Here is a 121896-nt window from a genome sequence, read left to right as displayed (position 1 = left end):
ATTTTCTGCACCTGTTCAGGACACTTCAATGATCGATGTACCTGAACCCCTAAGTCCCTTTGGACATCCACTGTTTTTAACTTTTTACCATTTAGAAAGTACCCTGTTCTGATTTGATCCAAAGTGGATGACCTCACATTTGTCAACATTGAATTCCATTTGCCACAGTTTTGCCCATTCACCTAATCTATAAATATCCCTTTGTAATTTTATATTTTATTACATCAGTTTTAAATAATTTGTTAAACCGTTTAGGGTCTGGTCTGAGCTGATTAGTTTTCGGTTTGTGTTTACTGAGCCCAGCTTGCTGTATTCTGGCTCCAGATTGTAAAATTGCAATCTTTTTCTGAATTTGGTTTCTGAGCAGCTACTGCAGGCCTGAAAGGGTTAATCTTCAACCAAAGTGAGTCATGAAACCACTTCCTGCACTGAGTGTTTGTAAGAATTTCACTTCCTGCTCTGGTTCCTCTCTCTCTCTCTCTCTGTGCTGTGTGAAAACTCTTTCAGGTGCTGTAGGAATGGAGCCCGGAGCTTTCGAGGATGAATTAACCTGTGCTGTGTGTCTCCAGGTGTACCAGGACCCGGTGATATTACCCTGTCTGCACAGTTTCTGTTTGAAATGTATTGAGGGAGTTTGGGCCCAGACAGCAGGCCCAGAAGGGTTTGAGTGTCCTCAGTGTCGCCGGAAATTCAACCCCAGGCCCAGTCTGGAGAGAAACTTCACGCTGTGTAATATCGTGGAGAAATACAATCGCTCACAGCCTCCTGCTGATTCAGGCCGTGTCATGTGTGAGTATTGTGATGAGACTCCAACCCCGGCTGTGAAGACGTGTCTGAAATGTGAAACTTCCTTTTGCTCCCTTCATTTAAATCCACATTTAATGAAAGAGGCCTTGAAAGATCACACCCTAATCGAGCCTACGGCTGACCTTACAGAGAGACAGTGCCTTGACCATAAGAAGGTCTTTGAAAACTACTGTAAAGATGATGCAGAGAGTGTGTGTGTTTCCTGCATAACAGTGAAACATAAATCCCACACACTGCTGAGCCTCGATCAGGCACAAGCTGCAATTAAGGTGAGCGACACAATTCCTGATATTAAATACAGTGAGGGAGAGTTTTCCTATTAATGATGAATGTTAATTAGAACTGATTGCAGACAGTGCTGATTTAGCCCAGAGTTTTCATGCTGCCCTGGGTCTGTGCTAGTGAGTATAGGAACAGGAGAATGGACCAGATGAATGCATGGCTGCAGGGATGGTGTAGGAGGGAGGGATTTAGATTCCTGGGACAATGGGACCGGTTCTGGGGAAGGTGGGACCTGTACAAGCGGGACGAGTTACACCCGAGCAGGATTGGGACGGATGTCCTCGTGGGGGTGTTTGCTAGTGCTGTTGAGGAAGGTTTAAACTAAAATGGCAGGGGGATGGGAACCTGAGCAGGGAGACAGAGGTGGGGGAAACAAGCATAGAAACAAAAGACAGAAATGGACGAAGCAATTGTGGAAGGCAGAGAAAACAAGGGCGAGAAACAAATAGGGCCATAGTGCAAAATAAAACTAAGATGACTAGCAATCTTAAAAAGACAAGTCTAAAGGCATTGTGTCCAAATGCATGGAGCATTCGCAATAAGGTAGATGAATTAACAGCGCAGATAGATATTAACGGTTCTGATATAGTTGCGATTACAGAGACATGGCTGCAGGGTGACCAAGGATGGGAACTGAACATCCAGGGGTATTCAATATTTAGGAAGGACAGGCAAAAAGGGAAAGGAGGTTGGGTAGCGTTGTTAGTAAAGGAGGAAATCAATGCAATAGTGAGGAAGGATATTGGCTCGGAAAATCACGATGTCGAATCTGTACGGGTGGAGCTAAGAAACACCAAGGGGCAGAAAACGTTGGTGGGGGTTGTCTATAGGCCCCCAAACAATAGTGGAGATGTCGGGGAGGGCATTAAACAGGAAATTAGAGATGCATGCAAGAAGAGTACAACTATAATCATGGGTGACTTTAATTTACATATAGATTGGTCAAACCAAATTAGCAATAATACTGTGGGGGAGGAATTCCTGGAGTGTGCAGGTGATGATTTTCTAGACCAATACATTGAGGAACCAACTAGAGAACAGGTGATCCTCGACTGGGTATTGTGCAATGCGAAAGGATTAATTAACAATCTTGTTGTGCGGGGTCCCTTAGGGAAGAGCGACCATAACATGATAGAATTCCTCATTAAGATGGAGAGTGAAGTAGTTGAATCCGAAACTAGGGTCCTGAATCTAAATAAAGGAAATTACGAAAATATGAGGTACGAGTTGGCTATGATAGATTGGGGAACTTTACTAAAAGGGATGACTGTGGATAGACAATGGCGAATATTTAAAGAACATGTGCAGGAATTACAATTATTCATTCCTGTCTGGCGCAAAAAAAAACACAAGAAAGGTGGCTCAACCATGGCTTACAAAAGAAATTAGGATAGTATTAGATCCAAAGAGGAGGCATATAAAATTGCCAGAAAAAGTGGCAAGCCTAAGGATTGGTAACAGTTGAGAATTGAGCAAAGGAGGACAAAGAGATTGATTTTTTTTTTTATTCGTTCAAGGGATGTGGGCGTCGCTGGCGAGGCCGGCATTTATTGCCCACCCCTAATTGCCCTTGAGAAGGGGGAGGTGAGCCGCCTTCTTGAACCGCTGCAGTCCGTGTGCAGGAGAAAAATCGAGTATGAGAATAAACTAGCAGGGAACATAAAAACTGACTGTAAAAGCTTCTATAAATATGTCAAGAGAAAAAGATTGGTGAAGACAAATGTCGGTCCCTTACACTCAGAAATGGGGGAAATTATAATGGGGAACAAAGAAATGGCAGAACAATTAAACACATACTTTGGTTCTGTCTTCACAAAGAAGGACACAAATAACCTGCCAGAAATGTTAGGGAACCAAGGGTCGAGTGAGAGGGAGGAACTGAAGGAAAATAGTATCAGTAAAAAAAATAGTGCTCGGGAAATTAATGGGGCTAAAGGCTGACAAATCCCCAGGGCCTGATAATCTACACCCCAGAGTACTAAAGGAAGTGGCCCTGGAAATAGTGGATGCATTGGTGATCATCTTCCAAAATTCTATAGACTCTGGAACAGTTCCTACAGATTGGAAGGTGGCAAATGTAACCCCACTATTTTAAAAAAGGAGGGAGAGAAAAAACAGGGAACTACAGACCAGTTAGCCTAACATCAGTAGTGGGGAAAATGCTAGTCTATTATAAAAGATGTGACAACAGAACACTTGGAGGGCATTAACGGGATTGGACAAAGTCAGCATGGGTTATGAAAGGGAAATCATGCTTAACAAATCTACTGGAGTTTTTTGAGGCTGTAACTAGTAGAATAGATAGGGGAGAACCAGTGGATGTGGTGTATTTGGATTTTCAGAAGGCTTTTGATGAGGTCCCACACAAGAGGTTAGTGTGCAAAATTAAAGCACATGGGATTGGGGGGAATATACTGGCATGGATTGAGAATTGGTTGACAGACAGGAAACAGAGAGTAGGAACAAACGGGTCTTTTTCCAGGTGGCAGGCAGTGACTAATGGGGTACCACAGGGTTCAGTGCTTGGACCCCAGCTATTCACAATATATATCAATGATTTGGATGAGGGAACGAAATGCAAGTTTGCAGACGACACAAAGCTGGGGTGGAATGTGAGCTGTGAGGAGGATGCAAAGAGGCTCCAATGTGATTTAGACAAGTTGGGTGAGTGGGCAAGAACATGGCAGATGCAGTATAACATGGATAAATGTGAGGTTATCCACTTTGGTTGTAAAAACAGAAAGGCAGATTATTATTTGAATGGTGATCGATTGGGAAAAGTGGAGGTGCAACAAGACCTGGGTGTCCTTGTACACCAGTCGCTGAAAGCGAGCATTCAGGTGCAGCAAGCAGTTAGGAAGGCGAATGGTATGTTGGCCTTCATTGCAAGAGGATTTGAGTACAGGAGCAGGGATGTCTTACTGCAGTTATACAGGGCCTTGGTGAGACCACACCTGGAGTATTGTGTGCAGTTTTGGTCTCCTTATCTGAGGAAGGATATCCTTGCCACAGTGGGAGTGCAACGAAGATTTACCAGACTGATTCCTGGGATGGCAGGACTGACGTATGAGGAGAGTTTGGGTCGACTCGGCCTATATTCACGAGTTTAGAAGAATGAGAGGTGATCTCATCGAAACATAAACTTCTAACAGGACGAGACAGACAAGATGCAGGGAGGATGTTCCCAATGGCTGCGGAGTCCTGAACCAGGGGTCACAGTCTCAGGATACGGGGTATGCCATTTAGAACCGAGATGAGGAGAAATTTCTTCACTCAGAGAGTGGTGAACCTGTGGAATTCTCTACCACAGAAGGCAGTGGAGGCCAAGTCATTCGATGTATTCAAGAAGGAGATAGAAATATTTCTTAATGCTAAAGGGATCAAGGGATATGGGGGAAAAGTGGGAACAGGGTACTGAGTTAGACGATCAGCCATGATCATTTTGAATGGCCGAAGGGCCTACTCTTGCTCCTATTTTCTATGTTTCTATGTTTACTGCTATTTGTTTTTTGTCAGTCAGATTTGCTCCCTCCCCTTTCTCTTACAGTCTGTCTGAGAGAACAGGGTGGGCAGTGGGAGGGGTGTGCGAGTGACCCAGGGTGACTGCCCCTCACCCACACTCAGCCCCTCCTGGTGAGGGCACTGTGGAGCTCAGTAATTCACAGTGTGGGCACCTGTGAGAACTGGCACTCCATGGCATAGGGCTGTAGAGCAGAGCATGTTGGAGCCCTGTGTAACACTGGGGTATTCTGACATCTGACCATCAGGGAGAGGACCATCACCGGTGGGGGGAGTGAGGGACACCCACGGGGAGTGACTCAGGGGCTGGGGGGAGAAACTGTTTCTCACAACAAGAGGGAATTGGTGTTTGAGAAATGCTGGTGTGACTGAGTCTGTCTCCCTTTCCCCTCGGCTGATTCCTGGAAATGGAGGAGCTGAGTCCGTGTGAAAATGCAGCACACGGTGTGTCAGTGTGAAAAGAAGCCGGTGTGTGTGGTCACTCAGTTTATACAGGGCGGGGAGCGCCTCTTTACTGAGAGCCACAGAAGGGAATATTTCTGCTCAGGGCCCAGACACTGAGAATCCCCCAAACCACTTTCTATCCACACCCAGTGGGGTCACTCCTGGAACGGAATCATTTCCCATTTAAATTTCAGTTTGAAACCTTTTTGAAAACTTTCCAATTGCCTTTACAGGAAGAATTGGAGAGAGAAATCGAGAGGCTTCGGGGAGTCCAGCAGAATTGTTCCAGCAAACAGCAAGACTTGGAGAGATCAGAAGCTGAAATAAAGGTAGGGAAAAGTGCGACTGGAATTACTCTGGAATCTGCAACTAATTCAGGAAAAACTCTGGGAAATTCCTCCCCAGCTCCCTTTTAAAGGGTGGGAGTGACTCCAAACCCCCCACATGTTCAGGGAGTCTGTTCCAGAGATCGCGGACTCTGGTGTCTAACCTAACTCTGTGCCTATGGATTTTATACACAGACCCTCTGGTCCTACCATCCCGATCCATCTCAATACCTCACCCAACCAGTGAGTCCAATAATCCCTCCATCATTTTAAAAACCTCAATCCTGTCCCTCTCGGCCTTTCTCTAAATGACCCTCCCTCTTGGAGCCGATCCTCAGAATTAAATCCATCAGACTACGTGTCATTCTGGCCACCGTCCTCTCCAGAGTCTTGATCTCCTTCACCAGGTGTGGGCACCAAAACTGGACCCATCACTCCAGGTGTGGATGGACCAGGTGGCAGTGCCATACACAGTCTAAATACAGTGCTCTTTCTTTTAAACTCAAGGCTCAAGGCAACACTCGTTAAACTCCGTTTTCTCTCCCAGTAGACACCACCCACTGCTCGTCTATCTTTAACGGGTGATTGAGTAGTGATCGAAACAAACTGTCCCATCACTGGAAAGTGCCGTGTGCTCAGGGTGAGAGCTGTGTGGAAGGGCCGTTTGTAATGAGAGTTGGTTTGGGTTTCAGACACGAAACAATGAGCTGAAAGGAAAGCTATCGAAGAGCTACTCTGACTGGAGGAGACAGCTGGAAGAAGATGAAGAATACGCACTGAAACTGATCGATGAGGAGGGGCTCCGAGCTCTCTCACAGATTAGAAGCTGTTCTGAAGCATTAAACAAGAGGATGGAACAGATGACATTAATAGATGGAGAATACCAGAGTCTGGAACAGAGGGACCCTCTCTCCTTTATTCAGGTACATCTTCAATATAAACAGGGCCATGTCTGGGGAATGGGGAGTGTTGGTGCTGCCCCCTCAGCCCTGCCCCGGGAGTGTTGGTGCTGCCCCCTCAGCCCTGCCCCGGGAGTGTTGGTGCTGCCCCCTCAGCCCTGCCCCGGGAGTGTTGGTGCTGCCCCCTCAGCCCTGCCCCGGGAGTGTTGGTGCTGCCCCCTCAGCCCTGCCCCGGGAGTGTTGGTGCTGCCCCCTCAGCCCTGCCCCGGGAGTGTTGGTGCTGCCCCCTCAGCCCTGCCCCGGGAGTGTTGGTGCTGCCCCCTCAGCCCTGCCCCGGGAGTGTTGGTGCTGCCCCCTCAGCCCTGCCCCGGGAGTGTTGGTGCTGCCCCCTCAGCCCTGCCCCGGGAGTGTTGGTGCTGCCCCCTCAGCCCTGCCCCGGGAGTGTTGGTGCTGCCCCCTCAGCCCTGCCCCGGGAGTGTTGGTGCTGCCCCCTCAGCCCTGCCCCGGGAGTGTTGGTGCTGCCCCCTCAGCCCTGCCCCGGGAGTGTTGGTGCTGCCCCCTCAGCCCTGCCCCGGGAGTGTTGGTGCTGCCCCCTCAGCCCTGCCCCGGGAGTGTTGGTGCTGCCCCCTCAGCCCTGCCCCGGGAGTGTTGGTGCTGCCCCCTCAGCCCTGCCCCGGGAGTGTTGGTGCTGCCCCCTCAGCCCTGCCCCGGGAGTGTTGGTGCTGCCCCCTCAGCCCTGCCCCGGGAGTGTTGGTGCTGCCCCCTCAGCCCTGCCCCGGGAGTGTTGGTGCTGCCCCCTCAGCCCTGCCCCGGGAGTGTTGGTGCTGCCCCCTCAGCCCTGCCCCGGGAGTGTTGGTGCTGCCCCCTCAGCCCTGCCCCGGGAGTGTTGGTGCTGCCCCCTCAGCCCTGCCCCGGGAGTGTTGGTGCTGCCCCCTCAGCCCTGCCCCGGGAGTGTTGGTGCTGCCCCCTCAGCCCTGCCCCGGGAGTGTTGGTGCTGCCCCCTCAGCCCTGCCCCGGGAGTGTTGGTGCTGCCCCCTCAGCCCTGCCCCGGGAGTGTTGGTGCTGCCCCCTCAGCCCTGCCCCGGGAGTGTTGGTGCTGCCCCCTCAGCCCTGCCCCGGGAGTGTTGGTGCTGCCCCCTCAGCCCTGCCCCGGGAGTGTTGGTGCTGCCCCCTCAGCCCTGCCCCGGGAGTGTTGGTGCTGCCCCCTCAGCCCTGCCCCGGGAGTGTTGGTGCTGCCCCCTCAGCCCTGCCCCGGGAGTGTTGGTGCTGCCCCCTCAGCCCTGCCCCGGGAGTGTTGGTGCTGCCCCCTCAGCCCTGCCCCGGGAGTGTTGGTGCTGCCCCCTCAGCCCTGCCCCAGGAGTGTTGGTGCTGCCCCAGGATGGAGTGCAGTGAAATGTTGGATTATTCCCCATTCCTGTGACTGGCCCCACCTACTGTTATACACTGAACTCTTTACTCTCAATCCCAAATTCACGGTTTGGTTTCATTGGGTGTTGATTTGTTTGTTGTGTCAACAATCGAATAGTGATAATGGGGGAGTTCAATTATCCGAATATAGACTGGGGAAAAAACAGAGTAAAGGGCAAAGAGGGGGAGGAATTCCCCAAATGTGTTCAGGAGAACTTTCTTCAATATGTTTCCAGCCCAACGAGGAAGGAAGCAGTGCTGGATCTAGTTCTGGGGAATGAAGTGGGACAAGTGGAGCATGTTTCAGTGGGGGAGCATTTGGGAAACAGTGATCACAATATCATTAGGTTTAGAAAAGTAATGGAAAAGGACAAGAAACAACCAAATGTAAAAATACTCAACTGGAGGAGGGCTAATTTCAGTGAGTTGAAAAGGGATCTGGCCCAGGTGGGTTGGAATCAAAGATTGTCAGGTAAAGCAGTAAATGAGCATTGGGAGGCCTTCAAAGAGGAGATAGTTTGGGTACAGACTAGAGACATTCCTGTGAGGGGGAAAGGAAGGGCATCCAAAGCTGGAGCTCCCTGGATGATTAAAGAAATAGAGATTAAAATGAGCAGGAAAAGGAAGCTTATAATAAATGTTTGGTTCATAATAGACAGTAATCACAGTAGAGAATCAAACAGAATACAGAGAGTGCAGAGGAGAACTGGAAAAGGAAATGAAAGGGGCAAAGATAATGTATGAGGAAAGATTAGCGGGTAACATAAAGTCTTTTAGAAACTTACAAAGTGTAGAAGGGTAGTTAAAGGAAAGGTGGGGCTGACTAAGAACAAAAAGGAAACCTTCTTGTGGAGGCAGAGGGAATGGCTGAGGTACTAAATGAATACTTTGCATCGGTCCTCACTAAAGAAGAGGATGCTGCCAATCTTCCAGTAAAGGAGGAGGGCGGAGAGAAACTGGAGAGGATTAAAATAGATAAAGAGGAAGTACTAAAAGGGTTGGCAGCTCTCAAAGTAGAAAAGTCACCCGGTCCGGTGGGATGCATCCGAGGTTGCTGAGGGAAGTAAGGATGGAAATAGTGGAGGCTCTGGCAGAGGACTGGAGGATTGCAAATGTTACACCTCTGTTCAAAAAAGGGGAGAGGGATAAACCCGGCAACTACAGGCCAGTCAGCCTAACGTCGATGGTGGGGAAATTTCAAGAGACAATAATCCGAGACAAAATTAATTGTTACTTGGAAGAAAATGGGATAATAAACGACAGACAACACAGATTTATTAAAGGCAAATCGTGTCTGACTAACTTGATTGAATTCTTCGATGAAAACTTGTTTGCAAAATTGAAGCCCATGGGATTAAAGGGACAGTGGCAGCATGGACACGAAATATGCTCAGAGACAGAAAGCAGAGAGTAGTGGTGAACGGTTGTTTTTCAGACTGGAGGGAAGTTTACAGTGGTGTCCCCCAGGGGTCAGTATTAGGACCATTGCTCTTTTTGATATATATTAATGACCTGGACTTGGGTATACAGGGCATAATTTCAAAGCTTGCAGGTGACACGAAACTCGGAAATGTAGTAAACGATGTGAAGGATAGTAACAGACTTCAGGAGGACAGAGACAGACTGGTGAAATGGGCAGAAACATGGCAGATTAAATTTAACACAGAGAAGTGTGAAGTGATGTATTTGGGTAGGAAGAATGAGGAGAGGCAAAATAAACTAAATGGTACAATTTTAAAGAGGGTGCAGAAACAGAGAGACCTGGGGGTGTACGTACACAAATCTTTGAAGGTGGCAGGACAAGGTGAGGAGGATGTTAAAAAATCACACGGGATGAGAGGCGATCTTATTGAAACATATAAGATTGTGAAGGGGCTTGATCGGGTGGATGCGGTAAGGATGTTCCCAAGGATGGGTGAAACTAGAACTAGGGGGCATAATCTTAGAATAAGGGGCTGCTCTTTCAAAACTGTGATGAGGAGAAACTTCTTCACTCAGAGGGTAGTAGGTCTGTGGAATTTGCTGCCCCAGGAAGCTGTGGAAGCTACATCATTAAATAAATTTAAAACAGAAATAGACAGTTTCCTAGAAGTGAAGGGAATTAGGGGTTACGGGGAGCAGGCAGGAAATTGGACATGAATTTAGATTTGAGGTTAGGATCAGATCAACCATGATCTTATTGAATGGCGGAGCAGGCTCGAGGGGCCGATTGGCCTACTCCTGCTCCTATTTCTTATGTTCTTATCCTTGGCTTTATAAACAGTGGCATGGATTACAAAAGCGAGGAAGTTGTGCTAAACCTTTATAAAACACTGGTTGGGCCCCAGCTGGAGAATTGTCTCCAATTCTGGGCACCGCACTTTAGGAAGGATGTCAATAGGGAACTCAGGAGAATCTTCTTTACTGAGAGAGTGGTGAGAATGTGGAACTCGCTACCACATGGAGTAGTTGAGGTGAAGACACAGATACATTTAAGGGGAAGCTAGACATGAGGGGGAAAGGAATAGAAGGATACACTGAAAGGGTTAAATCAAGTCGGAGGGAAGAGGCTCGTGTGGAGCATTAACACCAGCATGGACCAGTTGGGCCGAATGGCCTGTTTCTGTGCTGTACATTCTATGTAATTCTATTGATGTCGAGGCCTTGGAGAGGGTGCAGAGGTGATGTCCTGGAATGGTACAGGGATGAGGGACCTCAGTTATGTGGGGAGAGACTGGAGAAACTGGGATTGTTCTCCTCAGAGCAGAGAAGGTCAAGGGAGATTTAATAGAGGTGTTCAAATCATGAAGGGTTTTGATCGAGTAAATAAGGAGAAACTGTTTCCATTGGCAGGGGGGCCAGTAACCAGAGGACACAGATTTAAGGTAATTGGCAAAAGAACCAGAGGCAGCATGAGGAGAATTGTTTTTACGGAACAAGTTGTTCTGATCTGGAATTCACTGACTGAAAGGGCGGTGGAAGCAGATTCAAGAAGGGAATTGGATAAATACTTGAAGGGGAAAAGTTTGCAGGACTATGGGGAAAGAGCAGGGGGAGTGGGACGAATTGGACAGCTCTTTCAAAGAGCCAGCGCAGGCACGATGGGCAGAATGGCCTCCTCCTGTGCAGTATGATTCTATGATTCTATTGACTGATTTGATCTCCTCTCTTTATTCACAGAACTCGAAGCAGCTCCTTTCCAGGTAAGTTCCTCTCAGTCATACAGTACCTGCTGCTGATAGGGAACCTTCACCTGTATCTGGGAGAAGAGTGAAAGTAGAATCACCGCTTGGAAACCTCCCCAGATCAGGGGCTTTCAAATGGGGCGAATATTGAGTGATGTTTAACTGTGGTTTGAGGGGTTCTTGGCTCAGGCAGCCTGTGGGAAATGGGAGTGAGATGGGCTGTTCCATCGGTGTGTCGAGCTTCTCAGGAACCTGTTAGACAGGAATTGAGAGCGAGAGAAACCTGCAGTGACCTGTATCTAACCGAGGCTTCCTAAAGGCTCCATGTGTGTCAGTGACAGCTTTATTCCATTGGGTCAGTAAGTGCTGTGTGATTGGCTTGTTCTATCAACCAGCCCATGGAGAAATGAGGAGAGGGGCAGGTCCCAGTGTCAGAGTGACAGTAAAATGTCTTGTGATTGGCTCATTCTATCCACTAACAGAGAAATGAGTGTGTGCTGAAATGTCCCAGTAATGTCAATGTGACTGGACACTCTGTGAGGGAATCCCACCGATCCCAGGTCCCTGGGAGGCTGTTCCTTCTCCTCTCCTCACTTCACATGATCGTAGTGAGTGTGTTCCTGCAGAGAGGGGGGAGCACAGACTGGAGACCCTCGGGATAATAATAATTATTAATAATAGAAAGATAAGGACTCCAGTACAGAGAAACTGGACTGAACACAGACGGCTTTGAAAATCACAAACTGAGCTGAAGTGACAGCAAACCAGGATCCCACTGCTCGTGTGGAGATCAGTGTGAATGCAGGGAGACTGCAAATCCCAGGATTCTGCCATTCTCAGGATGGGTTGCTGCGGGGTGTCAGTACGAGCATTAGAAGGGGTGCAGGTTGTTGCACTGATCACTCGTTCCCCTTTGGGTTTCTGATCTGAAATGTCCCCACTGATAAAAACATTCTCTCCTCTTTCATTACAGAGTGACTGAGACTCAGAGAGTCACAGACCCAGATGTTCCAGCGCTCACCCTGAACCTGTCCAAAATATCTCAACTTACCCAGAAGAGGCTGAATGGATCGGAAAAGTACCACTCAGACATATTGGGAATGATAAGTAAGAACGTGCAGCTTTTCTCCAATTCTGGGCACCACACTTTAGGAGAGATGTCAAGGTTAAGAATTTCAAGAGGTGAGGAGGCACTTAGATTAAAGGCCTCAGGTTAGAGATGATTGCCGTTGGCTGGGCTTGTCTGAGACATGAAGAAACTGATATTGAATCATTAAAATAAGATTTCCAGGGGGATTACGATCAATATACTGATTGGACTGAAAGAGGAGGAAGGCGGTGTGTACTGAGGACATCTGAATGGAGAAGTGGGGAAGTTATGTTAAACTTGTATCAAACCTTGGTTAGACCTCACTTGGAGCACTGTGCACAGTTCTGGTCTCCATATACCTTAGTTAGACCACACTTGGAGTACTGTGTACAGTTCCGGTCTCCATATACCTTGGTTAGACCACACTTGGAGCACTGTGTACAGTTCCGGTCTCCATATACCTTGGTTAGACCACACTTGGAGCACTGTGCACAGTTCTGGTCTCCATATACCTGGGTTAGACCTCACTTGGAGCACTGTGCACAGTTCTGGTCTCCATATACCTGGGTTAGACCTCACTTGGAGCACTGTGCACAGTTCTGGTCTCCATATACCTGGGTTAGACCTCACTTGGAGCACTGTGCACAGTTCTGGTCTCCATATACCTTGGTTAGACCTCACTTGGAGTACTGTGCACAGTTCTGGTCTCCATATACCTGGGTTAGACCTCACTTGGAGCACTGTGCACAGTTCTGGTCTCCATATACCTTGGTTGGACCTCACTTGGAGTACTGTGTACAGTTCTGGTCTCCATATACCTTGGTTAGACCTCACTTGGAGTACTGTGCACAATTCTGGTCACCACACCACAGGGAGGATGTAATTGCACTGGAGAGGGTACAGAGGAGATTTACGAGGATGTTGCCAGGACTGGAGAATTTTAGCTATGAGGAAAGATTGGACAGGCTGGGGTTGTTCTCTTTGGAACAGAGGAGGCTGAGGTGTACAAAATTATGAGAAGGCTTGATAGAGTGGATAGGAAGGACCTGTTTCCCTGAGCAGAGAGGTCAATAACCAGGGGACATAGATTAAACTGATTGGTAGAAGGATTAGACAGGAGCTGAGGAAAAACAATTTCACCCAATGGGCGGTGGGGGTCTGGAACTCACTGCCTGAGAGGGTGGTAGAGGCAGAAACCCTCAACTCATTTAAAAAGTACCAGGATGTGCACCTGAAGTGTCGTAACTACAAGTCTACGGGCCAAGTGCTGGAAAGTGGGATTAGGCTGGGTGGCTCATTCTCGGTCGGCGTGGACACGATGGGCCGAATGGCCTCCTTCTGTGCCATAACTTTTCTATGATTCTATACTGTGCACTGTTCTGGTCTCCATATATCTTGGATAGACCACACTTGGAGTACGGTGCACAGTTCTGGTCTCAATATTATAAAAAGGATCTAGAGGCACTGGATAATGTGCAAAAAAGATTCACAACGATGATGACAGAACGGAGAGGTTATAAATATCAGGAAAGGTTGAACAGGCTGGGGCTCTTTTCTCTCGAGAAGAGAAGGCTGAGGGGTGACCTGATAGAGGTCTTTCAGATTATGAAAGGGTTTGATGGGGTAGACGTAAGGAAGATGTTTACACTTGTGGGGAGACCAAAACTAGGGGTCATAAATATAAGATAGTCACTAATAAATCCATGATGTGGTGTCCCAGCCGAATATAAGATATGCGATTTGAGAACCTCTCATTCACTACTCACCTGACGAAGGAGATAATCTACGAAAGCTTGTGATTTTGAAATAAAATTATTGGACTATAACCTGGTGTTGTTAGATTCCTGACTAATAAATCCAATAGGGAACTCAGGAGAATCTTCTTTACTGAGAGAGTGGTGAGAATGTGGAACTCGCTACCACAAGGAGCAGTTGAGGCGAACACACAGATACATTTAAGGGGAAGCTAGATAAAGACATGAGGGGGAAAGGAATAGAAGGATACACTGAAAGGGTTAAATCAAGTCGGAGGGAAGAGGCTCGTGTGGAGCATTAACACCAGCATGGACCAGTTGGGCCGAATGGCCTGTTTCTGTGCTGTACATTCTGTGTAATTCTATTGATGTCGAGGCCTTGGAGAGGGTGCAGAGGAGATGTACTAGAATGGTACAGGGATGAGGGACGACAGTTATGGGGAGAGATTAGAGAAACTGGGATTGTTCTCTTTACATCGAGTTACATCAAGTCTACAGCACAGAAACAGGCCATTCGGCCCCCCTGGTCCATGCCGGAGTTTATGCTCCACACGGGCCTCCCCTCTCCCTACTTCATCTCACCCTATCAGGATACCCTTCTATTCCTTTCTCCATCATGTGTTTATCGAGCTTCTTCTTAAATACATCTGTGCTATTTGCCTGAACTGCTCCTTGTGGTGGTGAGTTCCACATTCTCACCACTCTCTGGGTAAAGAGGTTTCTCCTGAATTCCCAATTGGATTTATTAGCGACTATTTTGTACTTATGACCTCTAGTTTTCGACTCCCCCACAAGTGGAAACATTTTCTCTACGTCTACCCTATCAAACCCTTTCATTATCTTAAAAACCTCGATCAGGTCACCCCTCAGCCTTCTCTTTTCTAGGGTAAAGAGTCCCAGCCTGTTCAGCCTTTCCTGATAAGTTTATCCTCTCAGTTCTGATATCATCCTTGTGAATCTTTTTTTGCACCCTCTCCAATGCCTCTATATTCTATTTATAATATGGAGACCAGAACTGTTCACAATATTCCAAGTGTGGTCTAACCAAGATTCTATATAAGTTTAACATAACTTCTTTGCTTTTCAATTCTACCCATCTAGAAATGAACCCCAGTGCTTGATTTGCCTTTTTATGGCCTTATTAACCTGTGTCGCTGCTTTTAGTGATTTGTGTGTCTGTACCCCCAGATCCCTTTGCTCCTCTCCCCCATTTAGACTCTTATTGAACAAGCAGTTTGTGGCCTCTTTATTCTTCCTACCAAAATGCACCACCTCACACTTATCTAAATTGCAATTCATTTGCCAATTACAGCCGACTCTGTAAGTTTATTAATGTCCTCTTGTATTTTGACACATTCTTCCTTTGGAAAAACTACACCCCCCAATTTGGTGTCGTCTGCAAATTTTGAAATTGTACTTCCAATTCCCAAATACAAATCATGAATGTAAATTGTGAACAACAGTGGTCCCAGCACCGATCCCTGGGGAACACCACTTCCCACCTTTTGCCAGTCTGAGTAACTACACTTAATCCCTACTCTCTTTTCTGTTTTGCAGCCAACTTGCTCTCCATTACCTGCTCATTTATCCTGAGTGCAGAGAAGGTTAAGGGCAGATTTAATAGAGAAGTTCAAAATTTTGAGTGATTTTCATAGAGTAGAGAGGGAGAAACTGTTTCCAATGGCAGGAGGGTCTGTAACCAGAGGACACAGATTTAAGGTAATCGGCAAAAGAACCAGAGGGGAGATTTGGAGAATTTTTTTGACAGCGAGTTGTTCTGATCTGGAATGCGCTGCCTGAAAGGGCGGTGGAAGCAGATTCAATAATAACTTTCAAAAGGGAATCGGATAAATACTTGAAAAGGAAAAATTTGCAGGGCTATGTGGAAAGAGCGGGGAAGTGGGACTAAGGGGATAGCTCTTTCAAAGAGCCGGCACAGGCACGATGGGCCGAATGGCCTCCTTCTGTGCTGTAAGATTCTATGATTCTATAGGGGACTGCCAGTATAGAATCATCGAAAGGTTACAGCACGGAAGGAGGCCATTCGGCCCATCGAGTTCACGCCTGCTCTATGCAAAAGCAATCCAGCTAGTCCCGTTCCCCCGCCCTTTCCCTGTATCACTGCAGATTTTTTTCCTTTCAAGTAGTTATCCAGTTCCCTTTTAAAGGCCATGATTGAATCTGCCTCCACCACCCCCTCGGGCCGTGCATTCCAGATCCTAACCACTCGCTGTGTAAAAAAGTTTTTCCTCATATCACCTTTGGTTCTTTTGCCAATCACCTTAAATCTATGTCCTCTCATTCTTGACCCTTCCGCTAATGGGAACAGTTTCTCTCTATTTACTCTGTCTGGACCCTTCATGATTTTGAATACCTCTATCAAATCTCCTCGCAACCATCTCTGTTCCAAGGAGAACAACCCCAGCTTCTCCAGTATATCCACGGAACTAAATTCCCTCATCCCTGGAATCATTCTAGTAAATCTTTTCTGCACCTTCTGTAAGGCCTTCAAATCTTTCTTAAAGTGCAGTTCCCAGAACTGGACACAATACTCCAGTTGTGGCCAAACCAGTGAATTATAAAGGTTCATCATGACTTCCTTGCCTTTGTACACTAAGCCTCTATGTATAAAGCCCAGGATCTCTCTGTTCCTGTACCCCTTTTAGAGTTGTGCCCTCTAGTTTATATTGCCTCTCCTCATTCTTCCTACTAAAATGTATCACTTTGCATTTTTCTGCGTTAAATTTCATGCCACGTGTCTGCCCATGCCACCTGCCTGTCTATACCTCTTGAAGTCTATCACTATCCTCCTCACTGTTTACTACCCTTCCAAGTTTTGTGTCAACTGCAAATTTTGAAATTGTCCCCTCTACACCCAAGTCATGAATATATATCAAGGAAAGTATCTCCAAGCACTGGCACCTAATAGACCACATCATGGTCCGAGCGAGGGACCGCAAAGATGTCCGCATCACCCGCGCCATGCCTGGAGCCGACGACTGCTGGACTGACCACCGACTAATCCACTCTACCATCTCCATCAACCTGGCCCCAAACCGGCAGCGGCAGAAAAAACTCTGCCGCAGGAGACTTAATGTCGCTGGACTCAAAGACCCTGAGAAGAAAGACCGACTCAGCCGTCGCCTGACAACCAATCTGGCGACGACCAATGATCCAGAGTCGCAGAGTGCCCACAGCGTCTGGTCCGCCCTAAAAGCCACCATCGTCAGCACCTGCGAGGAAACGCTCGGTCTCTCGACCAGGAAACACCAAGACTGGTTCGACGAGAACGATCAGGAGATCCAGGATCTCTTAGACCGTAAATGCAAGGCGTTCCTGAATTGGCAGCTCCACCAAAACTCGAGCGAGAGGAAACAAGCCTCCAGGCAACTGAAGGCCGAGGTGCAACAAAGAACCCGTGACCTAAAGAACAGATGGTGGGTGGAAAGAGCGCAGGAGACTCAGCAACTCGCTGACAACCACGACGTGCGCGGCTTCTTCAGCGCAATTAAAGCCATCCACGGTCCGAGTACCCAGGGACCTACCCCACTGAGAGCCAAACATGGAGAGGCGCTCATCAAAGACAGAGAGGCAGTCAACGCCCGCTGGAGAGAGCACTTCGAGGACCTCCTCAACCAAGACCCAGTCCTCGACACAAGTACCCTCGACACCGTCCCGCAACACGCGACCCGCCACCATCTCAGCTCAACCCCAGCCCGCCACCATCTCAGCACAACCCCAGCCCGCCACCATCTCAGCACAACCCCAGCCCGCCACCATCTCAGCACAACCCCAGCCCGCCACCATCTCAGCACAACCCCAGCCCGCCACCATCTCAGCACAACCCCAGCCCGCCACCATCTCAGCACAACCCCAGCCCGTCACCATCTCAGCACAACTCCAGCCCGCCACCATCTCAGCACAACCCCAGCCCGCCACCATCTCAGCACAACCCCAGCCCGCCGCCATCTCAGCACAACCCCAGCCCGCCACCATCTCAGCTCAACCCCAGCCCGCCACCATCTCAGCACAACCCCAGCCCGCCGTGAGGTCAAAAAAGCCATTCGACAACTGAAAAACAACAATGTCCCCGGTGCTGATGGAATCCCCGCTGAAGTACGAAAACACGGCGGAGAGGCACTCTTGACACGAATACACGGCCTTATCACCCTTGTCTGGAAGGAAGAGAGCATGCTGGGAGATCTCAGAGACACTGTAATTGTGACCATCTTCAAGAAAGGAGATAGGTCCGACTGCGGAAATTACAGAGGGATTTCCCTAAGGTCCACCACGGGAAAGGTCATCGCGAGAATCCTCCTCAACCGCCTCCTTCCAGTGGCCGAAGAGCTCCTCCCTGAGTCTCAATGCGGCTTCCGCCTGTCAAGAGGCACAATGGACATGATCTTCAGCACGCGACAAATCCAGGAAAAGTGCAGGGAGCAGCATCAACCTCTGTACATGGCCTTCTTCGATCTCGCAAAGGCCTTCGACTCTGTCAACCGTGAGGAATTGTGGAGCATCCTCCTCAAATTCGGCTACCCCCAGAAATTCGTCACCATTCTCCACCTGCTCCACGATGACATGCGAGCCGTGATCCTCACCAACGGATCCACCACAGACCCAATACGAGTGCAAACTGGGGGTCAAGCAGGGCTGTGTCATCGCATCAACGCTCTTCTCCATCTTCCTCGCTGCAACACTCCACCCCATCACCATGAAGCTCCCCGCCGGAGTGGAGCTAACCTACAGGACAAGTGGGAAACTGTTCAACCTTCGACGCCTCCAGGCCAGAACCAAGACCACCCCAACTTCTGTCATCGAGCTGCAGTACGCAGACGATGCCAGCGTGTGCGCACACTCAGAGGCCGAGCTACAAACCATCGTCGATGCATTCACCGAGGTGTATGAGAGAATGGGACTCGGGCTAAACATCCCGAAAACAAAGGTCCTCTCCCAGCCCGCTCCTGCCACACAACACTGCCCCCCGACCATCAAGATCCACGGTGAGCCTCTGGACAGCGTGGATCATTTCCCATACCTCGGGAGCCTCCTCTCGGTGCGAGCAGACATCGACGATGAAATTCAACATCGACTCCAATGCGCCAGTGACACCTGAGGAACAGAGTGTTCGAAGACCGAGACCTCAAATCCAGCACCAAGCTCATGGTCTACAGAGCAGCCGTGGTCCCCGCCCTCCTGTACACATCAGAAACATGGACAATGTACAGCAGACACCTCAAATCACTGGAGAGATATCACCAACGTTGCCTCCGCAAAATCCTGCAAATCCACTGGCGGGATAGGCGCACCAACGTGAGCGTTCTCTCCCAGGCTAATATCCCCAGTATCGAGGCACTGGTCACGCTCAACCAGCTGCGATGGGCGGGCCACATTGTCTGCATGCCCGACACAAGATTCCCTAAACAAGTGCTCTACTCCGAGCTCCGCAATGGCAGGCGATCACTAGGAGGGCAGAGGAAACGCGAGACGGACACTCTCAAAGCCTCCCTAAAAAAATGCAACATCCCCACTGACACGTGGGAATCGCTTTCCCTAAATCGCCCAAACTGGAGAAGAAGCATCCACGAAGGCGCCAATTACCTCGAGCGTCACCGAGTGGAGGACGCGGAGGCCAAGCGTAAGCAGCAAAAAGAGCGCACAGAATCCAGAGCGTCTCACCCACCCACCTTATCAAACAATACCTGCCCCACCTGTGGCAGAGTCTGCGGCTCCAGGATTGGACTATTCAGTCACCGCAGAACCCACCCTCCCGGAGTGGAAGCAAGTCATCCTCGACCCTGAGGGACTGCCAAAGAAGAAGATATATCAAGAAAAGTAGTGGTCCCAGCACCAACCCCTGGGGAACACCACTGCACACCACCCTCCAGTCCGAAAAACAACCGTTCACCACTACTCTCTGTTTCCTGTCACTTAGCCAATTCTGTATCCATGTTTCCACTGCCCCCTTTATTCCATGGGCCGCAATCTTGATGATAAACCTACCGTGCGGCACTTTATCAAATGCCTTTTGGAAGTCCATGTACATCACATCAACTGCATTACCCTCATTTACCCTCTCTGTTACCTCATCAAAAAGCTCTATCAGGTCAGTTAAACACGATTTGCCTTTGACAAATCCGTGCTGGGTTTCCCTATTCAATCCACACTTGACCAAGTGACTGTTAATTCTGTCCCGGATTATCGGTTCTAAAAGTTTCCCCACCACTGAGGTTAAACTGACTGGCCTATAGTTGCTGGGTTTATCCTTACACCCTCTTTTGAACAAGGGTGTAACATTTGTGATTCTCCAGTCCTCTGGCACCGCCCCCCGTATCTACGGATGTTTGGAAAGTTATGGCCAGTTAGTAGGTCGGGTTAGTTGTGTTCAGACAGCTGGGAATATCCCCGAACTTTAATCTCAGGTCCCTGTGTGTGTGGATCAGGAGCCTGAGATTAATCCTCAGTCGCCAGTGACACCTGCTTTAAACATTCCTCACTGCAATGGGCCAAAGCTTCACCCGCCATGGGTCAGGTAGGGGCGGGGTTACACACTGTCAATCAGAGTGTCTCTTAAAGGGACACTGTCCCTCACAGGGCTGTCAGTATCTGTGCTCCGGGGAGGGGGCAGAATCAGCTCAACAGGGGTAGCCCCAGTCCCAGGGATTGTCATCGAGCAGTCGACAGGGATCGGGGGGAGAGCGGGAATATTCCAAGGTGTGTTTATATCACAGGGGATCACAATGTTCATAATTTCTATTTAACCCTTTATGTTTCTATTTAACCCTTTCTGTTCCTTGTTAACCCTTTCTTTCTCGGTGACGTTTCTTCAGTCAGGGTTCAGTGCGAGGGATTCGAGGGTCGAGTTCCTGCACATGTTCCCTCCTCGCAGCTCGGAATTGGTCCAAGTCTCAGACCCAGGGCGAGAGGGAGTGTTGGTGAATTCAGAGTGAACAGGGAGCAACAGTTTAATGTACAGAAGGGACATCAGATTCATCTCAATTGACAACAGAATCCTCACTACTGTGTGGAAATTAATGGAGACTTTAATCAGAGCTGTGAGCAGGATGGAACAGTAACAGGAGGGGGAGAGCCCAGGGCACACTCCTGTATTCAGGATGGGACAGTAACAGGAGGGAGAGAGCCCAGGGCTCACTACTGTATTCAGGATGGGACAGTAACAGGAGGGAGAGAGCCCAGGGCACACTCCTGTATTCAGGATGGGACAGTAACAGGAGGGAGAGAGCTCAGGGCACACTCCTGTATTCAGGATGGAACAGTAACAGGAGGGAGAGAGCCCAGGGCACACTCCTGTATTCAGGATGGAACAGTAACAGGAGGGAGAGAGCCCAGGGCACACTCCTGTATTCAGGATGGGACAGTAACAGGAGGGAGAGAGTCCAGGGCACACTCCTGTATTCAGGATGGGACAGTAACAGGAGGGAGAGAGCCCAGGGCTCACTACTGTATTCAGGATGGGACAGTAACAGGAGGGAGAGAGCCCAGGGCACACTCCTGTATTCAGGATGGGACAGTAACAGGAGGGAGAGAGCTCAGGGCACACTCCTGTATTCAGGATGGAACCGTAACAGGAGGGAGAGAGCCCAGGGCACACTCCTGTATTCAGGATGGAAGAGTAACAGGAGGGAGAGGGCCCAGGACACACTCCTGTATTCAGGATGGGACAGTAACAGGAGGGAGAGAGCCCAGGGCACACTCCTGTATTCAGGATGGAACAGTAACAGGAGGGAGAGAGCCCAGGGCACACTCCTGTATTCAGGATGGGACAGTAACAGGAGGGAGAGAGCCCAGGGCACACTCCTGTATTCAGGATGGAACAGTAACAGGAGGGAGAGGGCCCAGGGCACACTCCTGTATTCAGGATGGGACAGTCACAGGAGGGAGAGAGCCCAGGGCACACTCCTGCATTCAGGATGGGACAGTAACAGGAGGGAGAGGGCCCAGGGCACACTCCTGTATTCAGGATGGAACAGTAACAGGAGGGAGAGAGCCCAGGGCACACTCCTGTATTCAGGATGGAACAGTAACAGGAGGGAGAGAGCCCAGGACACACTCCTGTATTCAGGATGGGACAGTCACAGGAGGGAGAGAGCTCAGGGCACACTCCTGTATTCAGGATGGGACAGTAACAGGAGGGAGAGAGCCCAGGGCACACTCCTGTATTCAGGATGGGACAGTAACAGGAGGGAGAGAGCCCAGGGCACACTCCTGTATTCAGGATGGAACAGTAACAGGAGGGAGAGAGCCCAGGGCACACTCCTGTATTCAGGATGGGACAGTAACAGGAGGGAGAGAGCCCAGGGCTCACTACTGTATTCAGGATGGGACAGTAACAGGAGGGAGAGAGCCCAGGGCACACTCCTGTATTCAGGATGGGACAGTAACAGGAGGGAGAGAGCTCAGGGCACACTCCTGTATTCAGGATGGAACAGTAACAGGAGGGAGAGAGCCCAGGGCACACTCCTGTATTCAGGATGGAACAGTAACAGGAGGGAGAGAGCCCAGGGCACACTCCTGTATTCAGGATGGGACAGTAACAGGAGGGAGAGAGTCCAGGGCACACTCCTGTATTCAGGATGGGACAGTAACAGGAGGGAGAGAGCCCAGGGCTCACTACTGTATTCAGGATGGGACAGTAACAGGAGGGAGAGAGCCCAGGGCACACTCCTGTATTCAGGATGGGACAGTAACAGGAGGGAGAGAGCTCAGGGCACACTCCTGTATTCAGGATGGAACAGTAACAGGAGGGAGAGAGCCCAGGGCACACTCCTGTATTCAGGATGGAACAGTAACAGGAGGGAGAGGGCCCAGGACACACTCCTGTATTCAGGATGGGACAGTAACAGGAGGGAGAGAGCCCAGGGCACACTCCTGTATTCAGGATGGAACAGTAACAGGAGGGAGAGAGCCCAGGGCACACTCCTGTATTCAGGATGGGACAGTAACAGGAGGGAGAGAGCCCAGGGCACACTCCTGCATTCAGGATGGGACAGTAACAGGAGGGAGAGGGCCCAGGGCACACTCCTGTATTCAGGATGGAACAGTAACAGGAGAGAGAGGGCCCAGGGCACACTCCTGTATTCAGGATGGAACAGTAACAGGAGGGAGAGAGCCCAGGACACACTCCTGTATTCACGATGGGACAGCAACAGGAGGGAGAGAGCCCAGGGCACACTCCTGTATTCAGGATGGGTCAGTAACAGGAGGGAGAGAGTCCAGGGCACACTCCTGTATTCAGGATGGGACAGTAACAGGAGGGAGAGAGCCCAGGGCACACTCCTGTATTCAGGATGGGACAGTAACAGGAGGGAGAGAGCCCAGGGCACACTCCTGTATTCAGGATGGAACGGTAACAGGAGGGAGAGAGCCCAGGGCACACTCCTGTATTCAGGATGTAACAGTAACAGGAGGGAGAGAGCCCAGGGCACACTCCTGTATTCAGGATGGGACAGTAACTGGAGGGAGAGAGCCCAGGGCACACTCCTGTATTCAGAATGGGACAGTAAAAGGAGGGAGAGAGCCCAGGGCACACTCCTGTATTCAGGATGGAACAGTAACAGCAGGGAGAGAGCTCAGGGCACACTCCTGTATTCAGGATGGAACAGTAACAGGAGGGAGAGAGCCCAGGGCACACTCCTGTATTCAGGATGGGACAGTAACAGGAGGGAGAGAGCCCAGGACACACTCCTGTGAGCTGTGTGTTCCCAGTACAGCCAGTGCTGAGATTGTGGGGCTGTAACTGTGAGTCTGTGGGATGTGTTGTGTGCCGGTGAATCCCCTCCATTGTGTCTGGGAGAACGTGTGCACAGTGCCAGGGGCTTGTGTGATTAAACTGACTGCTACTGTGTGTCTCCACTGCAGTGTTTGCACTGAGTGTACAGCACTGGGACCCACACACTGCTATTTAACAGGGATTCTGATCAAAGGCCATTTATTTAACAGGGGATTAACACAGTCTAAGAGGTAATATGGGGCTGACAGTGTCTGGGAAATACTGACACTCCCACCCTGCAGCTGTCAATCATTGATGGGAGTGGAATAACCCTGTCTGACCAATCTCTTCTCTCCTCTCCAGGGCAAAGGTCAGCGATGAGCCTGGATCCAAAGACAGCAAACTGGAACTTGGTTCTGTCGGATGATCTGAGATCAGTAACACGGACTAAACAGAAACAGCCCTGCCCACCTCACCCAGAGAGGTTTAAAGACTGGCCCCAAGTCCTCTGCTCCCAGAGTTTCTCCTCAGGATCCCATTCCTGGGATGTGGAGACTGATGGGAAAGAGTGGAGAATAGGGATTGTGTGTGGGAGCGCAGAGAGAGAGGGGGGAGAGTCTGGTCTCGGGGTCAGCAGTAAATCCTGGTGTTTATGTTATTCTGGTTCGTTTGTTGATTCTCTCAGTGCCGGTCACAATTCCCGGTTCACTGACCTCCCACTGATCCCGTCTAACAGCCGGATCCGAGTTCAGTTGGACTACGAGGCCGGGACTGTGTCATTTCACCGGGTCACTGACTCACTGACACATTTACACACATTTCAAACCACATTCACTGAACCCGTGTTTCCGGCATTTTGTTGTTGGGAAGAAACATCCCTAAAACTGTTAAATTAATCCTGATGTCAGAGACTCAGTGACATCACTTCCTGTTCGGGACTGATGTCACTTCCAGGTCTGCCCTTCTGATGATGTCACTTCCAGGACTGCTCTTCTGATGATGTCAGTTCCAGGTCTGCTCCATATGATGATGTCACTTCCAGGTCTGCCCCTCTGATGATGTCACTTCCGGGAGTGTGTCTCTGATTATGTCACTTCCAGGAGTGCCCCTCTGATGATGTCACTCCCCGCTCTGTCCCTCTGATGATGTCACTCCTGGCTCCGCCCCCTCTAATTATGTCACTTCCAGCACTGCCCCTCTTTGTCAGGATCCGGGGTCTTTGTGATTTTCTTTGTGAGGATCGGTCACTAAAGCTAAAAATAGCTGCTTTTGGTGAGTTTGCTTGTAATTCGGAGCGTTCCAATTAATTGTCTCCTTCAGTTGTAGAATTTTACCACTTTAGTTGCAGAATTGTCGTGGTATTAATCACAGGAGTGAATCAGAATAGTGGCAGGCACGACTGTATTAATCTCAGGAGTGAATGGTAGTGACAGGGCATGACTGTATTAATCTCAGGAGTGAATGGTAGTGACAGGGCATGACTGTATTAATCTCAGTAGTGAATGGTAGTGACAGGGCACGACTGTATGAATCACAGTTGTGAATGGTAGTGACAGGGCACGATCGTATGAATCTCAGTAGTGAATGGTAGTGACAGGGCACGACTGTATTAATCTCAGTAGTGAATGGTAGTGACAGGGCACGGTCCCTTTAAAGTGCTGCTGTGAAAATCTGAGTCTGGGGTTTGAAATTGTTCTTTGACGGTCGCTCCAAACAGTGATGGTGAATCGACAGCCCGAGTTACACTGACTTCAGTGGGAAAGAAAATGGTGCGGGTGTAAAATGGGCTGTCCATTCACTATCGCCCGTGTTGCACTAACACCAGAGACTAATTTCACCCCCGGGGTCTCCTGGGCATCGCTGAGAGCTTCTGGGACTGCCCAGGGGGGTAACACATCTGTCCGAAACTAAGCAAATGTATTGATTCATTGGACCAGACTGGGAACTTTTAATCTGTGTTTTATGGGGTGGTGATTTTTAGTTTATTGGACAGTAAGGTTCCTCCAGGGCTCACAACCAACATGAAATGGGAATATTATGGGATGTTACTGAGGTGACTGAGTGTGTGAGACACAAACAGGAAAATTGCCCCACCAATTGGAGTCTACAATCAGCGTCCCAGGTGGTCATGGGTGATAATGGGACATTTTGTGATAACCAAAAACCAAAGGGTCAGGAAAATGATGTGTGAGTGACCGGTGAGAAACAAAGATCACCTGGGAACAACCCCCAAAGGGCATCAATCAGGAATCAATACACAATCCAGTGAAAGTCAGGAAAGGGGAGTTAACAATCGTTAATTGATAGCTTTCTCTTGGAGACGGTTGTGTCCTTGCTTATACTGAACAGTGAGAAGAATATTTTATAACCTGGGCTCTACCCGAGAGATCGGGACCACGCAGGGGGAGATAAGCAAAGACCTCCAGACACCCCCCGGTCTGTTGATCAGATAGCCTGAAAGCACAGGAATGGCTTGTATTTGATGTCACGTTCGGTGTGATTTTGGGAAACTGCTGTGTGTGTAAATGTGATATTTTGCACGTGAGGCAACCAGTCTGTGGAACGCATGATGGAGATGCCCTGAAGGACGGGTCTCAGACATGCTCAGTCATGTTGACAACACCACGACATGAAATGGTTAATGTGCTCAGGAGAGTGAGGACAGATACTGGATCACTACTGATTTACACTTGGTAATCAAGGCACTGACACATGCTCCATAGAGAAACCGACTAGTTAATGAAACAATCAGGATAGTGTTAAACACACTGGTCCCGATCAGAGGGATTGAAATTAAAGTAAAGACGGACATAGAATTTGGATTTCCAAAATTCAGGGTTGGGTTCCTTTGAGTTAATGATGAAATTGGGAAACTGAGGGCCGGGGAGAAATAATACTGAGCCAGAATTATCCACAAGATGGATAATGGTAAAAAGGAGAGCTGGAGGATCTTTGAAGTCCAAGATTTCTTGATGATATGGTAGTATTTGGGGGGAGCCTAGTTTCTGTAGTTTTCTGTACAATGTATTATGATTTTCTTTGTCTGTATCATGATGTGTGATATTAACCAAATGAAACTTAGATTAGAAGAGCAAATGGCTGGAGATCGGTCTGTGATGCTCACAGGATGAGGACCTTAGATAAGGCCCCAGGATCACACAAAGGAGGGTGGGGGGAGATTGTAGAAGATTAAGACTGAGAAGTAATGAGGGAAACCACTTTCTTAGATTACTTCTGTAGTTTAAAACCCCTAATATTGATAGACTGACAGTGCATTCAAAACAACGTAATGCTGACATTGAAAAGGGACCTCTACCCCTGGGGATCATGAATGGAGGGAGGTCGTCTATAATGTGGGACAGCATCCTTGGGTGAAAATCATGTCTCTGCTTTTTGTTATTATACAGCTTGTTATGATTGTAACACTTTTCTTTCTCATTTGTCGTATTTGAAAGAACTTTTTTGTAAATGTGACGCTGATTAAACTTCTTGTAACAATGTTTAAACTTATCTGTGGTGAGTGCAATTCAGATTCAATGAATGGGTTAAAGTGAGTTGTTCGATCTCACACTCAATTGAGGGGCGACTGAAGGATTTTGGACTTTCAACACCAGTTATTAATTACCTGCTAAAGGAGCTGAGTTTGGTTAAAAATATTATTTCAACAAAGGAACGGTTAAACTGACTGTTCAAGGCAGCATGCTGGGAAGGTTGGCCACATTGGAAAAGTTTCATTCAGCAGATTGTCTCGAAGGTTAAAGGTAAGACAGATGCAAGGCCTTGAAAGTCTGTGAGAAGCTGTTGTAAACATCAGATGCTGTCATATCAACTTGTTCAAACCATGGGAAAGAGAGAGAGGGAAAAGTAACAACAGTGAGTTTTGCCAGCAAGAGTGGGGAGAAGTGAGGAGGGAGTGGGGGAGAAGAGGGAAGAAGGGGAGGAGATTGGGGGTCGGGGAGGGAGGAAGAGAGGGGGAGGGGGGAGGGGGGGGATGCGGGGAGGGGGACGTGAGGCCTGGTTCCCACACTCCTCGTCGGCCAAGTTTTGTATCATCTGCAAATTTTGAAATTGTGCCCTCGACACCCAGGTCCAAATTGAAAAGAGAAGATTGTGAAGTTCAAATTAACCGATCGAAAACATTCCAAGTGAGCAAAGATTCATCAAAGAATTCACCACAATACATCTCTCAATAAATGCCCTGCTTCCCTCCACCTTTTACGAGTTGTTTTAATATATTTTCATTCTTTGTCACTGACACATAAATCAGAGGAGGAAATTTCAGCTGCAATGAGATTCCCGTGAGATGGGCCTTGTCCCATTAGCTGCAGTGTTACAAGAACAACAGAAACTTGTATTTATAAAGCACCTTTAACGTAGTAAAACATCACAATGTGCTTCACAGGAGCAATCAAACCAAAACTGACACCAAGGCAAAGAAAAAGACATTAGGTCAGGTGACCAAAAGCTTGGTCAAAGAGGTCGGTTTTAAGGAGAGTCTTAAAGGAGGAGAGAGAGGGGGAGAGGTTCAGGGAGGGAATTCCAGAGCTTAGGGCCGAGGCAGCTGAAGGCACGGCCGCCAATGGTGGAGCGATGAAAATCGGGGATGCACAACAGGCCAGAATTGAAGGAGCGCAGAGATCCCGGAGGATTGTAGGGCTGGAAGAGGTTACAGAGATAGGGAGGGGCGAGGCCAGGGAGGGATTTGAATACAACGATGAGAATTTTGAATTTAAGGTGTTGCTGGACCGGGAACCAATGTAGGTCAGTGAGCACAGGGGTGATGGGTGAATGGGACTTGGTGCAAGTTAGGATACGGGCAGCAGAGTCTTGGATGGGCTGAAGTTTAAGGAGGGTGGAAATGGGAGGCCGGCCAGGAGAGCATTGGAATAGTCAAGTCTGGAGGTCACAAATGCATGGATGAGGGTTTCAGCAGCAGATGAGTTGAGGCAGGGGTGGAGACGGGTCATGTTGAGGTGGAAGTAGGCGGTCTTGGTGATGTTGAGAATATGGGTTCGGAAGCTCAGCTCAGGGTCCAATAGGACGCTAAGGTTGCAAACAGTCAGCATCAGACAGTGGTCAGGGAGAGGGATGGAGTCGGTGGCTCGGGAACGGAGTTTGTGGCGGGGACTGAAGACAATGGCTTCGGTCTTCCCAATATTTAGTTGGAGGGAATTTGTGCTCCTCCAGTACTGGATGTCGGACAAGCAGCGTGACAAATCAGAGAGAGTGGAGGGGTCGAGAGAGGTGGGGGTGAGGTCGAGCTGGGTGTCGTCAGTGTACATGTGGAACCCGACACTGTGTTTTCAGATGATGTCACCGAGAGGTAGCATGTAAATGAGAAATAGGAGGAGACCAAGCACAGATCCATGGGGAACTCCAGAGTTAACGGTACGGGAGATTTACTCTGTATCTAACCCGTGCTGTACCTGCCCTGGGAGTGTTTGATGAGTCAGGCTGAAGCATTTGCAACCATCTTCAGCCAGAAGTGCCGAGTGGATGATTCATCTCCGCCTCCTCCCGATATCCCCACCATCACAGAATCTAGTCTTCAGCCAATTCGATTCACTCCACGTGATATCAAGAAACAGCTGAGTGCACTGGATACAGCAAAGGCGATGGGCCCCGACAACATCCCAGCTGTAGTGCTGAAGGCTTGTGCTCCAGAACTAGCTGCGCCTCGAGCCAAGCTGTTCCAGTACAGCTACAACACTGGCATCTACCCGACAATGTGGAAAATTGCCCAGGTATGTCCTGTCCACAAAAAGCAGGACAAATCCAATCCGGCCAATTACCGCCCCATCAGTCTACTCTCAATCATCAGCAAAGTGATGGAAGGTGTCATCGACAGTGCTATCAAGCGGCACTTACTCACCAATAACCTGCTCACCGATGCTCAGTTTGGGTTCCGCCAGGACCACTCGGCTCCAGACCTCATTACAGCCTTGGTCCAAACATGGATAAAAGAGCTGAATTCCAGAGGTGAGGTGAGAGTGACTGCCCTTGACATCAAAGCAGCATTTGACCGAGTGTGGCACCAAGGAGCCCTAGTAAAATTGAAGTCAATGGGAATCAAGGGGAAAACTCTCCAGTGGCTGGAGTCATATCTAGCACAAAGGAAGATGGTCGTGGTTGTTGGAGGCCAATCATCTCAGCCCCAGGGCATTGCTGCATGAGTTCCTCAGGGCAGTGTCCTAGGCCCAACCATCTTCAGCTGCTTCATCAATGACCTTCCCTCCATAAGGTCAGAAATGGGGATGTTCGCTGATGATTGCACAGTGCTCAGTTCCATTTGCAACCCCTCAGATAATGAAGCAGTCTGTGCCCGCATGCAGCAAGACCTGGACAACATCCAGGCTTGTGCTGATAAGTGGCAAGTCTCATTCGAAAAACGACACTTCCTCAGTACTGCCCCTCCGATAGTGCAGCACTCCCTCAGTACTGCCCCTCCGATAGTGCAGCACTCCCTCAGTACTGCCCCTCCGATAGTGCAGCACTCCCTCAGTACTGCCCCTCCGATAGTGCAGCACTCCCTCAGTACTGCCCCACCGATAGTGCAGCACTCCCTCAGTACTGCCCCTCCGATAGTGCAGCACTCCCTCAGTACTGACCCTCCGACAGTGCAGCACTCCCTCAGTACTGCCCCTCCGATAGTGCAGCACTCCCTCAGTACTGCCCCTCCAAGAGTGCAACACTCCCTCAGTACTGCCCCTCCGACAGTGCGGCGCTCCCTCAGTACTGCCCCTCCAAGAGTGCAACACTCCCTCAGCACTGTCCCACCGACAGTGCCGCACTCCCTCAGCACTGATCCTCCAACAGTGCCACACTCCCTCAGTACTGCCCCTCCGACAGTGCGGCGCTCCCTCAGTACTGCCCCTCCGACAGTGCGGCGCTCACTCAGTACTGACCCTCCGACAGTGCAGCACTCCCTCAGTACTGACCCTCCGACAGTGCAGCGCTCCCTCAGTACTGCCCCTCCGACAGTGCAGCACTCCCTCAGTACTGACCCTCCGACAGTGCAGCGCTCCCTCAGTACTGACCCTCCGACAGTGCAGCACTCCCTCAGTACTGACCCTCCGACAGTGCAGCACTCCCTCAGTACTGACCCTCCGACAGTGCAGCGCTCCCTCAGTACTGACACTCCGACAGTGCAGCACTCCCTCAGTACTGCCCCTCCGACAGTGCAGCACTCCCTCAGTACTGACCCTCCGACAGTGCCGCGCTCCCTCAGTACTGCATTGAAGTTTCAGTCTGGATTATGAGCTCACGTCTCTCGAGTGGAGATTGATCCCACGACCTTCTGATTCAGAGGCCATTCGGTCCATCGTGCCTGTGCCGGCTCTTTGAAAGAGCTATCCAATTAGTCCCACTCCCCCTGCTCTTGCCCATAACTCTGTAAATTTTTCCCCTTCAAGTATTTATTCAATTCCCTTTTGAGATTTTCTATTGAATCTGCTTCCCCCGCCCTTTCAGGCAGCACATTCCAGATCAGAACAACTCGCTGCGTAAAAACATTCTCCTCATCTCCCCTCTGGTTCTTTTGCCAATTACCTTAAATCTGTGTCCTCTGGTTATCGACCCTCCTGCCACTGGAAACAGTTTCTCCTTATTTACTCTATCAAAACGGAAACAGTTTCTCCTTATTTACTCTATCAAAACACTTCATGATTTGAACACCTCTGTTAAATCTCCCCTTAACCTTCTCTGCTCTGAGGAGAACAATCCCAGCTTCTCCAGTCTCTCCCCATAACTGAAGTCCCTCATCCCTGGTCCCATTCTAGTAAATCTCCTCTGCACCCTCTCCAAGGCCTTGAGATCATTCCTAAAGTGCGGTGCCCAGAATTGGACACAATCCTCCAGCTGAGGCCTAACCAGTGATTTATAAAGGTTTAGCATAACTTCCTTGCTCTTGTACTCTCTGCCTCTGTTTATAAAGCCAAGGTTCAACCAACTGACCATTAAACCCCTCACAGGAGGTCCACTAGTGATTGAAAGTTAAATCAGGATTTCCCAGCACAAATTCTCCCTGAGACAGATTCAACAGCCCGTCCCCTGAGCTCGGGGGAACTGACGAGGGCTGATTTAATTCCATCTTCGATTTCATTGTAATTCAACCGAATCATGCTGTACAAATAATCTCCTGTTGGGCTTTATCTGAATGGAGATGAGAGGCTTGTCATGGTTGGCACCTGCAACAAACTCCATCACATTCACCGAGTCCTGCTGGGGATTGGTCGAATTGTAAAGGGTCCCTGGACCAGTGACTGATGGAGAACAGTCAGAAAACTCCCCATACAGACATTTCCAAACCTCAGGTCAGTGCTCTGTCACGGCCAGAATCGTGACTCGCCTCGGAGTCAGAAGGTCGTGGGTTCAAGTCCCACTCCAGAGACTCGAGCCCATAATCCAGGCCGACACTCCATATCACACGAAGGGCCCAAACCTCTCCACCATTCTCCAGCGTTCCCGGGAAGATCAAAGGTTTCTTCCTGTAATCTCTGCGGCTCAAAGATGGTCACAGACGAGTTTGGGAATCAATGTTTCTCTCAATGGGCTGATGGAATTCACAAAGGGGGAGTCAGAGCTCGGCTGTGAGAGTGAGCTCAGGAACATTAGAGATAAGTCCCAGAGAGTGACCTTCGGAAGGTCAGAGAATGGGTGACCTTTGGAGATGGTGTTTAGCCTCAGACCCTGGGCAGGTAATCTCTGTACCTTGTGTGTTAAACCAGAATGGGAGTCTGCGGGGAGCTGATTTGCCTGAACTGATGTGCCATCGAGTGCAGTTTGTAAACAAGGCTCTGGCTGTGAGTGAGGAAGTGTCGAAATGTCATTTCCAGTCCAGCTCTTTCACAGCACTTTGTGTTTCCATCAAACCCTCACAAGGACCTTCTCACCAGCTCCCTGAACAGTCAGTCAGGGCGTCTGAGAGACATTTAGGAGATTACAGAGATAGGGAGGGACGAGGCCATGTGAAGATCAACTGTCTGTTAGATTCTGTGGGCCGAGGAATGTTTCCTCCCTCAGGGACAGAAACTGTCAGTCAGACACGGTTTGGGTGAAAGTTTTGTAACTCTGAATATTTCTGTCCCCTCGGATGGAGCTGAGCTCTGGGCCTGAGTGAGGAACCTGTGGGAATGAGTTGATGTGAAGGGGCTGAGGTGGACAGTGTGTCTGCTGTCTCCCTTCTCTCCCACTCTGCTCTATAAGCTTCATATCATCGGGTACCTGAACTCTACTGATTGTTTCTGGATGTGGAACCTTCCCTGGTTAATGGAGCCATTGAACTGTGAGTCCTGTTACTGGGAAAGTGCTCGATCTGCAGACAGGGTTACAAGGTGTGTAATACGGGGAGAGAATCACTGGCCTTACACTGGGAGTTGCCTTTCCTTCTCTCTCAGAACTTTCATCAAATATATTTTTACTGCACATTATATTTCAGCTGGGAAGTGATTCAAAGAGTAAAGTTTCTCTTATGATTTCTGTATTATTGGATTCCTCTGACACGTGATATTAATAAAAGCTGGGGTGAGTTACAGTCTGAACCCAGGGTGACCCTGCAGGTTTTGTGATGTCCTTTGCCTGAACTGGGGCTGGTTGAATATTTAAGGCACTGAGTGAGCGGGGGAGGGGGGAGGTTTCTGTGGGCCCCACAGAGAGGAGTGGGACTGGTCGTCTATTGGAGGTTTGGGGTCTCCCCCCACTGCTCCCTCTGAGGATCAGGGTTCAGCCTCTCTCCGTCCAGTAACCCTGGGGCCCATTGGAATCTGGACATTGCTTCAGGATCCTACAACACACAGAGGAATCTCACTCCCACTCGAAACCCATCGCTCGTTTCTCCTGTGACCGGGGGAAACTCTGACAAAATATTTTTATCATCAATTCTTTGGGATGTGGGCGTCGCTGGCAAGGCCGGCATTCATTGCCCATCCCCAGTTGCCCCTTGAGAAGGTGGTGATGGGCCTTCTTCTTGAACCGCTGCAGTCCGTGTGGTGAAGGTTCTCCCACAGTGCTGTTCGGTCGGGAGTTCCAGGATTTGGACCCAGTGACGATGAAGGAACGGCCGATATATGTCCAAGTCGGGATGGTGTGTGACTCGGAGGGGAACTTGGAGGTGACGGTGTTCCCATGCACCTGCTGCCCTTGTCCTTCTCGGTGGTGGAGGTGGTGGGTTTGGGAGGTGTTGTTGAAGAAGCCTTGGCGAGTTACTTGGTGTGATTATTGTGTTGGTGCTGAATGTGAGAGGAATCCATCTCCCCATCACAGCTCACATTATTCAGAAACACTTCACACAACTTTACACTTTGACCCCAGCTGATTGATGGCGGTGATATTAGGGCCAATAACAATTAATAACCTGGACCCTTTGTACAAGGGAAGGATGGAGTGAATATTATGGAGATTAACTACAGAATTAAGAGCTTGTTTTTGGTATTAATCCCTCGTCATGACATCAAACACCAACTTTCTCCGTTGATCTTTAACAGTTTCGATGTTGACGACTTGGACTCAAAGCTCGATCTCCATTCACTGGTTTAAAGGTCTCTCGTGAAGTGAGCTTTTCATATTTCAAACTGAAGCCTTTCCCTATCACTGAGGTCAGAGCCCGTTGGCAATATCTTCCTGTCATTTCACTCACTGAGCACTTTCTCCTTAAATGGCAGCTCACTGGGGACAGATCTCCAATCAGGGAAAAGATGACACCACCCTTCTCTTCACTCAAACTAAAGCAAAATACTGCGGACGCTGCAAATCAGAACTCAAACCCGAGAATGCTGGAAACACTCAGCAGGTCAGGCAGCATCTGTGGGGAGAGAAACAGAGTGAATGTTTCAGGTCGATGACCTTTCATCAGAACAATCTGTTTCTCTCCCCACAGACGCTGCCTGACCTGCTGAGTGTTTCCAGTATTCTCGGCTTTGATTTCTTTCTCTTCACTCTGAGGGGCTGCGGGAGTTTATTAACCGGCGGCCGTTGTATGTTCAGTAATTTTACACGTCCCTTGGTCAGGACCAGGGGTGATTCTGGGATCAAAAAGCCCCTGTGACATCCTGGGATCCGTTTCCCAGTGAGCGTCGCTCCCTAAAGGGAATCTCCCGGATCAGAGAGTCTCCCCGAGAGATCCCGACATCGGGGAGTAAATGTGCAGTTACTCGATCTCACACTCCTGTGTCACACTCATTCTGTATCACACTCCTTCTGTCCCCTCCTCCTCCTCCCCACTCCCCCTCCTCCTCCTCCACTTTGTGTTTGGGGCAAATCCCTTGGGGAATTCTGATGGAAGTGGTGACAGAATTAACCAGCGTTGAGTTACAGACTGAATCATCAGATTAAACTCAGGAGTTTCATGAAATGAGGGAAAAATCTGCAAAAAAGAGAGAATTTTCTCGGCTGATTGTGAACAATCTGCCCTTTTGTGTAAAAAAAAAACCCTAAAAATTCAGCGTAACTTTAAAAGGAAAGATGATGAAACTAAAAGCTGTGGAAAGGACGGAGGTTTGTGTTGTTTTGCCAGGATGTCACTGCACTAAATGGGAAATGGATTCACCGAATGGCAGAGTCGGAATATCAAATCAGGCCGGAGAAATCAATGGGAAGGTGCCGAGTGATGTGATCACATCTCAGCCCTGGGCACGGAGGGAATGGGAATCCATCTCAGGATCAATCTCTCACATCAATGGTGCCGAGTTGTGGAACTGCCCCCAGTGTTTCAGTGTCTCCACTCATTTCATGACCAGATTTGAAATCTCCCACCTGTCTCTCTGGCCTTTCCTCACTCATCATTTCACAATTGGAGATCTCACTCGGTGCGATTTCCAACAGTTCGAGAATTCAGGAGTCAGTCGTGGCTCAGTGGGTGGCTCTCTCGCCCCTGAGTCAGAAGGTCATGGGTTCAAGTCCCACTCCAGAGACTTTAGCACAAAATCCAGGCTGACACTCCCAGTGGTGATGTGCAGCCAAATATAGAGAAAAAAACAAGTCAGCTTGGAAGACAGGGCAAATATGTGAGGGCAAGGCTGGATGGCATCTATTTTAATGCAAGGAGTCTTGCGAATAAGGTGGATGAACTGAAGGTGTTGATAAACACATGGGAGTATGATATTGTTGCTGTCACAGAGACATGGTTGAGGGAGGGGCAAGACTGGCAGCTCAATATTCCGGGGTACAGAATCTTCAGGCGAGACAGAGGGGGAGGTATAAGAGGAGGGGGGGTCGCAATATTAATTAAAGAATCAATTACTGCCATAAGGAGGGATGATATATTAGCAGGTTCCTCAAATGAGGCCATATGGGTGGAGCTTAAAAACAAAAAGGGGGCAAGCACTTTGATGGGAGTGTACTATAGGCCCCCAAACAGTCAGGGGGAGATAGAGGAACAGATATGTAGGCAAATCTCAGAAAATTGTGCAAATAATAGGGTAATAATAGTGGGGGATTTCAACTTCCCCAATATTAACTGGGATACTCAGAGTGTAAAAGGCTTAGAGGGTACAAAATTCTTAACGTGCATCCAGGAGAGCTTTTTGAGCCAGCATGTAGAAAGTCCTACAAGAGAGGGGGCGGTACTGGACCTAATTCTAGGGAATGTGGCCGGCCAAGTGGAAGAAGTGCTCGTAGGTGAGCACTTTGGTGACAGTGACCATAATTTGGTGAGATTTAAGGTGGTCATGGAAAAGGACAGGGAGGGGCCGGAAATAAAGGTTCTAAATTGGGGGAAGGCCGATTTTAATAGGATAAGGCAGGATCTGGCCAAAATGGACTGGGATCAGCTGCTTGTAGGAAAATCCGCATCGGAGCAATGGGAGTCTTTCAGAAGGGAGATTGAGACCATACAATGGCAACATGTTCCCGTAAAGGTCAAGGGTGGTTCCAAGAACTCCAGGGAACCTTGGATGTCAGGGGATATACGAGAATGGATTAGGAAAAAAAGGAGGGCTTTTGGCAGATACAAAAGGCTAAAGACGGAGGAAGCCCGAGAGGAGTACAAAAAGTGCAGGGGGATACTTAAAAAAGAAATTAGGAGATCAAGGAGGGGCCATGAAATAACACTGGCGAGCAAAATAAAGGAAAATCCTAAGATGTTTTATAAGTATATTAAGGGTAAGAGGATGACTAGGGAAAAAATAGAGCCCATTAGGGACAAAAATGGCAATCTGTGTGTGGAGCCGGCAGATGTAGGAGGGGTTCTAAATGAATTTTTTGCATCTGTTTTCACTATGGAGAAGGACGATGTCGACATAGAAATACGGCAGGGGGACTGTGATATACTCGAACATATTAACATCGAGCGGGAGGAGGTATTGGCGGTTTTAGCAGGCCTAAAAATGGATAAATCCCCAGGCCCGGACGAAATGTATCCCAGGCTACTGTGTGAGGCAAAGGAGGAGATTGCGGGGGCTCTGACACATATATTCAGAACCTCTCTGGCCACAGGGGATGTGCCAGAGGACTGGAGAACCGCTAATGTAATACCATTATTCAAGAAGGGGAGTAGGGAAAAACCGGGGAACTACAGGCCAGTGAGCCTAACATCAGTGGTAGGAAAATTATTGGAAAAAATTCTGAAGGACAAAATTAGTCTCCACTTGGAGAAGCAAGGATTAATCAGGGATAGTCAACAAGGCTTTGTCAAGGGAAGATCATGTCTGACGAATTTGATTGAATTTTTTGAGGGGGTGACTAGGCGTGTGGATGAGGGTAACGCAGTGGATGTGGTATACATGGATTTCAGTAAGGCCTTCGATAAAGTCCCGCACAGGAGACTGGTCAAGAAGGTACGAGCCCATGGAATCCAGGGTGCCTTGGCACTTTGGATACAAAACTGGCTTAGTGGCAGAAGGCAGAGGGTGATGGTCGAAGGTTGTTTTTGTGACTGGAAGCCTGTGGCCAGTGGGGTACCACAGGGATCGGTGCTGGGTCCCTTGCTGTTTGTGGTCTACATTAATGACTTGGATATGAATGTAAAAGGTATGATCAGTAAGTTCGCTGATGATACAAAAATTGGTAGGGTGGTAAATAGCGAGGAGGATAGCCTCAGTCTGCAGGACGATATAGATGGGTTGGTCAGATGGGCGGAACAGTGGCAAATGGAATTTAACCCGGAAAAGTGCGAGGTGATGCACTTTGGAGGGACTAACAAGGCAAGGGAATACACAATGAATGGGAGGACCCTAGGCAAGACAGAGGGTCAGAGGGATCTTGGTGTGCAAGTTCACAGATCCCTGAAGGCGGCGGAACAGGTAGATAAGGTGGTAAAGAAGGCATATGGGATACTTGCCTTTATTAGCCGAGGCATAGAATATAAGAGCAAGGAGGTTATGATGGAGCTGTATAAAACACTGGTTAGGCCACAGCTGGAGTACTGTGTGCAGTTCTGGTCGCCACACTACAGGAAGGATGTGATCGCTTTGGAGAGGGTGCAGAGGAGATTCACCAGGATGTTACCAGGGCTGGAGCGCTTCAGCTATGAAGAGAGACTGGGAAGATTGGGTTTGTTTTCCTTGGAGCAGAGGAGGCTGAGGGGGGACATGATTGAGGTGTACAAAATTATGAGGGGCACAGATAGGATGGATACTAAGGAGCTTTTTCCCTTCGTTGAGGGTACTATAACAAGGGGACATAGATTCAAGGTAAAAGGCGGGAGGTTTAGAGGGGATTTGAGAAAGAACTTTTTCACCCAGAGGGTGGTTGGAGTCTGGAACTCACTGCCTGAAAGGGTTGTGGAGGCAGGAACCCTCACAACATTCAAGAAGCATTTGGATGAGCACTTGAAATGCCATAGCATACAAGGCTACGGACCAAATGCTGGAATATGGGATTAGAGTAGACAGGGCTGATGGCCGGCGCGGACACGATGGGCCGAAGGGCCTCTATCCGTGCTGTATAACTCTATGACTCTATGCTACACTGTCAGAGGGTCAGTACTGAGGGAGTGCTGCACTGTCGGAGGGTCAGTACTGAGGGAGTGCTGCACTGTCAGAGGGTCAGCACTGAGGGAGTGCTGCACTGTCGGAGGGTCAGTAGAGGGAGTGCTGCACTGTCAGAGGGTCAGCACTGAGGGAGTGCTGCACTGTCGGAAGGTCAGTACTGAGGGAGTGCTGCACTGTCGGAGGGTCAGTACTGAGGGAGTGCAGCACTGTCGGAGGGTCAGTACTGAGGGAGTGCGGCACTGTCGGAGGGTCAGTACTGAGGGAGTGCTGCACTGTCGGAGGGTCAGTACTGAGGGAGTGCTGCACTGTCGGAGGGTCAGTACTGAGGGAGCGTTGACACTGTCGGAGGGTCAGTACTGAGGGAGCGCTGCACTGTCGGAGGGTCAGTACTGAGGGAGTGCGGCACTGTCGGAGAGTCAGTACTGAGGGAGTGCTGCACTGTCGGAGGGTCAGTACTGAGGGAGTGCAGCACTGTCGGAGGGTCAGTACTGAGGGAGTGCTGCACTGTCGGAGGGTCAGTACTGAGGGAGTGCTGCACTGTCGGAGGGTCAGTACTGAGGGAGTGCTGCACTGTCGGAGGGTCAGTACTGAGGGAGTGCTGCACTGTCGGAGGGTCAGCACTGAGGGAGTGCTGCACTGTCGGAGGGTCAGTACTGAGGGAGTGCTGCACTGTCGGAGGGTCAGTACTGAGGGAGTGCTGCACTGTCGGAGGGTCAGTACTGAGGGAGTGCTGCACTGTCGGAGGGTCAGTACTGAGGGAGCGTTGACACTGTTGGAGGGTCAGTACTGAGGGAGCGCTGACACTGTCGGAGGGTCAGTACTGAGGGAGCGCTGACACTGTCGGAGGGTCAGTACTGAGGGAGTGCTGACACTGTCGGAGGGTCAGTACTGAGGGAGCGCTGCATGGTCGGAGGGTCAGTACAGAGGGAGCGCTGCACTGTTGGAGGGTCAGTATCGAGGGAGCGCTGCACTGTCGGAGGGTCAGTATCGAGGGAGTGCTGCACTGTTGGGGGTGCTGTCTTAAGGGTGAGATGTTAAACTGAAGCCCTCTCTGCCCTCTCAGGTGGATGTAAACTATTCAAAGAGAAGCAGGAGAGTTCTCCCCAGTGTCCTCGCCAATATTAATCCTTCAACCAACATCACTAAAATAGATTTTCTGATCATTATCTCATTGCTGTTGTGGGATCTTGCTGTGCGCAAACAATCACATCAACAGACGTCACAAGTGAAATATTTACTGCCTCTGGTGACAAGATGTCCAGTGAGGGTTAAATCATATTGAAATAAATAGGTCGTAAAGATCAATAATTCAAAGATGTGTTTCTTTATTCTGTCTGCAGTCAGTTAAAATATAAATCTTATCCCTGGGCCCATGGGTCAGGGAGGGTCTGTGGGAAAGTATTTGTGTTTCTGTGTGTTAAGTTTCCAGTCACCTGTTTATCATTGTCGATGTTTCTTTGTAAACTTCTCCCTTCTTCCTCCTTCATTGTTACAACCACTTCATCTTCCCTTTCACTCCCTCTCACTGACCACCATTCACTGGATGGGAGGGTGGGCATGTAACTCACTCCCAGACCTCTGTCACAGCTGCTGGAACATCAGGGGACAGGGACAGGGGAAGGGCCTTCGACTCAAACAAGGACATCCCTTTCAACAAAGGAACAACTTGCATTTTTATTGCTCTTTTCACAACCTCAGGATGTCCCAAAGTGTTTCTTTTCTCTCTTTGTTGGTTTGAAGTGGGGATTCATTGATTGGAGACTGAGCTTGTTATCGAGCATCATTCAGACACCAGTCCATTGAGACCAGATTCTGTTCTCAGCCTCCACTTCACTGATTGTCACCATTGGGTAGAATAGACCTAAACTCTCTGGGGTTTAGGAGAATGAGAGGTGATCTCATTGAAACATATAAGATTCTGAAGGGGCTTGACAGGGTAGATGCTCAGAGGCTGTTTCCCCTGGCTGAAGAGTCTAGAACTAGGGGGCATAGTCGCAGGATGAAGGGGTCGGCCATTTAAGACTGAGATGAGGAGGAATTTCTTCACTCAGAGGGTTGTGAATCTTTGGAATTCTCTACCCCAGAGGGCTGTGGATGCTGAGTCATTGAGTATATTCAAGGCTGAGATCAATGGATATTTGGACTCTCGGGGAATCAAGGGATATGGGGATCAGGCGGGAAAGTGGAGTTGAGGTTGAAGATCAGCCATGATCTGATTGACTGGAGGAGCAGGCTCGAGGGGCCAAATGGCTGACTCCTGCTCCTATTTCTTATGTTCTTATCTCCTGATCTTCAAAGTACAACTGATGAGATTCGCCCTCTCACCACAAGTTCATTCCCTGATTGATGTCAATAATAAAACCAATCAGCTCCAAATAAAATGGAGCAATCAATGAGAAATGAGGGGAGGCGATGAGTTTGTGAATAAACAGACGCTTCAGTTATAGATTCAGGGCGGTGCTGGAAGACCCAATGAGCCCAGGAGCTGCCTCGTGTTCAGGGTCCAATAAGGTCACAGTTGGGAGTTAATTTGTGGATCAAATCCTCTGCACCGTGAAAAACACTTTCTATAAAACAACCACTGTCCCTCCCCCTCCCCAAGGGCACTGAGGCCAAATGTGCTGCCCGTACTGTGGTTCTAGCTGAGTGTGATGGGTCAGGGGTGACCAGGGGTCAGGCCTACAGGTTATGTGAGGCCAGGTGGAGGTTAGATGTCAGGAGGTGGTTCTTTCCCCGGGGAATCGTGGGCCTCTGGAACAGGCTGCCGGCTCGTGCGGTGGACACCGATTCACTGAATTCCTTCGAGCGAGAGCTGGACCTGTTTCTGTCTGGGGCGGAGATCTCCTGGTACAAAAGGTCGGTACCTGGTGACATTAATCAGGGTCAGAGTGACCTCCTGGACTAGTTTCAATCACCAAGGGGGGTCGGAGAGGAATTTCCCAGATTTTTCCCCTAATTGTCCTGGGTTTTTATCTGTTTTCTCGTCTCTCCCAGGAGATCCCATGGATTCCGGGTGGGTGGGGAGTGTCTGTATTGTGAAGCATTGGGCACCGTGACTATATGGGACAGGCTGGATGGACCAGAGGGTCTTTTCCTGTCCGTCCGTTTTGTAATATTTCTATGTTCAGAAAACCTTTGAATAAAATCAGGCACCGACAGCAGCTTGGATTTATCTCTGGAATTTTCTGGAAATTCCGCTGTCATCGAAGGGTTAAAACTGCGGAGGAGGCAAAGCCCAAGAGAATCAACTCCGATCTGAGGGAGTTTCAGATTTCCTGCTGAAATATGTGAATATAAATCACACACTCGAGTTAATACCGGCCGCAGGTTCATCACTTTGTAATTTCTCCTGTTCCCAACATTATTCTTCATATTCCAGTAGAATCTTGTGGGGTAAAATCAGTCAAAGTCCGGGAACCAGTTCCAGATCTCCAGACTCACTGACCACAACCACCAATGTTAAACCCGGGCTGATTATTACGGTTCTCACTGAGGGTGAGGGTAGAATGTGATTCAAACACAATGCAGAGGAGATTTACCAGAATGGGACCAGGGATGAGGGACTTCAGTTATGGGGAGAGACTGGAGAAGCTGGGATTGTTCTCCTAAGAGCAGAGAAGGTTAAGGGGAGATTTAATAGAGGTGTTCAAAATGATGAGTGGCTTTGATAGAGCAGAGAGGGAGAAACTGTTTCCAGTGGCAGGAGGGTCGGTAACCAGAGGTCACAGATTTAAGGTAATTGGCAAAAGGTTTGGGGAGAAATTAGGAGAATTTTTTTACGCAGCGAGTTGTTATGATCTGGAATGCGCTGCCTGAAAGGGCGGTGGAAGCAGATTCAATCGTAACTTTCAAAAGGGAATTGGATAAGTACTTGAAAAGGAGAAATTTGCAGTGTTATGGGGAAAGAGCGGGGGAGTGGGACTGATTGGATAGCTCTTTCAAAGAGCCGGCGCAGACACGATGGGCTGAATGGCCTCCTTCTCCGATGGATGATTCTATCATTCTATGATTCTGTCCTCAATAATACTATGGGCACACTCCTGAACATAAGAAATCGGGACCACCAATGGGAGTGACCAGACCTGGTGAAGCCCTGAACTCTGAACCCATAAACCTTGAACCCAGAACCCTGGGGAATGTCTAAGGTGGATGTGAAATTTGTAACACTTGGTACAACACTCCTGAGTTTATAAAGCAACGTATCGAGTGATGCCATGGGAGATCTGCTGGAAATCTTATACCATGTCCTCTGTAAGAGTTCGAATAATGTACAAATGTTAATCGCACTTTTTGCAGTGAGCAGAGGGGAGATTCATTGGATCAGTTGTCTGGTGGAGTCAGGATAAAATAATCTGATTAATACGAGAATTAGGGCTTCAATTCCAATCAATTAAAATCTCATCAAATAATCTCCAGTAATGAGCGCGAGTGATTGGCATCAATCGTATCCAGCTGGTGAATTATTAATGGAGGAAATTATATTCACAGCTCTTCATTCACAATTAAAACCTGTCCTTATTAGTTGATTTTAGCTGCACTCATTACATTAGAACCGCTGTTACTACTGCCACTCCTCCCCGAACCACTGCCACTCCTCCCCGAACCACCGCCACTCCTCCCCGAACCACCGCCACTCCTCCCCGAACCACCGCCACTCCTCCCCGAACCACCGCCACTCCTCCCCGAACCACCGCCACTCCTCCCCGAACCACCGCCACTCCTCCCCGAACCACCGCCACTCCTCCCCGAACCACCGCCACTCCTCCCCGAACCACCGCCACTCCTCCCCGAACCACCGCCACTCCTCCCCCAACCACCGCCACTCCTCCCCCAACCACCGCCACTCCTCCCCCAACCACCGCCACTCCTCCCCCAACCACCGCCACTCCTCCCCGAACCACCGCCACTCCTCCCCCAACCACCGCCACTCCTCCCCCAACCACCGCCACTCCTCCCCGAACCACCGCCACTCCTCCCCGAACTACTGCCCCTCCCAGTGTTACTCTGTGAATTCCTGCCTTCTTTTAATCCAATAACTGTAATGTAAACAAACCCAGCTCGAATATTCTTTATTGATGAATTGACACTAATTCTGGGCCAGGAATTACAGTAACTGTCGGGAGGTTGGTGTGTCGAGGGGAGAATGGTTTCTGCAACGATCGGATTCAAAGGTTGCAGCAATGAGGAAAGTGTATTTCAGAATAGTTATTCCTGGTGTTCCTGTTCCCACTCACACTGTCAGACCAGAATCTGCCCTCCCCGACACTAACAGGGTCACTCCCTGTTCACACTGACACTGTCAGACCAGAATCTGCCCTCCCCGACACTAACAGGGTCACTCCCTGTTCACACTCACACTGTCAGACCAGAATCTGCTCTCCCCGACACTAACAGGGTCACTCCCTGTTCACACTCACACTGTCAGACCAGAATCTGCCCTCCCCGACACTAACAGGGTCACTCCCTGTTCACACTCACACTGTCAGACCAGAATCTGCCCTCCCCGACACTAACAGGGTCACTCCCTGTTCACACTCACACTGTCAGACCAGAATCTGCCCTCCCCGACACTAACAGGGTCACTCCCTGTTCACACTCACACTGTCAGACCAGAATCTGCCCTCCCCGACACTAACAGGGTCACTCCCTGTTCACACTCACACTGTCAGACCAGAATCTGCCCTCCCCGACACTAACAGGGTCACTCCCTGTTCTCTCGATCTCCGGCAAGTGACAAAAACAAATTAAAATCCAGGAATCCCTCGAGGATCAAAATCCATTTTCTAGAAACTATCCATTTAATGAAAACAATGTGCCTTTTAATCGAGGAGATGATGAGTGGGAATCTCACAGTCACTCTCGGGAGACACAGCCCAGCTTTGGGAACTGTTTGTATCGAATGTGGACCATCGCCTTACTTTAAATTCAGCCATTATATCGTTCCATGTCGAGTGTAATAAAAGGCCAGGGTCCTGGGTCCCTCACTCTGTGTCCTCAGCCCCAGTCCTGGACCCGCTCCATGATTCAGTATCTCTGTCCCCGGGGACACACTGGGGGAGGTTTAATGAAGGGGGAGCTCAGACTACACACACCAGTCCTGGACCCGCTCTATGATTCAGTATCTCTGTCCCCGTGGACACACTGGGGGAGGTTTAATGAAGAGGGAGCTCAGACTACACACACCAGTCCTGGACCCGCTCTATGATTCAGTATCTCTGTCCCCGGGGACACACTGGGGGAGGTTTAATGAAGAGGGAGCTCAGACTACACACACCAGTCCTGGGCCCACTCTATGATTCGATGAACCCAGGACTTGGGGCCTGAGAGACAAAGTACCTTTTTATCCTGGAGTCTCGCTGTCAGAGGCTCAGAGAAGAGGACGGGAAACCTTTGACCAGTGAAGGTCCTGACCCCTCTGAGAATGGCCAGTGACAGATTCACACTCAACATTAGAGGACAATTCAGAGGGGAAATCCCCTGAGGTGTCAGTGTGGTTCAGTGGGTCGTTCTCTCCACCTCTGGGTCAGAAGGTCATGGGTTCAAATCCCACTCCAGAAACTTGAGCACAAAATCAGAGGAGAGTTTTGGAAGATTTACAATCAGCACTGACTCCACTTTGTGAAGAGGCAAGGTTACCTTGATCAAAAGCCCTTCCCTTTTACACAGATATATGTTTAATCCTCGGGCAATGTTTAGAAACAAGCTTTCCAAAATATTAATCTCTCATCTGATATTTCTTCATGACGTCAGAAGATTGGATTTAAAATCACTGAATGTTATGGGAAAATTCTGTGAAAGATTGTTTCCAAACGTCCCCTGTCTGTTAAAGACATCGTACAGCTCGATTGTAATATTAGAATCACACTAGTTTTACATTACATCGACAGAAGGTAAATTTAATCAGCATCACAGCATAACTGCAGTGTAAAAGGGCAATGAGCTGGGCAGGAAACGATATCTAAAACTGTCTGTGGATCATCAACACAAGGGACACAGGCCCAGAAAATTAATCCTCGAAAAATAATTAAATCCTCTTCACCCCCAATAAATATCCATCACTTCTTCACAATTAATTTTATTCCTTATCAAAATTACTGATATAATCCCCCCTCCAATATCTAATCCTTTCCGATATCACAGGATTATAAAAACCTGATCCTCTTTCCCCAAATATTAAATCTCAGTAATAAGTTGGGTCTCGATGGCCCCAATCTTTGCTCCTTCTGTCCCCTGTTTGGTCTCAGAGGCCGGAATGTGTTTTCTGTTTAATTTCTCCTGGTATTTTTGAATGAAAGATTTCTCCCCCTCACTAATCTAATGATGGGCCTGAGATCAGAGAGCTCCAGCATTCCAAACCAGCCCCCTTTCCCCGATAGAAACCTCAGATCAAAGCGGCTCCCACACTTTCTCACTTTACTCCTTGGGTTTTACAGCTCGGGAACTCCTTCCGACCAATCTCCCCGTCATTGGAAAATGGCCACATTGATTTGTGGAACTGCAGGGAGCAGAGTTCAGGATTCCACCTCTCGTTAAATGTGGAAAGAAATCAGATTCTAATCGTGGGTTCAGTATCCAGGGTCACTGCGAGTAAAGTTATAATACAGGACAAGGCTGGTCCAGGATAATAAGGGGCAATAACCCCAACCCCAATCTCACCCCCAATATTAATATAATACAGGACAAGGCTGGTCCAGGATAATAAGGGGCAATAACCCCAACCCCAATCTCAACCCCAATATTAATATAATACAGGACAAGGCTGGTCCAGGATAATAAGGGGCAATGACCCCAACCCCAATCTCAACCCCAATATTAATATAATACAGGACAAGGCTGGTCCAGGATAATAAGGGGCAATACCCCCAATATTAATATAATACACACATTAATATAATGGTCCAGGATAATAAGGGGCAATAATGGAGCAAACGTTTCGATGAGATTATTTGTGTTTGTAAGAAGATGGAAGTTTGCCTCAATTCTCTCTCCCAATGTATCTGTGGATTATTATAAATACACAGATTATCTTATTTAGAAAATGAGAAAACGATTGCAGTCAAATGTAGACACAGGGGGGAGGGGATCAGGGGAGGGGTGGGGGAGGGGATTACAGTCGTGGCTGGACAAAGGGTGAGGGGTTCAGGGGGAGCGGTTCGGGGGAGGGGAGATGATTACAGCCGAGTCTGGACAGAGGGGGTGGGTGAGTTCAGGGGAGGGGGTGGGGATTACAGTGGAGTCTGGAAAGAGGGGGAGGGGTTCAGGGGGAGCGGAGGTGATTACAGCCGAGTCTGGACAGAGGGGTGGGAGTGTTCAGGGGAGGGCGTGGGGACAGACAGGGAGAGGACACCGAGAACAAAGATGGGAAGGGAATCCGATGTGATATTAAAGTTTAATTGTATTCCACTGAATTTTGCCCCACGATCCTAAAGACCATAAAGGGAAATATCTGCAGACTCACTGCTGTTTGTCTGTAGGGTGACAGTCTGTAGTGTGACAATCCATAGTTTCACAATCTACAGTGTGACAGTCTGTAATGTGACAGTCTGTAATGTGACATTTTATTATGTGACAGTCTATAATGCAACGGTATATGGTGTGACAGTCTGCACTTTAACAGTCTGTACTGTGACAGTCTGTCGGGTGATGTTTGTACTTAATGTCTGTAGTGTGAAGGACTGTAGTGTGACAGTCTGTAAGACCATAAGGACATAAGAAATAGGAACAGGAGTCGGCCAGACAGCCCCTCGAGCCTGCTCCACCATTCAATCAGATCAAGGCTGATCTTCGACCTCAACTCCACTTTCCCGCCCGATCCCCATAACCCTTGATTCCCCGAGAGTCCAAAACTCGATCCATCTCATCCTTGAATATGTTCAATGACTCAGCATCCACAGCCCTCTGGGGTAGAGAATTCCAAAGATTCACAACCCTCTGTGTGAAGAAATTCCTCCTCATCTCAATCTTAAATGGCCGACCCCTTATCCTGAGACTATGCTCCCTCGTTCTAGACTCTCCAGCCAGGGGAAACAATCCCTCAGCTTCTACCCTGACAAGCCCCCTCATAATCTTATATATTTCAATGAGATCATCTCTCATTCTTCTAAACTCCAGAGAGAATCGGCCCATTCTACTCAACCTCTCCTCATAGGACAATCCTCTCATCCCAGGAATCAATCTTGTGAATCTTCGTTGCACCGACTCTAAGGCAAGTATATCCTTCCTTAGATAAAGAGACCAAAACTGTGCGCAGTATTCCAGGTGAGGTCTCACTAAATTCCTACACAACTGTAGTAAGACTTCCTTACTCTTGTACTCCAACCCCCTTGCAATAAAGGCCAACATGCCATTTGCTTTCCTAATTGCTTGCTGTACCTGCACGCTAACTTTTTGTGTTTCTTGTACGAGGACACCTAAGTCTCTCTGAACACCAACATTTAATAGTTTCTCACCATTTAAAAAAATATTCTGTTTTTCTATTCTTTGTACCAAAAAGTGAATAACCTCACATTTCCCCACATTATACTCCATCTGCCACCTTCTTGCCAACTCACTTAAACTGTCTATATCCCTTTGCAGACCGACAACATCCCAGCTGTAGTGCTGAAGTCTTGTGCTCCAGAACTAGCTGCGCCTCCAGCCAAGCTGTTCCAGTACAGCCACAACACTGGCATCTACCCGACAATGTGGAAAATTGCCCAGGTATGTCCTGTCTACAAAAAACAGGACAAATCCAATCCGGTCAATTACCGCCCCATCAGTCTACTCTCAATCATCAGCAAAGTGATGGAAGGTGTCGTCGACAGTGCTATCAAGCGGCACTTATTCACCAATAACCTGCTCAGCGATGCTCAGTTTGGGTTCCGCCAGGACCACTCGGCTCCAGACCTCATTACAGCCTTGGTCCAAACATGGACAAAAGAGCTGAATTCCAGAGGTGAGGTGAGAGTGACTGCCCTTGACATCAAAGCAGCATTTGACCGAGTGTGGCACCAAGGAGCCCTAGTAAAATTGAAGTCAATGGGAATCAGGGGGAAAACTCTCCAGTGGCTGGAGTCATACCTAGCACAAAGGAAGATGGTAGTGGTTGTTGGAGGCCAATCATCTCAGCCCCAGGACATTGCTGCAGGAGTTCCTCAGGGCAGTGTCCCAGGCCCAACCATCTTCAGCTGCTTCATCAATGACCTTCCCTCCACCATAAGGTCAGAAATGGGGATGTTCGCTGATGACTGCACAGTGTTCAGTTCCATTCGCAACCCCTCAAATAATGAAGCAGTCCGAGCCCGCATGCAGCAAGACCTGGACAACATCCAGGCTTGGGCTCATAAGTGGCAAGTAACATTCGTGCCAGATAAGTGCCAGGCAATGACCATCTCCAACAAGAGAGAGTCTAACCACCTCCGCTTGACATTCAACGGCATTACCATCGCCGAACCCACCACCATCAACATCCTGGAGGTCACCATTGACCAGAAACTTAACTGGACCAGCCATATAAATACTGTGGCTACGAGAGCAGGTCAGAGGCTGGGTATTCTGCAGCGAGTGACTCACCTCCTGACTCCCCAAAGCCTTTCCACCATCTACAAGGCACAAGTCAGGAGTGTGATGGAATACTTTCCACTTGCTTGGATGAGTGCAGCTCCAACAACACTCAAGAAGCTCGACACCATCCAAGGTAAAGCAGCCCGCTTGATTGGCACCCCATCCACCACCCTAAACATTCACTCCCTTCACCACCGGCGCACTGTGGCTGCAGGATGCACTGCAGCAACTCGACAAGGCTTCTTCAACAGCACCTCCCAAACCCGCGACCTCTACCACCGAGAAGGACAAGGGCAGCAGGCGCATGGGAACAACACCACCTGCACGTTCCCCTCCAAGTGACACACCATCCCGACTTGGAAATATATCGCCGTTCCTTCATTGTCGCTGGGTCAAAATCCTGGAACTCCCTTCCTAACAGCACTGTGGGAGAACCGTCACCACACGGACTGCAGCGGTTCAAGAAGGCGGCTCACCACCACCTTCTCGAGGGCAATTAGGGATGGGCAATAAATGCCGGCCTTGCCAGCGACACCCACATCCCGTGAACGAATAAAAAAAAACCTGCACCCCTTCTAATGCTCGTACTGACACCCCACAGCAACCCATCCTGAGAATGGCAGAATCCCGGGATTTGCAGTCTCCCCGCATTCACACTGATCTCCACACGAGCAGTGGGATCCTGGTTTGCTGTCATTTCAGCTCAGTTTGTGATTTTCAAAGCCGTCTGTGTTCAGTCCAGTTTCTCTGTACTGGAGCCCTTACCTTTCCATTATTAATTATTATTATCCCGAGGGTCTCCAGTCTGTGCTCCCCCCTCTCTGCAGGAACACACTCACTACGATCATGTGAAGTGAGGAGAGGAGAAGGAACAGCCTCCCAGGGACCTGGGATCGGTGGGATTCCCTCACAGAGTGTCCAGTCACACTGACATTACTGGGACATTTCAGCACACACTCATTTCTCTGTTAGTGGATAGAATGAGCCAATCACAAGACATTTTACTGTCACTCTGACACTGGGACCTGCCCCTCTCCTCATTTCTCCATGGGCTGGTTGATAGAACAAGCCAATCACACAGCACTTACTGACCCAATGGAATAAAGCTGTCACTGACACACATGGAGCCTTTAGGAAGCCTCGGTTAGATACAGGTCACTGCAGGTTTCTCTCACTCTCAATTCCTGTCTAACAGGTTCCTGAGAAGCTCTACACACCGATGGAACAGCCCATCTCACTCCCATTTCCCACAGGCTGCCTGAGCCAAGAACCCCTCAAACCACAGTTAAACATCACTCAATATTCGCCCCATTTGAAAGCCCCTGATCTGGGGAGGTTTCCAAGCGGTGATTCTACTTTCACTCTTCTCCCAGATACAGGTGAAGGTTCCCTATCAGCAGCAGGTACTGTATGACTGAGAGGAACTTACCTGGAAAGGAGCTGCTTCGAGTTCTGTGAATAAAGAGAGGAGATCAAATCAGTCAATAGAATCATGGAATCACACAGCACAGGAGGAGGCCATTCGGCCCATCGTGCCTGTGCCGGCTCTTTGAAAGAGCTGTCCAATTAGTCCATTTCCCCTTCTCTTTCCCCATAGCCCTGTAAATTTTTCCCCTTCAAGTATTTATCCAATTCCGTTTTGAAAGTTATTATTGAATCTGCTTCCACCGCCCTTTCAGGCAGCGCATTCCAGATCAGAACAACTCATTCCGTAAAAACAATTCTCCTCACGCCGCCTCTGGTTCTTCTACCAATTACCTTAAATCTGTGTTCTCTGGTTACTGGCCTCCCTGCCAGTGGAAACAGTTTCTCCTTATTTACTCTATAAAAACCCTTCATGACTTGAACACCTCGATTAAATCTCCCTTGACCTTCTCTGCTCTAAGGAGAACAATCCCAGCTTCTCCAGTCTCTCCACATAATTGAAGTACCTCATCCCTGGTCCCATTCTAGTAAATCTCCTCTGCACCCTCTATAAGGCCTTCACATGCTTCCTAAAGTGCGGTGCCCAGACCTGGACACAATACTCCAGCTGAGGCCTAACCAGTGATTTATAAAGGTTTTGAATAACTTCCTTGCTTTTGTACTCCAAGCCTGTTTATAAAGCTCAGGATCTCGTATTCTTTTTTAACAGCTTGATCAAATTGTCCTGATCACCTTCAAAGATTTCTGTGGATGATTCCCCAGATCTCTCTGTTCCTGCACCCCCTTTAAAATTGTACCATTTAGTTTATATTGCCTCTCCTCATTTTTCCTTCCAAAATGCATCACTTCACACTTCTCTGCATTAAATTGCATCTGCCATGTGTCCGCCCATTTCACCAGTCTGTCCATGTCCTCCTGAAGTCTGTTACTATCCTCCTCACTATTTACTACATTTCCAAGCTTTGTGTCAGCCGCAAACATTGAAATTATGTTCCATATACCCAAGTCCAGGTCATTAATATATATCAAAAAGATCAGTGGTCCTAATACTGACCCCTGGGGAACACCACTGTATACTTCCCTCCAATCTGAAAAACAACCGTTCACCACTACTCTCTGCTTTCTGTCCCTTAGCCAATATGTATCCACGCTGCCACTGTCCCTTTAATCCCATGGGCTTTAATTTTGCTAACAAGTCCATTATGTGGGACACAAAAAAATGCAAAGTGATACATTTCGGTAGGAAGAACGAGGAGAGGCAATACAAACTAAAGGGCATAATTCCAATAGGGGTACGGGAACAGAGAAATCTGGGGGTTTATGTGTACAAATCGTTGAAGGTGGTAGGGCAAGATGAGAAAGCGGTTAAAAAAGCAAACGGGATCCTGGGCTTTATAAAGCGAAGCATAGAGTGCAAAAGTATGGAAGTCATGATGAAACTTTATGAAACACTGGTACGACCACAACTGGAGTATTGTGTCCAGTTCTGGGCACCGCACTTTAGGAAAGATGTGAAGGCCTTAGAGAGGGTGCAGAGGAGATTTTCTTGAACGATTCCAGAGATGAAGGACTTTAGTTACATGGATAGACTGGAGAAGCTGGGGTTGTTCTCCTTGGAACAGAGATGGTTGCGAGGAGATTTGATCGAGGTATTCAAAATCATGAAGTGTCTAGACAGAGTAAATCGAGAGAAACTGTTCCCATTGGTGGAAGGGTCAAGAATGAGAGGACTTAGATTTAAGGTGATTGGCAAAAGAACCAAAGGTGATATGAGGAAAAACTTTTTTACACAGCAAGTGGTTAGGATCTGGAATGCACGGCCCGAGGGGGTGGTGGAGGCAGATTCAATCATGGTCTTCAAAAGGGAACTGGATAACTACTTGAAAGGAAAAAAATTGCAGGGCTACAGGGAAAGGGCGGGGGAACGGGACTAGCTGGATTGCTCTTGCATAGAGCCGGTGTGGACTCGATGCGCTGAATGGCCTCCTTCCGTGCTGTAACCTTTCTATGATTCGATGATTCTATGATTTATCATATGTCTTCTGAAAGTCCATATACACAACATCAACTGCACAACCCTCATCAGATCTCTCAATTATTTTTGAATCATAGAATCATAGTATTAATGCACCGAAGGAGGCCGTTCAGCCCATCGTGTCTGTGCTGGCTCTTTGGTAGAGCTATCAAATTAGTCCAACTCCCCCGCTCTTTCCCCATAGTCCTGTAAATTTTACCCCTCCAAGTATTTATCCAATTCCATTTTGAAAGTTATTATTGAATCTGCTTCCACCGCCCTTTCAGGCAGCGCATTCCAGATCAGAACAACTCGCTGTGTCAAAAAATTCTCCTCTTCTCACCTCTGATTCTTCTTCCATCTTAAATCTGTGTCTAATGGTTACAGAACCTTATAAGACCATAAGAGATAGGAGCAGGAGTAGGTCATTCGGCGCCTCGAGCCTGCTCCACCATTTAATGAGATCATGACTGATCTGATTTTTACCTCAACTCCACTTTCCCGCCCTTTCCCCATATCCTTTGACTCCCTTGCTGATCAAAAATGTGTCTAACTCAGCCTTGAATGTATTCAATGACTCAGCCTCCACAGCTTTTTGGACTAAAGAATTCCAAATACTCACGACCCTCTGGGAGAAGAAATTCCTCCTAATTTCCGTCTTAAACGGGTGACCCCTTATTCTGAGACCATACCCCCTCATTTTAGATTCCCCCACGAGGGGTAACATCCCCTCAGCATCTACCCTATCGAGTCCCCTCAGAATCTTGTGTGTTCCAATAAGATCTCCTCTCATTCTTCTAAACTCCAATGAGTATAGACCCAACCTGTTCAATCTTTCCTCATAAGACAACCCTTCCATACCCGGAATCAACCTAGTGAACCTTCTCTGAACTGCCTCCAATGCAAGTATGTCCTTCCTTAAATAAGGGCACCAGAACTGTCCGCAGTACTCCAGGTGTGGTCTCACCAGCACCCTGTACAGTTGTAGCATGACTCCCCTGCTTTTATACTCCATCCCCCTAGAAGTAAAGGCCAACCTTCTGCCAATGGAAACAGTTTCTCCTCATTTACTCTATCAAAACCCTTCATGATTTTGAACACCTCTATTAAATCTCCCATTAACCTTCTCTGCTCGAAGGAGAACAACCCCAGCTTCTCCAGTCTCTCCACATAATTGAAGTACCTCATCCCTGGTCCCATTCTCGTAAATCACTTCTGCATCCTCTCTCAGGCCTTGACATCCTTCCTAAAGTTCAGTGCCCAGAATTGGACACAATACTCCAGCTGGGGCCTAACCAGTCATTTATAAAGGTTTAGCATAACTTCCTTGCTTTTGTAATCTATGCCTCTGTTTATAAAGCCAAGGATCCCGTGTGCTTTTTTAACAGCCTCCTCACCTTGTCCTGCCACCTTCAAAGATTTGTGTACGTACACCCCCAGGTCTCTCTGTTCCTGCACCCTCTTTAAAATTGTACCATTTAGTTTATTTTGCCTCTCCTCATTCTTCCCACCAAAATACATCACTTCACACTTCTTTGCATTAAATTGCATCTGCCATGTTTCTGCCCATTTCACCAGTCTGTCTCTGTCCTCCTGAAGTCTGTTACTATCCTTCACATCGTTTACTACATTTCCGAGTTTTGTGTCATCTGCAAACTTTGAAATTATGCCCTGGATACCCAAGTTCAGGTCATTAATATATATCAAAAAGATCAGTGGTCCTAATACTGACCCCTGGGGAACACCACTGTAAACTTCCCTCCAGTCTGAAAAACAACCGTTCACCACTACTCTCTGCTTTCTGTCTCTGAGCATATTTCGTGTCCACACTGCCACTGTCCCTTTAATCCCATGGGCTTCAATTTTGCTCACAAGTTTTCATCAAAGAAGTCAATCAAGTTAGTCAGATACGATTTGCCTTTAATAAATCTGTGTTGTCTGTTGTTTATTATCCCATTTTCTTCCAAGTGACAATTAATTTTGTCTCGGATTATTGTCTCTAGAAATTTCCCCACCATCGACGTTAGGCTGACTGGCCTGTAGTTGCCGGGTTTATCCCTCTCCCCTTTTTTGAACAGAGGTGTAACATTTGCAATCCTCCAGTCCTCTGGCAACATTCCCATATCCAAGGAGGATTGAAATATTGTGGACAAAGCCTCCACTATTTCCATCCTTACTTCCCTCAGCAACCGAGGATGCATCCCACCCGGACCGGGTGACTTTTCTACTTTGAGAGCTGTCAACCCTTTTAGTACTTCCTCTTTATCTATTTTAATCCTCTCCAGTTTCTCTACCCCTCCTCCTTTACTGGAAGATTGGCAGCATCCTCTTCTTTAGTGAAGACCGATGCAAAGTATTCATTTCGTACCTCAGTCATGCCCTTTGCCTCCACGAGAAGAGTTTCTTTTGAAGAACATAAGAAAAGGAGCAGGAGTCGGCCATTCGGCCCCTCGAGCCTGCTCCACCATTCAATCAGATCATGGCTGATCTTCGACCTCAACTCCACTTCCCGCACGCGCACGATCCCCATATCCCTTCATTCCGTTAGTTTCCAAAAATCTGTCAATCTCAGTCTTGAATATACTCAACGACTGAGCATCCACAGCCCTCTGGGTAGAGAATTCCAAAGGTTCACAACCCTCGAAGTGAAGAAATTTCTCCTCATCTTGGTCCTAAATAGGCTAATTTCTCCTTATCTTGAGACTATGCCCCCTAGTTCTAGACTCTCTAGCCAGGGGAAACAGCCTCTCAGCATCTACCCTGTCGAGCCCTCTCAGAATCTTATATGTTTCAATGAGATCACTTCTCATTCTTCTAAACTCCAGAGAATATAAGCTCATTCTACTCAATCTCCCCTCATAGGACAACCCTCTCATCCCAGGAATCAATCCAATGAACCTTCATTGAACCCCCTCTAAGGCAAGTATATCATTCCTTTGATAAGGAGACCAAAACTGTACACAGGACTCCAGGTGTGGTCTCACCAGAGCCCTGTATAATTGCAGCAAGACTTCCTTACTGTTATACTCCAACCCGCTTGCAATAAAAGCTAACATACCATTTGCCTTCCTAATTGCTTGCTGTACCTGCATGTTAACTTTCTGTGATTCTTGTACAAGGACACCCAAATCCCTCTGACTGCCAACATTTTTTAGTCTCTCACCTTTTAAAAAATATTCTGCTTTTCTATTCTTCCTGCCAAAGTGGATAATTTCACATTTCTGCACATTATACTCCACCTGCCACCGTCTCGCCCATTCACTTAACCTGTCTATATCCATTTGCAGCCTCTTTGCATCCTCCTCACAGCTTACTTTCCCACCTATCTTTGTATTGTCAGCAAACTTGTATACATTACACTCGGTCCACTAATCTAATCATTGATATAGATTGTAAACAGCTGAGGCCCAGGCACTGATCCTTGTGGCACCCCACTAGTAATAACCTGTCAACCCGAAAATGACCCGTTTATTCCTACTCTCTGTTTTCTGTCCATTAAGCAATCTTCAATCCATGCTAATATATTACCCCCAATCACATGGGCCCTAATCTTCTGTGGCACCTTATCGAATGCCTTTTGAAAATCCAAATATACTACATCCACCAGTTCCCCTTCATCTACCCTGCTAGTTACACCCATAAAAAGCTCTAGTAGATTTGTCAAACACAATTTCCCTTTCATAAAACCGTGCTGACTCTGCCTAATCATATTACGATTTTCTAAGTGCCCTGTTACTACGTCCTTAATAATAGGTTCTAGGATTTTCTCCACCACTGATGTCAGGCTAACTGGCTTATAGGTCCCTGTTTTCTCTCTCTCTTCTATCTTGAATACGGGTTTACATTTGCTACCTTCCAATCAACAGGTACTGTTCTAGAATTGAGGGAATTCTGGAAGATCAAAACCAATGCATCCACTATCTCTGCAGCCAAAAAACCCACGATGTAGACCATCAGGTCCAGGGGATTTGTCAGCTTTTAGTCCCATTAATTTCTCCAGTACTTTTTCTTTACGAATCATAATTACTTTATGTTCCTCACTCTCATTTGCCCCTTGGTTCCCCACTATTTCCGGTATGTTTTTGTCTCTTCAACGGTGAGGACAGATACAAAATATTTGTTTAACATCTCTGCCATTTCCTTAATCCCCATTATAATTTCTCCTGTCTCTGCCTCTAAGTGACCCATGTTTACTTTAACTAATCTCTTCCTTGTTACATACCTGTAGAAGCTCTTACAATCTGTTTTTATATTTCTTGCTAGTTTACTGTCATATTCAATTTTCTCCCTCTTTATCAATTTCTTGGTCATCCCTGACTGATTTCTAAAACCCTCCAAATCCTCAGGCTTACTGCTCTTTTTGGTAACATTGTAAGCCTCTTCTTCTAATCGAATACCATCCTTAACTTCTCAGGATAGCCACGGTTGGATCACTTTTCCTGTGGAGTTTTATGGTCCTTCATCGGCCCCACCTTTCCTTTAACTACCTTTTTACACTTTGTAAGTTTCTAAAAGACTTTATGTTACCCGCTAATCTTTTCTCATACATTATCTTTGCCCCTTTCATTTCCTTTTTCAGTTCTCCTCTGCACTTTCTGTATTCTGTTTGATTCTCTACTGTGATTACTGTCTATTTAGAACCTGACATTTATCATAAGCCTCCTTTTTCTGTTTCATTTTAATCTCTATTTCTTCAATCATCCAGGGAGCTCTAGCTCTGGATGCCCTTCCTTTTCCCCTCACAGGAATGTGTCTAGTCTGTACCCGAACTATCTCCTCTTTGAAGGCCTCCCATTGCTCATTTACTATTTTACCTGCCAGTTTTTGTTTCCAATTCACCTGGGCCAGATCCCTTTTCAACAACTTGCTGAAATTAGCCCTTCTCCAGTTGAGTATTTTTACATTTGATTGTTTCTTGTCCTTTTCCATTACTTTTCTAAACCTAATGATATTGTGATCACTGTTTCCCAAATGCTCCCCCACTGAAATGTGCTCCACTTCCCCACTTCATTCCCCAGAACTAGATCCAGCGCTGCTTCCTTCCTCATTGGGCTGGAAACATATTGAAGAAAGTTTTCCTGAACACATTTGAGGAATTCCTCCCCCTCTTTGCCCTTTACTCTGTTTTTTCCCCAGTCTATATTCGGAGAATTGAACTCCCCCATTATCACTATTCGATTGTTCATACAACAAACAAATCAACACCCAATGAAACCAAACCGTGAATTTGGGATTGAGAGTAAAGAGTTCAGTGTATAACAGTAGGTGGGGCCAGTCACAGGAATGGGGAATAATCCAACATTTCACTGCACTCCATCCTGGGGCAGCACCAACACTCCTGGGGCAGGGCTGAGGGGGCAGCACCAACACTCCTGGGGCAGGGCTGAGGGGGCAGCACCAACACTCCTGGGGCAGGGCTGAGGGGGCAGCACCAACACTCCTGGGGCAGGGCTGAGGGGGCAGCACCAACACTCCTGGGGCAGGGCTGAGGGGGCAGCACCAACACTCCTGGGGCAGGGCTGAGGGGGCAGCACCAACACTCCTGGGGCAGGGCTGAGGGGGCAGCACCAACACTCCTGGGGCAGGGCTGAGGGGGCAGCACCAACACTCCTGGGGCAGGGCTGAGGGGGCAGCACCAACACTCCTGGGGCAGGGCTGAGGGGGCAGCACCAACACTCCTGGGGCAGGGCTGAGGGGGCAGCACCAACACTCCTGGGGCAGGGCTGAGGGGGCAGCACCAACACTCCTGGGGCAGGGCTGAGGGGGCAGCACCAACACTCCTGGGGCAGGGCTGAGGGGGCAGCACCAACACTCCTGGGGCAGGGCTGAGGGGGCAGCACCAACACTCCTGGGGCAGGGCTGAGGGGGCAGCACCAACACTCCTGGGGCAGGGCTGAGGGGGCAGCACCAACACTCCTGGGGCAGGGCTGAGGGGGCAGCACCATTGCTGGGCCCCACCAACAATCTTCAAACAATTCAGCCCCACACCAGCCTCACAGAAACGCCCCATTCCCCAGACATGGCCCTGTTTATATTGAAGATGTACCTGAATAAAGGAGAGAGGGTCCCTCTGTAGCAGACTCTGGTATTCTCCATCTATTAATGTCATCTGTTCCATCCTCTTGTTTAATGCTTCAGAACAGCTTCTAATCTGAGAGAGAGCTCGGAGCCCCTCCTCATCGATCAGTTTCAGTGCGTATTCTTCATCTTCTTCCAGCTGTCTCCTCCAGTCAGAGTAGCTCTTCGATAGCTTTCCTTTCAGCTCATTGATTCGTGTCTGAAACCCAAACCAACTCTCATTACAAACGGCCCTTCCACACAGCTCTTACCCTGAGCACACGACACTTTCCAGGGACGGGACAGTTTGTTTCGATCACTACTCGATCACCCGTTAAAGATAGACGAGCAGTGGGGGGTGTCTACTAGGAGAGAAAACAGAGTTTAATGAGTGTTGCCTTGAGCCTTGAGTTTAAAAGAAAGAGCACTGTATTTGGACTGTGTATGGCACTGCCACCTGGTCCATCCACACCTGGAGTGATGGGTCCAGTTTTGGTGCCCACACCTGGTGAAGGAGATCAAGACTGGAGAGGACGGTGGCCAGAATGACACGTAGTCCGATGGATTTAATTCTGAGGATTGGCTCCAAGAGGGAGGGCGATTTAGAGAAAAGCAGGCCGGGAGGGACAGGATTGATGTTTTTAAAACGATCGAGGAATTATTGGACTCACTGGTTGGGTGAGGTATTGAGATGGATCGGGATGGTAGGACCAGAGGGTCTGTGTATAAAATCCATAGGCACAGAGTTAGGTTGGACACCAGAGTCCTCGATATCTGGAACAGACTCCCTGAACATGTGGGGGGTTTGGAGTCACTCCCACCCTTTAAAAGGGAGCTGGGGAGGAATTTCCCAGAGTTTGTCCTGAATTGGCTGCAGATTCCAGAGTAAATCCAGTCCCATTTTTCCCTACCTTTATTTCAGCTTCTGATCTCTCCAAGTCTCGCTGTTTGCTGGAACAATTCTGCTGGATTCCCCGAAGCCTCTCGATTTCTCTCTCCAATTCTTCCTGTAAAGGCAATTGGAAAGTTTTCAAAAGGGATTCAAACTGGGATTTAAAGGGGAAATGATTCCGTTCCAGGAGTGACCCCACTGGGTGTGGATAGAAAGTGGTTTGGGGGATTCTCAGTGTCTGGGCCCTGAGCAGAAATATTCCCTTCTGTGGCTCTCAGTAAAGAGGCGCTCCCTGCCCTGTATAAACTGAGTGACCACACACACCGGCTTCTTTTCACACTGACACACCGTGTGCTGCATTTTCACACGGACTCAGCTCCTCCATTTCCAGGAATCAGCCGAGGGGAAAGGGAGACAGACTCAGTCACACCAGCATTTCTCAAACACCAATTCCCTCTTGTTGTGAGAAACAGTTTCTCCCCCCAGCCCCTGAGTCACTCCCCGTGGGTGTCCCTCACTCCCCCCACCGGTGATGGTCCTCTCCCTGATGGTCAGATGTCAGAATACCCCAGTGTTACACAGGGCTCCAACATGCTCTGCTCTCCAGCCCTATGCCACAGAGTGCCAGTTCTCACAGGTGCCCACACAGTGAATTACTGAGCTCCACAATGCCCTCACCAGGAGGGGCTGAGTGTGGGTGAGGGGCAGTCACCCTGGGCCACTCTCACACCCCTCCCAGTGCCCACCCTGTTCTCTCAGACAGACTGTAAGAGAAAGGGGAGGGAGCATCTGACTGACAAAAAAAACAAATAGCAGTAAACCTAGAAACATAGAAAATAGGAGCAAGAGTCGGCCATTCGGCCATTCAAAATGATCATGGCTGATCGTCTAACTCAGTCCCCTATTCCTGCTTTTTCCCCATTTCCCATGACCCCTTGAACATTAAGAAATATATCTATCTCCTTCTTGAATATATCTAATGACTTGGCCTCCACTGCCTTCTGTGGTAGAGAATTCCACAGGCTCACCACCCTCTGAGTGAAAAAATTTCTCCTCATCTCGGTTCTAAATGGCATACCCCGTATCCTGAGTCTGTGACCCCTGGTTCTGGACTCCCCAGCCATCGGGAACATCCTCCCTGCATGTAGTCTGTCTATTCCTGTTAGAATTTTATATGTTTCAATGAGATCACTTCTCATTCTTCTAAACTCTAGTGAATATAGGCCTAGTCGACCCCATCTCTCCTCATACGTCATCCCAGGAATCAGTCTGCTAAATCTTTGTTGCACTCCCTCCATGGCAAGGACATCTTTCCTCAGATAAGGAGACCAAAACTGCACATAATACTCCAGATGTGGTCTCACCAAGGCCCTGTATAACTGCAGTAAGACATCCCTGCTCCTGTACGCAAATCCTCTTGCAATGAAGGCCAACATACCATTTGCCTTCCTAACTGCTTGTTGCACCTGAATGCTCGCTTTCAGCGACTGGTGTACAATGGTGATAGATTGGGAAAAGGGGAGGTGCAACAAGACCTGGGTGTAGGTCTCGTTGCACCTCCCCCTTTCCCAATCTGTCACCATTCAGATAATAATCTGCCTTTCTGTTTTTACAACAAAAGTGGATAACTTCACATTTATCCATGTTATACTGCATCTGCCATGTTCTTGCCCACTCACCCAACTTGTCTAAATCACATTGGAGCCTCGTTGCATCCTCCTCACTGCTCACATTCCACCCCAGCTTTGTGTTGTCTGCAAACTTGGAAATGTTACATTTCGTTCCCTCATCCAAATCATTGATATATATTGTGAATAGCTGGGGTCCAAGCACTGAACCCTGTGGTACCCCACTAGTCACTGCCTGCCACCTGGAAAAAGACCCGTTTACTCCTACTCTCTGTCAATCAATTCTCAATCCATGCCAGTATATTCCCCCCAATCCCATGTGCTTTAATTTTGCACACTAACCTCTTGTGTGGGACCTTATGAAAAGCCTTCTGAAAATCAAAATACATCACATTCACTGGTTCTCCCCTATCTATTCTACTAGTTACATCCTCAAAAAACTCCAGTAATTTGTTAAGCATGATTTCCCTTTCATAACCCATGCTGACTTTGTCCAATCCCATTAATGCCCTCCAAGTGTTCTGTTATCACATCTTTTATAATAGACTAGCATTTTCCCCATTACTGATGTTAGGCTAACTGGTCTGTAATTCTCTGTTTTTTCTCTGCCTCCTTTTTTTTTAAATAGTGGGGTTACATTTGCCACCTTCCAATCTGTAGGAACTATTCCAGAATCTATAGAATTTTGGAAGATGATCACCAATGCATCCACTATTTCCAGGGCCATTTCCTTTAGTACTCTGGGATGTAGATTATCAGGCCCTGGGGATTTGTCAGCCTTTAGCCCCATTAATTTCCCGAGCACTATTTTTTTTACTAATACTGATTTCCTTCAGTTCCTCCCTCACTCGATCCTTGGTTCCCTAACATTTGTGTCCTCCTTTGTGAAGACAGAACCAAAGTATATGTTTAATTGTTCTGCCATTTCTTTGTTCCCCATTATAATTTCTCCCATTTCTGACTGTAAGGGACCTACATTTGTCTTCACCAATCTTTTTCTCTTGACATATTTATAGAAGCTTTTACAGTCAGTTTTTATGTTCCCTGCTAGTTTACTCTCATACTCTATTTTTCCCCTCTTAATCAATCTCTTTGTCCTCCTTTACTGAATTCTGAACTGCTACCAATCCTTAGGCTTGCCGCTTTTTCTGGCAATTTTATATGCCTCCTCTTTGGATTTAATACTATCCCGAATTTCTTTTGTAAGCCACGGTTGAGCCACCTTTCCTGTTTTATTTTTGCGCCAGACAGGAATGAATAATTGTTGTAATTCCTGCACATGTTCTTTAAATATTCGCCATTGTCTATCCACCGTCGTCCCTTTTAGTAAAGTTCCCCAATCTGTCATAGCCAACTCGCAACTCATACTTTCGTAATTTCCTTTATTTAGATTCAGGACCCTAGTTTCAGATTCAACTACTTCACTCTCCATCTTAATGAGGAATTCTATCATGTTATGGTCGCTCTTCCCTAAGGGACCCCGCACAACAAGATTGTTAATTAATCCTTTCTCATTGCACAATACCCAGTCTAGGATCGCCTGCTCTCAAGTTGGTTCCTCAACGTATTGGTCTACAAAACCATCATGTACACACTCCAGGAATTCCTCCCCCACAGTATTATTGCTAATTTGGTTTGACCAATCTATATGTAAATTAATGTCACCCATGATTGTAGTTGTACCCTTCTTGCATGCATCTCTAACTTCCTGTTTAATGCCATCCCCTACATCTTCACTATTGTTTGGGGGCCTATAGACAACCCCCACCAACGTTTTCTGCCCCTTGGTGTTTCTTAGCTCCACCCATACAGATTCCACATCGTGATTTTCCGAGCCAATATCCTTCCTCACTATTGCATTGATTTCCTCCTTTACTAGCAATGCTACCCAACCTCCTTTCCCTTTTTGCCTGTCCTTCCTAAATATTGAATACCCCTGGATGTTCAGTTCCCATCCTTGGTCACCCTGCAGCCATGTCTCTGTAATCGCAACTATATCATAACCGTTAATATTTATCTGCGCTGTTAATTCAACTAACTTATTGCGAATGCTCCGCGCATTTGGACACAATGCCTTTAGACTTGTCTTTTTAAGATTGCTAGTCATCTTAGTTTTATTTTGCACTATGGCCCTATTTGTTTCTCGCCCTTGTTTACTCTGCCTTCCACTATTGCTTCTTCCCTTTCTGTCTTTTGTTTCTATGCTTGTTTCCCCCTCCTCTGTCTCCCTGCTCAGGTTCCCATCCCCCTGCCATTCTAGTTTAAACCTTCCCCAACAGCACTAGCAAACACCCCCGCAAGGACATCGGTCCCGGTCCTGCTCGGGTGTAACTCGTCCCGCTTGTACAGGTCCCACCTTCCCCAGAACCGGTCCCATTGTCCCAGGAATCTAAATCCCTCCCTCCTACACCATCCCTGCAGCCACGCATTCATCTGGTCCATTCTCCTGTTCCTATACTCACTAGCACAGACCCAGGGCAGCATGAAAACTCTGGGCTAAATCAGCACTGTCTGCAATCAGTTCTAATTAATGTTCGTCATCAACAGGAAAACTCTCCCTCACTGTATTTAATATCAGAAATTATGTCACTCACCTTAATTGCAGCTTGTGCCTGATCGAGGCTCAGCAGTGTGTGGGATTTATGTTTCCCTGTTATGCAGGAAACACACACACTCTCTGCATCATCTTTACAGTAGTTTTCAAAGACCTTCTTATGGTCAAGGCACTGTCTCTCTGTAAGATCAGCCGTAGGCTCGATTAGGGTGTGATCTTTCAAGGCCTCTTTCATTAAATGTGGTTTTAAATGAAGGGAGCAAAAGGAAGTTTCACATTTCAGACACGTCTTCACAGCCGGAGTTCGATTCCCATCACAATACTCACACATGACACGGCCTGAATCAGCAGGAGGCTGTGAGCGATTGTATTTCTCCACGATATTACACAGCGTGAAGTTTCTCTCCAGACTGGGCCTGGGGTTGAATTTCCGGCGACACTGAGGGCACTCAAACCCTTCTGGGCCTGCTGTCTGGGCCCAAACTCCCTCAATACATTTCAAACAGAAACTGTGCACACAGGGTAATATCACCGGGTCCTGGTACACCTGGAGACACACAGCACAGGTTAATTCATCCTCTAAAGCTCCAGGCTCCATTCCTGCAGCACCTGAAAGAGTTTTCACACAAAAGAGAGAGAGAGAGCGAGGAACCAGAGCAGGAAGTGAAATTCTTACAAACACTCAGTGCAGGAAGTGGATTCATGACTCACTTTGGGTGAAGATTAACCCTTTCAGGCCTGCAATAGCTGCTCAGAAACCAAAGTCAGAAAAACAAGATTGCAATATTACAATCCGGAGCCAGAATACAGCAAGCTGGGCTCAGTAAACACAAACCGAAAACTGATCAGCTCAGACCAGACCCTAAACAGTTTAACAAATGATTTAAAACTGATATAAAGAGGAACAATAACCTTTACAAATCCCCCAGAGAGGAAAGGGAAGGAGCTCTCTGGGAGGAATGGAGAAATATACAGAAAAAGTTAAAAGGTTTATCAGTGGGGAAAGAGAGATGAGAAAAAGCAAAGCAGCAGAGGCTACAAGTCTTAGTAAACTCGACACGAAACATGTCCGACCAACACAGAGCTGGAAACCAACAAAGACAAAGGAATGTTGGACAACAAATCCAAATCAGGAGAATACAGTCAGAGGAAGTCATGGTCAAACTGTACAGGGCTCTGGTCAGACCCACCCCGAGCACTGTGTCCAGTTCTGGTCAGACCCACCCCGAGCACTGTGTCCAGTTCTGGTCAGACCCACCCCGAGCACTGTGTCCAGTTCTGGTCAGACCCACCCCGAGCACTGTGTCCAGTTCTGGTCAGACCCACCCCGAGCACTGTGTCCAGTTCTGGTCAGACCCACCCCGAGCACTGTGTCCAGTTCTGGTCAGACCCACCCCGAGTACTGTGTCCAGTTCTGGTCAGACCCACTTGAGTACTGTGTCCAGTTCTGGTCAGACCAACCTCGAGTACTGTGTCCAGTTATGGACATACGAACAGAGGAACAGGAGGAGGCCATTCGGCCCCTCCAGCCTGTCCCACCATTCAATTAGATCATGGCTGATCTGTATCTTAACTCCATCTACCCGCCTTGGTTCCGTAACCCTTAATATCCTTACCGAACAAAAATCTATCAATCTCAGTTTTGAAATTTTCAATTGACCCCCAGCCTCAACAGCTTTTTGGGGGAGAGAGTTCCAGATTTCCACTCCCCTTTGTGTGAAGAAACGCTTCCTGACATCACCCCTGAATGACTGAGCTCTAATTTTAAGATTATTCCCCCTTGTTCTGGACTCCCCCACCAGAGGAAATAGTTTCTCTCTATCTACCCTATCAAATCCTTTAATCATTTTAAATACTTCAATTAGATCACCCCTTAATCTTCGAGACTCAGGGAATATAAGCCGAGTGTGTGCAGCCTGGCCTCATAATTTAACCTTTCCAGCCCCGATATAAGAACATAAGAACTAGGAGCTGGAGTAGGCCATACGGCCCCTCGAGCCTGCTCCGCCATTCAATCAGATCATGGCTGATCTTTTACCTCAACTCCACTTTCCCGCCCAAATGAGAACATTCTGGTGAATCTGTGCTGCACCCTCTCCAAGGCCAATATATCCTTCCTGAGGTGCGGTGCCCAGAACTGAACCCAGTCTCCAGATGTGGTCTGACCAGAGCTCTGTACAGCTGGAACATCACTTCCTCCCCTTTGTATTCCAGCCCCTGAGATAAAGGCCAACATTCCATTCGTCTTTTAAATTATTTTTTTAGTGATTTCTGTGCTTGGGCCCCTAAATCTCTCGGCTCCTCCACAGTCCCCGGCCTGTTACCATTTAGAAAATACTCTGATCGATCTTTCTTCGGTCCAAAGTGAATGACCTCACATTTCCCCACATTGAACTCCATCTGCCCCAGTTTTGCCCACTCACTGAATCGACCAATGTCCCTTTGCAACTTTCTCCTCCCATCTACACTATTTACTGTGTCACCTAACTTAGTGTCGTCAGCAAACTGAGATACACGGCTCTCTATTCCTTCATCCAAGTCACTGATAAATATAAATTTAACCCTGACTGATTCTTTGTCCTGCCCCAGTTTAATGAGACCGAGACCATGTGGAGCCCACGGTCAACACATCAGACCAGTTACACTTTACCCACTAAACCATGGGCAGGGGGGCTTCAATAACTGATTGCTCGGTCTCTGAAAGGAACCAGGAATGCTCACTAATATTTCACCTTCAATTCCTTTAGTGTGAGCTTGTGTACACTGTTTCTCCGTTTTTAGATTAAAGACATTTCGACAAAATGGCATCTGTACTTTGAATAAAACAAATTGCTGGCAATAAACAGCAGAACTGACTCAGGATCCCACCCAAAACGTTGCCCCTCAGATGCTGCCTGACCGGTGCAGAGCTCAGTTGGTAACATGTTCTATTCTGGGACTAGAGAGTTGTGCCACTTGCTGTGGCTCGGGAGTTTGAGCTCATGATCCAAGCTGCCACTCCAGGGCAGTGCGGAGGGAGTGCTGCTTTGTCTGGATTCCCAGGCCTTCTCCTTCACACCTCGTGAGAGGAGGTGAGAAGGCCCCAAACAGCAGGTGAGTGCCTTTATCGCAGGGCTTGTGGGCCCGGAGGAGCAGGAGTGCTTCCCCCAGGCCCAACAAGCTTCCCTGGGGCAACCCCTCCACCCCACGATCTCTGACCCGCCCTACACACAATCACCAACCTGCCCCTACAATCTCCGACCCCCCCCCACTATCTCCGACCCCCCCCCCACGATCTCTGACCCGCCCTACACACAATCACCAACCTGCCCCCACAATCTCCGACCCCCCCCCCACGATCTCCGACCCCCCCCACGATCTCTGACCCCACCACGATCTCCGAGCCCCCCACCGATCTCCGACCCCCCACGATCTTCGACCTGACCCTACAATCTCCGACACCCCCACGATCTCCGACACCCCCACGATCTGCGACCCCACCACGATCTCTGACCGCCCCCACGATCTCCGACCCCACCACGATCTCCGACCCCCATACAATCTCCGACCCCCATACAATCTCCGACCCCACCACGATCTCCGACCCCACCACGATCTCCGACCCCACCACGATCTCCGACCCCCATACAATCTCCGACCCCCATACAATCTCCGACCCCACCACGATCTCCGACCCCACCACGATCTCCGACCCCACCACGATCTCCGACCCCACCACGATCTCCGACCCCACCACGATCTCCGACCCCACCACGATCTCCAACCCCACCACGATCTCCAACCCCACCACGATCTCCAACCCCACCACGATCTCCGACCCCCATACAATCTCCGACCCCCATACAATCTCCGAGCCCCCCACGATCTCCTACCCCCCATGAATTCCAACCCGACCCACGATCTCCGAACCCCCCGATGACTGCCAACCCTCCCCCCCCACCCCCCCGGTGACCCCCCAACCCCGCCCCCTGTCTAACATTTACCTGCTCACATCATTTCGCTGCTCGCATCATCTTCCTTGCTCTTCTCCCGTCCGACTGAGACCAGCCTGTCAATCCGGACGGCCTCTCGGGTGGAAAACTCTCAAAAAAAACCTAAAAGACGTTCTGACGTCAAAATCCGAAGGACGTCCGGGAAACCCGGACTCAGGGAATTCTCCCCCCGCTGACTTCTTGGCTTGGAGTGAAAATTTAGGCCATTGTCTTCGATCCCCGCCACAAACTCCGATCCCTCGCTGCTGATTCCATCCCCTCCCCCCCTCCCTGGCCACCGTCTCTGGCCGAAACAGACACAGCTCTCCCCCTCCCCCTCCTCGCCCCCCTCCCCCTCCACCGCCTGTCCGGGGTCACGGGGTCAGGTCACTCAATCTCCCAGAATGCAATGCGGCTCGAGCTGTCGATGGCTCCCGTTCAACCGACTCCTGGAATCGGGGAACCCAGGACCGGAACTGGCCCCGGACAGGAACCAGCCCCGAACACTCCCCCCGAACCCCCTTCATCACCCCCTCAACACCTTCCCCTCCCCCTCAACCCCTTCCTCTCAAGCCCTTCCGCTCCACCCTGAGCCCCCTTCCTGACCCCCTCAGCCCCTTCCTAACCCCCTGAACCCCTCCCCCTCCCCCCTGAACCCCTCCCCCTCCCCCTGAACCCCTCCCCACAGACACACAGTCAGGACCCAGATCAGGAGACCAGGACACTTTCTGCAGCAGCTTTTATTGTTGTCCAGAGTAAAGCATCAAATCCTTTCCTGGATCTTATGACACTTTCCAGAGCTGTAAACTCAGATTCTTTGATGTCAGCACGTTGCAGTTACAGAGAAATCTGTGCACAGGAAAATCATACAAATAAAATAAAACCGTCTCATTCCCCCCGTCGCTGGGAATTACACAGTGAGAGATATATTCATCAACACAAACCGCGATTCATACAAAAACTACATGGAACATTGTGGGATTGCAAGAAAATAACTTCATCTTAATACAAAAGAATCGATAAACGCACTAACACTCTCCACTCACTGCTCAGGATTATTCCCCCATCGCTCTGATGCGCTCCAGGATTACACACAACGGGCACTAAAGCCCAGGTTGTAGGACGCTCGAAGCCGGCCCACAGATTTCCTCAGGTCACGATGTACCAACAGCAATCCCTCGCAGTGAGTGAGGGAGGGAGTGAGAGGGAAGGAGTGAGTGAAGGAGTGAGTGAGTGAAGGAATGTTTGAGGGAGGGAAGGAGTGAGGGAGTGGAGTGAAGGGAGGGAGTGAGGGTGGAGTGAGTGAGGGAAGGAATGAGGAATGGAAGGAGTGAGGGAGGGAATGGGAAGGAGTGAGTGAGGGAGTGAATGAGTGAGTGTGACTGAGTGTTGGGAGTGAGGGATGGAGGGAGTGAGTGAAGGGCAAGTGATTGATGAGTGAGCATGAGTGGAGTGACGGAGTGAATGAATGTAGTGAGTGGAGGGAGGGATTGAGGAGTGAATGAGCGTGTGAGGGAGAGTGAGGAAGGGAGGGAGTGAGTGAGTGAGGGGCGAGCGAGCGAGGGCTGCACCAGAGCGGGGAACGGCCTCCTCTGAGCTCCACAAATTTTCTGCCGTGTTTCCTACATTCCAACAGTGACGACACTTCAAAAGTACTTCATTGGCTGTAAAGCTCTTTGGGACGTCCTGAGGTGGTGAAAGGCGCTATATAAATGCAAGTCTTTCTTTCTTTCTTCTTTCCCAAAGCTGGCCATCCGAGGCCAGGCTGGCGATTGGAGAATGAATATTAGCAGCTGCCTCCCTCCCTCCCTCCCTCCCTCCCTCCCTCCCTCCGGCGGGGGGTCTGAAAGTACAGTCCCCACTGACTGCCCATTCCTTCAGGGCTCGGAGATACAGTCGGGCTCGGTGGGTGGGTGGGTGGGCTCAGGCCTGGGTTACAGTTTGCCTTTCCCGGGCCGGAGGGCGGGGACCGTGTTTAACGGGGACGCAGTAAACGCTGGATTCTCCTCCGCTCTTTGCACCTTCCCGTGAGCGTCCGTGTCGCTGGAAGCGGGTCAGAGCGCCGGGCGTCCGTTAGCGGTGGTTAGCAGCGCAGTGAGTGACAGCAGCACCCGGTGTAAGGTGGGGTCCCGGGGGGATTGGGAGACACACCCTCCTGCTTCCTTCCCACACTGGCCTTTCTCACACAGGAGCCCGGTGTAGGGAGCGGGACAGCGACACCTCCCATTGTCCTCGCACACTCCTCCGTTCTGACACCGCGTCAGCAAGTTATCGCACACGCCGGCTGCAAGAGGTCAGAGAAAAGAAACGTCAGGTCACTGAAAATCTCCTGACCTCAGAGATTGTTTGAACTGTCACCGCTCCCAGTGTTTCACTTTTACACCAACAACTACTTGCATTTATATAGCGCCTTTAACGCAGTAAAACGGCCCAAGGTGCTTCACAGGAGCGTAAATCAGACCAAAATTAACACTGAACCACATAAGGAGACATTAGGACAGGAGACCAAAAGCTTGGTCAAAGAGGTAGATTTTAAGGAGCGTCTTAAAGGAGGAGAGAGAGGGGTAGAAGCAAAGAGGTTTGGGGGGAATTCCAGAGTTTAGGGTCCAGATAGCTGAAGGCACGGCCGCCAATGGTGGGGTGAAGGAAATGGGGGATGTGCAAGAGGCCAGAATTGGGGGAGCGCAGAGATCTCGGAGGGGTGTAGGGCTGAAGGAGCTTACAGAGATAGGGAGGGGCGAGGCAACGGAGGGATTTGAATGTGAGGATGTGAATCTTAAAATTGAGACGTTGCTGGACTGGGAGCCAATGTAGGTCAGCGAGCACAGGGGTGATGGGTGAATGGGACTAAATTGATGATTAAATACTGAAGGAGAGACTGAGGGTTAAATTCTGTGTCAAATTATTGTGTTCAATTCTGGGCACCGCACTTTAGGAAGGATGTCAAGGCCTTGGAGAGGGTGCAGAGGAGATTTACCAGAATGGTACCAGAGATGAGGGACTTCAGTTATGTGGAGAGACTGGAGAAGCTGGGATTGTTCTCCTCAGAACAGAGAAGGTTAAGGGGAGATTTAATGGAGGGGTTAAAAATTATGAGGGGTTTTAATAGAGTAAATAAGGAGAAACTGTTTCCACTGGCAGGAGGGTCAATAACCAGAGGACTCAGATTTAAGGTAATTGGCAAAATAACCAGAGGGGAGATGAGGAGAATGTTTTTACACAGTGAGTTGTTCTGATCTGGAAGCAGATTCAATAATAACTTTCAAAAGGGAATTGTATAAATACTTGAAGGGGAAAAATTTGCAGGACTATGGGGAAAGAGCTGGGGGAGTGAGACTAATAGGATCGCTCACTCAAAGAGCCAGCACTGCCTTGATGGGCTGAATGGCCTCCTTGTGTGCTGTCTGATTCTATGAAATGCTCCTCACTGAACTCCAGTCCCTCCCTTTGCGAGGAGCTGTGCCACTAATTGTTTCTCAGGGTGATGGGGGAACCCAGGAGGGTTCCTTGTCTAAAAGCCTTTGTGTTTCCCCCCCTGGTATCTCTGCTATCGGATCCACTGCTGACCCTGACACACAGGAGCCAGGCGGAGTGAGGGAGGGTCTGGTGCTGGAACGGTTACTTACCTCGGCAGCCCCTGTGCCAGTAATATCCGGGCAGGCACTTGTCACACTTGGGCCCTGCTGTCCCCTCCTTACAGTCACAATATCCCGTCTCATTACAGCGATCATGGAGTGAGCCATAGGGGTGACACTGACAGTCTGCAGAAACAAGACAACACACACACTGCACATGGCTGTTCCCAATAAAACCCATCCACACAACCTCAGGGACACAAATGACTCGGGCCCAGGACAGGGGACGAGCCGACTCTGGGGGGAAACAAGTCTCCAACAGTTTACAAACAGCGTCAATCGTCCACACACTGATTGGACACGGCCCGTGTTCCACTCCTTGGGGCGACTGCACACAATTAACGCAGGTTAACAAGACCATAAAAAGCAAACCAAGCTCCGGGGTTCATTATTAGAGGGAGAGAATTCACAATCAGAGAGGTTATGTTAAACTTGTACAGAACCTTGGTTAGACCACACTTGGAGAACTGTGCACAGTTCTGGTCTCCATATTATAAAAAGGATAGAGAGACACTGGAGAGGGTGCAAAAATTCATCAGGGTGATACCAGAACTGAGAGGTTATAAATATCAGGAAAGATTGAACAGGCTGGGGCTCTTTTCTCAAGAAAAGAGAAGACTGAGGGGTGACCTGATTGAGGTCTTCAAAATTATGAAAGGGTTTAATAAGATGGACGGAGAGAAGATGTTTCCACTTGTGGGGGAGACCAAAACTAGGGGCCATAAATATAAGACTGTCATTAATAAATCCAATAGGGAATTCAGGAGAAACTTCTTGACCCAGAGAGTGGTAAGAATGTGGAACTCGCTCCCACATGGAGTAGTTGAGGCGAATAGTGTCGATGCATTTAAGGGGAAGCTGGATAAACACATGAGGGAGAAAGGAATAGAAGGATATGCTGATAGGGTGAGATGAAGTAGGGTGGGAGGAGGCTCGTGTGGAGCATAAACACCGACATAGACCAGTTGGGCCGAATGGCCTGTTTCTGTGCTGTCCATTCTCTGTAATTCTATGTGTGGAGAATGGGAAGGAGATGAGGAAATGGAGAGAGAACATTGATGTTGGACAATGGGGGGAGGGTAACATTGAGCAGAGGCGAGTGATGCTGCTACAATGAAGGATGTTCGTTTGCCGAGAGAACAAACAACATACAAATTCCAGAAAAACAATGGAGACAGGGAAGCAATGATTATATCGTCACAACACTGGGCTTTCAATTTACCTCAGGGCCAGGCCTCATCGCAAGGGAAAGGTCGGACCGGGTCTGATCTCCGGGGAAAGGTCGGACCGGGTCTGATCTCCGGGGAAAGGTCGGACCGGGTCTGATCTCCGGGGAAAGGTCGGACCGGGTCTGATCTCCGGGGAAAGGTCGGACCGGGTCTGATCTCCGGGGAAAGGTCGGACCGGGTCTGATCTCCGGGGAAAGGTCGGACCGGGTCTGATCTCCGGGGAAAGGTCGGACCGGGTCTGATCTCCGGGGAAAGGTCGGACCGGGTCTGATCTCCGGGGAAAGGTCGGACCGGGTCTGATCTCCGGGGAAAGGTCGGACCGGGTCTGATCTCCGGGGAAAGGTCGGACCGGGTCTGATCTCCGGGGAAAGGTCGGACCGGGTCTGATCTCCGGGGAAAGGTCGGACCGGGTCTGATCTCCGGGGAAAGGTCGGACCGGGTCTGATCTCCGGGGAAAGGTCGGACCGGGTTTGATCTCCGGGGAAAGGTCGGACCGGGTCTGATCTCCGGGGAAAGGTCGGACCGGGTCTGATCTCCGGGGAAAGGTCGGACCGGGTCTGATCTCCGGGGAAAGGTCGGACCGGGTCTGATCTCGGGGGAAAGGTCGGACCGAGTCTGATCTCTGGGGAAAGGTCGGACCGGGTCTGATCTCTGGGGAAAGGTCGGACCGGGTCTGATCCCCGGGGAAAGGTCGGACCGGGTCTGATCCCCGGGGAAAGGTCGGACCGGGTCTGATCCCCGGGGAAAGGTCGGACCGGGTCTGATCTCCGGGGAAAGCTCGGACCGGGTCTGATCTCCGGGGAAAGGTCGGACCGGGTCTGATCTCCGGGGAAAGGTCGGACCGGGTCTGATCTCCGGGGAAAGGTCGGACCGGGTCTGATCTCCGGGGAAAGGTCGGACCGGGTCTGATCTCCGGGGAAAGGTCGGACCGGGTCTGATCTCTGGGGAAAGGTCGGACCGGGTCTGATCTCTGGGGAAAGGTCGGACCGGGTCTGAGCTCCGGGGAAAGGTCGGACCGGGTCTGATCTCTGGGGAAAGGTCGGACCGGGTCTGATCTCTGGGGAAAGGTCGGACCGGGTCTGATCTCCGGGGAAAGGTCGGACCGGGTCTGATCTCCGGGGAAAGGTCGGACCGGGTCTGATCTCTGGGGAAAGGTCGGACCGGGTCTAATCTCTGGGGAAAGGGGAGCTGATTCCTTTTGCTCAGCCCTATCGAAGGTTCCTTTTTGTTTCTTTATCTTGTTTTGGGCTGAAATCTGAAGGGTGAAGGAAGGAGGCGAGAGCGGAGATTGTAACAGGAACTGACCTAGGCAAACGTTGTGATGGTCCAGCTCTGCTGACGGGTTTCGGTGATAGCCCAGTCGGCACAACTGGCAGTGTCGGCCTCTCGTGTTGTGCTTACAGCTCACGCAAATGGTGGTGGTGAGCAGCTCGATGTAACTGCACCGGTTCGAGTGGCCGAAACATTCACAGTCTTGCAAGGAAAAGACAGAAAGTGTAGACGGGACGTAGACAGGACGTAGACGGGTCGTAAACTGCTAGCGGGTCACATGCTGCAGGAATGAGAGGCGGAGAGGAAATGTCTGGAATGGGAGGGAGGGGAGACACTGAGACTTTTAGCAGTGAGGGGAGAACATCAGACTCCTGGCTCGATACGGTCACATTGAATCAGGCAGATGGCGATGGATGGGAACGTTCCAGGGTTTATAGAGTCCGGTGGTGGGTTTTATACAGGGCTTCCAAGTTAGGGGCCTTTCAACTGTGGCTCAGAGGGTAACACTCTCACCTCTGAGTTAGGAGGACGTGGGTTCAAGTCCGACTCCAGAGACTTGAGCAGAAAATCCAGGCTGACACTCCAGAGCAGTACTCAGGGAGTGCTGCACTGTCGGAGGGTCAGTACTGAGGGAGTGCTGCACTGTCGGAGGGTCAGTACTGAGGGAGTGCTGCACTGTCGGAGGGTCAGTACTGAGGGAGTGCTGCACTGTCGGAGGGTCAGTACTGAGGGAGTGCTGCACTGTCGGAGGGTCAGTACTGAGGGAGTGCTGCACTGTCGGAGGTGCCGTCTTCCTGATGAGACGTTAAACCGAGGCCCTGTCTGCCCTCTCAGGCAGATGGAAAAGATCCCATGGCACTATTTTGAAGAGAAGGGAATTCTCTCCGGTGTCCTTGGCTAAAATTTATGCCTAAACCAACCTCATTTATTTCATTGCTGTTTGTGGGATCTTGCTGTACGTAAATTGGCTGCCACGTTTCCTACATTACAACACTGACTATCACCTCCAGTGATGAGATACTTGGCCGTGTCTGACTTTGCTTTGTGTTAGTGACCCCTAGTGATGAGATACTTGGCCATGTCTGACCTTGCTTTGTGTTAGTAACCTCTAGTGATGAGATACTTGGCCGTGTCTGACCTTGCTTTGTGTTAGTGACCCCCAGTGATGAGATACTTGGCCATGTCTGACCTTGCTTTGTGTTAGTAACCTCGAGTGATGAGATACTTGGCCGTGTCTGACCTTGCTTTGTGTTAGTAACCTCTAGTGATGAGATACTTGGCCGTGTCTGACCTTGCTTTGTGTTAGTGACCTCTCGTGATGAGATACTTGGCCGTGTCTGACCTTGCTTTGTGTTAGTGACCCCTAGTGATGAGATACTTGGCCATGTCTGACCTTGCTTTGTGTTAGTAACCTCTAGTGATGAGATACTTGGCCGTGTCTGACCTTGCTTTGTGTTAGTGACCCCCAGTGATGAGATACTTGGCCATGTCTGACCTTGCTTTGTGTTAGTAACCTCTAGTGATGAGATACTTGGCCGTGTCTGACCTTGCTTTGTGTCAGTGACCTCTAGTGATGAGATACTTGGCCGTGTCTGACCTTGCTTTGTGTTGGTGACCTCTAGTGATGAGATACTTGGCTGTGTCTGACCTTGCTTTGGATGAGCTGCATCAGGAGAAATCAGCAAAGATTAATCCCAGATGGAGAACAACGCGCGGTCTGAACAGAACATCTGTACTGTGCGCACAAACACATCGACTCGAGACTGCACGGAACAGTAAGTGGGTCCGAGAGACAAGCAACCAGACACTTCCATCAAAACCCAACAAATATTTCTGAAAATCGTCACAGATTTGAATCTGCTGGGGTCAGACAGATGTTGCAATGATTTCAATCTGCTGGGGTCAGACAGATGTTTGTAATGATTTCAATCTGCTGTGTTCAACAGATGTTTGTAATGATTTCAATCTGCTGGGGTCAGACAGATGTTTGTAATGATTTCAATCTGCTGGGGTCAACAGATGTTTGCAATGATTTCAATCTGCTGGGGTCAGAGAGATGTTTGTAATGATTTCAATCTGCTGTGTTCAACAGATGTTTGCAATGATTTCAATCTGCTGGGGTCAGAGAGATGTTTGTAATGATTTCAATCTGCTGGGGTCAGACAGATGTTTGTAATGATTTCAATCTGCTGGGGTCAGACAGATGTTTGTAATGATTTCAATCTGCTGGGGTCAGACAGATGTTTGTAATGATTTCAATCTGCTGGGGTCAGACAGATGTTTGTAATGATTTCAATCTGCTGGGGTCAGACAGATGTTTGTAATGATTTCCTGCCAGAAGTAACTTTTCAGCTGATAGATTTTTTAAAAGATGATGTCAGCAGTGAAACCTCACTATCCACAGGATATTGGAACAGGAGGAGGCCATTCAGCCCCTCGAGCCTGTTACACAGGAACAGGAGGAGGCCATTCAGCCCCTCGAGCCTGTTACACAGGAACAGGAGGAGGCCATTCAGCCCCTCGAGCCTGTTACACAGGAACAGGAGGAGGCCATTCAGCCCTTCGAGCCTGTTACACAGGAACAGGAGGAGGCCATTCAGCCCCTCGAGCCTGTGACATCGGGACAGGAGGAGGCCATTCAGCCCCTCGAGCCTGTGACATTGGGACAGGAGGAGGCCATTCAGCCCCTCGAGCCTGTGACATAGGGACAGGAGGAGGCCTTTTAACCCCTCGAGCCTGTTCTGCTGTTCATATAAGGTCATGGCTGATCTGTACCTCAACTCCATTTACCCGCCTTTGCTCCGTATCCCTCGATACCCTCACCCAACAAAAATCTATCGATCTCAGTCTTGAAAGCTCCAATTGACCCCCAGCATCCACAGCCTTTTGGGGGAGAGAGTTCCAGATTTCCACTCCCCTTTGTGTGAAGAAATGTTTCCTGACATCACCCCTGAACGGCCGAGCTCTAATTTGAAGATTATTCCCCCTTGTTCTGGACTCTCCCACCAGAGGAAATAGTTTCTCTCTATCCACCCTATCAAATCATTTAATCATTTTCAACACCTCAATCAGATCACTCCTCAATCTTCTAAACTCGAGGGAATACAGGCCTGGTTTATGTAACCTGACCTCATAATTTAACCCTTTTAGCCCCGGTATCATTCTGGTGAATCTGCGCTGAACCCCCTCCAGGGCCAATATATCTTGTCCACGTTGAACTCCATCTGCCTCAGTTTTGCCCACTCACTCAGTCTGTCTATGTCCCTTTGTAACTTCCTGCTCCCATCCCCACGACTGACTGTGTCTCCGAACTGAGTCTCACAAACTTCAATAAAAACAAACTCCTTCTTGCAAGGGTCAAGTTGCTCAGTTGAAAATATATTTTTTGCTGATGATTTTATTCAATCTGAACAAACGGTCACAGTTTCTGACCCTCGCCCACAGATAATAACAACAACCTGCATTTCTATAGCGCCTTTAACGTAGTAAAACATCCCAAGGCCCTTCACAGGAGCGATTATCAAACAGAATTTAACACCGAGCCACATGAGGAGATATTGGGACAGGTGACCAAAAGTTTCATCAAAGAGGTGGGTTTTAAGGAACATTTTAAAGGAGGAGAGAGAGGGGGAGAGGTGGAGAGGTTTAGGAGGTTTAGGGAGGGAATTCCAGAGCTCAGGGCCTCGGCAGCTGAAGGCACGGCCGCCAATGGTGGAGCGAAGGAAATCGGGGATGGACAAGAGGCCAGAATTGGAGGAGCGCAGAGATCTCGGAGGGTTGTAGAGCTGGAGGAGGTTACAGAGATAGGGAGGGGTGTAGGGCTGGAGGGGGTTACAGATTAGGGAGGGTTGTAGGGCTGGAGGAGGTTACAAAGATAGGGAGGGGTGTGAGGGGCTGGAGGGGGTGACGGAGATAGGGAGGGGTGTGAGGGGCTGGAGGAGGTTACAGAGATCGGGAGGGGTGTGGGGCTGGAGGTGGTTACAGAGATAGGGAGGGGTGTAGGGCTGGAGGGGGTTACAGAGATAGGGAGGGGTGTAGGGCTGGAGGAGGTTACAGAGATAGGGAGGGGCGAGGGGCTGGAGGAGGTTACAGAGATAGGGGGGGGGTGTGGGGCTGGAGGAGGTTACAGAGATAGGGGGGGTGTGGGGCTGGAGGAGGTTACAGAGATAGGGAGGGGCTGGAGGGGGTTACAGAGATAGGGAGGGGCGAGGGGCTGGAGGAGGTTACAGAGATAGGGAGGGGCGAGGGGCTGGAGGAGGTTACAGAGATGGGGAGGGGTGTGGGGCTGGAGGGGGTTACAGAGGTAGGGAGGGGCGAGGCCAGGGAGGGATTTGAAGGTGAGGATGAGAATTTTAATTGCGAGGCGTTGCTGGACCGGGAGCCAATGTCGGTTCAATCAATCGCTTCTCCGGGTCGAATCACTGCCCGAGTTGGAGCTCGAAGCCGAGCGAACGCTAATTAGCTGGAATCTGGTCTGTGGAGCCGATGATTTAATGGGGGGAGGCCGGTGACAGGCTGTTATTATGGGATTTCAGTAATTCGAGTAGGTTGAGTGTTTGAAAGACAAACTGTGTAATCCAGTATCTGACTGAGTCTCCCTGTTATTATTCAGCGAGACTGAATCCAGTAACAATCACGGTCAGTCATTAAGGACAAAATAGATAACCATTGAAGACATTCGAACGAGTTTATCTTTAGTTAAGTTTGTGCCAGTGATGAAGGTTTTGATGGTCTGTTTTTACATGTTGGTTCTGGCTGTACCTGGGCAGGAAAGGGGCAGGTTTGGGTCCAAAGTGTAACGTTTCATAGAAACCCAGGGTGTCCCAGTCCCAGTCCCAGTCCCAGCATCGCACATGTTCCTGTCCAGTATCGGACTGTGATACGGACACTCTGTCCCGGTCAGTACGGGGAGTTATGGACACTCTGCTCCCGGTCAGTACGGGGAGTTATGGACACTCTGTCCCGGTCAGTACGGGGAGTTATGGACACTCTGTCCCGGTCAGTACGGGGAGTTATGGACACTCTGTCCCGGTCAGTACGGGGAGTTATGGACACTCTGCTCCCGGTCAGTACGGGGAGTTATGGACACTCTGCTCCCGGTCAGTACGGGGAGTTATGGACACTCTGCTCCCGGTCAGTACGGGGAGTTATGGACACTCTGTCCCGGTCAGTACGGGGAGTTATGGACACTCTGCTCCCGGTCAGTACGGGGAGTTATGGACACTCTGCTCCCCGTCAGTATGGGTGTTGATTTGGGTGCTCAATGCAGCCGATGGTTTGGAATGACATGGACAGCATGCGAAGGGTTAAATAAACGGGAACGAGTTCATGCAAAATACGGGAAACGAAGGAGAAGAGATTGAGGCCGAGAGACACTCGTCCAGTTCCCATTTCTGTATCTGGGAGAACGGGATTACAACAGGTCCCGATTGATCTCGGTATCAGGAACCAGACAGCTTTCCACAAATACACTCAGTCCCTGTTCACACCTACACCTGTTCCACACTCACTCCCTGTTCACACCTACACCTGTTCCACACTCACTCCCTGTTCACACCTACACCTGTTCCGCACTCAGTCCCTGTTCACACCTGCACCTGTTCCACACTCAGTCCCTGTTCACACCTACACCTGTTCCACACTCAGTCCCTGTTCACACCGAAACCTGTTCCACACTCAGTCCCTGTTCACACCGAAACCTGTTCCACACTCAGTCCCTGTTCCGACCGACACCTGTTCCACACTCAGTCCCTGTTCACACCTACACCTGTTCCACACTCACTCCCTGTTCACACCTACACCTGTTCCACGGTCAGTGAAACACGAGGGGGGGTCGAGGGGAAGGTTCGCTCCAGATACAGAAATGGGCTCAGGGTCAGCAGGTCGCAGGTCAGAGAGCGTAGGTCCTACTTACGGTCACTGGCGACGGTGTTCGGGAGGCCTGGAGAGGGAAACGGAAACAAAAATCAGGGCCTGAGTTCAGGTGTTTGGGGGGGAGGGGTTGTCGGTTGGGGAGGGGGTTTGGGGGGAAGGGGTTTGGGGGGGGAGGGGTTGTCGGTTGGGGAGTGGGTTTGGGGGGGGAGGGGTTGTCGGTTGGGGAGTGGGTTTGGGGGGGAGGGGTTGTTGGTTGGAGAGGGGGTTTGTGGGGAGGGGTTGTCGGTTGGGGAGGGGTTTGGGGGGGAGGGGTTGTTGGTTGGAGAGGGGGTTTGGGGGTGGGGTTGTCGGTTGGGGAGGGGGTTTGGGGGTGGGGTTGTCGGTTGGGGAGGGGTTTGGGGGGGAGGGGTTGTCGGTTGGAGAGGGGGTTTGTGGGGAGGGGTTGTCGGTTGGGGAGGGGGTTTTGGGGGGAGGGGTTGTCGGTTGAGGAGGGGGTTTGGGGGTGGGGTTGTCGGTTGGGGAGGGGTTTGGGGGGGAGGGGTTGTCGGTTGGAGAGGGGGTTTGTGGGGAGGGGTTGTCGGTTGGGGAGGGGGGTTTTGGGGGGGAGGGGTTGTCGGTTGAGGAGGGGGTTTGTGGGGGAGGGGTTGTCGGTTGGGGAGGGGGTTTGGGGGTGGGGTTGTCGGTTGGGGAGGGGGTTTGGGGGTGGGGTTGTCGGTTGGGGAGGGGTTTGGGGGGGAGGGGTTGTCGGTTGGAGAGGGGGTTTGTGGGGAGGGGTTGTCGGTTGGGGAGGGGGTTTTGGGGGGAGGGGTTGTCGGTTGAGGAGGGGGTTTGGGGGTGGGGTTGTCGGTTGGGGAGGGGTTTGGGGGGTGGGGTTGTCGGTTGGGCAGGGGGTTTGGGGGGGAGGGGTTGTCGGTTGGGGAGGGGGTTTGAGGGGGAGGGGTTGTCGGTTGGGGAGGGAGTTTGGGGGGGAGGGGTTGTCGGTTAGGGAGGGGGTTTGGGGGGGAGGGGTTGTCGGTTGGGGAGGGGGTTTGTGGGGGAGGGGTTGTCGGTTGGGGAGGGGGTTTGGGGGGGAGGGGTTGTCGGTTAGGGAGGGGGTTTGGGGGGGAGGGGTTGTCGGTTGGGGAGGGAGTTTGGGGGGGAGGGGTTGTCGGTTAGGGAGGGGGTTTGGGGGGAGGGGTTGTCGGTTGGGGAGGGGGTTTGGTGGGGAGGGGTTGTCGGTTGAGGAGGGGGTTTGGGGGGGGAGGGGTTGTCGGTTAGGGAGGGGGTTTGGGGGGAGGGGTTGTCGGTTGAGGAGGGGGTTTGGGGGGGGAGGGGTTGTCGGTTAGGGAGGGGGTTTGGGGGGGAGGGGTTGTCGGTTGGGGAGGGTGATTGGGGGGGAGGGGTTGTCGGTTGGGGAGGGGGTTTGGGGGGGAGGGGTTGTCGGTTGGGGAGGGGGTTTTGGGGGGAGGGGTTATCGGTTGGGGAGGGGGTTTGGGGGGAGGGGTTGTCGGTTGGGGAGGGGGTTTGGGGGGAGGGGTTGTCGGTTGGAGAGGGTGTTTAGGGGGGAGGGGTTGTCGGTTGGGGAGGGGGTTTTGGGGGGAGGGGTTGTCGGTTGGGGAGGGGTTTGGGGGGGGAGGGGTTGTCGGTTGGGGAGGGGGTTTGGGGTGGAGGGGGTTTGGGGGGGAGGGGTTGTCGGTTGGGGAGGGGGTTTGGGGGGGAGGGGGTTGTCGGTTGGGGAGGGGGTTTGGGGGGGAGGGGTTGTCGGTTGGGGAGGGGGTTTGGGGGGAGGGGTTGTCGGTTGGAGAGGGTGTTTAGGGGGAGGGGTTGTCGGTTGGGGGAGGGGGTTTGTGGGGAGGGGTTGTCGGTTTGGGGAGGGGTTTGGGGGGGGAGGGGTTGTCGGTTGGGGGAGGGGGTTTGGGGTGGAGGGGGTTTGGGGGGGAGGGGTTGTCGGTTGGGGAGGGGGTTTGGGGGGGGAGGGGTTGTCGGTTGGGGAGGGGGGTTTGGGGGGGAGGGGTTGTCGGTTGGGGAGGGGGGTTTGGGGGGGAGGGGTTGTCGGTTGGGGAGGGGGTTTGGGGGGGGAGGGGTTGTCGGTTGGGGAGGGGGTTTGGGGTGGAGGGGGTTTGGGGGGGAGGGGTTGTCGGTTGGGGAGGGGTTTGGGGGGGAGGGGTTGTCGGGTTGGGGTGGGGGTTTGGGGGGGAGGGGTTGTCGGTTGGGGAGGGGGTTTGGGGGGAGGGGTTGTCGGTTGGGGAGGGGGTTTGGGGGGGGAGGGGGTTTGGGGGGGAGGGGTTGTCGGTTGGGGAGGGGGTTTGGGGATAATCCAGGAGTCACAATCACAGACTGAGCCCCACCTTGAGGAATTGATGCTCCGCCCCTCCCCCCGGATACCGAGAATCAGCGGCCAACACACGGCCCCTGGGGTCACGGGGTCACACCGGACCCTGGGGTCACGGGGTCACAAGGCTCCCAGAGTCACGGGGTCAAATAGCCCCCGGGGTCACAGGGTCATGGGACTCAATCTCCCAGAGTGCAGTGTGGCCTGGGCTCTCGATGGGGCCGCCATCGCCGCCTCCGTTCAACCGGCTCCTGGAATCGGGGAACCGACAGAGAAAGGGGCCGGGGGGGAAATTCACACCCTGGGGACCGACTATCTCCCCCCTCCTGAACCCCTTTCCCCCCCTCCTGAACCTCTTCTCCCCCCTCCTGAACCCCTTCTCCCCCCTCCTGAACCCCTTCTCCTCCCCTCCTGAACCCCTTTCCCCCCTCCTGAACCTCTTCTCCCCCCTCCTGAACCCCTTCTCCCCCCTCCTGAACCCCCTTCTCCCTCCCTCCTGAACCCCTTCTCCCCCCCTCCTGAACCTCTTCTCCCCCTCTCCTGAACCTCTTCTCCCCCCTCCTGAACCCCTTCTCCCCCCTCCTGAACCCCTTCTCCCTCCCTCCTGAACCCCTTCTCCCCCTCCTGAACCCCTTCTCCCCACTCCTGAACCCCTTCTCCCCCCTCCTGAACCCCTTCTCCCCCTCCTGAACCCCTTCTCCCCCCTCCTGAACCTCTTCTCCCCCCTCTTGAACCCCTTCTCCCCCTCCTGAACCCCTTCTCCCCCTCCTGAACCTCTTCTCCCCCTCCTGAACCCTCTTCTCCCCACTCCTGAACCCCTTCTCCCCCTCCTGAACCTCTTCTCCCCCCCTCCTGAACCCCTTCTCCCCCCTCCTGAACCCCTTCTCCCCCCTCCTGAACCCCTTCTCCCCCCTCCTGAACCCCTTCTCCCCCCCTCCTGACCCCCTTCTCCCCCTCCTGAACCCCTTCTCCCCCCTCCTGACCCCCTTCCCCTCCCCCTCGTGGTTCCCTCCCCCTGGAGTCAGTCCTTATTCCTGTTCTCTGTCTCTGTCCAATCTCCCGCTCTGAGTCTCTGTTTACACATTAATTCATTCACAAACATCCATTTGCTTCTATTTTGGAATCGGTGCATTGCCGGGAGTTGGAATTAGAATGAAATCTGAACCGAAACCCAAGGTGCCGCCGGTATCAGGCGGGGCCGGAGAAGCCCTCGTTACTCACAGATATTGGCCGTCCCTTTGGGGATCGGGAGGTACGAGCCGGCTCTCCACGGCCGGCCTTGAAAGCCTTTCTTGCATCTCCCGCAGTCCGGCCCCGTCGTGTTGTGCTCACACTCGCAACTCAGCTTCCCCTTCTCCAGGACACAGTTGTTGGCGTGAAGATTGCACTTACACCTGGCAAAAAAACAAGGGGACAAGCTGGTTTAAAATGACCCCGAGCAGCTCCGTTACACACCGGACTCTCTGCTCCGGGGCTCAGCTCTCCCTTTACCAGCTTAGGTTCCTGGTGTCTCCATCACAGGAAGGTCCTGGATCCCAGTTAAAGGTCATTGCAGAATTTTAAACTGATGCAAACCCCTTCCTGCAGAACATGGGCAGCCTGTGATCCCCTCACACAGTCTCCCCTTTCCCCAAACTGGACCCAGTGACAAGATCTCAGGCCCGAACTGCACAGGACGACAAACCCAGTACAGAGTGATTCCCAGCACAGGGCACACAGGGCAGGGCAGTTCCCAGCACGGGGCAGTTCCCAGCACAGGACAATTCCAGCACAGGGCAATTCCCAGCACAGGGCAATTCCCAGCACAGGGCAATTCCCACTGACTGGAGCAGCAGAGACCAGGAACATGGGTCAACCCTAAAAAGAGAAAGAACTCCCATTTCTACAGAGCCTTTCGCCACCTCAGGACGTCCCAAAGTGCTTTACAGCCAATTAAGTAAATTTGAAGTGTAGTCACTGTTGTAATGTAGGAAACACAGCAGCCAATTTACGCACAGCAAGATCCCACAAACAGCAATGTGATATTGAGATCTCGCCTCTGAGTCAGAAGGTCATAAGTTCAAGCCCCGCTCCAGAGACTTGAGCAAATAATCCAGGCCGGCACTCCCCGGTGTCAGTATTATGGGAATGCTGCACTGTCAGAGGGTCAGTACTGAGGGAGTGCTGTACTGTCAGAGGGTCAGTACTGAGGGAGCGCTGCACTGTCGGACGGTCAGTACTGAGGGAGCGCTGCACTGTCGGAGGGTCAGTACTGAGGGAGCGCTGCACTGTCGGAGGGTCAGTACTGAGGGAGCGCTGCACTGTCGGAGGGTCAGTACTGAGGGAGCGCTGCACTGTCGGAGGGTCAGTACTGAGGGAGCGCTGCACTGTCGGAGGGTCAGTACTGAGGGAGCGCTGCACTGTCGGAGGGTCAGTACTGAGGGAGCGCTGCACTGTCGGAGGGTCAGTACTGAGGGAGCGCTGCACTGTCGGAGGGTCAGTACTGAGGGAGCGCTGCACTGTCGGAGGGTCAGTACTGAGGGAGCGCTGCACTGTCGGAGGGTCAGTACTGAGGGAGCGCTGCACTGTCGGAGGGTCAGTACTGAGGGAGTGCTGCACTGTCGGAGGGGCATTACTGAGGGAGTGCTGCACTGTCGGAGGGTCAGTACTGAGGGAGTGCTGCACTGTCGGAGGGTCAGTACTGAGGGAGCGCTGCACTGTCGGAGGGTCAGTACTGAGGGAGTGCTGCACTGTCGGAGGGTCAGTACTGAGGGAGCGCTGCACTGTCGGAGGGTCAGTACTGAGGGAGTGCTGCACTGTTGGGAGGGTCAGTACTGAGGGAGTGCTGCACTGTCGGAGATGCTGTCTTTTGGAAGAGATGTTAACCCGAGGTGGGGGTAAAAGATCCTCGGGTCTTGAGGGAAGTGGCAGTGGGGATTGTGGATGCTTTGGTAATAATTTTCCAAAATTCTCTGGACTCGGCAAAGGTCCCGGCAGATTGGAAAACTGCCAATGTAACACCCTTATTTAAAAAGGGTAGTAGGCAGAAGGCTGGAAATTATAGACCAGTTAGCCTAACATCTGTGGTGGGTAAAATTTTGGAGTCTATTATTAAGGAGACAGTAGCAGAACATTTGGACAAACATAATTTAATAGGACAAAGTCAGCATGGCTTTACGAAGGGGAAGTCATGTCTGACAAATCTGCTTGAGTTCTTTGAGGACATAATGTACAGGGTGGATAAAGGGGAACCAGTGGACGTAGTGTATTTAGACTTCCAGAAGGCATTCGACAAGGTGCCACATAAAAGATTATTGCTCAAGATAAAGAATCACTGGATTGGGGGTAATATTCTGGCATGGGTGGAGGATTGGTTATCTAACAGGAAGCAGAGAGTTGGGATAAATGGTTCATTCTCGGACTGGCAACCAGTAACCAGTGGTGTTCCGCAGGGGTCGGTGCTGGGTCCCCAACTCTTTACAATCTATATTAACGATTTGGAGGAGGGGACCGAGTGCAACATATCAAAGTTTGCAGATGATACAAAGATGGGAGGGAAAGTAGAGAGTGAGGAGGACATAAAAAACCTGCAGGGGGATATAGACAGGCTGGGTGAGTGGGCGGAGATTTGGCAGATGCAATACAATATTGGAAAATGTGAGGTTATGCACTTTGGCAGGAAAAACCAGAGAGCAAGTTATTTTCTTGATGGCAAGAGACTGGAAAGTACTGCAGTACAAAGGGATCTGGGGGTCCAAGTGCAAGAAAATCAAAAGGTTAGTATGCAGGTGCAGCAGGTGATCAAGAAGGCCAACGGAATGTTGGTGTTTATCGCTAGGGGGATAGAATATAAAAACAGGGAGGTATTGCTGCAGTTATATAAGGTATTGGTGAGACCGCACCTGGAATACTGCATACAGTTTTGGTGTCCATACTTAAGAAAAGACATACTTGCTCTCGAGGCAGTACAAAGAAGGTTCACTCGGTTAATCCCGGGGATGAGGAGAGGTTGAGTAGATTGGGACTCTACTCATTGGAGTTCAGAAGAATGAGAGGCGATCTTATTGAAACATATAAGATTGTGAAGGGGCTTGATTGGGTGGATGCGGTAAGGATGTTCCCAAGGATGGGTGAAACTAGAACTTGGGGGCATAATCTTAGAATAAGGGGCTGCTCTTTCAAAACTGAGATGAGGAGAAACTTCTTCACTCAGAGGGTGGTGGGTCTGTGGAATTTGCTGCCCCAGGAAGCTGTGGAAGCTACATCATTGAACAAATTCAAAGCAGAAATAGACAGTTTCCTAGAAGTGAAGGGAATTAGGGGTTACGGGGAGCGGGCAGGAAATTGGACATGAATTTAGATTTGAGGTTAGGATCAGATCAGCCATGATCTTATTAAATGGCGGAGCAGGCTCGAGGGGCCGATTGGCCTACTCCTGCTCCTATTTCTTTTGTTATGTTCTTATGTTCTTATCCCACAGCCATTATTTCAAAGAAGAGTGGGGGAGTTCTCCCCGGTGTCCTGACCAATGTTTATCCACCAACCAACATCATGAAACAGATTATTTGGTGATTATCACATTGAAGAGGGTTTAGTCGCTGTGATGGGAGTTTACAGTTTCTGGGGAAGGTCGGTCTGGGATCACCTCCTTGTGAAATATATATTTTAATGTTCTAAAGGACACAATCGCATCGCTGACATTAACAGTGACTGTGATGAAGATTTCCCTTTAGTAAATACGATGTGGAAAGGCCCAGTGTGTTGTGAGGGTTTCTGTGTTGTAAAGTGTGAGATCGCTGGTCTCGGGGATTCTGTGCTAACAGCATCGGGCCGCTGTTTAACTCACTGGGAAGGTGAAGCTTCAAAATCTGCAGATTGGTCCTCACACATTCAGCACATTTGCTGTTCTCGGCACTTTTTGCTGAACTAAGCAGAAACCCAGACAGTTCCTTGGAGGCAAATTAACCTCAGCGTAAACATTTTCCTGTTCCTGTTCTCTAATTAGTGTCTGAAGATTCTCCTGGACTAAAAGCTCGAGTGAGTCTCCCAGATGCTGAGTGTAGAATTTCTCATCTACAGGCTGCCCCCCGGTGACATCATCTGAAAACACAACGTCAGGTTCCACATGTACACTGACGACACCCAGCTCCACCTCACCCCCACCTCTCTCGACCCCTCCACTCTCTCTGATTTGTCACGCTGCTTTTCCAACAGCCAGTACTGGAGGAGCACAAATTTCCTCCAAATAAATACTGGGAAGACCGAAGCCATTGTCTTCAGTCCCCGCCTCAAACTCCGTTCCCCAGACACCGACTCCATCCCTCTCCCCGGCCACAGTCTGAGGCTAACTCTGCTGCCCGTATCCTAACTCACACCAAGTCCCGTTCTCCCATCACCCCCGTGCTCGCTGACCAACATTGGCAACGCCTCGATTTTAAAATTCTCATCCTTGTGTTCAAATCCCTCCATGGCCTCACCCCCTCCCTATCTCTGTAACCTCCTCCAGCCCGACAACCCTCCGAGATCTCTCCAATTCTGGCCTCTTACGCATCCCCAATTTTAATCGCTCCACCAATGGCAGCCGTGCCTTCAGCTGTCTAGGCCCGAAGGTCTGGAAATCCCTCCCGAAACCTCGCGACCTCTCCACCTCTCTCTCCTTCTTTAAGACGCTCCTTAAAACCTCCCTCTTTGACCGAGCTTTTGCTCACCTGTCCCTATATTTCCAGATGTGGCTCAGTGTCAAATTTTGTTTGATAATCGCTCCTGTGAAGCGCCTTGGGATGATTTACTACGTTAAAAGGGCTATATAAATGCAAGTTGTTGTTCTTATTGATGATAGTATTCCCTCCAGATGTTAGCCCTGATAGAATGCCCTCCAGATGTCAATTGATAGTATATCCAAAATGTTTGCCCTGATGGACCATCCCCCAGATGTTTGCCCTGATGGACCGTCCCCCAGATGTTTGCCCTAATGGACCGTCCCCCAGATGTTTGCCCTAATGGACCGTCCCCCAGATGTTAGCCCTGATAGAATGACCTGCAGATGTCAATTGATGTTATCCCCCAGATGTTTGCCCTAATGGACCGTACCCCAGATGTTTGCCCTGATACAGCGCCCCCTGGATGTGAAGTGTGGGATCAGTGACCCTGAGCAGAGGTGACGAGGACCTCTCACCGTCCGTGAATCTCCACGTTGGAGATGGCGTAGAAGTATTTGGAGAGGTTGAGCTGGTCGACGCTGGTGGCCCCGGTGGCCGGCCGGAGCAGCCTGACCCGCAGGTCGGTCAGGGTGAAGAAGTCCCTCAGGTCCTTGGTGGTGTCCAGCTGGCCGTAGAGCGAGGCCATGTTGCGGAGAAGGGGCCCCCCGAACAGGGCGAACCGCTCCCTGATCTCGAAGCGGACCGTCTTGTCCACCTTCCACACGTAGCCCCTGGAGTACTCCTCCGTGCAGATGATGTCCAGCACCGAGGCTGGGCTCAGATCCCGGACCGTTCTCCGCTCCATCCCGAAGGAGTTGAGGCAGTCGGCAGCGTAGAACTGGTAGGGCTGCCACGTCCGGCCGTGGTCCAGAGATTTCTCCAGGACCATCTGCTCCGGCCGGCCCGACTCGAAGGTGATGACGATATCCTCGGTCAGCTCGATGGTCTTGCCCCAGGACAGGGTGATATTGACCAGGAGGGGCTCGGGGAAACTCCTCCAGGAGACGCTTTGCCAAAAGGTGTTTGGGATCCGGCCCTCGTGATCCAGCATCAGCTCGGGGGGGTGTGCGAGCTCGGGCGTGCGAGCGTCACACTCGTTGTTGCACATGTAGGGGTTCTCCTGGAATTGGGCACAGAGCAACACGGGTTAGATACAGAGTTAGGCCCCATCTACACTGTCCCATCAAACACTCCCAGGGCAGGTACAGCACGGGTTAGATACAGAGTAAAGCTCCCTCTACACTGTCCCATCAAACACTCCCAGGGCAGGTACAGCACGGGTTAGATACAGAGTAAAGCTCCCTCTACACTGTCCCATCAAACACTCCCAGGGCAGGTACAGCACGGGTTAGATACAGAGTAAAGCTCCCTCTGCACTGTCCCATCAAACACTCCCAGGGCAGGTACAGCACGGATTAGATACAGAGTAAAGCTCCCTCTGCACTGTCTTGGAATCCAGGAATATCCATCCACTCTGATTTTCTCAGGGATAAGTTTTGATTAAACTGTACGCGCTCCATCTCACTGCACTCTGTGCTGGACAGTTAGACAGCTGGTTAATTATATCGCTGTAGTGTCGAGGAATGATTCTCGCTCTGTCTAACTAAAAATAGCTTCACACCTCTAAAATATTTAGAGACCTGAATTGTAAAACTACACAGGAATTGGAAACACAACTGTAAGATCCCACCTTATCCTCACTGGGAGTGATTCCCCGTCACTGGGGGTGATTCCCCGTCACTGGGGGTGATTCCCCGTCACTGGGGGTGATTCCCCGTCACTGGGGGTGATTCCCCGTCACTGGGGGTGATTCCCCGTCGCCGGGAGTGATTCCCTGTCACCGGGAGTGATTCCCCGTCACCGGGGGTGATTCCCTGTCACTGGGGGTGATTCCCTGTCCACTGGGGGTGATTCCCTGTCCACTGGGAGTGATTCCCCGTCACTGGGGGTGATTCCCCGTCACTGGGGGTGATTCCCCGTCACTGGGGGTGATTCCCCGTCACTGGGGGTGATTCCCCGTCACTGGGGGTGATTCCCCGTCACTCGGAGTGATTCCCCGTCACTGGGGGTGATTCCCCGTCACTGGGGGTGATTCCCCGTCACTGGGGGTGATTCCCCGTCACTGGGGGTGATTCCCCGTCACCGGGGGTGATTCCCCGTCTCTGGGAGTGATTCCCCGTCACCGGGAGTGATCCCCCGTCACCGGGAGTGATCCCCCGTCACCGGGAGTGATTCCCCGTCACCGGGAGTGATTCCCCGTCACTGTGCAGTTTGTTGTATCAGAATTCGGAATATCTGGATCACAGAATTTATCATCAGCCAATTTCTCAGGAATGTTGTTCTGAAAGAATCATTTGTGTTTATTAATTCTCGGGATGTGGGCGTCGCTGGTGAGGCCGGCATTTATTGCCCAAAAGGAGAGAGAGAGAGAAAGGAGGAGAGTTTTCCGGGCGGAATGATCGAGGGGCAGTTGTCTTTTTACAGTCCGTTGTTAAAACAATCCCTTATTTCCGACCAGGCCATAATCCTGGGCTCTGGGTGTCAGACCACAGCCCAGCCTGTGGTCCTAATGATGCTTTATCTGCGGCTGGTTTGCGAGGAAGCAGTAGGAGATGGCAGGGCTCCCTCGGGCTCACTTCAGGTCAGGGTCCTTCCGCAGTGAAGCAGCGACAGAGACAGCGGCAGCTCCACATATTTCACACAAGGTGCGTTTCGGGAATGAGTCGACGGCCCGCAGACAATCAGAGGTCACACATCAGCTTTTATGTGGGTCGTATTCTCCCATCACAATGTTCCCAGATTCTCTGATGATTCCGACAGTCGGGTGAAGGACAGACGAGGCCTCGGAGAGGGTGCAGAGGAGATTTACCAGAATGGGACCAGGGATGAGGGACTTCAGTTATGTGGAGAGACTGGAGAAGCTGGGGTTGTTCTCCTCAGAGTAGAGAAGGTTGAGGGGAGATTTAATAGAGGTGTTCAAAATTATGAAGGGTTTTTGATGGAGTAAATAATGAGAAACTGTTTCCAGTGGCAGGAGGGTCGGTAACCAGAGGACACAGATTTAAGGTAATTGGCCAAAAAACCAGAGGAGAGATGTGGAGAATTTTTTTCGCAGCGAGTTGTTCTGATCTGGAATGCGCTGCCTGAAAGGACGGTGGAAGCAGATTCAATAATAACTTTCAAAAGGGAATTCGATAAATACTTGAAAAGGAAAAATCTGCAGAACTATGGGGAAAGAGCGGGGGAGTGGGACTAATTGGATAGCTCTTTCAAAGAGCTGGCACAGGCATGATGGGCCGAATGGCCTCCTGTGCTGTAAGATTCTACAATTCTCTGATTATAAGTCAGGATGGTGTGTGACTCAGAGGGGAACTTGGAGGTGACGGTGTTCCCATGCACCTGCTGCCCTTGTCCTTCTCGGTGGTGGAGGTGGTGGGTTTGGGAGGTGCTGTCGAAGAAGCCTTGGCGAGTTGCTGCAGTGCATCCTGTGGATGGGACACACTGATACTCTCCCCAACATCGGCAACACAGAATCAGACCAACATCCTTTTCCAAATGATCACACAGCTCGCCTGTTAGACCGCAATCTTCAGAAAGTGGCTGTTGCAGCAATCAATAAAACTAATGTGTGAGAAAGATGGAGAGGGGGCTGTATACAGAGAGAATCGAGATTAATGAATCTACAATTCTCACAGCATCTTTCTAAAGGCACTGACTAAAGCTGGATAATAGAGATTAACAAGAGAAATTAAAGATAGTATTAAATCAAAGGAAGAGGCAGAGAAAGACGCCAGAAAAAGCAGTAAGCCTGAGGATTGGGAGCATTTTAGAATTCAGCAAAGGAGGACCAAGAAATTGATAAAGAGGGAAAATAGAATATGAGAGTAAACTAGCGAGAAACATACGAACGGACTGTAAAAGCTTCTATAGGAATGTAGAAAGGAAAAGACTGGTGAAGGCAAATGTGGGTCCCTTACACACAGAGAGGGGAGAATTTATAACGGGGAAAAAGGAAATGGCAGAGAAATTAAACAAATACTTTGTGTCTCTTCATGGAAGAAGACACAAAAAACCTCCCAGAAATACTAGAGATCCAAGGGTTTGGTGAGAATGAGGAACTGAAAGAAATTAGTATTAGTAAAAAAATAGTATTAGAGAAATTAATGGGACTGAAAGTCGATAAATCCCAAGGACCTGATGATCTCCATCCCAGGGTTTTGAAAGAGGTGGCGACAGAGATAGTGGATGCATTGGTTGTCATCTTCCAAAATTCGATAGATTCTGGAATGGTTCCTGCAGATTGGAGGGTGGCAAATGTAACCCCACTATTTAAGAAAGGAGGAAGAGAGAAAACAGGGAACTACAGACCTGTTAGCCTGACAACAGTCGTAGGGAAAATGCTAGAATCTATTAGAAAGGATGTGATAACAGGACACTGAGAAAATAATAATAGGATTTGGCAGAGTCAACATGGATTTATGAAAGGCCGAAAGGGAAATCATGTTTGACAAACCTATTGGAGTTCTTTGAGGATGTAACTAGTAGAATAGATAAGGGGGAACCAGTGGATGTGGTGTATTTGGATTTTCAGAAGGCTTTCGATAAGGTCCCACACCGGAGGTTGGTGAACAAAGTTAGAGCACATGGAATTGAGGGTAATTTATTGGCATGGATTGAGAATTGGTTAACAGACAGAAAACAGAGAGTAGGAATAAACGGGTCTTTTTCAGGTTGGCAGACTGTGACTAGTGGGGTACCGCAGGGATCAGTGCTTGGGCCCCAGCTATTCACAATCTCTATCAATGATTCGGACGCAGGGACCAAATGCAACATTTCCAAGTTTGCTGATGACACAAAACTAGGTGGGAATGTGAGTTGTGAGGAGGATGCAAAGAGGCTTCAATCATTGAGTACATTCAAAACAGAGATCGATAGATTTCTAGATATTAAAGGCATCAAGGGATATGGGGATGGTGCAGGAAAATGGCATTGAGGTAGAAGATCAGCCATGATCTTGTTGAATGGCGGAGCAGGCTCGAGGGGCCGAATGGCCTACTCCTGCTCCTATTTCTTATGTTCTTATGTTCCTATTAATGAATCTACAATTCTCACAGCATCTTTCTAAAGGCACTGACTAAAGCTGGATATTGGAATCGATTATTTTAATGTCTCTATTTAGAATGAAACGAGTGTCCATTAGTAACAGAATCCTAAAGCTGTCAAAAGTATGAATGAATAATCACACTGTCCAGATGTTAAGTGCTCCTGAATTGCCGTGTCCTCGGTCCATAATTAACAGCCCCTTGTCCCAGTGCTACAACTCACCATTCTATGGAATGACAGTGTGTAAACGGTGAGGAAACTCGAGGGGCAATCAGTGGTGGGAGTTCAGTGTGAAACCACAGCGGGAGTGAAGAGAGAGACTGAGCGACTGTCTCTCTCCACCACTCGCTCGAGCTCTCTCTGATTCTCACATTTCTGGACCAGGTTTCTTGTTTACTGTTTCACTGCACCATCCATGCCTTTCTCACCTCCAGGCTCGACTCTTCCAATACTCTCCTGCCCGGCCTCCCACCGTCCACCCTCCGTAAACTTCAGCTCATCCAAAACTCTGCCTCCCGTATCCTAACTCGCCCGTTCACCCATCACCCCTGTGCTCACTGACCCACATTGGCTCCCAGTCCAGCAATGCCTCGATTTTAAAATTATCATCCTCATGTTCAAATCCCTTCATGACCTCGCCCCTCCCTATCTCTGTAACCTCCTCCAGTCCTACAACCCTCTGAGATCTCTGCACTCCTCCAATTCTGGCCTCTTGTGCATCCCCGATTTTAATCGCTCCACCATTGGCGGCCGTGCCTTCAGCTGCCTGGGCCCGAAGCTCTGGAATTCCCTCCCTAAACCTCTCCCCCTCTCTCTCCTCCTTTAAGACGCTCCTTAAAACCTACCTCTTTGACCAAGCTTTTGGTCACCTATCCTAATATCTCCTTGTGTGACTCGATGTTAAATTTTTCCGATTACGCTCCTGTGAAGCACCTTGGGACGTTTTACTACATTAAAGGCGCTATATAAATGCAAGTTGTTGTTGTTGAAACAGTACATAAGAACATAAGAACATAAGAAATAGGAGCAGGAGTAGGCCAATCGGCCCCTCGAGCCTGCTCCGCCATTCAATAAGATCATGGCTGATCTGATCCTAACCTCAAATCTAAATTCATGTCCAATTTCCTGCCCGCTCCCCGTAACCCCTAATTCCCTTTACTTCCAGGAAACTGTCTATTTCTGTTTTAAATTTATTTAATGATGTAGCTTCCACAGCTTCCTGGGGCAGCAAATTCCACAGACCCACCACCCTCTGAGTGAAGAAGTTTCTCCTCATCTCAGTTTTGAAAGAGCAGCCCCTTATTCTAAGATTATGCCCCCTAGTTCTAGTTTCACCCATCCTTGGGAACATCCTTACCGCATCCACCCGATCAAGCCCCTTCACAATCTTATATTTTCAATAAGATCGCCTCTCATTCTTCTGAACTCCAATGAGTAGAATCCCAATCTACTCAACCTCTCCTCATATGTCCGCCCCCTCATCCCCGGGATTAACCGAGTGAACCTTCTTTGTACTGCCTCGAGAGCAATTATGTCTTTTCTTAAGTATGGAGACCAAAACTGTATGCAGTATTCCAGGTGCGGTCTTACCAATACCCTATATAACTGCAGCAATACCTCCCTGTTTTTATATTCTATCCCCCTAGCAATAAAATCCAACATTCCGTTGGCCTTCTTGATCACCTGCTGCACCTGCAAACTAACTTTTTGATTTTCTTGTACTTGGACCCCCAGATCCCTTTGTACTGCAGTACTTTCCAGTTGCTCGCCATTAAGATAATAACTTGCTCTCCGATTTTTTAAACATCACCACACAGCCCAGGGAGGGAGAGAAACAACAGGCTCCTGCTCTGTGCAGCTGCATCAACGTGGGAAGGGAAGATATTTCAATACACGGATCATATATTCCAGGAACTGTTCCTGCCACACTGGAGTGTAAACGGAGCATCTTATGAATCATTGTTACTTCTCCAAATCCACTCACCACTTGACATTTATTTCAGGGCTTTAAGTGTTTCTATCTTGGATTTACAATGTGTTGTGTGAGTAACAGCCTGTCATTATCACTAACTAAACCTCTCGCTATCTGCACGGTTCAGTCCCCTGGTTAATTATGTTAATTAGGGTATTATTAAGTACAGGAGTTAGTGGCTCCATAAAGTACAATCCCACAGATTGCGGTCACTCCCCATCACCAAGTAATCAGCTCCTTTGTTACAGTTAATTTTAGAGCAGAGTTGCTCAGTTCGGAGGTTAATGATCGGACAGAGAATAAAATGAGCAGCGTTTAGTGTCCCAGAGAGGAGCTGAAATATTCTCCAGTAATCTCGACAGGACAGAGGCAGCGAGAGGATAAAACGGGTCAGAAATTCACCCCCATCCTTTTATACTGTCTGAGGGTTAAAGAGACAATAAATCAGACTCCAAACCTGGAGACTTTTACACCGACTCATTCACAAAACCCCCAACAGCAAATGGAAATCCTGCTATTAATTATGGGGATGTCTCACTTTTTCATAAATTTGACTATTTTAGGGGATCGATTGTTTCTGATAAATACAGTTCAGAAAGTGAATAAAAGGATAATTTAGAGGGTTTTTTATCTTCTTTGCCTGATCTCAATCTCATGCTTCTGTCAAACTATCAGCGATAAATCGTTCCTTCAGATCCCAATATCAGGAATACTCTCTGTCCCCTCCCCCTCAATGGGTACCCTCCCTCTCTCCCCCTCCTCCAATGGGTACCCTCCCTCTCTCCCCCTCCTCCAATGGGTACCCTCCCTCTCCCCCTCCTCCAATGGGTACCCTCCCTCTCTCCCCACCTCCAATGGGTACCCTCCCTCTCTCCCCTCCTCCAATGGGTACCCTCCCTATCTCCCCTCCTCCAATGGGTACCCTCCCTCTCTCCCCCTCCTCCAATGGGTACCCTCTCTCTCTCCCCTCTTCCAATGGGTACCCTCCCTCTCTCCCCTCCTCCAATGGGTACCCTCCCTATCTCCCCTCCTCCAATGGGTACCCTCCCTCTCTCCCCCTCCTCCAATGGGTACCCTCTCTCTCTCCCCTCTTCCAATGGGTACCCTCTCTCTCTCCCCCTCCTCCAATGGGTACCCTCCCTCTCTCCCCCTCCTCCAATGGGTACCCTCCCTCTCTCCCCTCCTCCAATGGGTACCCTCTCTCTCTCCCCTCTTCCAATGGGTACCCTCCCTCTCTCCCCCTCCTCCAATGGGTACCTTCCCTCTCTCCCCTCCTCCAATGGGTACCCTCCCTCTCTCCCCCTCTTCCAATGGGTACCCTCCCTCTCTCCCCCTCTTCCAATGGGTACCCTCCCTCTCTCCCCCTCTTCCAATGGGTACCCTCCCTCTCTCCCCTCTTCCAATGGGTACCCTCTCTCTCTCTCCCCTCCTCCAATGGGTACCCTCCCTCTCTCCCCCTCCTCCAATGGGTACCCTCCCTCTCTCCCCCTCCTCCAATGGGTACCCACTCTCTCTCTCCCCTCCTGCAATGGGTACCCTCCCTCTCTCTCCCCTCCTCCAATGGGTACCCTCTCTCTCCCCTCCTCCAATGGGTACCCTCTCTCTCTCTCCCCTCCTCCAATGGATACCCTCTCTCTCCCCTCCTCCAATGGGTACGCTCCCTCTCTCTCTCCTCCTCCAATGGGTACCCTCTCTCTCTCTCTCCTCCTCCAATGGGTACCCTCTCTCTCTCTCCCCTCCTCCAATGAGTACCCTCCCTCTCTCTCCCGTCCTCCAATGACTCACAGAATTACTAGTCCAGACATCAATATTACTAGTCGAGGCCTCGGGATTACTAGTCCAGGCCTTGGGATAACTAGTCCAGGCCTCGGGATTACTAGTCCACTACGTTCCTCCAATTCTGGCCTCTTGCACATCCCTGATTTTCATCGCTCCACTGTTGGTGGCCGTGCCTTCAGCTGCCTAGGCCCAAAACTCTGCAATTCCCTCCCTAAACCTCTCCGCCGCTCTCCCCTCCTTTAAGATGCTCCTTAAAACCTACCTCTTCACCTGTCCTAATATCTCCTTATGTGGCTCGATGCATATGTACGTGACAGGAAGTGGATGTGAAGCTGCAACAATCAAGAACCTTAACACCATCCAGGACAAAGCAGTCCGTTCGATCGGCAGCCCATCCCCCGCCTTAAACACCCACTCCCTCCCCCACCTTAAACACCCGCTCCCACCCCCGCCTTAAACACCCACTCCCTCCCCCACCTTAAACACCCACTCCCTCCCCCGCCTTAAACACCCACTCCCTCCCCCACCTTAAACACCCACTCCCTCCCCCACCTTAAACACCCGCTCCCACCCCCGCCTTAAACACCCACTCCCTCCCCCACCTTAAACACCCACTCCCTCCCCCTGTGCGCACCGTGCCTGCAGTGTGTCCCATCCACAGGATGCACTGCAGTAACTCGCCAAGGCTTCTTCAACAGCACCTCCCAAACCCACCACCTCCACCACCGAGAAGGACAAGGGCAGCAGGTGCATGGGAACACCGTCACCTCCAAGTTCCCCTCCGAGTCACACACCATCCCGACTTGGACATATATCGGCCGTTCCTTCATCGTCACTGGGTCCAAATCCTGGAACTCCCGACCGAACAGCACTGTGGGAGAACCTTCACCACACGGACTGCAGCGGTTCAAGAAGAAGGCCCATCACCACCTTCTCAAGGGGCAACTAGGGATGGGCAATAAATGCCGGCCTTGCCAGCGACGCCCACATCCCCAGAATGAATTATAAAAATACTCTGTGTACATGAAAATATTACAAGATATTTATGGAGTGAGTCCGTCAGCAGCTGCACACAGACCTGATTCTAACCGGACGGTGTTTTAAGAGGCTGTTTCCAGATGTTGAGGTAATGACTGACTGACCTTGTGACCCTGTCATCAGGGGATGGATTTTTCTATCGACCAGTTTGAATGATGAAGAGTCTCGGGGCCGTCTCCTGTTATTCTCTTTCCCGTTTTCTGTATTGCCCACGTTCATATTTAATTATAAACACCGATAGAGACAGACAGGCAAGGTCATGGGTACAAGGCCCACTCCAGAGACTCGAGTACATAATCCAGGCCGACACTCACAGTGCAGTACTGAGGGAGTGCTGCACTGTCGGAGGGTCAGTACTGAGGGAGTGCTGCACTGTCGGAGGGTCAGTACTGAGGGAGTGCTGCACTGTCGGAGGGTCAGTGCTGAGGGAGTGCTGCACTGTCGGAGGGTCTGTGCTGAGGGAGTGCTGCACTGTCGGAGGGTCTGTGCTGAGGAAGTGCTGCACTGTCGGAGGGTCTGTGCTGAGGGAGTGCTGCACTGTCGGAGGGTCTGTGCTGAGGGAGTGCTGCACTGTCGGAGGGTCAGTACTGAGGGAGTGCAGCACTGTCGGAGGGTCAGTACTGAGGGAGTGCCGCACTGTCGGAAGGGCAGTACTGAGGGAGTGTTGCACTGTCGGAGGTGCCGTCTTTCAGATGAGACGTTAAACCGAGGCCCCGTCTGTCCTCTCAGGTAGATGTAAATGATCCCATGGCACTATTCAAATCAGTCCAGGGGAGTTCTCCCTGGTGTCCTGGTCAATATTTATCCCTCAACCACCATCAGGAAAACGGATTCTCTGGTCATTATCAGATTGCTCTTTGTGGGATCTTTCTGTGCGCACATTGGCCGCCATGTTTCCCCCATTGGCTGTGAAGCGCTTTGGGATGTCCTGAGGTTGTGAAAGGCGCTAAAAAATGCAAATTCTTTCTCTCTAACCCTGTGTGACGTTTAAGGAGGTTTTTACCAACACTCGTCCATTGTAGTAAAGGAGCAGCTTCGTCACGAGAGACTTCCGACTTCTGAAAGCTGCACTGTGTTGGGTTCATGTCAGTGTAAACCAGTCGGATACAGCAGAATAAGATACGGTCGTGTAGTGGGTGTGTTACTGGACAAATAATCCAGAGAACGGGAGTAAAAATCCCACCAGGGCAGTTTGAGAATTGGAATTCAGTTTAAATCAGGAAATAAAAATCTGGTCTCAGTAAAAGTGACCATGAAACTGTCGGATTGTTGTAAAAACCCAACTGGTTCATTAATGTCCTTTAGGGAAGGAAACCTGCCGTCCTTACCCGGTCTGGGCCTATATGTGACTCCAGTCCACCAATGTGGCTGACCCTTAACCTCCCTCTGAAGTGGCCGAGCGAGACACTCAGTTTGTATCAAACCCGCTCCCAGTGGTTCAAGAAGAAGGCCCAGCACCACCTTCTCAGGGCAACTGGGGATGGGCAATAAATGCCGGCCTTGCCAGCGACGCCCACATCCCCAGAATGAATTTAATAAAAGAATTGCATTTTTAAGTCCACATCTTCCCAGGGAGCTCGATGGGATTCTAAGCGTCGAAATGTAATTACAGAGAATCTGAGCTGGTGGAAATGAATGTTTGTTCAAGTTAATAAAACCCAGAACTCTGCACCTGGTGTTTGTGTTTAAACATTTCAGTAATGAGCCGAGCACAGGGAGGTTTCAAGAGAACGGAAACCTGACTGGAGAAAGAATGAGAATCTCCAGCAAATATTAAACAAGCAGGAGGCCATTCAGCCCCTCGAACCAGTTACATAGGAACAGCAGGAGGCCATTCAGCCCCTCGAGCCTGTTACACAGGAACAGGAGAAGGCCATTCAGCCCCTCAAGCCTGTTCCGCAATTCAATTAGATCATGGCTGATCTATATCTTAACCCCATTTACCCGCCTTTGCTCCGTATCCCTCGATACCCTCACCCAACAAAAATCCATTGATCTCAGTCTTGAAAGCTCCAATTGACCCCCAGCAGCCACAGCCTTTTGGGGAGAGAGTTCCAGATTTCCACTCCCCTTTGTGTGAAGAAATGCTTCCTGACATCACCCCTGAACGGCCGAGCTCTAATTTTAAGATTATTCCCCCTTGTTCTGGACTCTCCCACCAGAGGAAATAGTTTCTCTCTATCTACTCTATCAAATCCTTTCAAACACCTCAATTAGATCACCCCTTAATCTTCGAAAATAAAAGCCACGTTTATGCAATCTGTCCTCATAATTTAACCCTTTAATCCCCAGTATCATTCTGCTGAATCTGCACCGCACCCTCTCCAGGGCCAATATATCCTTCCTGAGGTGCGGTGCCCAGAACTGAACCCAGTCTCCAGATGTGGTCTGACCAGAGCTCTGTACAGCTGGAACATCACTTCCTCCCCTTTGTATCCCAGCCCCCGAGATAAAGGCCAACATCCCATTAACCTTCTACTTTCGATGGTTTTCAGTCTCCCAGGTAACAGGCTGATCCTTTGATCTGAAGTTCTCTCTGACTTGACTCCCAGTGATGGGCATGTGGTGTAATCCCACATTACTGACAGGGCCCTGTGTCGATTGCTCCTTATAGAAACACAATCAGGTTTCATTCAACACCGAGCTTCCAACCTTAAAACCACCTTGTCCAATAGACCACCTCCTTCTAATTAAAGGCCTCCAATAAAGGGCCTTCTCCCCAAACTAACGTCCCCCAGTGTGGGCCTCAGTCAGACTCAGGGCTGTGAGCAGGTGATCAGGTCACCCGGGGCCTGTCTGGGAAACCGGGGCAGGCGGAGCCTCGGTTTAACATCTCATCCAAAAGACGGCACCTCTGACAGTGCAGCACTCCCTCAGTACTGACCCTCCGACAATGCAATGATCCTTCAGTACTGACCCTCCGACAGTGCAGCTCTCCCACAGTACTGATCCTCCAACAGTGCAGAACTCCCTCAGTAGTGACCGTCCGACAGTGCAGCACTCCCTCAGTACTGACCCTCCGACAGTGCAATGATCCTTCAGTACTGACCCTCCGACAGTGCAGCTCTCCCACAGTACTGATCCTCCAACAGTGCAGAACTCCCTCAGTACTGACCGTCCGACAGTGCAGCACTCCCTCAGTACTGACCCTCCGACAGTGCAATGATCCCTCAGTACTGCCCCTCCGACAGTGCAGCACTCCCTCAGTACTGCCCCTCTGACAGTGCAGCACTCCCTCAGTACTGACCCTCCGACAGTGCGGCACTCCCTCAGTACTGACCCTCCGACAGTGCAGCACTCCCTCAGTACTGACCCTCCGACAGTGCTGCACTCCCTCAGTACTGACCCTCCGACAGTGCTGCACTCCCTCAGTACTGCACTGCGAGTGTCGGCCTGGATTATGAGCTCGAGTCTCTGGAGTGGGCCTTGTACCCATGACCTTGCCTGTCTGTCTCTATCTGTGTTTATAATTAAATATGAATGTGGGCAATACAGAGAACTGGAAACAGAGAATAACAGGAGATGGCCCCGAGACTCCTCATCATTCAAACTGGTCGATAGAAAAATCCATCCCCTGATGACAGGGTCACAAGGTCAGTCAGTCATTACCTCAATATCTGGAAACAGCCTCTTAAAACACCGTCCGGTTAGAATTCAGCCCTTTGAGCCATTCAATATGATCATGGCTGATCCTCCATCTCAATACCATATTCCCGCTCTCTCCCCAAACCCCTTGATGCCTTTTATGTCCAGAAATCTACAAAAAAGCCAAGGTGGAGATGAGGAAAAAACAATTTACACAGCGAATTGTTCTGATCTGGAATGCGCTGCCTGAAAGGGCGGTGGAAGCAGATTCAATAATAACTTTCAAAAGGGAATTGGAGAAATACTTGAAAAGTATAAAATTTGCAGGGCTATGGGGAAAGAGCAGGGGGAGTGGGACTAATTGGAAAACTCTTTCAAAGAGCCGGCACAGGCACGATGGACCGAATGGCCTCCTTCTGTGCTGTAAGATTCTACGATTCTATGAATTCAAATTCTCAAACTGCCCATGGTGGGATTTGAACTCACGATCTCTGGATTATTCGGCCAATAACAGGCTTGATGGACCAGCTGGTCCTTTCCTGCCCGTCATTTCCATGTTTGGAACAAAATCACCACATCACCGGACCCCTTTTCTGGGAGAAATTTCTGGAGAACACGGAACCGAATCACTTGACTCGGCTCAAAGAAGAGAAGCCGACACTTCCACAAAGAGTGGAAGAGCTATAGTGGTCGGGGATTCTATCGTAAGGGGAACAGACAGGCGTTTCTGTGGCCGTAAACGTGACTCCAGGATGGTTTGTTGCCTCCCTGGTGCCAGGGTCATGGATGTCACTGAGCGGCTACAGGGCATTCTCAAGGGGGAGGGTGAGCAGGCAGAGGTCGTGGTCCACATTGGGACCAACGACATAGGTAGGAAGGGAGATGAGGTCCTGCATCAAGAATTTAGGGAGCTAGGTAGCAGATTAAAGAGCAGGACCTCAAAGGTTGTAATCTCTGGATTGCTCCCAGTGCCACGGGCTAGTGAGTATAGAAATAGGAGGATAGAACAGATGAATGCGTGGCTAAAGAGTTGGTGCAGGAGGGAGGGTTTCAGTTTCCTGGATCACTGGGCCTGCTTCTGGGGAAGGTGGGACTTGTACAAGTCGGACGGGTTGCACCTGAACCAGAGCGGGACAAATATCCTTGCGGGGAGGTTTGCTCGCACTGTTGGGGGGGTTTAAACTAACTTGGCAGGGGGATGGGATACAGAGTGGAGCTACAATAGGGGGTGATGTGCAGCCAAATATAGAGAAAAAAACAAGTCAGCTTGGAAGACAGGGCAAATATGTGAGGGCAAGGCTGGATGGCATCTATTTTAATGCAAGGAGTCTTGCGAATAAGGTGGATGAACTGAAGGTGTTGATAAACACATGGGAGTATGATATTGTTGCTGTCACAGAGACATGATTGAGGGAGGGGCAAGACTGGCAGCTCAATATTCCGGGGTACAGAATCTTCAGGCGAGACAGAGGGGGAGGTATAAGAGGAGGGGGGGTCGCAATATTAATTAAAGAATCAATTACTGCCATAAGGAGGGATGATATATTAGCAGGTACCTCAAATGAGGCCATATGGGTGGAGCTTAAAAACAAAAAGGGGGCAAGCACTTTGATGGGAGTGTGCTATAGGCCCCCAAACAGTCAGGGGGAGATAGAGGAACAGATATGTAGGCAAATCTCAGAAAATTGTGCAAATAATAGGGTAATAATAGTGGGGGATTTCAACTTCCCCAATATTAACTGGGATACTCAGAGTGTAAAAGGCTTAGAGGGTATAAAATTCTTAAGGTGCATCCAGGAGAGCTTTTTGAGCCAGCATGTAGAAAGTCCTACAAGAGAGGGGGCGGTACTGGACCTAATTCTAGGGAATGTGGCCGGCCAAGTGGAAGAAGTGCTAATGAGAATCCCTACGTGGTCAGTTTTTAGTAAAATATTAAAATGCCTACGTGGCAAAGAAGCAGAATGCAAAATGGTTAGAAAGGGTTAATTAGTCAGTAACTGAGATTGATACAGGTGGCCTGGCCCTCCTGCTGGGCCATATGTTTGCTTAGTCAGCAGGCCTGCATTGTCTTATCAATGAAAGGTCTTTGATGTGAGTCAAGGACTGGTCTGAATGTCTCCATGTTTATGGCAGATCAATATAGGGAACGAGCTTAGCCAAAGTTGAAAGACATTCCAGGTTGGGAGATAAGGAACAGAAGGAACAGGGAAGAACATTCCAGGTTGGAAGGTGAGGAAGTATCCCCTTTGATGTCTAATAGCTGTAAACAATTTTACAACACCAAGTTATAGTCCAGCAATTTTATTTTAAATTCACAAGCTTTCGGAGATTTTCTCCTTCCTCAGGCAAATGTTTCAAGATCTCCTTGAAGCCTACGCATTTATACATATTGAACAATAATACATGGTGTTTACAGACTGCCCCTGCAACTGCCCGTTGCCAAGGCAATCACCGTGTTCAGACAGAGAGGTGTTACCTGCAGAACCTCCGAATACACATTCAACAAAAAAACAAACAGGGAAAAAAAACAGAGAAAAAAAAAACAGAGAGAGGCAGAAACATCCGGAAGGCAGAGAGAGCCAGCAAATGACCCATTATATTAAAAACAGATAACATTTGTTCGCTGGTGGGGTAACGTGTAGCGTGACATGAACCCAAGATCCCGGTTGAGGCCGTCCTCATGGGTGCGGAACTTGGCTATCAATTTCTGCTCGACGATTTTGCGTTGTCGTGTGTCTCGAAGGCCGCCTTGGAGTACGCTTACCCGAAGGTCGGTGGATGAATGTCCATGACTGCTGAAGTGTTCCCCGACTGGGAGGGAACCCTCCTGTTTGGCGATTGTTGCGCGGTGTCCGTTCATCCGTTGTCGCAGCGTCTGCATGGTCTCGCCAATGTACCATGCTCTGGGGCATCCTTTCCTGCAACGTATGAGGTAGACAACGTTGGCTGAGTCACAGGAGTATGAACCATGCACCTGGTGGGTGGTGTCATCTCGTGTGATGGTGGTATCTGTGTCGATGATCTGGCATGTCTTGCAGAGGTTACCGTGGCAGGGTTGTGTGGCGTCGTGGACGCTGTTCTCTTGAAAGCTAGGTAGTTTGCTGCGAACGATGGTCTGTTTGAGGTTGGGTGGCTGTTTAAAGGCGAGTAGTGGAGGTGTGGGGATGGCCATAGCGAGGTGTTTGTCCTCATTGATGACATGTTGAAGGCTGCGGAGAACATGGCGTAGTTTCTCCGCTCCGGGGAAGTACTGGACGACAAAGGGTACTCTGTTGGTTGCGTCCCGTGTTAGTCTCCTGAGGAGGTCTATGCGATTTTTTGCTGTGGCCCGTCGGAACTGTCGATCGATGAGTCGAGCGTCATATCCCGTTCTTACTAGGGCGTCTTTCAGCGTCTGTAGGTGTCCATCGCGTTCCTCCTCGTCTGAGCAGACCCTGTGTATTCGCAGGGCCTGTCCATAGGGGATGGCCTCTTTGACGTGGTTAGGGTGGAAGCTGGAAAAGTGGAGCATCGTGAGGTTGTCCGTGGGCTTGCGGTAGAGTGAGGTGCTGAGGTGCCCGTCTTTGATGGAGATTCGTGTGTCCAAGAAAGAAACTGATTCTGAGGAGTAGTCCATGGTGAGCTTGATGGTGGGATGGAACTTGTTGATGTTATCGTGTAGTCTCTTTAGTGATTCCTTGCCGTGGGTCCATAGAAAGAAAATGTCGTCGATGTATCTGGTGTATAGTGTTGGTTGGAGGTCTTGTGCAGTGAAGAAGTCCTGCTCGAACTTGTGCATGAAAATGTTGGCGTATTGGGGTGCGAATTTGGTCCCCATGGCTGTTCCGTGTGTTTGGGTAAAGAACTGGTTATCGAAGGTGAAGACATTGTGATCCAGGATGAAGCGGATGAGTTGTAGGATGGCTTCCGGAGATTGGCTGTTGTTGGTGTTGAGTATTGATGCTGTCGCAGCGATGCCGTCATCGTGGGGGATACTGGTGTATAGTGCCGAGACGTCCATCGTGGTGAGAAGTGTTCCTGGTTCAACTGGTCCGTGGGTACTGAGTTTTTGTAGGAAGTCTGTAGTGTCACGACAGAAGCTGGGGGTTCCCTGTACGATGGGTTTCAGGATGCCCTCGATGTATCCAGAGAGGTTCTCACACAGGGTTCCGTTGCCTGATACGATGGGACGTCCGGGTGTGTTGGCTTTGTGTATCTTTGGGAGGCAGTAGAAGTCTCCCACGCGGGGATTACGTGGGATGAGAATGCGTAGGATGCTTTGAAGGTCTGGATCGAAGGTCTTGATCAGTTTGTTGAGCTGGTGGGTGTGTTCTTTGGTCGGATCTGCGGGTAACCGTCTGTAGTGTTCCTGGTTGTCCAGTTGTCGGTATGCTTCTTTGCAATAGTCTGTTCTGTTCTGTATGACTATGGCTCCTCCTTTGTCCGCTGGTTTGATGACGATGTTTGATGACGATGACAACGCAACGCCATCAACGCTCTCAAGACCAACCGCAACATCGTCATCAAACCAGCGGACAAAGGAGGAGCCATAGTCATACAGAACAGAACAGACTATTGCAAAGAAGCATACCGACAACTGGACAACCAGGAACACTACAGACGGTTACCCGCAGATCCGACCAAAGAACACACCCACCAGCTCAACAAACTGATCAAGACCTTCGATCCAGACCTTCAAAGCATCCTACGCATTCTCATCCCACGTAATCCCCGCGTGGGAGACTTCTACTGCCTCCCAAAGATACACAAAGCCAACACACCCGGACGTCCCATCGTATCAGGCAACGGAACCCTGTGTGAGAACCTCTCTGGATACATCGAGGGCATCCTGAAACCCATCGTACAGGGAACCCCCAGCTTCTGTCGTGACACTACAGACTTCCTACAAAAACTCAGTACCCACGGACCAGTTGAACCAGGAACACTTCTCACCACGATGGACGTCTCGGCACTATACACCAGTATCCCCCACGATGACGGCATCGCTGCGACAGCATCAATACTCAACACCAACAACAGCCAATCTCCGGAAGCCATCCTACAACTCATCCGCTTCATCCTGGATCACAATGTCTTCACCTTCGATAACCAGTTCTTTACCCAAACACACGGAACAGCCATGGGGACCAAATTCGCACCCCAATACGCCAACATTTTCATGCACAAGTTCGAGCAGGACTTCTTCACTGCACAAGACCTCCAACCAACACTATACACCAGATACATCGACGACATTTTCTTTCTATGGACCCACGGCAAGGAATCACTAAAGAGACTACACGATAACATCAACAAGTTCCATCCCACCATCAAGCTCACCATGGACTACTCCTCAGAATCAGTTTCTTTCTTGGACACACGAATCTCCATCAAAGACGGGCACCTCAGCACCTCACTCTACCGCAAGCCCACGGACAACCTCACGATGCTCCACTTTTCCAGCTTCCACCCTAACCACGTCAAAGAGGCCATCCCCTATGGACAGGCCCTGCGAATACACAGGGTCTGCTCAGACGAGGAGGAACGGGATGGACACCTACAGACGCTGAAAGACGCCCTAGTAAGAACGGGATATGACGCTCGACTCATCGATCGACAGTTCCGACGGGCCACAGCAAAAAATCGCATAGACCTCCTCAGGAGACTAACACGGGACGCAACCAACAGAGTACCCTTTGTCGTCCAGTACTTCCCCGGAGCGGAGAAACTACGCCATGTTCTCCGCAGCCTTCAACATGTCATCAATGAGGACAAACACCTCGCTATGGCCATCCCCACACCTCCACTACTCGCCTTTAAACAGCCACCCAACCTCAAACAGACCATCGTTCGCAGCAAACTACCTAGCTTTCAAGAGAACAGCGTCCACGACGCCACACAACCCTGCCACGGTAACCTCTGCAAGACATGCCAGATCATCGACACAGATACCACCATCACACGAGATGACACCACCCACCAGGTGCATGGTTCATACTCCTGTGACTCAGCCAACGTTGTCTACCTCATACGTTGCAGGAAAGGATGCCCCAGAGCATGGTACATTGGCGAGACCATGCAGACGCTGCGACAACGGATGAACGGACACCGCGCAACAATCGCCAAACAGGAGGGTTCCCTCCCAGTCGGGGAACACTTCAGCAGTCATGGACATTCATCCACCGACCTTCGGGTAAGCGTACTCCAAGGCGGCCTTCGAGACACACGACAACGCAAAATCGTCGAGCAGAAATTGATAGCCAAGTTCCGCACCCATGAGGACGGCCTCAACCGGGATCTTGGGTTCATGTCACGCTACACGTTACCCCACCAGCGAACAAATGTTATCTGTTTTTAATATAATGGGTCATTTGCTGGCTCTCTCTGCCTTCCGGATGTTTCTGCCTCTCTCTGTGTTTTTTTTTCTCTGTTTTTTTTCCCTGTTTGTTTTTTTGTTGAATGTGTATTCGGAGGTTCTGCAGGTAACACCTCTCTGTCTGAACACGGTGATTGCCTTGGCAACGGGCAGTTGCAGGGGCAGTCTGTAAACACCATGTATTATTGTTCAATATGTATAAATGCGTAGGCTTCAAGGAGATCTTGAAACATTTGCCTGAGGAAGGAGAAAATCTCCGAAAGCTTGTGAATTTAAAATAAAATTGCTGGACTATAACTTGGTGTTGTAAAATTGTTTACAATTGTCAACCCCAGTCCATCACCGGCATCTCCACATCATGTCTAATAGCAACATGGATTGTCTATGATTGGCCGGAAATAATGTAACCCCGCATGGCAACCTGTGCCCGGCTTATGATTGGTGTTGACTCTTGTGTTAATGATGTTCCAACCCCTATCGATCTGTATAAAGTTATGAGTCTTTGTCTTTGTCTTTGTCTCCTTATTCTGTTAGAATCGTTCGGATTCTCTCAGGAATCTGAATTGAAGCTGCAGACTAAGATCTGCTATTAAAGTTGTTTGAACTTTACGGTGTACTCGAATCAGTTCTTGCTGAACCAGACTGAGGGGAAAGAATCCGGTTCGTCACTAGTAGGTGAGCACTTTGGTGACAGTGACCATAATTCGGTGAGATTTAAGGTGGTCATGGAAAAGGACAGGGAGGGGCCGGAAATAAAGGTTCTAAATTGGGGGAAGGCCGATTTTAATAGGATAAGGCAGGATCTGGCCAAAATGGACTGGGATCAGCTGCTTGTAGGAAAATCCGCATCGGAGCAATGGGAGTCTTTCAGAAGGGAGATTGAGACCATACAATGGCAACATGTTCCCGTAAAGGTCAAGGGTGGTTCCAAGAACTCCAGGGAACCTTGGATGTCAGGGGATATACGAGAATGGATTAGGAAAAAAAGGAGGGCTTTTGGCAGATACAAAAGGCTAAAGACGGAGGAAGCCCTAGAGGAGTACAAAAAGTGCAGGGGGATACTTAAAAAAGAAATTAGGAGATCAAGGAGGGGCCATGAAATAACACTGGCGAGCAAAATAAAGAAATCTTATGTTCTTATGTTTTATAAGTATATTAAGGGTAAGAGGATGACTAGGGAAAAAATAGGGCCCATTAGGGACAAAAATGGCAATCTGTGTGTGGAGCCGGCAGATGTAGGAGGGGTTCTAAATGAATTTTTTGCATCTGTTTTCACGATGGAGAAGGACGATGTAGACATAGAAATACGGCAGGGGGACTGTGATAGACTCGAACATATTAACATCGAGTGGGAGGAGGTATTGGCGGTTTTAGCAGGCCTAAAAATGGATAAATCCCCAGGCCCGGACGAAATGTATCCCAGGCTATTGTGTGAGGCAAAGGAGGAGATTGCGGGGGCTCAAACACATGTATTCAGAACCTCTCTGGCCACAGGGGATGTGCCAGAGGACTGGAGAACCGCTAATGTAGTACCATTATTCAAGAAGGGGAGTAGGGAAAAACCGGGGAACTACAGGCCAGTGAGCCTAACATCAGTAGTAGGAAAATTATTGGAAAAAATTCTGAAGGACAAAATTAGTCTCCACTTGGAGAAGCAAGGATTAATCAGGGATCGTCAACATGGCTTTGTCAAGGGAAGATCATGTCTGACTAATTTGTTTGAATTTTTTGAGGGGGTGACTTGGCGTGTGGATGAGGGTAACGCAGTGGATGTGGTATACATGGATTTCAGTAAGGCCTTCGATAAAGTCCCCCACAGGAGACTGGTCAAGAAGGTACGAGCCCATGGAATCCAGGGTGCCTTGGCACTTTGGATACAAAACTGGCTTAGTGGCAGAAGGCAGAGGGTGATGGTCGAAGGTTGTTTTTGTGACTGGAAGCCTGTGGCCAGTGGGGTACCACAGGGATCGGTGCTGGGTCCCTTGCTGTTTGTGGTCTACATTAATGACTTGGATATGAATGTAAAAGGTATGATCAGTAAGTTCGCTGATGATACAAAAATTGGTAGGGTGGTAAATAGCGAGGAGGATAGCCTCAGTCTGCAGGACGATATAGATGGGTTGGTCAGATGGGCGGAACAGTGGCAAATGGAATTTAACCCAGAAAAGTGCGAGGTGATGCACTTTGGAGGGACTAACAAGGCAAGGGAATACACAATGAATGGGAGGACCCTAGGCAAGACAGAGGGTCAGAGGGATCTTGGTGTGCAAGTTCACAGATCCCTGAAGGCGGCGGAACAGGTAGATAAGGTGGTAAAGAAGGCATATGGGATACTTGCCTTTATTAGCCGAGGCATAGAATATAAGAGCAAGGAGGTTATGATGGAGCTGTATAAAACACTGGTTAGGCCACAGCTGGAGTACTGTGTGCAGTTCTGGTCGCCACACTACAGGAAGGATGTGATCGCTTTGGAGAGGGTGCAGAGGAGATTCACCAGGATGTTACCAGGGCTGGAGCGCTTCAGCTATGAGGAGAGACTGGGAAGATTGGGTTTGTTTTCCTTGGAGCAGAGGAGGCTGAGGGGGGACATGATTGAGGTGTACAAAATTATGAGGGGCACAGATAGGATGGATACTAAGGAGCTTTTTCCCTTCGTTGAGGGTTCTATAACAAGGGGACATAGATTCAAGATAAAAGGCGGGAGGTTTAGAGGGGATTTGAGAAAGAACTTTTTCACCCAGAGGGTGGTTGGAGTCTGGAACTCACTGCCTGAAAGGGTTGTGGAGGCAGGAACCCTCACAACATTCAAGAAGCATTTGGATGAGCACTTGAAATGCCATAGCATACAAGGCTACGGACCAAATGCTGGAATATGGGATTAGAGGAGACAGGGCTTGATGGCCGGCGCGGACACGATGGGCCGAAGGGCCTCTATCCGTGCTGTATAACTCTATGACTTTCTGTTCACATTCTGCAGCTGTCGAGACTCGCTGGGATTTTCATAATTGGTGCTCGGATTTAGAAATAATTGGCTGTCAGACTTTTAGCCGAGTGAGTCACACAGACTGTGTTTCTCCAGAAGTAGTGATGTTCCTCCCTTTAAGTCGACAGTTCGAGCAAACCTCACAACACAAGTAGAGAATTCGCTGAGACAAGGATTCCTGGTTAACCACATCCTCCTTCAAACTCATGGACAGTGAGTGAATTTAAAGAGAGCAAAATAGTGAGGTAATCCCATCACTTTATAAATCATTGGTGCGACCGCACGGAGAATAAAGTGTGCAGATGTTAGAACACCGTGTGCAGATGTTAGAACACCGTGTGCAGATGTCAGAACACCGTGTGCAGATGTCAGAACACCGTGTGCAGATGTTAGAACACCGTGTGCAGATGTTAGAACACCGTGTGCAGATGTTAGAACACTGTGTACAGTTCTGGTCACCACAGTACAAAAAGGATATTGCAGCTATTGAAAGGATCCAGAATGATTGAGGGGATGGAGGGATTGGATTATGAGGAGCGATGATGTAAATTGGGAATATTCTCACTGGGAAAGAGAAGGTTGAGAGGTGATCTGATTCCAGTTTTTTATGATTCTAAAGAGACTGGATAATGTCGACCATGACCAGCTGTTTCACCTTCGAATCATAGAAAGGTTACAGCACGGAAGGAGGCCATTCAGCCCATCGAGTCCGCGCCGGCTCTATGCAAGAGTGATCCAGCTAGTCCCACTCCCCCGCCCTGTCCCCATGGACCTTGTCCAGAACAGTAGAACCCGAGGACACGGCCTGCGCTCGAAGGGGGTCAATTCAAAACTCATCTGTGGGAACAATATTTCAGTGAGTGAGTGGTCAATCTATGGAACAGGTTCCCCAGGGAGACGGTGGGAACAGTTAGTATTGATTCACTCAAATACAAATTACATCGATTTCATTCAGAAATAATATTTTGTGATCCAGTATCTGAGTAATTTGAGACATGACGTGTGCTGAGTGTAACAGGCTCGGGAGGAACAGGGGACTTTGGACCTATGGTTCCCAAAGCTCTCCCCCACTGGGGGTTTTCCTCACCTCATGTCTGGGTCTGTTGGAGACTCATTGATAGAGATTGATTGCTGTGATTGGTCAATAACTCCATTATCATTGGATCATGTGATTACCAGGATGGTAGAAGGTGAACGAGATCGACCTCGGTCTTTTCCCCTCCAGTAATTCCTATGGACGGCCATCAAACCAATCCCAGACAAACAGAAATACTACATTCTTCTCCCATCTGGCGTGACTCCGTCACACAGCAGACTCCGCACGGTTACAGACACAAAACAATCCAATCACAATAAAGTCAGTCATTGACCGGGAGCCTGAAATTTACACACAGTCACAAACTGTGACGATGGGGAGGTCACGTCCGGAAATAGAGAAATTGCTGAAACTTCCAACCGTTCATTTTTTAACAATGTTTACAAAAGAAATGGGGGGAGAAAGGTCAGAATTGGGGTCCAGTTTAAAGGTGAATGTAGATGGGGAAATGTGGAGAGGACATGTTGGGGAGGTTGTTGAAGCTCAAGGGAGATGAGGCTCCTGGATCTGATACGTTTCATCCCAGGGGTCTGAAGGAATCGACACAAACGATTGAGAGTCTTGTGGATATTTTTCAGAGTTGACGAGACTCGGACCAAATCCCAGAGGATCAGAAAATCCCAAATGTGAGTCCCAGAAAGGGGCGAGGGATGAACCATCGAATCACAGACCCACAAGCTTTACTTCCAGTGTTGGGAAAGTGTTTGAAAGTATTGGGAGGGATAATATAAGGGTCATCTTGTGAGACATGAGCTAATTCGAGACAATGGAGGTGGTGCTTGACTTATTGATTGGATTTCTTTGAGGAGATGACAGACCGAGTAGATCGGGGGAGACGGTGGATGTTGTCTCCCCAGGATTCAGGAAGACATTTGACAATGTCCCAAATAATAGGCAACAACATAAGGTCCAAGCCCATGGGACAGATGGGAATGGATTAAACTGGATTGGGATATGATTGGAAGATAATGAGTAGTGGGGGATGGGCAGGTCTCTGATTGGCCGACAGTTACCAGGGGAGTGTCACAAGGTTCAGTGTCGGGGCCGCTGTTTATAATTTTTATAAATGATTAAGAGGAAGGAATTGTGTCCAAATTTTCAGACGATTCCAACTTGGGAGCAGTGGAAAATGATGAATATCAATGGGAACAAATTCAAAAGGATCTTGACAAGTTCGATCAATGGGCGGAGAAATGGCAAATCCAGTTTAATGCAGAGAAATGAAAGGTCATGAGATTGGGCAGAGGGAAGGTTGATGTGGATTATGTGCTAAATGGGAATGTACTTGAGGTGTTGGAGCAGGAGAGAGATCTCGGGGTCTGAGTGGACAGGTCACTGAAACCATCAGCACAATGTTCCCAGACTGTTAAACAAACAATCAGAATATTGGGGGTCACAGCACGGGGTTATACTGGCTCAGTGGGCAGCACTCTCACCTCTGAGACAGACAGTCGTGGGTTCAAGTCCTGCTCCAGAGACTTGAGCTCCATAATCTAGGCCGACATTCCCAGGGCAGTACTGAGGGAGTGCTGCACTGTCGGAGGTGCCGTCTTTTGGATGAGACATTAAACTGAGGCCCTGCCTGCCCTCTCAGGTGGACGTAAAAGATCCCATGGCACTATTCAAAGACAAGCAGAGGCGTTCTCCCCGGTCAATATTTATCCTTCAACCAACACTGAAAACAGATTATCTGGTCATTTATCTCATTGCTGTTTGTGGGATCTTGCTGTGCGCAAATTGGCTGCCGTGTTTCCTACATTACAACAGTGACTACACTTCAAAAAAGTATTTAATTGGCTGTGAAGCTTTGGGACATCCTGAGGTCCTGAAAGGTGTGATAGAAACACAAGTCTCTCTGTCTTCCTTTCTTTCACAGCCCTGCAATTGTTTCCTTTTCAAGTATTTATCCAATTCTCCTTAGAAAGTTATTATTGAATCTGCTTCCACCGCCCTTTCAGGCAGCACATTCCAGATCAGAACAACTCGCTGCCTAAAAAAATTTTCATCTCCCTCCTGGCTTTTTTGCCAATTCCCTTCAATCTGTGTCCTCTGGTTACCGACCCTCCCACCACTGGAAACAGTTTCTCCCTCTCTACTCTGTGAAAATCCCTCATTATATTGAACACCTCTGTTAAATCTCCCCTTAACCTTCTCTGCTCTAAGGAGAACAATCCCAGCTTCTCCAGTCTCTCCACACCTGAATTCCCTCATCCCCGGTCCCATTCTATTGGAGACGGGGATTTTAACTCAGGAGGCGAGTGTTTGGCCCGTTTTGCCGGGGCTGAATTTCGGCCCCAATTGGGGCTGGTTTTCGATGGTCCTGTTTTCCTGCTCTCGGACACTTTTTAATTCCTCTCTCAGTATTTACCCAGTGACCTTTTCAACACTATAAATGATTCAGTATCGATCAGCACTTGTGGCAAAGCTTCCCACATTCGGATTTCAATCATCAGTGATTTTAATTCTGATTTTAAAATTCTCTTCCTCTTCTTCAAATCCCTCCATGGCCTCGCCCCTCCCTATCTCTGTAACCCCCTCCAGCCCTACACCCCTCCCTATCTCTGTAACCCCCTCCAGCCCTACACCCCTCCCTATCTCTGTAACCTCCTCCAGCCCTACACCCCTCCCTATCTCTGTAACCCCCTCCAGCCCTACACCCCTTCCTATCTCTGTAACCCCCTCCAGCCCTACACCCCTCCCTATCTCTGTAACCCCCTCCAGCCCTACACCCCTCCCGATCTCTGTAACCCCCTCCAGCCCTACACCCCTCCCTATCTCTGTAACCCCCTCCAGCCCTACACCCCTCCCCATCTCTGTAACCTCCTCCAGCCCTACACCCCTCCCTATCTCTGTAACCCCCTCCAGCCCTACACCCCTCCCTATCTCTGTAACCCCCTCCAGCCCTACACCCCTCCCTATCTCTGTAACCCCCTCCAGCCCCACACCCCTCCCTATCTCTGTAACCCCCTCCAGCCCTACACCCCTCCCTATCTCTGTAACCTCCTCCAGCCCTATGACACTCCGAGATCTCTGTCCATCCCCGATTTCCTTCCTCTGTGACCTTTTGCTTTGTAGCACAAGAAACACTCAAATCAATCAGCAAATTGGCTCTAAAGTGGAATTGGAGACGATGACATTGATCTGGTGCCAGAGATTAATCAAATTGGGGATTACAGAGCCTGGGGAATATTCTATTTTCAACACCAAGATCGGTGGGAATTAACTGATGCCTTTTGGTCGGGAAGAACTAAATGAACAATCTTATCGGCTCCATCACCGAGACCGCCGACTTCCACCTCCGTAACATTGCTCAGCTCATCCAAAACTCTGCTGCCCGAATCCTAACTCGCACCAAGTCCTGTTCTCCCATCACCCCTGGGCTCGCTGACCGACATCGACTCCCGGTCCAGGAACATCTCGGTTTTAAAATTCTCATCCTCTTGTTTAAATCCCTCCATGGCCTCGCCCCCCTCCCGATCTCTGTAACCCCCTCCAGCCCCAAACCCCTCCCTATCTCTGTAACCTCCTCCAGCCCTACACCCCTCCCTATCTCTGTAACCTCCTCCAGCCCTACGCCCCTCCCTATCTCTGTAACCCCCTCCAGCCCTACGCCCCTCCCTATCTCTGTAACCTCCTCCAGCCCTACACCCCTCCCTATCTCTGTAACCTCCTCCAGCCCAACAACCCTCCGAGATCTCTGCACTCCTCCAATTCTGGCCTCTTGTCCATCTCCCAATTCCTTCAGCCCACCATTGGCGGCCGTGCCTTCAGCTGTCTAGACCCCAAGCTCTGGAATTCCCTCCCGAAACCTCTCCGCCTCTCCCCCTCTCTCTCCTCCTTTAAGACCCTCCTTAAAACCTACCTCTTTGACCAAGATTTTGGTCTCCTCTCCTAATATCTCCTTCTTTGGCTCGGTGTCAATTTTTGTCTGATTTATGCTCCTGTGAAGCACCTTGGGACGTTTTACTACGTTAAAAGTGCTATATAAATGCAGGTTGTTGTTGTTGTGAGTGGAAAGAAACCCTGAAAATGCAGGAGGGAAAGGGTGAGCCCAGACATTATCCCGTCTCCTTTTCACACACGTTTATCGACCCGCGAACCAAATCGAACTGAAGGTGGACTCTGGGCACGAGGTCAGCAGGAGGTCGAAGGGTGAACGGGCAGAGAACGGGCCGTGTATTAACAAGCAAATGGCAGTCAGTCCTGCTTCTGTCCACAGCCCCACTCCTCAATGCTGACCCACAGGGTAATAAACCCAGCAACAAAGGATCATCACTCCTTTAAAGTGGAAACCTGGCCCGGTTTAAAGATGAAAGGAATCTTACAACACCAGGTTATAGTCCAACTGTTTTATTTGAAAATCACAAGCTTTCGGAGGCTTTCTCCTTCGTTAGGTGAGTGTGGGATTCCATGGAAGGTTACCGCATTTATAGTCAGAGAACAATACCTGGTGATTACAGATAATCTTTCCAACTGCCCGTTGTCAAGGCAATCAAAGTGTTCAGACAGAGAGATGTTACCTACAGGACCACCAAATATACAAACGGCCAGAACAAAAGACAGACAGAGAGAGAGAAACATCCAAAAGGAAGAGAAAGACAGAGAATGACCCGTTGTAAGAAAAACAGATAACTTTTTTTCCTGCTGGTGGGGTTACGCGTAGCGTGACATGAACCCAAGATCCCGGTTGAGGCCGTCCTCATGGGTGCGGAACTTGGCTATCAATTTCTGCTCGACGATTTTGCATTGTCGTGTGTCTCGAAGGCCGCCTGGCAGTTGGAAAGATTATCTGTTGTCAATGGTGACCCCCAGGATGTTGATGGTGGGGGATTCGGTGATGGCAATGCCGTTGAATGTCAAGGGGAGGTGGTTAGTCTCTCTCTTGTTGGAGATGGTCATTGCCTGGCACTTGTCTGGTGCGAATGTTACTTGCCACTTATCAGCCCAAGCCTGTATGTTGTCCAGGTCTTGCTGCATGCGGGCCCGGACTGCTCGGACTGAAACACGTGCACACTGACAGTGCACACTCGGGGCTTAATGGGTCAAATTATGAGGACAGGTTGCATAAACCAGGCTTGTATTCCCTCGAGTTTAGAAGATTGAGGGAGATCTGATCGAGGTGTTTAAAATGATAAAGGGAATCGATAGGGTAGATAGAGAGAAACTATTTCCTCTGGTGGGAGAGTCCAGAACAAGGGGGAATAATCTTAAAATTAGAGCTCGGCCGTTCAGGGGTGATGTCAGGAAGCATTTCTTCACACAAAGGGGAGTGGAAATCTGGAACTCTCTCCACCAGAAGGCTGTCGATGCTGGGGGTCAACTGGAGCTTTCAAGACTGATATCAATAGATTTTTGTTGGGTGAGGGTATCGAGGGATACGGAGCAAAGGAGGGTAAATGGGGTTAAGATACAGATCAGCCATGATCCAACTGAATGGCGGAACAGGCTCGAGGGGCTGAATGGCCTCCTGCTGTTCCTATGTTCCCGACAGTGTTTGCTTCACTCACCAATACTCCCCTCCCGTCTCCTCACACTGTCCCCTCAGTATTTCAATCAAACCTCAACCATGTTTTGTTCTCTGGAGAAGCAACTTTACATCAATTATTAACAGACTTTCCGGGGAGAGAAGGTGAGCGATATAATCAGTAACAAGGCCATGGATTCAGTTGGTCAGCTGACATTGAACATCATGTCCTGGAGATGCTGAAATATTGATCGTAACCCCTTCATTCTGCTGTCGAGAGACTTTGGTAAAATTAGTGATATTGCAGGAAGTGGAGCCCAGAATGTGAGTCAGACTGGGTGAAACCGTGGCCTTTTATATAAATATAGCCCATTATCTGAACTCGAACCTGAGCTCCCACACTTTAGAGAAACACGTCCATCATTGGCTCTTTGTTCAGTCTGATTTTACAGCTCACAGGAAAAGATTTTTTTAAATGTAGAGATTTAAAAACCTGGGCCCCGATATTAAAGGGCTCTCGGCCCCCAGACTGGAGTCACATATAGGCCCAGACCGGGTAAGGACGGCAGGTTTCCTTCCCTCAAGGACATTAATGAACCAGTTGGGTTTTTACGACAATCCGACAGTTTCATGGTCACTTTTACTGAGACCAGATTTTTATTTCCAGATTTTTAAACTGAATTCAAATTCTCAAACTGTCCTGGTGGGATTTGAAGTTACATTCTCTGATTCCTCGTCCTGTAACAGAACCTCGACACCACTGGATCCAAACATTATATCACCACAACAAGAACCTGCATTTATATAGCGCCTTTAATGGAGTAAAACTTCCCAAAGCCCTTCACAGGAGCGATTATCAAACAAAAATTGATACCGAGTCATAGAAAGAGATATTAGGACAGGAGACCAAAAGCTTGGTCAAAGAGGTAAGTTTTATGGAGCGTCTTAAAGGAGGAGAGAGAGGTGGAGAGACGGAGAGGTCGAGGGAGGGAATTCCAGAGCTCAGGGCCCAGGCAGCTGAAGGCACGGCCGCCAATGGGGGAGTGAAGAAAATCGGGGATGGGCAAAAGGCCAGAATTGGAGGAGCGCAGAGATCTCGGAGGGTTGTAGGGTTGGGGGAGGTTACAGAGATCTCGGAGGGTTGTAGGGTTGGGGGAGGTTACAGAGATCTCGGAGGGTTGTAGGGTTGGGGGGGGTTACAGAGATCTCGGAGGGTTGTAGGGTTGGGGGAGGTTACAGAGATCTCGGAGGGTTGTAGGGTTGACGAGGTTACAGAGATCTCGGAGGGTTGTAGGGTTGGGGGAGGTTACAGAGATCTCGGAGGGTTGTAGGGTTGGGGGAGGTTACAGAGATCTCGGAGGGTTGTAGGGTTGACGAGGTTACAGAGATCTCGGAGGGTTGTAGGGTTGACGAGGTTACAGAGATCTCGGAGGGTTGGAGGGTGGGGGAGGTTACAGAGATCTCGGAGGGTTGTAGGGTTAGGGGAGGTTACAGAGATCTCGGAGGGTTGTAGGGTTGGGGGAGGTTACAGAGATCTCGGAGGGTTGTAGGGTTGACGAGGTTACAGAGATCTCGGAGGGTTGTAGAGTTGGGGGAGGTTACAGAGATCTCGGAGGGTTGTAGGGTTGGGGGGGGTTACAGAGATCTCGGAGGGTTGTAGGGTTGGGGGAGGTTACAGAGATCTCGGAGGGTTGTAGGGTTGACGAGGTTACAGAGATCTCGGAGGGTTGTAGGGTTGGGGGAGGTTACAGAGATCTCGGAGGGTTGTAGGGTTGACGAGATTACAGAGATCTCGGAGGGTTGTAGGGTTGGGGGAGGTTACAGAGATCTCGGAGGGTTGTCGGGTTGACGAGATTACAGAGATCTCGGAGGGTTGTAGGGTTGGGGGAGGTTACAGAGATCTCGGAGGGTTGTAGGGTTGGGGGAGGTTACAGAGATCTCGGAGGGTTGTAGGGTTGGGGGAGGTTACAGAGATCTCGGAGGGTTGTCGGGTTGGGGGAGGTTACAGAGATCTCGGAGGGTTGTAGGGTTGGGGGGAGGTTACAGAGATCTCGGAGGGTTGTAGGGTTGGGGGAGGTTACAGAGATCTCGGAGGGTTGTAGGGTTGGGGGAGGTTACAGAGATCTCGGAGGGTTGTAGGGTTGGGGGAGGTTACAGAGATCTCGGAGGGTTGTAGGGTTGGGGGAGGTTACAGAGATCTCGGAGGGTTGTAGGGTTGGGGGAGGTTACAGAGATCTCGGAGGGTTGTAGGGTTGGGGGAGGTTACAGAGATCTCGGAGGGTTGTTGGGTTGGGGGAGGTTACAGAGATCTCGGAGGGTTGTAGGGTTGGGGGAGGTTACAGAGATCTCGGAGGGTTGTAGGGTTGGGGGAGGTTACAGAGATCTCGGAGGGTTGTAGGGTTGGGGGAGGTTACAGAGATCTCGGAGGGTTGTAGGGTTGGGGGAGGTTACAGAGATCTCGGAGGGTTGTAGGGTTGGGGGGGGTTACAGAGATCTCGGAGGGTTGTAGGGTTGGGGGAGGTTACAGAGATCTCGGAGGGTTGTAGGGTTGGGGGAAGTTACAGAGATCTCGGAGGGTTGTAGGGTTGATGAGGTTACAGAGATCTCGGAGGGTTGTAGGGTTGGGGGAAGTTACAGAGATCTCGGAGGGTTGTAGGGTTGACGAGATTACAGAGATCTCGGAGAGTTGTAGGGTTGGGGGAGGTTACAGAGATCTCGGAGGGTTGTAGGGTTGGGGGGGGGTTACAGAGATCTCGGAGGGTTGTCGGGTTGACGAGGTTACAGAGATCTCGGAGGGTTGTTGGGTTGACGAGGTTACAGAGATCTCGGAGGGTTGTAGGGTTGGGGGAGGTTACAGAGATCTCGGAGGGTTGTAGGGTTGACGAGGTTACAGAGATCTCGGAGGGTTGTAGGGTTGGGGGAGGTTACAGAGATCTCGGAGGGTTGTAGGGTGGGGGAGGTTACAGAGATCTCGGAGGGTTGTTGGGTTGGGGGGGGTTACAGAGATCTCGGAGGGTTGTAGGGTTGGGTGAGATTACAGAGATCTCGGAGGGTTGTAGGGTTGGGGGAGGTTACAGAGATCTCGGAGGGTTGTAGGGTTGACGATGTTACAGAGATCTCGGAGGGTTGTAGGGTTGGGGGAGGTTACAGAGATCTCGGAGGGTTGTAGGGTTGGGGGAGGTTACAGAGATCTCGGAGGGTTGTAGGGTTGATGAGGTTACAGAGATCTCGGAGGGTTGTAGGGTTGACGAGGTTACAGAGATCTCGGAGGGTTGTAGGGTTGACGAGGTTACAGAGATCTCGGAGGGTTGTAGGGTTGGGTGAGATTACAGAGATCTCGGAGGGTTGTAGGGTTGGGGGAGGTTACAGAGATCTCGGAGGGTTGTCGGGTTGGGTGAGATTACAGAGATCTCGGAGGGTTGTAGGGTTGGGGGAGGTTACAGAGATCTCGGAGGGTTGTAGGGTTGACGAGGTTACAGAGATCTCGGAGGGTTGTAGGGTTGGGGGAGGTTACAGAGATCTCGGAGGGTTGTAGGGTTGGGGGAGGTTACAGAGATCTCGGAGGGTTGTAGGGTTGATGAGGTTACAGAGATCTCGGAGGGTTGTAGGGTTGACGAGGTTACAGAGATCTCGGAGGGTTGTAGGGTTGACGAGGTTACAGAGATCTCGGAGGGTTGTAGGGTTGACGAGGTTACAGAGATCTCGGAGGGTTGTAGGGTTGGGGGAGGTTACAGAGATCTCGGAGGGTTGTCGGGTTGACGAGGTTACAGAGATCTCGGAGGGTTGTAGAGTTGGGGGAGGTTACAGAGATCTCGGAGGGTTGTCGGGTTGACGAGGTTGCAGAGATCTCGGAGGGTTGTAGGGTTGACGAGGTTACAGAGATCTCGGAGGGTTGTAGGGTTGGGGGAGGTTACAGAGATCTCGGAGGGTTGTAGGGTTGACGAGGTTACAGAGATCTCGGAGGGTTGTAGGGTTGGGGGAGGTTACAGAGATCTCGGAGGGTTGTAGGGTTGGGGGAGGTTACAGAGATCTCGGAGGGTTGTAGGGTTGACGAGGTTACAGAGATCTCGGAGGGTTGTAGGGTTGACGAGGTTACAGAGATCTCGGAGGGTTGTAGGGTTGACGAGGTTACAGAGATCTCGGAGGGTTGTAGGGTTGGGGGGGGTTACAGAGATCTCGGAGGGTTGTAGGGTTGACGAGGTTACAGAGATCTCGGAGGGTTGTAGGGTTGGGGGAGGTTACAGAGATCTCGGAGGGTTGTCGGGTTGACGAGGTTACAGAGATCTCGGAGGGTTGTAGGGTTGACGAGGTTACAGAGATCTCGGAGGGTTGTAGGGTTGGGGGGGGTTACAGAGATCTCGGAGGGTTGTAGGGTTGACGAGGTTACAGAGATCTCGGAGGGTTGTAGGGTTGGGGGAGGTTACAGAGATCTCGGGGGGTTGTAGGGTTGGGGGAGGTTACAGAGATCTCGGAGGGTTGTTGGGTTGGGGGAGGTTACAGAGATCTCGGAGGGTTGTTGGGTTGGGGGAGGTTACAGAGATCTCGGAGGGTTGTCGGGTTGACGAGGTTACAGAGATCTCGGAGGGTTGTAGGGTTGGGGGAGGTTACAGAGATCTCGGGGGGTTGTAGGGTTGGGGGAGGTTACAGAGATCTCGGAGGGTTGTTGGGTTGGGGGAGGTTACAGAGATCTCGGGGGGTTGTAGGGTTGGGGGAGGTTACAGAGATCTCGGAGGGTTGTAGGGTTGGGGGAGGTTACAGAGATCTCGGAGGGTTGTTGGGTTGGGGGAGGTTACAGAGATCTCGGAGGGTTGTTCGGTTGGGGGAGGTTACAGAGATCTCGGAGGGTTGTAGGGTTGGGGGAGGTTACAGAGATCTCGGAGGGTTGGAGGGTTGGGGGAGGTTACAGAGATCTCGGAGGGTTGTCGGGTTGACGAGGTTACAGAGATCTCGGAGGGTTGTCGGGTTGACGAGGTTACAGAGATCTCGGAGGGTTGTAGGGTTGACGAGGTTACAGAGATCTCGGAGGGTTGTAGGGTTGATGAGGTTACAGAGATCTCGGAGGGTTGCAGGGTTGGGGGAGGTTACAGAGATCT

The 121896-nt window shown here is 49.8% G+C and overlaps 3 protein-coding genes across 4 annotated transcripts; 1 reads left to right on the top strand and 2 right to left on the bottom strand.

Annotated features, from left to right (window-relative positions):
- The first annotated feature begins 445 nt into the window (after positions 1-445).
- Positions 446-26928, top strand: LOC137311245 (E3 ubiquitin/ISG15 ligase TRIM25-like). 2 transcript variants are annotated; one of them, XM_067978565.1, is made up of 6 exons: positions 446-1076; positions 5286-5381; positions 6071-6301; positions 10844-10866; positions 11822-11955; positions 23786-26928. In XM_067978565.1, exons 1-6 carry the CDS (start codon positions 519-521, stop codon positions 24316-24318), a joined length of 1575 nt encoding a protein of 524 aa, XP_067834666.1. In that variant the 5' UTR covers positions 446-518; the 3' UTR covers positions 24319-26928. The 2 variants fall into 2 exon arrangements, with proteins under 2 accessions (XP_067834666.1, XP_067834665.1); XM_067978564.1 differs by having other exon boundaries at positions 11822-12030.
- Positions 26929-49613: 22685 nt separating this feature from the next.
- LOC137311244 (E3 ubiquitin/ISG15 ligase TRIM25-like) lies at positions 49614-64133 on the bottom strand. The gene is made up of 4 exons (XM_067978563.1): positions 63499-64133; positions 59296-59391; positions 58374-58604; positions 49614-50340 (listed from the first exon to the last, which is right to left on the bottom strand). The coding sequence occupies exons 1-4, from the start codon at positions 64054-64056 to the stop codon at positions 50314-50316; spliced, it is 912 nt and encodes a 303-aa protein (XP_067834664.1). The 5' UTR covers positions 64057-64133; the 3' UTR covers positions 49614-50313.
- Positions 64134-69483: 5350 nt separating this feature from the next.
- On the bottom strand, positions 69484-88542 carry LOC137311246 (netrin-G1-like). Its single transcript, XM_067978566.1, has 6 exons — positions 87905-88542; positions 82972-83144; positions 79480-79506; positions 73599-73766; positions 71056-71190; positions 69484-69713 (listed from the first exon to the last, which is right to left on the bottom strand). Exons 1-6 carry the CDS (start codon positions 88534-88536, stop codon positions 69484-69486), a joined length of 1365 nt encoding a protein of 454 aa, XP_067834667.1. The 5' UTR covers positions 88537-88542.
- Positions 88543-121896: the final 33354 nt, after the last annotated feature.

Source organism: Heptranchias perlo, unplaced genomic scaffold (assembly GCF_035084215.1).
Source record: "Heptranchias perlo isolate sHepPer1 unplaced genomic scaffold, sHepPer1.hap1 HAP1_SCAFFOLD_317, whole genome shotgun sequence".
Lineage (NCBI taxonomy): Eukaryota > Metazoa > Chordata > Chondrichthyes > Hexanchiformes > Hexanchidae > Heptranchias > Heptranchias perlo.
Note: the sequence above shows the minus strand (reverse complement) of the source record. Positions and strands in the feature narration are given on the sequence as shown.

Coding starts and splice junctions, on each gene's coding strand:
- LOC137311245 (XM_067978564.1), top strand. CDS start 519: ATGGAGCCCGGAGCTTTCGAGGATGAATTAACCTGTGCTGTGTGTCTC. Junction 6,302..10,843: donor ACCCTCTCTCCTTTATTCAG/GTACATCTTCAA, acceptor CTTTATTCACAG/AACTCGAAGCAGCTCCTTTC. Junction 12,031..23,785: donor AAGGTTAAGAATTTCAAGAG/GTGAGGAGGCAC, acceptor TCTCCTCTCCAG/GGCAAAGGTCAGCGATGAGC.
- LOC137311244 (XM_067978563.1), bottom strand. CDS start 64,056: ATGGAGCCTGGAGCTTTAGAGGATGAATTAACCTGTGCTGTGTGTCTC. Junction 59,392..63,498: donor AGGCACAAGCTGCAATTAAG/GTGAGTGACATA, acceptor TTGCCTTTACAG/GAAGAATTGGAGAGAGAAAT. Junction 58,605..59,295: donor GATCAGAAGCTGAAATAAAG/GTAGGGAAAAAT, acceptor TTTGGGTTTCAG/ACACGAATCAATGAGCTGAA.
- LOC137311246 (XM_067978566.1), bottom strand. CDS start 88,536: ATGTGCAACAACGAGTGTGACGCTCGCACGCCCGAGCTCGCACACCCC. Junction 71,191..73,598: donor CCATCACAACGTTTGCCTAG/GTCAGTTCCTGT, acceptor TTGTTTCTGCAG/ACTGTCAGTGTCACCCCTAT. Junction 69,714..71,055: donor CTGGCACAGGGGCTGCCGAG/GTAAGTAACCGT, acceptor GACCTCTTGCAG/CCGGCGTGTGCGATAACTTG.